This window comes from Homalodisca vitripennis, chromosome 3, assembly GCF_021130785.1.
Source record: "Homalodisca vitripennis isolate AUS2020 chromosome 3, UT_GWSS_2.1, whole genome shotgun sequence".
Taxonomy (NCBI): Eukaryota; Metazoa; Arthropoda; class Insecta; order Hemiptera; family Cicadellidae; genus Homalodisca; species Homalodisca vitripennis.
The window spans coordinates 123,739,465-123,857,159 of NC_060209.1; the positions used below are offsets into that span (position 1 = coordinate 123,739,465).

General features: G+C 31.3%; 3 protein-coding genes across 7 annotated transcripts; 1 reads left to right on the forward strand and 2 right to left on the reverse strand.

The window, feature by feature from the left end:
- Positions 1 to 1,990: 1,990 nt before the first annotated feature.
- On the reverse strand, positions 1,991 to 89,165 carry LOC124357483 (stromal interaction molecule homolog). Of its 5 annotated transcripts, none has more exons than XM_046809322.1 (14): positions 88,702 to 89,165; positions 75,686 to 75,831; positions 72,476 to 72,595; positions 63,114 to 63,226; positions 57,730 to 57,845; positions 56,376 to 56,545; positions 53,368 to 53,520; positions 52,986 to 53,254; positions 50,439 to 50,602; positions 38,287 to 38,349; positions 17,287 to 17,449; positions 12,856 to 12,973; positions 11,528 to 11,808; positions 1,991 to 6,739 (listed from the first exon to the last, which is right to left on the reverse strand). In XM_046809322.1, the coding sequence occupies exons 1-14, from the start codon at positions 88,871 to 88,873 to the stop codon at positions 6,694 to 6,696; spliced, it is 2,094 nt and encodes a 697-aa protein (XP_046665278.1). In that variant the 5' UTR covers positions 88,874 to 89,165; the 3' UTR covers positions 1,991 to 6,693. The 5 variants fall into 5 exon arrangements, with proteins under 5 accessions (XP_046665278.1, XP_046665279.1, XP_046665277.1 ...); XM_046809323.1 differs by having other exon boundaries at positions 17,287 to 17,410; positions 75,686 to 75,843; XM_046809321.1 differs by having other exon boundaries at positions 75,686 to 75,843.
- Positions 89,166 to 90,997: 1,832 nt separating this feature from the next.
- On the forward strand, positions 90,998 to 102,381 carry LOC124357485 (probable serine/threonine-protein kinase clkA). The gene is made up of 2 exons (XM_046809326.1): positions 90,998 to 92,637; positions 102,108 to 102,381. Exons 1-2 carry the CDS (start codon positions 91,315 to 91,317, stop codon positions 102,156 to 102,158), a joined length of 1,374 nt encoding a protein of 457 aa, XP_046665282.1. The 5' UTR covers positions 90,998 to 91,314; the 3' UTR covers positions 102,159 to 102,381.
- Positions 102,382 to 111,586: 9,205 nt separating this feature from the next.
- Positions 111,587 to 115,491, reverse strand: LOC124357486 (growth arrest and DNA damage-inducible proteins-interacting protein 1). The gene is made up of 2 exons (XM_046809327.1): positions 114,354 to 115,491; positions 111,587 to 111,678 (listed from the first exon to the last, which is right to left on the reverse strand). The coding sequence occupies exon 1, from the start codon at positions 115,255 to 115,257 to the stop codon at positions 114,466 to 114,468; it is 792 nt and encodes a 263-aa protein (XP_046665283.1). The 5' UTR covers positions 115,258 to 115,491; the 3' UTR covers positions 111,587 to 111,678; positions 114,354 to 114,465.
- Between the last annotated feature and the right edge of the window lie 2,204 nt (positions 115,492 to 117,695).

Here is a 117,695-nt window from a genome sequence, read left to right on the forward strand (position 1 = left end):
TCCAAGGAGTCAGGAAAGAAAATTCGGCAAAGTTGTGAGGCCCTATTAGTAGGGGAATTTTAAATAAGTAAGATATGAGATAAGGAATCAATTTAGTTTAAAGATTATCAAGTTTAGGATGGACTAATTCTGTCTCAAGAATTGTTTAAGTTAATAAAGTTTTGTTGGGCAAGTTACATATTGGTGTCATTGAACTACCCAGCTATAGTTCTGTAAGTATTGAGTTAAACAATCTATTCAAAATTCTAATGAATTCTCATATCCATCTCGTACAATTTAGTGATTATTTAATTGTATGTTACAGTAAAAGAAAATAAGTACCAGAACCAACATCAAGATGATGTGTTTATCAAAAGTAAGGGTCCATAAGGGTAAAACATGTAGTGCACATTTATTACTGAAAAGACCCATCCATATTCTACATCTTAAACAACTTCACTTGTTATTTAATCTAAACTAAGCAAATTTATGTTCCATGTCTTTCAAAACCACAATTCACCATTTTCATTTGTAACAAAGAAGTAATTCTCCATGTATTAGCTGATGATAAAAACACATATCCAGTTTATGCATACCATTCATTAAACTGACGTGATGACCCAAAGAGTTGAATCAGAAATATAAACAAGAACTATTGGTTCAAGGATCACAAGATTCAGGTAGTAACACCTACATCCTGAAAGCTCATACAACATAAATCATACGAATTATGAAAAGCTCCCACCCAGTGACAGATTCCAAATTCTGGTACCTCCATCTTTGGAAGCTCCCAGAACCTGAGAGCACTCAACTTCTGGACACTCTCAGCCTCTGGAATTTCCCACTGTTTAGCAAGTTCCGGCCTTTGGGATCATGGTTTATGGTATGTCTCAACTTCTGGAAGCTCCAGGCCAGTGGAATCTTCCCATGTTTAGCAAGTTCCGGCCTTTGGGATCATGGTTTATTGTATGTCTAGGTCTCTGGGAGCTCCATGCCACTGGAATCTCCCTGTGTTTAGTAAGTTTTGGCTTTTGGGATCATGGTTTATTGTATGTCTCAGTCTCTGGGACGTCCAGGCCACTGGAATCTCCCGGCATTTTGAAAGTCCCGGCCATTCATAAAAATGTTCATTAAAATCTAACCCCCAGGCCTATCGACTAAAAATAATTAATTAATTGTTCAAAAAATTGTTTTCATCCAAGAAATCTTCCTTTTTATCAAAGGACCCTGGAAAATATTCTTGTTTAATATTAATCACATAGAATGACCCTTCCAATTTTGGTTAAAATTCACGATATCTTAAGGTACGGTATCTATATTAGTTGTGTATAATGGCAGAATTTGCATAACTGAGTTTACATTTTAAAAGTTGTGTAGAAAAGGGTTTTGACCTGGGACTTCTTGGCTCCAAAGCCAGTTGAGCTATTCTTGGTTATTATTTGTTCTATAGAACTATTTCCTGTCAATTTTGGCTCAATTTCATCCAACTATAACGTTTCACGCGTATTTGTTCATAAAACCCTAGGACTCCACCCCTTCGTCTCAATAGTACTCTAAAAACCCATCCTGGGAAAACATTTCTTACATAGAACCTCCATTCCAATTTTGGCTAATATCCATCCAACTACAAGGTACCTATAGTAAAGCATCAATAATTCAGACCTTTTTGTTATTTTCTGGAATCACTGAAAATGTAGAAGGTGCCTATTTTGTGAATCCTCTGCTATAAAATGAGGATCCAAAATTATGGATACAGCTTAGAATTTATTTTTGTTCACAGCGTATATTTTCTCCAAGTCAGTGGGCAACTGGCTGACATGTAAGATAATCTCAGTAAGAAAAATAAACCCTCTTTCTAATGGTACTTGGTAATCTACTTTTAAAGTAGAAAATGTGTTTTCTCACTTATTACGGGAAGAATGAGACAATGACAATACAGATAATATAAACAGTTTCCATAACATTTTTGTTTGAGAATGAAATGGATCAGGTGAAAAAAATAAAAGATAAATCAAAGAAACAAGTTTATTATAACTCTGGAACCAGCTCATCAGCAAATAACCTTAAGGTAAATTTTTATAGGTAATAAGTAACAGGTAGTTATCATATTTTGGATAAATTAAGCCCTAATTAATAAATAATTAAGTAGCTATAATTACACTAATTTACTTATAATATAACACACTTTAATAAAATATACACAGTGAAAATAAACTAGCGTCATCACAGGAACCTAAGAACTAAAGTGTCTTAACACAATATTTTGCAAAAATGACAAGCTATTATGTACATGTTTTTGTATACAAAATATATATTTTTTGAAAAACAATAAAAACCCAGGAAAGCTAAAATATTGTAAATATGTAACATTTTTTTAAATTGATTATTAATTCAATTGTTTTTTGGTTGTCCTTAACTAAAAACAATTCATTATCCAAACATTAATATTGCTTGTAATGAAACACTCAAAACAAAATATTAAGGAATAGTTCATTCACATAAAAATTAGAACTTTATAAAAATATTTAAAATTAACAATAAATAAATAGATAAATGGGTTTGCAACTGGCTAAGTATGGCAATGATATAAATTGCATTTTGATAAATGGTACATTGCAAATACAAATGATCAAATTTAATCTGGAATTTAACAACAGGAAAGTATATAATATAATGCTAAGATTTTGAGTTACTATGGTGAAAAATAAATTTATTACAAACAAATCTTAATAATTTAACTAAGAACAAAGATTTGATAGATTCATTTTATTTCATAGCCATAAAAGTCCTCCTTTACTTTAATAAAGCTGGCAGTAATTGGGTAAATTTGAATTTTGTATCTTTATATTAGAATATTATTCACTAATTACGCTACATATATAAATTTATAAAGTATTGTAATTCATACAAAATTTCAGTCATACAAGTTTAAAACAATAATAAATCAATCACAGAAAACAAATAATAATTAATTAAACAAAGCAATACAATATGATTTATATTATTAAAGAATTTTCCTCTTCTCTTTCAAATGTCAATGGTTTTGAACTACTAACATCTGATCTAATGGATTGATCAAAACACTGAGTACTTACCGCATTGTTTTCAGACAGGTTATCAAAATATACAGGTAAGCATTTTGAAACATTTTGAACAATTATTAATATTCCAAATATTCTGTTATATGACCCATAACAGAGTGTTTATAAGGCATGCAGTTTACATTAAAATCTGAAAAATAAAAATTAAATATTGCATTCTTGGAAGAAAGAATACACAGTAACTTATGCTTACTACTTAAGTTTTGAGTTCAATTAGTTCAGAACAAGAAGAAAATTATTAAATACATACATACTTGTACTGTAAATTATTTAGCATAAAGCTTGAAGATATTATACCAGATAAAACAATGATGCTATGTTTTACACCACAAGGGTGTGTTGTTACTGCAAAGTAAAGTGAGTAATAATTAGCAAAGCCTTGCTGCTCTTATTTATAAAATGTCAAGATTTGCTATCATATAAGGGGTCTCATGGAACAGGAGTAAGTTAGTTTGCCCTTTACAAGATTAGCAATAAACGTTTTCTTTGTTGTAAAACACAATTATGGTCTACAAAGACTATTGAATTGAATTTACCTATTATTAATTTACATATTTATTTTTATTATATGTACGTTCATCGCATTTCATTTTGACTGAAGTCTTGAGCAAAGAGGTTGGAGAAACTTGGCCAATCTGCTTCAGAGATCATCTCTGTGATTTACAAATCTTGTGACGTCGAGTCTATGGGAGATACTTAGATAAAATAGTGTTTAGAGAAGATGGCCATATTTGAGTGGAGGATAACCCATGATGTGGCCAGCCTGCAAAACTGTCAAATATCCAGAAACAGTTCATTTTCAAATCTTCATGTTAAATTTCGCAAACTGCAGATTTTGAGATGCTACGATCTTTTTACAATTCCCCATAGTTAAATGACAATTTTCGTTGACTATGCAAGCAAAAATACATTCAAAGTTTGAAAGACTTCTGGCCTTTACAGGCTTGGCAGGTTACAGGTCACTCTCAACTCAAATGCAGCCATCTTCGAATCACCTACACCATTTTCTTATTTGAGTATCTACCCATAAATTGGCCTCACCCAAGGCTTCATCTATCATAGAGATTACAGCATCTCTAAAGCAGAATGTTCAAATTCTGGCAAAACTTCATGCTAACCTTTGTTTAAGAATTCAGTCATAGTGAAATGTAATGCAACCACTTCTGCTTGTGACGCACTTACTGAGCGGAGCACAGCAAATGCCAGGTGACGGTCTCAGAAGGATCCCTTCTCTATTCTCATAACCGGATTGGTCACACAATTATCAAGGCTTAAAGTGTCAAAGGTCTATGCAAAACACAAGAAAGGGAAGAAATCAGACCCTCAGAACTATAGACCCATCTCGCTAATATCTACATTTGCAAAAATCATAGAGAAACTTGTTCTGAAGCGATTGATGGCCTACCTTAAACAACATGACCTAATCACAGTCAACCAACATGGATTACAAAAAGGAAAATCAACCATATCAGCAATTATTAGCCTAGTAGAATCAATCATTGACAGCATAGATGACGAAAAGTACGTAACAGCCCAATTTCTTGACTACAGCAAGGTTTTTGACTGTCTGGGACATGACCTAATCTTAAAAAAGCTGGAAAATCTGGGAGTAAGAGGCATAGAGAACAAATGGTTCTCCAGCTACCTCCGAGGAAGGTCACAACTTGTGGAGGTACAGCATACTGAATCTTGCATCACCAGATCGTACACATCAACTCCAAAACCACTGGCACGAGGTGTGCCTCAAGGATCGGTACTTGGCCCAGTTCTTTTTATTCTTCTAACTAATGACTTCCCTACTTTCATCGCCAGCTCCAGTACTGACTGCATAATGTATGCAGCCGACACTACCCTTCTTATAAAAAATGACACAGCAGATGAATTATCCCTTAACTCCTTGACTTCTCTCCAACAAGCCATCAAATACAGTGCACTGAATGATCTGGCAATAAATCCTAATAAAACAACGCAAGTGCATTTCAGTAGGAAAAAGGAAATACCAACAAATATTCCAGACATATCAGTAGTTGATAAAACACAATTTCTGGGCCTGACTATCGATAGTACACTTTCATGGAGTCATCATGTGAGCACCATTTCCAATAAAATATGCGCAGGCATATACGTTATGAGGCGACTCAAATCAGTGGGTACTCAGGGATCCGTCAAAGCTGCTTATTACGCACTGGTAGAGTCCCACATTAGATATGGTCTTATCATCTGGGGCAGCTCTACTGAAAACCTGAAAAGGATACTCACCCTTCAAAAAAAGGCAATTAGATCCCTCGCCAATCTTGAATCTCGACAAAGCTGCAGGGAAGCATATCCAAATTTAGGCATTCTAACTGTACCAGCCTTGTATGTATACGAAACAATTCTACATGTCGACAGACTCAATTTTGACACTTACAACAATTTCCATGACTACAACACACGACATGCCTCCAGATATGTTCTACCCCGCCATCGAATAGCCCTCTTTGAAAGAAAACCGTCCTACATAGGACGAAAACTCAGAAATCAACTGCCAGAAGACTTCCAATTGCTAACTGGAAACGCACTGAAGAAAGCACTTCAAGAATTCCTTGTCAAGACTCCACTCTACACCCTGGAGGAGTTCCTGGATGCAACAAACACCTAAGTGACTTTTCCTATTACATTATACTATGTTTGACTATATTACTGTACTTAATGTTCATGTAATAAAGAAATATTGATATTGATTGATTGATCAGCCATCCACCCAGGAGGTCTGGTACTTTTGAATTAGTTAACATTTAACTGGAATCAATTCTTTGTTTGAAGGTTATTTTTGACGATGGCAAATGTCCGGAAAAATCCTGTTTCCTTCACATTTAACTGGAGTAGTTACCAGTTAACTTAGGGGCAACAAAATTTAACTTTTCTCATAACATCATTCTCTTCTCAATTCCAAAGATTATATGCAATGAGATTTTACCCTAATTTTAGATTATTACTGACTTATTCGATTTTTGATAGTTTATATTTTATTTGCCTTGTGATTAATAACAATCAAATTCTTGATAACTATTCTTAGTCTGAACGTGCATACAAATAGTTTTATCAATGGTTAATATGTAAATAAAACCATTTTAAAGCTAATTATTTTCCCAACTAACCTTTTAACAAATGTTTAAACAATTTCTTTTATTTTACATTACAGCAAACCAATGGCCACCGAGGTTTTCAATATCCTGCCTTAGGAACAAACACATCAACTGATGATCACACCATCAACTCAATAGAAGCACAAAATGCCCACATAGTCTAGATACTAAACAAAACATTATATAATGTGAAAGAATGAGATATAAACGGGCAATGATGAGCAACAAGATAACTTGTCGCCTGCTCTTTTCAAATCAAACAATTGAGCAAATTGACACAACATGATTAATAACTATTTCTTACTTCAATCCTGAATATAAAAAGGTATTTAGTATAAAATTATTATTTTCCTAAAATTAGATTCACGGACAGTTATGCATTTTTACATACAGTCATATATTTATTTTAATACAACACACAAACTTAAATAATAAATTTTACAATGTCTTAGCCAGAAGCAAGCATTAAGTATGTCTTGAAATAATCACATTTCCAATAGCTCCTGACATAGATAATTGCTGCAACCATAACTGCACAAAAACAAACCCAATAAACATATTTTGGAGTGCAAGCAGTTAAAAGCAATAAAAACAAAACCCCAAAAAATAATAAACCTCTATATGATAGGATATTAAAATATTATGTCTACTACATTGCTACTAAAGTAGATTCTTTGAAATATAGAGATTCCTTACTCTAACTTGACATATTTTAGATAAGTTATATTCAAATAGATTAATTTCAGGAGAGATGGTCCTGGAAGAGGCAGAAAATTGTCTATTTTGTAAACAACAAGTCAGAGACATAAAGGTTCTAAAATTGTCAGCTAACATACGTTTTATGGTTAAATGAAAAACACTACTGTTCTCAGTTGCTTTGGTAACTTGCAACACTTACAAGAAAATATTCCACAACACTAATAACAGATATTAATTTTGATAGTTACTAAGGGAGGCATGAACGAAACTAGCACAAAATATAGTTCAAAATGCAAGTAATGAATTCAAACAATGTAGAATTATTCCATTTGATAATCCCTAACTTCTGCCATCAGGCACCAAAAGGCCAAACCCCTAACAATGTTGAAGAGTTACCACTGGTCAGCTATCAACATCTTGAGAGTGTGACAGAGTTGCGCACAAATTTAAAAACAAATCAGCTTCTAAAAACAATTGCTAAGTTTCATTTATAAGATAATATCTTCGGCACCTGGAATGTTCCTAGCAGATACTTCAATAAAAGGTATGTACAAAATCTTATTAATTCCTACTCTGAAAAAGAAAATAATAGCATATAATCTAATTGCTAGTTATTGATCATTATTAAATTTGTGAAGAAATATTGGAATGCAATTTTAGCCAATGAAAAACAGTAGATTCAAAATTAATGATCAAAAGAAACATACTACAATAAATGGTCAAGATATTCAAAGATGGTCAACAATAGTGGAGATGGCATAATTTATAATATAGACTGAAATAAAGACTAATGTGTGTTGTGCCTAGGAAATTACAGTCGGGCTACAGAATTAGGTGAGAGGATATAATTGCCCTGTTACCATACATTTTAGAGCTTGAATTCATTTTACTTCCTCCTGAGATTCTGATGACACCTTTCAAGTTACAAATCTGAAATCTTATGATTCATTTCATAATTATTGTCTATACCGGCTGTTTAAGATAAAAAATAACCAGATCCTTTTATAAATCTCTCATGACGCACTAATAACCTACTACCTTTCCCTGTTGACACTTCCAAACCACCACTTTTGTCAGAATGCTGCCAGATAAAATGTGTTGCATGACTTTGGTTTACCCATGTTTCATCTAGATAAACATAATTACAGTTTTCATCCCTTACAGATTTTATTTTCGTTAAAGATTTTGCACGTGCAACTACAATGTTCTATCTTTCCATCAAAACTGTACGAACATTGTTTGCTTTTTTTAAAAACTTAAATCCAACAGTCTGAAACAATCCAACAGCGGGACAAGACAACAATGTGCACACAGCAATTTTTTGCACACAATGTGCACAATTTGTACCCTGAGAGTGAGCGATTTACGACCTTCCTCCACTCCACCGGTTCCATACGTAGTAGCAGTGCAAATCTACCCAGCCGCATAATTTGGTAGCCGCGATGTATAACAGTATCACAAGGAAAGACAATTGGATCAAAACGTATTCAAGATATCAACACGGACATTGCACCTAGTACAGGTTACCTGTGACTTCATTACGTTACGGTTTAAATATTTTTCAAATGTAGCACCTAAGAACTAATTAGAAAATTTAACACTTTATTATATTTGGATTTCATATTGATATAACAATAATAAGTAATGATAATTTTACCTTATAATTTAATACGTATTTTTACTTAATTCCGTCAAGTCTGGTTCATTTCTGTCATAGCCTATGGGGTCTATCTCTCCCTTATACATCAGGTGTGATAAACCAATAGAATACAATTTTTTTCTATAACACCCTGTCACTTTTTAAATATTTTAATCTATAAATATAGAAAACATTAACTCCTATGACTTATTTGTCTGTAATAAAAATGTAGGGAGTTACTTCTGTTAGAAAAAATAGTAGATATCTCTCCTGAAATTATCCTAAACTACAAATATTTTTATTTTACTAAGATAAATAAATGTTGATTTTATTTCAAAAAACACTGACTTACAAAAGAAGGTACATTATACACCATAATAACTTTACAACTAATTTTGTAATAAGCCAGTGATCCATTACATAGTACAATCAAGGGCACTGTAGCCAACAATAGCAACAGACTTTAATTAGAACAACTGACAACAAAGTAAAGAAAGATTGCACAAGTGACAACATTTTCATATGGAAAACACATAGTGGATTGTGATACATGCAGCTACAAGGTGGACCTGTAAAGTAATCAGAGTTATTGGTGCAGCAAGCCAACTAAAATAATAGAGCTGAGAATAAGATAGTCCAGTCCCATAATCCTCTCTCACCATCACTTGAGTTTACTCTTCTCAGCCCACTATTAGTGGTAGTTTAGAAGTGATATGGGTTCTTCACCATGACGATATTACATTTTACAATATTTTGTGTCTTTGGCTACATACAATGACCCTGTCTTGAACCATCCATCCAAGTAGTCTGATTTAATTCTTGTGACTTTTTTGTTCACTTAGGTTCAGCCAGCTCTGTTAAATAAACAAGATTTGAGTCTATTCAAACAGCATTAGAAGCAGCTATGGGAATTTGGATGAAGAAGTCTAAGAAACAAGAGTTTTTTGAAGGGACGGAATTATTTTAATCCACAGAGTTTTTAAGCCAAATCGATTTTTTATTCATTTTGTGAAATGTATTTTATCCAGTCTTTTGTTTTTGAAATCCAGTGGAATCACTTGAATTTGCCTCACTTTATATTACAAGAAATTACAAATATTATTTTTAGTTGATTTTAGACCAAACCATTCAAAATACATGCTCCTGTTTTTATCACTGACATTTAAGTAAGATTAAGGGACTCAATATTTGGAACGCCATCAACTAAACCATAGCTTAATAACTGATTGATTAAATTTAAAAATTAATCTTATTTCCAGTGAACCTATTGGTTTTTGTTGTAACTGAAGTTTTACTATTCATTTAATGCAGCATTTTTTTTATTTCCAACATTAGTCTGAAAAAACAAATTTCAAATTTCTGATAGTATTCCATAATATTCAAAGTTATTATTTACAGTACACCTGTTATTGCAGTCAAAAAGTTGAAAGAATGTAATGTTTCATAGAATGTGTGTATGTAATTTTTTTTTTTTTTACTCAGTATCCTTATCCCATAACAATTACAACAATAATAATAATAATACATGATGTTTCTTTGGTGAAAATAAATTTATAGTTTTTCTTTTTCAAGTTGGTATATACAGAATTTCGGACATTTGCCATCGTTATAGGTTGTAAAAGGTATAACACACAGTTTTGAGGTTATAACTTTTATAACTTATAAGAAAGGCAAAGGTCCGAAATCCTGTTATCCTTTCAAACCTTCCATTGTCAATAACAAAATTTAAACAAAAAAATTGTATATACTGATTGCTCTTTTACTTATCCAATGTTTATAAACCATTCATACAAATTAATAATGTGTTTAACTTCTTTCACCAATATACACTCAATAAATTATTCCCTACTACAGTGAATCGTTAATGTTAGTGATTTGTACAACCTTTACTTTACTGATTAATAATGATTGTTAATTCTCAGAATGTTCTTATATAATATATGTTTTCAGAAATACACCACAGTCAGTTCTGAATATTTTATGCTCATTATTTCTACCCACAGCTTGAATTGTACTTGTTTATTTACTATATTATGTTAAGAAAGAATTTTAAAAATTTACAGATGCTAAAAAATTAAACAATTTCCTACAAAATGAACAAAACCATTATTCTATTCTAAACAGTTTTATACTGTATGTGTTATTTATTTACCTACTGTTTGACGTGCAGAATTAACAGCACAGTTTCAATGTTTTATTATGATTAGTATGCATGGTAAAAAATAAGCTTGAGACTTATTAATCTGGCATTAAAATATTTAAAAATCCGTTATTTTTGGTTTTTAATAGCAATTAAAATTGGACAAATAGACATAATACGTCTGAACGAAAAGTATTAACTCATATCTATATAAAGTATTTTTGACTCTGATTATTAGTAATATCTAAATTACAATAGATAAATCATTTCAATTTTAATTAATTTTATACAAACTCTAATTTTCTAATGCAATATTTACTATATTTTAAAAATCAACATAAAACACATAAAAAGAAAAGTTTAAAAAATCAGACATCAAACTAAACCAATGGAATAAGGAATTAAATAAATAAAATCGAATTATTTTCTCAGTCTTGTGGGAAAAGGCGTCTTTTTCAACAAAACTAAGCTATGTGCTGTGTTGAGGTGAACTAAAATTTATATCAGTAAAAGATATTGTGATAACAGCTTAACTATTAGTACTGTATTAATATAAAAATACATGACTCTACAGCTAGAATAAACATGTACCCCAATGTGGGGAGGATAGCACACAGGACAACATTCCGGTTCTCTCAGATATTCCTGAGATAAGGGCTGTAAAGGCAACATTATTTGTGCTTAGTAAGTACGCTACAGTCAGGTCATCCTTTTCGACTGTCCTCAAATATATCACAACCTCACTTCATCCGATCTCCTCCGGATTAAAGCCAAAACATGAAATTCAAATTCTCTGTTTCAAGCAGACATTTGAAAATGCGAGTACATGATGAGCTCTCACGTGGTTTTTGGAAGAGGCTGCAGCGAAGGCGGGGGAGTCTGTCGGGACTTGCGGGAGAACTTTGGGAACGAAATCTTGTGTTTCTTGGACTTCAGTTTGTCCGAGTCTTCAGCAGCAGTAGAATTGGAGTCTGTAGAATAAGCAGGGTCATCATCGATCGATTGTGTTACAGAAGGATCTCGATCCATGCGTCGTGCGGTTCGCCTCATTCGGGGAGGTGCGATGGCTTGCGCTTCCAGGTTTGTTTCTGAGGCTGACATTTTCGGTCCAACTGTTGTTGCCTAAAATATAAATAATATTTCTTTAAAACAATACAAGAACAAATATCCTTTATAAGGCTAATATTTCATTTGTTGTTTACTTAAGTAGATTCAGCAAAAACGTAAAGTTTGTCCCAATAACAATTTAATAATATAATAATTCTATTAGTGAATTGATATTGAATTACTTCTTGTAGGCTTACACAAATTAACAACTGTCAAATGTATAAGACAACAAACCACTAGTATTTTGTGAAATATGTAATTTTGGAACTATAATAAATAAAATGAAATAAATATAAATTTTAAAATGATTATAAAGACAGTATGAATGAATGAGTGAGTGTATTATTAGATTTATTTAGAGAGATTTGTTTATTGAGCCGAAAGTTCATGCAGTTTTAAATTTTCAAGTTATCTTTTATGCTTTTATCAAATAACATTATGCACTACTTCATTTACTTTGTCTAAAGTGAAGTTTTTCACCTTCAACATCACTATTCTATTAATTTTATTACTTTAGTTTATTACCAATTAGCACATCCTTTTTATTTATAATTCATGAAATGTGAATAGCTGATTTCTAGATATTATTGTAAATTAAGCAAATAATGTAGTTTAAATTCAAATCATGCACAACAATAAGCATTATTGTTTAGCCAACAATAATAATTTTATTTTAAATGTTAGTTTAGTTATAACACTAAACAGAGTAATTATTGTGGATTCAAATTAAGTTTATACATTACTTTATTGATGTTTAACACTATGAAATGCATTTAGAACTTCTTGAGGAGTTACAAATATTCTAGATTACTGATTTTAGTGTGTATTCATTCAGATTTAAAATTGAGTAGTTTTTGTTGTATATGAAACTAACCTAACTTTTTTAGTGGATTTTGGTTTATGAGAAATAGAAATCATAGATTGTATCGATTTGTTAATTACGGAGATTCCATTAATTAAAAGGTAACATTTTCTGAAGGCACTTGACATCTGAATCAAATGAGTTTTTAGTATGGAAACTCCAATTATGTCTACTTATATTGTACTGAATGTTCAGGTCACCTCACGGTCTGCGCCTAGAGGTTCAATGTCTTGACTTTGCCACCGAGGTATTCGAGCACTGGACCTGCCCGAGTCAGAACGTGCATACTGAGGTAATTTTGGTGGCACAACCTCCTCCCTGCAAACATTGCCAAAATTCCATTCACCCAGTTGCTTCCAATCATGTTTAATTGAAATCAATCCAGTTTGTGGCACTGTACCATTTACAACACTTTTGGTGAGATTAAGAGGGAAGAAAAGTGAATTTTGAAGAAAGAACTAGGTAATATTACCACAAAAGTAATATATAAAATACAGTAATGATATATTAACTTTAACAAAGCTACATAAAAAAATGATAACTAATTAAATCAGTTGTATGAATTGTATATTTCTATTACCTATTACCTTGTTAAATTTCCTAAGATTTTCTTTCCCAAGTTGTTCGGACTAACTACAGCCCATCATCAGTCACTTGAACCCCATAATAAACATGTTTGTTTGTGTGTGTGTGCTTTATCAGCTTCAAGCAACGGATAATAAGCTGTAATTAGCATTAAACATATCTCAATGAAAAATCCTCAGGACATTTACAGTATAATATTGTAAGTATTGAGATAAAAATGTTTATGGAGTCTCGGATGGTTGAACAAAACATTAATTAGTACAAGGTACTTATTACAAACAAAAACATAAAAAAATGTTATCTTTTCATGACAGGCAATTAATAGTAATTTAAAAAGAATCATTAAGTAATTTTTCATCTTGACATGTTTTATAGTAAGCTAGCAATTATATTTATTTGTTTCAAAGATTGATAAACCACCTGGAAAGTGTCTAGAAAGTTGAAATGAAATGAAAATTACTTTTATATACTATTGTGAACTTACAACTAAAGAATCCTCTCAACCACCCAACCTTTGAAGAATAAAATTTCAATACAAAATTCTGAGAGAATAATAGGATTTTGGATATTTGCTAATATAATACGTTACAACTTACAAGAGTATTACACTAAGTTTCGAGGATAGATATCTACCCTCTTTACATAAGTTTACATAAGCATACAAACCCAATGTATTAAGTAAGGAATGTGTTCCAATATGTTTGTTTTTGTGCATATTTTACCTTGTGTATTTATAACATATTACCTTACGATTTGGGTATATTTAACACATTGATCTTTTGTTCTCTTATGATAAGAAGCTGAGAAATTGCACTTTGGATCTTTGCACTGCTTCCAGAGTGAAATGATATTCTAGATAAGTGGGGCTGGGAGTAGGATCATAGAGATCACTGAGGAAAGATTTTGGGCATTAATCTCAGTCATATCTCCTTGGAAAGGCAGAGACCAGTTCTGTACCAGCCTCTCGAATCAGTCGGCAGAGGTGACACACCCTTATGTCTAGGTTAGCAACTGCCTTTAACACTTGTGAGACATCAACTCCAACATTCATCTCCCACAGTAGAATAGATCTATCAATATACCTTTTCACCTCAATATCTTGACATTTGGGGTTACTGATGTGCTGCTCCTGGACATCCATAGGGTTGTCCAGAATTTTAGTGACACATCGGTTTTTGCTTCACCCAGTGTAGGTTCAACTGGAAAGTATAAGCCAGCCAGAAGTGAACCTCCTGGTAGAGGTGTATTATAGTTTACAACATTAACTACAGTGAACCTTGCTAATTTCCCAGCTGTCCTAAAGTAAATGATTCGAGATGCAGTGAAAGTGTTAACATATTCTGTAGCAAAATAAGTATCATAGTTTAGCACATTAACTGTGGTGGATGCACCATACTACTATCCCGGCTTTCCTAAAGTAAGTACCTGACTTGTCACAGTCAGGTACTTACCTGAATGTGTACCTGTGGTCTGGTGTTAACCTTATGTATTAGGGTTCTTTGATACCTGAGGCAAAGAGTAGATCTCAATCCTTGAAACATAGTGTTCTAATTTTGTAACATATAATAGCAAATGTCCCATTCATCATCAATAACAAATTGACTAAATTCTGGTTTACTCTGTCACTGTGTAAATGTACATTTGATATAAAAATAATATTTCAACCTTAGCATCATATTTTCAAGCCATATAATTTTAAAGTTGTTTTCATCTCATAACACTTCTATAGTGTCACTTCAATCCTATCTTAAACAGATTTAATAAAACAGGGGGTTTAGTTCAGTCACTGGTTCAGTCACCAAATACCATATAGATATACTATGTAATTTGGCAGTGGAATGGCAGTGACTTGCGACTAAATCTAACCTGTCTCATACGTCCTTTCTTTTGTGTTACTGTTGCGATATTTAAAAATATTGTTTTTGATATTTTTAAGATTTCAACATAAGATATATAGACAAATTATAAACTGTGTTCATAATTGGATGCAGTATCCGTTACATTTATCCTTTAACACAAAACAGCTAGTGGGTTAGTTCAGCAGCAGTTGGCGTGAAACAGGTCCAGAGCCATAAATTAACTATGGAGTAATGTGTTAATATATTTCCGGCACTGAGGTTTTTCATTTTGTTTTATGGTTATAAAAGAAAACTTACTCTTCAATTCAAAATAATTAAATCTCTCTTAAGTGTAAGCATATTTCAAATGCTCTTTGCTTCATTACTATGTTTTATTTCATTTAAATATTTGAAATAAATGTAGAAATGAACATTACCATGATAGCACTATTTTTAATGGTATTACTAAAATTATTATTACTAAAACAATTACAACAAAGAAGAGATTTTTACTTTACTTTACTTTTACTTTATTTCTTTAAAAGTTGGCATTTTTAGAAAACATTTGTTTCATTGCACTTTTCACAAACACCAGTTTTCCAGTTGAACACCTGCAAGCTTTTTTCCCAGCAAACTTTAATTGTGTCAGTGACCTGAAATTGGTTACATAACCATTATCCTGGTTTACAAAGCAAATAAATTAAGAAACGAAAACACAAATTAATATTGTTATTAACAAATACATGACCATTTCTTTTTTAACAAAATTAAATGTATTGTAATATTACACACACACATCACTCCAATTCACATCTAACTCATGATAAACATGTTGTAAAATATAAACTTGTAAATAAAAAATCAAACTGTCAAACATAGTCTTTCTATTCTAATGAAACAGTAATAATTAAGAAGAATACTTGTTCTCTTTGTTGGGTAAGGGTTTTACACCAAATAGCCATAATAAAAAAAAATTAATTTCCTTTTATTTAATAGACAAATAGCTCTGCTGTATTCAAGTTCTTCTATCATAACATACGAGATTACATATTTTGAATAATAATTAATCATAACATACAAGATTACATATTTTGAATAATAATTAATCTTGTTAATAACATTTTTTTACTTATGGCTTATGACTTATTATCTTAATGAAGACTGGAAAATATATTAAGAAACTAATATTCTTTGGAGCTTTGAAATTTCTCTTTACTCTCTACATTTATGTGTTAATCTATAAGAATTTACACAATTTTGGTCACAAAAGTTTTGTTTTCATTAATTTGTTTTAAACTAGTGTATTTTTTTATAAACTATGATTACTTTTTAATTAGATTATCTATTAATGGTTTTTGAAACATAAATGACAAAAACACGATTTAGTGATTAATAATTTAGGTGATGTTGATCAGACGATAGTCAAGAACGTGGTGGATTTAAGCTGATTCAATTAACAAATTTCATTGACTAATCTCGAATCCAAATCTTCACTGAATATTCGGTGGATCCCAGGACTCGACTTCGACACATAACTATACCTTTCAATGTCTTCCAGGCATAAGATATTCTTTGAAATGCCTGAGACAGTGATTTGAGGGACAAATAATAATGAAATACCTGAGTTTGTTTATAAAGTTTTTATAATGTTCGCGAGGGTGGTATCGGTGGGAAGACATTATAACGGATTTTATTGCATTTCGAATAACATGACCTATCATAAATATATAACAATTTTTAAAAATATTGTAAAACTGATCATTGAAACAATAAACAGGAGATAGTTAACATACAAAAAAAACTGTATTAATACTACTGCGTTTATTCACTGTGTTACATAAATTACTTAATAATTATTGTTTTTACTTATTTAATTAATGAAGAATAATAAAATATTTTTTTATTAGGCTTATAAGTAAAACAAACTATTCAATGCCAAAAATGGGCAGAGGTGTCATCTAGTTAATATTAATTATTAAATAATCATATGTAATACGAATTAGTAGTTGAATAGTTGATCACACACATTTTTTTAAATAAAGAACACTTTTCACTACCTATGATTGGAGATGTCAAAAGTTGAGATGTAAAAATGTTTCTAATGGAATACAATAAAAGAGCAGACATGTATTAAAAAAGGGTTAATTATACACATTTAAAAGCTTAAGTCCTCATTAAAATGTGGACAGGAATGGTCAACATACTTACAATTCACTTCCAATGGTGAATTGAACATTGGCGGCAGAGCGAGAGGTCAGTATTTCGTCGTCTTCTTGTTTCTCGCTCTCCGACTCGCTTTCCTTCCAACCTTGAGACTCAACTCCACCACGGTCTGCAACAGCCATGTCGCTCTTGACAAGCCAGTCCCTGACTACACACAACACGGACTACTTGTCACAAGTACATGGCAACTACTACAAGCCGCATGCACTATGTAACTAGGCAACTACAGGGCATCTACAATATTTATTGAGGTGTGGATGGTAAGTAACTAGGCTGTAATAAGTTACTGAGATAAACAATAAGTCTGAGATATGCGATCCTCCCTTTATCTACGAGGGTCGTCCACAAAGTAACCTCCGTTTTGAAATAAAAAATAAACTAGTTGAGATACAAAAATTTTATTATATAAATGTTAAAACTGCAGCTTTTCTCTACTTTTCTACATATTCACCATACAAATTCAAGCACTTATCATATCTTTTAACAGTTTTTTTAAATTCCGTCTTTAAAAAAATCTGCCGCCTGAGAACGTAGCCAACATGTTACAGCGTTTTGATGCTCTTCATCACTCGCAAACCTCTGAGATGCAAGCCACCGCTTCATGTACGGGAAAAGATGGAAATCACTGGGAGCCAAATCCGGGCTGTAGGGGGGGGTGGTCAAAAACGTCCCATTTGAACTTTTTCAAAAGTTCTGTCGTTCTTTGAGCTGTATGAGGGCAGGCGTTGTCATGGACAAACACAACACCAGATGTCAGAAGACCACAACGCTTGTTTTGAGCCGTTTTAAGGTTTCACAGTAAGCTGCAGCTGTAATGGTCAGACCACGCTCCATAAATTCAACGAGCAAGATGCCCTCAGCATCCCAAAAAACTGTAGCCATCAATTTTCTCGCTGAAAAAGATTGGCGAGCTTTCTTCGGCTTGCTTGGCGAAGCGGTATGACCCCATTGCATTGACGGACTACACTTTCGCTCATAATGTTTGGGCCATACACCGCACTCAATTCACGATGAGTATCAGCTGCTGTGTAACTTTTCGACCACAGAAATCTTATTACACCACGCACTTCACACGTGGCGGGATTTTCTATCACGGTGCTCATGTTTTTATGTTGTACCAAAAGAACGCGCGATCGCACAATGCTCTCCCTTGCACAGCTAGAAGCATACTGAACGGCTACGCACACCGATGTGAGAATGGCGGCGCTACCCCCACTACTTATCGCGCCACGCCCAAACGGCGGTTACTTTATGGACGACCCTCGTATTTTAAATTGTCATCGTGTTACTAGAGTGCACACAGTTTAATAATAAAAAATTGTTTTTGATTCACCATTGTGTTGAAAAATGCTGAGTGTTGAGGAATACCAGCTGATAGATTAGATAATAGTAGCTTAAATAACATTTGTATTCAAACTTGGACAATTCAGAAAAAGGAAGCCTCTTAATATAAGCAGCAAGTGTATAGTGATGGCTTTTATTTAGTACTTTTATTTTTTTGTCATTTACATATTTATGGCTGGCTCTAAAGAATAACAACATTGACCATAACACAAACTCTGGTAGACCAAATTCAGAGAAAATAAGACATAATGTAAAAATATTGAAAAAGTATTTAGTAAGATCATTATTTCACCTTCAAACATACTATATTAGTTTCCAAACTTCACAAAAGTTGGAATGTGAACATAGTGTGCTCAAAGATAGTTAAAAAATATAACATTCATAACCATGAGAATTTTTGAAAAGATACTTTTGGCCTAACACCTTTGAAAAATGTAATACTATCCAAGTGGAAAAAGAGACAATAAATTATGAAATATTGAATTTTATTTGACATTCCAGAACTAAAGCCCAATCAAAGTACCAGAAAAATCGTTTTACCACAATTTAAAACATTTACACAAATGTTTGATTAAAATTCAAAGCTATGATGATTTCCTGTGTATTTACATCAAACGGATGTACAATGTACATACTGATTAGCTATTTAAGACAAACTACAAAATGTCACATAATGATAAAAAATCTTACATGAGAGTACATTGAGAAATCATCATAAATTGTAAAAGTATTCATGAATTCCTCACTAAGACGATGTCCCAGTCCACAGTATTATGCTGGTAAAGGTATTCTGGGATTGTATGGTCTACTCTTAAGCTTTCTATGACTTACTTTGCTTCCTTTAGTCAGGACAACATCTAATGTTGACTAGAGAAAATATGTCTGCTCTAGTAAGGGAGATAAAACCGCTGGCTAATAAGAACATTCTTAAAAAAATAAACATTGGAAAATTGTTTCTAAAGCACCTCTGCAAAAAAACAGAATTAGCAAAAGTTGATGTCAGAATATCATAAAAAAATGTGTTGTTGAATGATGGTGAGATTTTAAGATACAATTAATAGAACTTTCTCCATTACAGGAATTTCCGATCCACACCTCATACCTTGATTGAAACCAGTAATAACTGGATCAAGTGGTACCAAAAACCAATTCTACAAAGAATATTAAATAGTAATATAAAAATAGCTTAAAAAATCATACTTACATAATGTATCAAATATTCAGTGCAACTATATCTACATAGATATTAAAAAACCAAAGTTACAATTAAATACATCACTTATATTATACTGATTTTGATACCAACTCATTTATTTATAAAATTAACCGTAATTTAGGCTATATTTATTTTTTTATGTCAACCATATTACCTCAGAAAGGATATTTGTTTTAAAAATGTTTCAAATGTTTAAAAACATCTCAAATGAGAAAATAGCAAATACCAAAATAGATATAATACAATATTACACTGCAACATCATCTGACAGCTTCAGTTGAACATTGCCTGTTTTAACATGTTCAATCCCGATGATGCTGGTGGCATCTAGTACTGGAGTAATTTAAGCCGCTGAATGTTTACTATTTAATAACAAATTGCAATTATTGCTATATTAAATGTTTATATTTATATTTATTAAAATACCAAATCAACTTTGGTTTTCGGAAATCAGTCTTCAAAGTGTTGATTATTTTTTAATGTTTACAACTTGAGTTTCAGTTTATTTATAATCAGCTGTTCTGATTAGTTAATTCCACTTCTACCATTAGCTGACTCACATTACTGCTAATTCTCACACCCTGTATCACAGTGTCGCAGTACTTTTTATACACAAAAATTATTTTTTCATAAAAGAGATTATATTCCTTAATTATAATGCTAATGAACACAATATGCTACAAAAATTTGGGATTTCAGGTATTATATCCTGAAATAGGGATGGGCTTGACATGTTATTAAGACACATTGGGCGTATAATTATTTTTCTAGCAACAAACTGGAGAGGCAACAAAAGCAAAGCAATAATTTTCTAATCCGGTAAATTAAATAAGGAAAAACCTATATAAAAACCTAAATATATGGGTGAGAAGTGACAAGTATCGATATCATCAAAGAAAATTTACAATTATCTTTAATTTTTAACTAAATCTAAATATTCTATATATAAAAATGCAGTTTTTGTATGTATCTGGCTGAAAAATTCAAAAAGTTGAATATGGATTCATTTGAAATACCTACATAACATTGCATGTATCAAAGTTTTTGTATGAAATACTTTTATGTATAAATTCCAGAGTTTTCACAGAAGTGAAACTTAAAACATTTCGTGAGAAAGTGGTGTACCGCAAATAGTATCATCTAAATTTTAAGTGACAAAATCAGACTATTTAGTGTATTTTGGATATTATTTAAACATTGCAATAAAATCCAATAACAGTATTATAAAAATTATGAATATGTGCACACAGGTTACTCGAAATTGGCTTCTTTAGAAATTGTGGTATGGAATTTGCCATAACAACTGAAGGAACAACTGAGAGAGACTCAATGAGCCATTGACTCACTGACACTCAATGGTACAATTTGAGAAAAGCAATGCACCAGACATAAAGATCAAATTTTTAGGATGGACAGATCTATCAAGGAGACAGCAATTTATTGTTTTTCCATTGATGAGAGATGCGATACTGATTAGGTACCTATATAAAAGTTTATATAATTCTTACACTGAACAAAGAAAATAGGATAATTGGGCCTTAGAGTATCACAAGAATTGATGTTTCACAAAAAAAATAGATTTTATACCTCTATATATATATATATATATATATATATATATATATATATATATATATATATATATATATATATAATTTCACATTATCTTACCAATGTTACTGAAGATATGGCTACAGCACCAATATTTAAACTAGATTAAGAATATCAATATGAAACCAGAACAATGTTGAGATTAACACAACTTTAAAAATAAATCATGTATATTTTTTATTCTTAAACCACAATTTGGAAACACATGTTTATTTAAGCATTGCACAATATAGAGTAAATAACAGTACAAACCTTTTAAAATGTAATAGAATTTTAAGAAAGAAAAGCAGCACTATACTTCTTTGTATTTAGGCAATTAAAGGTATATGAAGGACACAGGATTTTCCAGATATTTGTCATTTTTAATTGATACTAAAATCACTGAACAATAGCAATGTCCAAAAAAATCCTGTTTCCTTCACAATCCTTGCATCGACAAAAACAAACTTCAAAAAAAAGCTATATTTTGATTGGCTTTAATAAAACTTCCATCTGAAATCTATTTCCTGTCAAGCACGATTCCCAGAATTGAATGTAAATTAGGTGCTTCATGGTGACCAAATACCTATGTAACTTTTGGGGTTCATTAGTTTGAACAATTATCACAACCTGTTGCAAAGGATATTTAACAGGTCCTTTTTCTGAGATCAAGTGCCCTGTGAGGAGATTTTTGCCAATAAGAGTTCCATTTATTGCCTACACTTGGATTTGAAAGACAGTGGAATGAAGTTCAACCACCTGTTTGTTGTAGCACTTTTATTCACCTTGTTCTGGGTTCTTGTAGCATCCCTAATGATCTTCGTTATTAAGGTATTTTAATAGGAAAAAGTTTGTGTTTATCCAGTGAATTAAAACAATCAGCAACACATAAAACGTAGTAAGGCTTAAGGCCTGGGGCCAGCACCTCAAGGAAGCAAGCATAATTAATTTTTAAAATCTAACACTTTACATGATTTTTAATTTGATTGTTACATTTTGATTGCTGTTTTTTATTATTGTTATTGTTACTAATATTATTACCTAGTTTAAAATTTTTTTCAGAGATTTTAATTATTACTTGTTGCTATATTATATACAGTTACTTACTAGACAAAACAACAAGTTTAATCAAACTTTAGCAGCTACAATGTATTTGTTTTACGAGTTGACATTAATTTAATTATACAATTTTGGACAGTGATTGTGATAGTGAATGGTGACGATTTCAATTGCATATGTTGTATGTCTGACGACAAATAAATAATCTTGGATGTTGACTCTTGAATTTGTAGGCTAGGAATGTGGCAGTCCTATACGTCATCTTGGTAGAAGCATGATCAATTGTGTCCGTTTTATGGTGCATCACTGGATATCACAATGATGATTGTCAATGTCAGCCAACCAATTTTTGTGTTATTATTTATGCCAAATTTAATGTAGACTTAAATTTGCTTGAAGGTCCTGTAGGATTTATACTCACACACGGTGATACCCATTAGTATTATAATACTACTGTTAGGTATAACTTACACCCTTTTTGCTAAATTATCTCAAACTCCAGTCTGTACAACACATATAAAATACTACATCTGAACCGTGGTTAACTCCAGGCTCTATAAACTAAGATACTGACAACTCAGCTACAATGACAGCTATAACAGAATACCTTACTAATTTTTTTATACCTTTCCTATGAAATATAATCAAGACCATCTTTAACCCTTCACACACTGATGTATGGATATTGTGAAGATTTTTTTTTTTAAACAGCCGTTTCATAATAAAAGTACATCTGCTACACTGTATTTAATCCAGCAAAAAATATTCCTATTCATTGGAATTCAACTATTTGGTAATCAAACCGATATGTTACAAGCTATAACTTTTGATAACCTTTGGAATAGTTGTACTTACGTTGAATTATTGTATTTATTTCCTATTGGCATTACCAGGTGTTCCAACGATCAGTCTGAGTCATAGTAACAATCTCTGTGCTGCTCAGGTTCATAATTCCAGAAGAATACTTCATTTATATTAATATAGTTTAAATTTAAAAATGAGTAAAAAAGGACAATCAGTTAAGGAGAATACAAAATGGAACAGGATTGAATGTTGTGTTCAAGCTCAGTGATATATTTATTGAAAATATTTAATAAACACATGATCAAATATAGATAGTTTTGTGATGACAAACATGTTAGTAATCTAATTTTTAAGAGAGATAATTTAAATATTTTTCTTGAAAATACCCTGTACAGAAATACCTTTAAAATTATGCACAATTACCCATATTTACACTTAAAACTATTAAGAATTCAACCTATGACTCTTGGTTTTTGGAATACTATGTACTTTAAATTTGATGAAAATACTTATAAACGATTTTTTATAGCTGATTTGGTGGGTAAATATTTAAAAACAAAGAGTTCGATATGACTATCCCTTAAACATACCGCACGGATGGTCTGATACACCCTGTTTATAAGAATACCCAACTAATTGCACGAAATTGTTGTCAGAAAAGCCATTTATGGCATTAATTTTTCTATACCAGTATACACTATATTTGAAAACTCACTTACCTTTGTTAATATTAATGATAAAACTGCAAAGAATTTCAAACTAGTGTATGGTATACAGATCACAACATATATACAAAGTGCCCCAGCAGATCCAAGTTGAGCCAAACCATTAAATTAGTAAATTTAAAAAATAAAACTAAAAAATGTAATACCAATTTTTTATCACAAACTTTTAAGTGTTCCCTGTAGCACATACATGGTGCATATAGTACGCAAGGAATTGCTTTTATGACAAAATACAAGTTAATATTCCCAGTATTGTAGCATAGAACCATTTAATCTCAGGCAAACAGTTCCTAGCAACATTACTGGATGGCCCAGTAGGTCCCAAGCCTGAAGACCATAACCCCTTATTGAATATAAAACTTCACAGTAAAGTATTTTAAAAGAGGAAGAGTAGAGAACCACTTCCATTAATTCTTTTAATGCTGGTGGATTGTTAAGTGAAATCAGAAGCTCAAGGCCCACCATCGTGTATGTGTTGTTGCAGTAAGTGAAGAAACACACCACACTTAACATACTGTGTACAGGACATGCAGTGTTAAGGACAGTAAAAGAAAATCAACAAATATTTAAAGACTATATTTCTGGAAAATCTACACAAACAATAAAAACAACAATACAAGCAATCAATGTAAATACAGCCAAGCAAAATTGTGAACATTCCAACAGAAATTAAAATGTTAAAAAATCAGATTTATTAAAACTTATGCAAAACATAAACTACAATAAAAACAAAGCAAAAGAAAACCCTCATCAACAAAACTTTGTAATTAAACACTAGTTGATTAATCCACAGTTTTGAAATGTCTTAGTAATCTCTATAGAACAATCACAGCAACATAATAAATTTACCTGATTTAAAGAATACAACAATCAAGTCAAGAGATACAAGAGATATGAAGACAATTCTACTCTGATGGCTTCAGAAAATATTTACAACAATCATTTCATTGTCTGACATAGTCTTGATCAATAAAATTAATTCAAGACATAAAAAATCAGACATCTTATAAGTAGTAAAAATAAATCTAGTGTTATCAAGCTGATTCAATTTCTTCAGTTTCATTTTAATATAAAATATATTTTATCAAATTTTTTTTATGTATAAGAGCAGGAATTCATTAGAATATACACTAAACAATTTTAATATATACATTATTTACTACACAGAACGTTTCAAACAATGTGGAAAATTAATGTGTTTGGTAATTAAAGATTCCTGTGATTATTTAGTCTAGAAAAATTATAAAATTAATACCTACTTTATATACAAAAGACTTTGAAAATCTAATACAATGATACAAATGCTGTTTTTATTTCAGTTATTAGATTAGTGGTCTACCGAGAGAGAAGAGCTGGGGATCTACAATCCTAGATTCCTGGGCAGTATGATCCAATATCCAAAATGCACAGTGACAGTATTCTCAAAAATATGTAAAAGCTTCAAGAAATGGTCCTAGTTTCTCTTCTAATACAAATTTTAGACACATACAACAAAAAGAAAACGAAACTTCTAGAGAGGATGTTTTTACATTTCAACTAATGTGATCCCTCATTTTTCTTATTAACCCATTTTAAACGACACTGATACAAAATTATTTAAAATAATGAATGCATGGTGATAAGAATTACATTGGTCAAAACCAGTAACTATTTGTATTGAAGAGCACATTAAATATTTTTTTAAAACTGACCAAGAAATAAGTAAGAATGTAAACTTAAAACAAGATGATGACATACATTGAAACGCAGTTCTCTTCTAAATTAAGAGATTAAAGGCATAAAAGAAATATTGGAATCTAAACTTGTCAGTTTGACAACAATTTTAAAACCCTACATTAAAATGAGCTATATTTACATCAGCACTGACAAGCGAAACAGCAATACTGAATAATAATAAGATGGAAAATTGCTTTATCGAACAAAGTGAGACCACCGTCAGAAGCAAGTGAGCACAAAAGATGGTGAGCGTAGTAAAAGAGTTGTAAGACATTGCTATGCTAACTGGCAGTATTAGTCACTCTACATATACGGTTCTGAATAGTTCATTTTATCGTTTGTGTGTATTGTAGTTGTATCTGATAGTACAGTAGAGGCTTGTCTGTAACAAGCAGTACGTGAGGAACTCCTTCCACTCCAACTGCTGGGTTGGTACAGTATGAATGTGATTCATAGTCAGCTAGGTTTTAGTTTGGGACTTAGTCGGAGTTGAACCTTGAAAATGCAACTCTTTCGGTATTGCAAAATATTTGAGGTTGCATACTTAGTTCCACAAAATGTTTCACGATAAGTTTTCATCCTCACACTTGTACAATATTTATAAAAAAAGAAGTTTTCAATATAACATACATGCTATAGTAAAAATAGATCAATGTATTCAGGGATTTATGATAAATTATCCATATTTTATACAAATAGTACAAATTTTGAAAAAGTATTAAAACAATTTTTAATAAAAAAAGATTTAATACAACTTAAGAATTCTGTCTGATCAAACCAGTCTGGAATGAGATAAATGGGGAGAGTGTACTAAAAAGTGTTAAACAATTTTAGCTTTGTAGATTTAGAAAAGCAAAAAGACTGACCAGATTTGTTGAAAGTATACTCAATAACTATGTTCACAATATCATGTAAGATTCCACATTATTGCTTCCATGATAATATGGCCAAAAATTGAACAAATACGTTTCACTTATTTTTATAGTCTTTAATTTTGTCATTAAATATTAATAAGTTTCATTTTAACTTGTTATTTCTCATAGGTTGTGTTATATCTATTCTAAAATATGAAAGCTGATATAATCAATCAATCAAACTATTTCCTCTGTTGTGCAGAAACACTCAAGATGAAGGGTAAATCTTAGATTTAATATAACAAGAGACATTCAATATTGTCCAATAAAGCAATTGATTTGATACAAAGTTGCAAAAACAATAGCAGGAAAAGATTTAATGAAAACTATTTTAGCTCTCCAAACAAGTGAAAAATCAGATGTGGTCATCTGTATTGAGAACAACGAATAATTCATGCAAATTAGTTTTCATAACGACTTCCTAACCAATTAATTTTGTAACAAATTCTTTTATAAAAATTGTGCCTTGAAACAACAGTTGACTAAACATAAATCACAGTTGATCGTGGATATTCAGACATTCCAACACGTTCTATAATCCAACAATGCCTCGGCAATGTAATCTCTCGTGAGTACACACTATACACAATACCAAGAGTAGTGAGGATGAATCGTTTTCCCTGTCCAAACCTGAACTTAATCTGCTATTAGTTTACATTGTAAATGACAGCATTTCAAGTTACAGTGGTGGAGCCACCGCTGAACTAATCACAAAACTGTACTAACTAAAATTTATTACCCTATGATGGAGAATACAAGAATAAACAATATCCTTGTATTAAAAAATTCAACAGAAGGTAAATTTCTGAATGTGACTGTGAAATAACAAAGGAATTTTTATAAATGAAAAAAACTTTAATTACATCAAATTTTTGTTTGAAAATTAAGAACAGTAACTTTTTATTACAATATTGTATTTTCTGTTACAGAAGTGTACAATATTTGTATAGTTATGTTGTTTGCTGTTATTTTATAATACAAAAAAATAAAGTGTACCTATGTCTAGTTTTTAAAATATCTTATACAAAATTGTTCCAAAATCCAAATTTAAAGAATACATACAAATTCCAATCTAACAACTTTGCCCAAAACAAACCTTTATGTCTAAATTGTATTTAGAAATGGTCAACATTCTGTACTTTGTTTAGTTTTAGTATTTGTAAGGACAATTAATGTGTATGCCAAATTCTTATACTTTGATATAAGAATGTTTTAAAATAAAACAATTTTCTAAAAACAACATATTAGTCAATAAAAGGCATCCTAACAACATCTTTTTTCAAGAATATCTTACATGTATATAGATTGCAATTAAGTGGCCAACTAGTTTTAAGTGTGTTACAGGTGTTAAAAGGAATTTATTAATTTACATGCAGATCAATAGTTTTAAGCATTTTACAGGTTTTTGAAAGGAATGTATCAATACATGCAGATCAATAAACTAACTTTCATGCTATCATGCAGTTGACAACCAACCATGTATTTTCAATACCTAAACAACTTTGTTGGAAAAGAGCTACGCTCCTGACACCCCCTAGATGAAAAGCCCTAGAGATAATAAAATGTAAGAACTTAAAACTTGTTTAAATAAGTGGATCAGTACTGATAAACAAGTATGTTACATGACAAATTCTACAGAGTGATTCAAAAAAGCAATAAGTTATTTATGTGACAGTTAACCAAATTTTGTGTCCCTTATTCTTTTGTTTTACATAAACCTTTAAAATAAAATTTAGAACTTGACTTTCAGATAAGTTACAGATTTTTCATACCATGACCTCTCTTGCCACTCTGAGTAACAAAAGTAACAAACAGAATTAAAAAATAACTTTTTTAGGCTCTACACTCTGTCATAGCTGAGTATAATTTTATAATTTCAAATAACAAAGTTTACTAGTGTTCCCCTACTTAATATACACCCTAATGGCTTGATATCTAACTAAGCCCACCAAATTATCATACCAAATCATTAAATTTAATTACGGTAACTTTCAAAAATCACACTTGCATGGCTGGGTATCAATATTCATTATACAAAGACACACATTGACATTGATTCTATATACAACTTTAGTCAGTGGGACAGCCATTTCACACAATGCAACTGCATTTCATTTTGTTGTGTAATGAATTATTTTAAATATGTAGTTCCTACGCACACACCTAATGACATTAGAGGCATATTCTTAGTAAGCAGATCATTTAAATTTTGATTGAAAAACAAAACAATATCATAGAAAAGCATATGGATCATTGGGAATATTTTTATTTTTTTCGGTGCTGGCAATTAAAATATAATTCATTTAAACGTAAGGTATTTTCAATTAAATCAATTATTTGGCTGTCCCATTCAAGTATGTTTATATACGGTAGTTAAATTTTTGTAATAATTTATTGGGTATATTTACACATTTTTGATACTGGTAAACAAAATTTTTTACTTCTCCAGAACTAAACATATTTTCAGATTCAGAAAAATAACTTTCAGTTTGTTACTCAAATCAAGTATGTTTCAAAATTGTGACCTAACAAAAAGTAATGGATGTTGTTATTTTATATTTTTTTTAAATTAGAATCACTATTTTGACATCATCAAACACCTAAATATACTATCACATTCAGGATCAAACACTTAAATATACTATCACATTCAGGAATAAAGTATCTTCAATTAGATACCTATCATATTCCAAAAGTATTAGGCATGTTTTGGCTTTAGTGGCGATGAATTTTGACTTTGTTACAATTAAAGAGCATTTTTGCTTGATTCAGGAGGAAAATAACTTTACTTTGGCATTTATATCAAGGTAACTAAAACACATTTTTCTACCTGTTGTCTATCATAGAAGTTTCAAGTTAAGAATTCCAAAATTAAGTATTTTGTTTAAATTTATAAAATCTAATGGGTAAAAACTTTGGTAAGGTTATGTAAGTATAAAATTAGAGTTGAGTTTAAAAAAAACTACGTTTTCTATTACTTTGTCATAAAAAATACATTGGAATATTTTGCACCCCAGAAACAGCCTTAAAATAAAATGGGCTAAAATTAAAAAACTATTACAATTATCTGAGGTTAAGATCCACTTATTCTACATGTAATGTTTATCGTTTAATTGGGTATTTTTCACTCTGACAAAATATGATTAAATATTATTTAACTGATATGTTATTACTAAATATAGTAATAAACTAAAATGTACCATATAAAATGCTGGTGATAGACAAGCATTAAAAACACATGTGTTAAGAAGTGTTTTACTTTTGTTTGAAAAGCGATTACAAAATTAAATACTAAATCTTACCTGAACCTGAAGAGTGAATCTAAAAGCAGCATGACAAGCAAACCAAACACAAGCAATTATATTTCAGTTAATCCTTCATACAAGTATTAATCAAGCTTACGTCAGTAGGTTTGAAGAATCAATATTTCAACTTCATTATTGTGATACTGAATTATTATAAACAAATTCAATAACAAATTAAAATAAGTATTCTTTTTAATTGAAACTACTATCTCTTCTCTTTAAGATGTTATATAATATATTTTAATTCTTCATTACTAAATGTAAAACGTTTCAAAAATTGAAAGAACAATTTTTTTATCTCCAGATTTGCTATTTTACATCTCTAAAATGTTTGGTGTTCTAATTTGTAAACAAATAACTATAAAAACAGATGATAACAGACAACAAAAATAGCCTCGAACCATCTGGCGTTATAGCTTCCAGCAAAATTTGTTTAATTAACCAAAAGAGCTCTTCTGTTATGAACAAAGCACTTGAGTAACACTCAAATCAATAAGCAGGTGGCAAAAGTTGTGCTAATGCACCAGCAGCCCAACTGAAAATTGCACTTACTGAAGAATTAGTAGAATTGTACAAATGTACAAATTTTATAACTAAATACAACATAAAAATTTCATTTCCTACAAAAGAACCATCGATGTCTAATTTGTGTATAGTCCAAAATATATTAATTCAAAAATATATTATTTCCACTGATCTTTAATATATTATGAAATTTTAAGTTAGAGAAATATAGTCTTTGAAACAAACCTTATCATGCACAAACCATAACACTCGTCGAGCAGCAGATTTTACACTACCAGAACACCATTCAGCATTATTTGAAGAGAAGCCTTCATATATGGGTGCAAAGCTGTTCAACTCCCTACCTACCGACATTAAGACAGAACAAAACCCCAAGAAAATGCTGAAAAGATGGCTCCTCCAACATCCTTTCTACTCAATTGACGAGTTTTTAAACTGGAGAGCTTTGAACATCAACCAGTGACTGGACTATCATTTACAAAGCTTTGATTTGTAAATTGTTTTATAAAATTTTGATTTGTATAATTACCTTTTTTATGACTCTCTTACTGTTCTCAAAGAATATGTAAAATAAAAAAATAAAAAAAAAAATAAAAAAAAAAAATCATTACCAAATAATAAGCCATCCATGATGAGCAACGTCTGTGCAATCAGCAATGATATGGAGAGGGTATTATTTTCTAACCTATCCTTCATATAAGGTGTAGTACAGTTTTATTTGCTTGATAATGAGAACAACACTATATTTTTTTAATTTTGTGACCATTTCTTGCATGACAAAAAGTTTACATATAGTGCCACCCTAGCTACATTTTAACAATGTTGAATAAACAAAAAATTCAATAAATTGAAGCCAAAGAATCTAAACTAATTTAATTAGTTTGTAAGTAGTACATACAGATAGACTTCAAATTACGAAAGGATACGATATATAACAGTTTATTTGAAGGAAGTCTGTAACTTGTAGGGAAAGGAAGAGTTCATATCATATGATCAGATGTTTTATACTTAGACAAAGACTTAGGGAGTTTAAGAATTCTGCTTGAGTTATAATTGGAAGTACTGGGAACTAGCCAAACTCACAGAAGATGACAGCATTGGAGATTGGAAGGTGGTGATATAAGAACCAGGTTTTCGGAAATTTCGGGTGTTTGGGAATGTTTGGGTGCATAAAAATTGTTTCGTAATATTAAATTTCCTGAACCATTCTGTGTCTGAAAAATTGTAGAATTTTATGGAAGATTGAATAATAATAATTGAAGTTAAGGAAAAGTTGTAACTATATACAAAACATTAATTAAGTACTAAGGCTATAATGTTTTACAATTTGAAAATATTCTCGTTTACATTAAATAATATATAAATCTTTTTTTCAGGCTCTCGTAAACTTAAACAGGCATGTTACGAACACAACCTTTACAAAGAATTTATTCAGTTAATTTAACTGAATTATTGTGCTATATTAACCTTTTAATTATTATTAAACCATTGTTGTCCGTTTTTGTTTTATATTGGCATTTTGAGAATTGCATTTTTATTTTTGAGAAAGGGTTTATATTTTGTTTTTTTGAGATAAAATTATAAATTTTATTTTGTTATCAATAAAAAATACTTTGATTTATCCTTTTACATGAAAACGTTATGAATACAGTAATTGTCAAATTTATAGAAATATAATTATTAAGATTGTCACATTGTTTTTTTATATTAATCAACATTTTGAAAGGATAGCCTTATAATAAAATCTGTACAAAGTTATTATCTGTTCAACTGGATATGACATCATTAATTTGTGGGATACTGACAGCCTATATATATATATATATATATATATATATATATATATATATATATATATATATATATATATATATATATACATATATATATATATATATATATATATATATAATTTAATGTTTAAGTGTGAAACCCAAAATGTTTGTATCTACATGTTTGCCTGTGTATATGAGAGTCAAAAATGAAATCTATTTACATAAATGTATATCCCTTCCTATACCTTCCGCTTTCAATATTTCACTTGAATCAAACAGAACCTGGTGACAAATTAACAGTGGCATCAGAAAAACAGTAGTCGCCAAACTAACAAAAGAACCTGTTCCACCATGCACTACAACAATCACTTCCTTTTATTGAGCCTGAGCTCATGCTCAAGTGATGTTGGGACACTGGTAAACTCATGCACTACAACAATCACTTTCCCTTTATTGAGCTTGGGCTCATGCTCAAGTGATGTTGGGACCATTGTAAACCCATGTGCTACAATAATCACTTTCCTTCTATTGAGCTTGGGCTCATGCTCAAGTGATGTTGGGACCATTGTAAACTCATGCACTACAACAATCACTTTCTTTCTATTGAGCCTGAGCTCATGCTCAAGTGATGTTGGGTGGGACACTGGTAAACTCATGCACAACAACAATCACTTTCCCTTTATTGAGCTTGGGCTCATGCTCAAGTGATGTTGGGACACTGGTAAACTCATGCACTACAACAATCACTTTCCATCTACCGAGCCTGAGCTCACACTCAAGTGATATAGTAAAGTGGTGTTGGGACACTGGTCAACATATGCCATAATATGGCCATAATACCACCATAGGATGTTTGCATACCACATGCAATGGATCTGTGCACATATTAATAGACTGCAGCTCTTTTATTGTTATGCAATAAAATTACAAATTAAAGATACTATAATGCTGAAACAAATCAATAAGAATATATTCAACAATCTAATTAATTTAATCAAACTGTGGAGATATGAAACACTCAAGTCAAGTGGAAGTCAAGTACGTTACTTAGTCTGTTAAAATATTAACACTTCAAAACTGTACTGTTGATTGTAAAGGATCAATTGGACTGAGAGACAATGTTTCAAGAAGATGTGTGGTATGGCGTAGTACAAACAAATGATGCAATATTGAATTACACTTCCCTTGCAGTAACTTAACAAATAACAATTATAGCTATGTTTCAAATAAAGTAATAAATTTACCTATGATTGTCTACCCAGCTTGGTTATAACTATCACTGCTTCCCTTGCAGTAACTTAACAAATGACAATTATCGCTGTATTTCAAATCAATTAATAAATTTACTTATGATTGTCTACCCAGCTCGGTTATAACTGTCACTGCTTCCCTTGCAGTAACTTAACAAATGACAATTATAGCTATGTTTCAAATCAATTAATAAATTTAACTATGATTGTCTACCCAGCTCGGTTATAACTGTCACTGCTTCCCTTGCAGTAACTTAACAAATGACAATTATCGCTGTGTTTCAAATCAATTAATAAATTTATTTATGATTGTCTACCCAGCTTGTTTGTAACTGTCACTGCTTTCCATTTTGATACTATCAATATTAGAGCATACACAAGTGGACCAATAAAGATAGTCATAATATTATAATTATAACATGATTGTGTAAAGTGATTCTGGATACTTCAGGCCATAGAAAGATAAATCAATCATTGTAGCTATGTGGATATTATTTTTACAAATCATATTGATCACAAAATAACTTTTACTAAATATCCTAAATAAAATAAATATGTTGTTTTAAAAAACGAGAACATTTTTATTATATACTGTGTTAAAATTATACCTACACCTATTATCAATAAAACATCATGATAAATTTGAACGTCCAAGTTGGATTAGATAAAGCAGGAATTAAAACATATATCCAATTTAATAAAAGAACACGGTTTTTGTTTATTTTAGGAAAATTAAAAAAAGGATAAAACTGTAAAAACTGTTTTGTTTTTCATCTATCAAAGTTGTAGCTGCTACATTATAAATCAAAGATAATAGCAGGACATACATTAGAGTACATTTAGATAACGATGTCAAAAGTATAAATGTGTTGTAATAAAGATTTAAGATGGGGGATTTTTTATAACCCCATTTGATAATATGTACAAATTATTAGTATATACCTTATATTTATACTATGTAAATTTAATACAACATGTAGGTTTATTTAAATTATAATTAAATTTTTTCTTTAGTAGAATCCCATTAAGTTGGACCACAGGTTACTTAACAAAAATCTGAGTAGCAAAATACAAAAAAGAACATATACTTGTAATATGATTTTCTTTATTACAGCAATTGGACTTAAGGAATATTTAGAAATCATAATATAAAAAAACAAGTATATATATTTTGTAACCTAACATGTACTTTTTGTGTAAGGGACTTGTAAGGTTTTGTTGCGTTGAGTACCATTTACATACTTCGTACAAAAACACATCCTTTGAAACATGAAGAGCTTGGTTGTCAGTATCTTTCTGCCATCAAATCACCCAATAAATACGTTGCATCTTTCAAACTTTTTCAAACCCCTAACTTTTCAGGGTTTTTCTCATCCTTATTTTCTAGTTTCCACTGTTTTCAGCATTTTTATTTAAATAAGCCTTAACAATCTATTAATCAGTAGCTGCGCAGTAACATCCTTCATTGCCTGTCTTCAACCAATTTTTTATGTGACTGATATCAACAGACCAATGATTTTGTACAGAATGAAATAATGTGATTGTAAGCTGCCTGTGATAGTGGCATTGGGTCGAGAAGGAAAAGTGTGTATGCATCACAAGCTATTCATTACTGAAAATAATTAGGACGCTATGCAAAGTCAGGTTGTCCGGAGATCCAACTGATCAGGAGTTGAAGGAGTCCAACTTAATAGGATTCTATTGTAAGTGTAAAATAGCAATTTATTCAATTGAGAGTGTAATGAAAATGAATACAAAAATGTATGTGGTGACTAGTTTTTATACCTCATAAGAGTGATCAAGCAAGTAAAAAAATAGATTATGATAGACCACAAATTGAAATTCACATAACAGTGTTGACAATTTAAATTGAATTATTGCACAGCATTAACAGATCTAATTTTATTCATAGACTGTATAAATAATATTACTACACTGTAATAAAAACTTTATGTTTAGAAACATTAGATTTGTAATCTAAGTTTAATCTTCATATAATACCACCTACCACAAGTAATTATTTCTGAATAATCAAGGGTTTTTATAAATCAATTGCTAATGCTTCCAAACTATGTAGAAATTACTTATTTCAAACCGCATTAATATTTTCCACTATATTTAAAGGTAAGCAATTAATTCTTAGAAGTCCTCAACAATCACTTTTACATTGATATAGTACAACACAAACATACATAAATTACAAATATAACACTAATAAATTTGACTTGTTAATTAAATATTTATGTTTTATGAGTTTACAATCAACAAATATATAACCATAAGTAGTGCAGACTAAATTTAATACGATACAAACTCTTATCTCTAAATAAATATGGTAACAACAATATATTGTAGTTGGACTACAAAAAGTAAGTGGGTTAATTCTTTATATAAAAAAACCATAAAGAATCAGTAGAGGAATAGATAAATCCTATCAATAACTAAGTACACTTATTTAACTTAAAAAAATCTATAAACTCAAAATAGAAGTGTTCAGTTCAGATCAAACAAATCAGATCTTTGGATTACATAAGTCCATCGTATATAAAACAAATTGTACTTGTACATGAAAAACATGTATATAAATATGAAAATATTTCTTTAAAGGGGATGAATTTTGTGTGTTTACTTTTTATATGTAATAGTTTAGTAAAATGCAAAGATTTGATTAAAAGAAGAGGAAACTAGAAAGGTCTCAGAATTGGTTAATACTCAGATGCTAAATAAAGAGGGTACCAAAAATGAATAGTTTATTAATAGATTTTAAGGAGCTGACAGAATGGTCCTTTATCACTTTATGCCTTTTTAACATACAATGTAAGTCACCTATAGGTGTTTTCCACATACACAAGCAATATGACGATGTACTTATTAGCACTTTGTGTGTTGCATTACCATTTTGATTGTTTACCAGCAATTTAGGATTCAATAATTCCTTTTTATTTGAGAACACTGTTTGTTTTGTGGTCTCTGTGTGTGTGTTTGTCTTCTTTTTCTTTGTGCAGTTTTGAACATTATAAATTATTGAAATTAACAGTTTAGGAAAAGTTAATTTCTTTTAAACACCTTTACAAATTACATTTATGTGAGAAGGGCCTGTAATTGTCTAACTGTTTATTTCTATTGAGAGTTTGGATCAGTTTTGGGATTCTTTGTTTTCTGATAGATCTCTAACCAAATAAAAACTATAAATAATAAAACATGAATAGCACAGATTATGGGAGTTTTTGAAACTCATTTATGCTTATGGGCGTTCTATTGTACCCAAGGCACAGAATAAAACAGCCAGGTAAATAGCATCCACTTGTTCAAAACTACCAACATTATAAGAATTCAGTTGCAGTTAGTGACATGTAGCAACAAAGAATAACCTTTAAAAATTAAAAGTTTATAAAAATGTTATGAGGCACGTTCAATAAATACTGCTTTAAAATATAACACAGAGATTATTTTAAGTTAATTTTATTTTTATATTAAAGATCACACCTTAAGCTATTTTTCAACATGTTTTCCACCATTTTTTCAGACCATTTCATAGCTAATCCAGCTTATCTAAACCTTCTGCAAAGAAACATTCCACTGGTGAAAAGAGTTAAGAGTATCTTACTCTGTTTAGTATGTAGTAATCACATTAAAAGTGCTTACCGCCCAGCTCGAGATTCATGTGCAAGACAAAGTGATAATAAGATAGTATCAGGTCTGAACTTTAGGGCTTATGAATGAGATACTACAAGATCTGAACTTTACGGCCTGTGAAAGAGATAGTACCAGGTCTGAAATTTATGGCTTGTGAATGAGAGAGTATAGCTGGTAAATGGCCTACTCCCAATCAAACAGTCCAATTAGAATTTGAAAAATATATTGGAAAATTCATATTTAAAATACTATACCTAAAAGGTACTTATCTAAACTTATTTTATTGAAAAACATCCCTTGTTTCTAAATAGTAAAATTTCTATGCATATGTAGTCAAAATTATATCATTACAATTTTTTTTTCATTTATAAAACATTCTGTGCTCATATACTTAGCATCCAAGTGTTAACACATTATTTGTTTTGGAGATCTCTTGGAGTTTTCAATAATGAGTTAACAGATTGTTTAATTCAGTTTAGTTATTAAAACATGTATCACTTTAGAAGAATATACAATACAGAAGAATATGCTACAGTATAAAAATACATTATCCAATTTCAATATCAAAATTCATGAACACCTCCTCTTCTGAAAATACATGTAAACGAACTAGTTGTAAAACACAACAAACAGTCTTTCTACAATGGAAAAATATTTTAAGTACAACTACAAATTAATCAATATTAGTCTACAGAGCTCTGCATGCTGAAATATAAATATTAACAATTAAAAATTCAGAAACCCACAACTAAAGCAGGCTAACTAATTCAATCCTGGATTTAGGTTTTCAGACAATATTTTATTTTTTAATTTATGTATTATGAATGGCTATTTACAATTGAAAAATATTAATAGCTTTCACCTTTGTTTACTTATTAAATAAAAGGATATATAATAATAAAACAAATTAGTTCTTTTGGAACGATTAACAGTAGATATATTAATTGAATTTGAATATGTTTTACTATTGAAACATAATTCATTTTACATTTTAAAATCATGAAACAGATGCTTTATCAACTAAAGCAGTTAGACACCCAAGATTGAATAATCAACCTAAGAATGTAATAAAACTACATTCCGATGTCAGAAGCATACTCGTCATCAGTGAAGGAGTGCTGCTTACCTGCCGTTGGTGAATACGAGCTTGTATCATCATCTAAGTCATCTTGACTGCTGCTCATTCGACCTACACAACACATTTGGTACAATTTAACCAATATATTATACCCGTACATGATGTTTATGACAGTATTATAATGTTATTTAATTAACTTAGACCATATAATAATATATAACATATTATGTTATTTGACATCCATTTTTGGTGTTTAGTAAATTTGTGGAGAGTCAACACATAACGTAGCTATGGTTGGAAAGTTTGATTCAATGTGAATGTTGAGTTTAACTCCAGTTGATCTTCCGCTTAGTGCAACCTCTGAAATCAACGCTGTCACAGACTTGACTCCTAAAATCTGGAGTTATGTTTATCTGAAGAGATCCAAATAAAGTTGATAGTGAAGAAGCTGAAAACTAACTGTTCTGCATTGTTTCGACATCAGAGACACCTGGACTACACAATATAGAAGGGGTGTTTTCATTATCTCATCAAATGCACAATTGTACACTCACAAATCGCACAGAGTTCTGTCACAGGTTAAATATTCACATCTGACAATAAATTAACCGCACATCTAAGTTTATTTCACTAAGAATATTTCAAACTAACATAATTCTCTTGTAAATAAGGTTAATAGTTTTGTTGTGAAAAAACTTACACAAACAGGAATTTAAATTGAGTTACTTATCTGAAAATTTGCACACTCAACATTTTATACAAATCTAAAACCAAATTTTTTGTTATTTTTCACATTGGTGTTCAATATCAGGAGAGCAAAGTAAAGATTTTGAATTAAAAAAGTAAGGTCTATTAAGATGTCCTTAATGACAGTGATTTGTGCTATATTTTCTCCACAAATTAACTTGATCATCAGTCATCCATTGTTTTTGGGCTTTTTTTAACTTTTGAGCACTCTGTAAATATATATTGCTTGGTGATTATATTATGTGAAAAGCATCTAGATATTGTGCTTTTTGCCAATAAAGAAACACTGTGTGACAATATATTGTGGTTTTGTAACTTATTTGTGATATTTAGTTGATTTTATGATTTAGTTGTGATCTTTGTGTTTGTTTGTGTGTTGTCTTGTGTTTGGTCTTTGTTTGTATAAAAAAATTATACAAGTCTGCATTTATTTTTATAATTTATTATATTGAACTAGCTGTTTCCCGCAGCATTGCACGCTTTTCATAAACTTTGCCCGTGTATAATGAGCACTTTTGGAAGTGAATTATATCTCCAATGCCGATATAGAGTTTGCCTTGTTGCCACAATCAAGAAATTCTGTCAAAAGTATATGTTTATAGCCATTGTACATGTAAATGTACTTTATTATAAAGTGGTCTAACACTCAAACTTTAAGTTCAACAAGAAATTTATTTTAAAGACAAATTTACATCATAACTTAGTGCCCTCAAATACTGTTACTATATTTAATATACATAAGTGTCTCGTAATTGCAGTTTATAGTGTGCAGGCACTTTGAAAACTTTTATCTTTTGCAGTGCCGCCTGTTAGCAAGTTACATCAATAGGCATAGCATATAAAACTTCTCCAAGAAAAAATACATATAAATACAGATTTTCATAATGATTTATGTATATATTGATAGTAAATAGTCTGCAATATCTGATATTCAACCAATGAGATTAATGTATATTCAGACAAGTAACAATCTATAAAATATATTAAACAGATAATATTGATGTTAATATTAATGTTATTGGTGGAATGGTCATCAATGTTTATATTCTTAAATAAACTCAACAAAAATTAATATAATAAATTAAAAATGCATTTTTGCTCTGGCATTCTTTAGCTGGAGAGGTAAACTCCAGATGCAATAAAGAGAGATCCTTTCTGAACTTTCATTTTCGTATATAAAACATAACTAACCGTTCTTTATTTGGCTACGTAAAGTAAAATAATTTGTAGTAAAGATTTACAGCAGTTTACCACTTTAATTGACTAAACTCAGCAACCTTGAAATATCCCATAGGAGTTATTATTTGTTGCATTTTTTGTAATCATTATCGGTCATCAATCATGGTGACAGCTGTTTCAAAAGCAACCAATCTGTAGGTTGTTGCATCACCCAATGCAAAAACTCTGAGTCAATTCACATTGTTTATTGTTTGGTGACAGTAAAATAGCAATAAATCAATTTCTTTTATTATGATGTAATTATGTCATAATCTGAAGTGTGAAATATATATGAAATATATATGTATTGACCAACATGGTAGTTTGTTTTTTCAGTTGTCACATATATATTTACAGTTTTATTGAATTTTATGTAAACAATAATTTTTTGTAAACAATATAATTTGTATATATAATGGTTTTTCATACTTTATCAACTACTTTAGATCTAGAATGACTTGTAAAGTACAAATTTCCATGATTGCAGTAGATTTTAGAATAAAAAAATCAATTAAGACTTTCTAAATACTTGCAAAACAATTATAAAATATGTCAATTTTTATATTTGTAAGCACTTTTTTGGTTAAAAACATACAACATATATATATATATATATATATATATATATATATACGAGGTCTGTCCAAAAAGTATCCGGCAGCCGACCAGTAGGCGGCCGTGGCATAACCAACTGGCTTGAACCGGTTATTGGAGGGGAGGGGTGAGCCTACTCCTTCCCTTATTAGGCATTGAATACAATCCGGTCACTCAGTGAGTCACAGCGCTCTGTTCCGTACAGTACTGCCGTGTGTGTGCGTCGCATTTCAATATGACTGAGCTTGTTGAGCAGTGCATTTGCATTAAATTTTGCCAAAAACTTGGGCATTCAGCATCAGAGACGATTACTATGATACGGAAAGTTTATGGTGACGTGTCTATAGGCGATACACAAACAAAAGAGTGGTTTAGGCAGTTTAAAAATGGCCGCATATCAGTGGAGAGAGATGACCGATCTGGCAGGCCTTCAACGGCCAGAAACGCTGAAAATGTTGAACTTGTTCGTGCAGCAATTAATGAAAACCGTCGATTGACTGTCTGAGAGCTGGAAGATTTAGGAATACCAAAATCGTCAGTTTGTAACATTTTACATGAAGATTTAAAAATTAACCGTGTTTCAGCAAAATTTGTTCCTCGGCTGCTGACAGAAGACCAAAAGAACTGTCGACTAAATCGCACAGGACAACCTGGATTTGATAAAAAGTGACCCAGGGCTATTTAAAAAAGTTATTACTGGTGATGAGTCATGGGTTTATGGCTATGACCCTGAAACAAAGGCTCAACCTTCACAGTAGAAAACTTGCAAAGAGCTGAAACGGCTGAAAAAAGCAAGACAAAGTCGAAGCAATGTCAAGACAATGCTGACAGTTTTTTTTTTTTACCAGGACGGTGTTGTTCATCACGAATATGCTCCAAGAGGCCAGACAGTGAATAAGGAGTATTATCTTGAGATCCTAAGGCGGCTACGAGATGCAGTGCGAAGAAAACGACCTGAACTGTGGACAAGCCGTGGCGGGATCCTGCACCACGACAACGCACCAGCTCATTCCTCAAATCTTATTCAGCGTTTTTTGGTCAAACACGACATCAACCAACTACAACAGCCTCCCTACAGTCCTGACATAGCTCCTTGTGCCTTCTGGCTATTTTCTAAATTAAAAATTCCTTTGAAAGGAAAAAGATTTGCCGATGTTGAGCAAATAAAACAAAATGCGACGAAGGACCTGTTAGCCATTCCGCAAAATGAATTTAAGGAGTGTTTCCGGAAGTGGGAGGAGTGTTGGAATAAGGTAGTGGCTTGTGGAGGGGAGTACTTTGAAGGGGACCAGATTGCCGTTGCCGCCGAGTAACGTCAGTTCATGCCAACATCAAGGTCAGATACTTTTTGGACACACCTCGTATACAGAAAATTTACTACAAAATGTATATCTTGAAATTATAATAAGGTTGTTTTGAAAATTCTCATGATCTGTTGAATTTTCTACACATACGTAGCTATGGTGGGAAGGGTTAATTCAATGTAAATTTTGTGTATGAACTGAAGCTAAACTCAACCTTTATACCTATTGAAGTTTCTACTTTTCAGCATTTTTTTGAGCTAAAAACACAACTTATTTTTAGTTGCAGTTTATTTATGTTTTATTTTTTAATATAGTAACAATTCAAACATCATATTAACTCATGAACCTCTTTGTTTTATACTTAAAAAAGTTATATAATTTAAGGTTTTCTACAAAAATTTTAAATAAAAGTCAACATGTTCAGTAATTTTGAAGTTTTTCAGTTACAATCAACATGATAAATAACATGTGCATTAAAAAAACAAATCTTTCTTTGGAAGCATTTTAAACAAATAAACAAATAAATTTCAATACTTTTAAATATACTGAAATTGATTTGAAAAACAGTTTACTATTTTTTATTACTTATACTTATTATTACTTAAAAACAGGAATTTCCCCTCAATTTAAAACTGTTACTATTAATTATATTTTGTAAATTAAATAATTTGTTTAATTCCAGATTCATAATCTGTGGAATATACAGATTACAAAAATGTACAATATTTTAGAGTTGCAGCATATTATGTGTAATTTATAAATAATTCAGTGAACCTCTGTACAAAGGCAAAAATCAGCTTCCACTCAGGACAATTCTGACTGCCACTGCAAGGGTTAAAATCTTTGTTTATAAAGATGCCACACAAAGTACATGCAACTGTTACGATTACAAACATAAGTATTCCTTGAATTATTTTTAATAAAACTGATATATTAAAATATATAATAAAAATAGGTATGTAATATACTTTTTTAGATTATATATGTATAACCATATAAACAAAGTAAAATTAAATTAATGCTATAAATATCAAAATACTCTGCCAACGAGACAGCTTTAAGTTATACTTCAAGAGTTAAAAATAATAGTTTGACCAGATGGCCATGCCTCAACGATAAACTTGTGGTGACAATTATCACTACATAGTATAAAACAAAGTCCCTTTCTCTGTCCCTATGTCCCTTTGTATGCTTAAATCTTTAAAACTACGCACGGATTTTGATACGGTTTTTTTTTAATAGATAGAGTGATTCAAGAGGAAGGTTTATATGAAGTAAAGTATAAGTAAAGTTACCTGAAATATTTTGAAATTCAGAAAAAATGTACTTTTTACGTTTCATAATCCAAATTAAACTGGCACTAAACAGCTGTTCACACCTTCAGTTTTATGTCGACTGACTGAAACATCTGTTTACATTTAAGTTCAATCAAATATTAAGTAAACATTGCTTGATCAAATATGTAATGCAGATAGTAAATAGAAGGTTAGTATCAAAATTTTACTCCAGATTGCGCCAGTGATGAATTTAAATCATCTACTGCATTTTATATATTATTTAAACACTGTTATAAAACCAACCTTAATTAACAAAGTTATGAATGTTTTCACATATGCTGCTTTAAACTGGTGGGCTTCCTTGACATTGTGATATGGCATTTTAACAACGGCTTATGGGAAAACAGAAAAATGAATACTAACATGCCTCAACGTAACAAAAAACTTTTATTTTTGAATGTTGCGTAACCCTAATAAGGATTTAATGGGTAGGACTTCTCCCTAGACCGTAATAGGTCCTACGTAGTATGTGTATATTTTCTTCATCAGGACAACAACACAAAAAACCATGTCCCTGGAAATATTTTAAACTGAAAATAGATTACAGAAGCGATAGTAGACGATTTTGAAAAAAGTAGATTTCGGAGAACTGAATAATCGAACTATCTAGAATTTGATCGAGAAAATATTGCAAGCTGAAATGTGATATACGAGGGCCATCCGGAAAGTAGTACCCGTTTGTGAAATAAAGACACAGAAGTAAATATTAACAAATATAAACATTTTTATTGAAAAGAGCATACCTTAAACTACTTCTCCACATAATCTCCAAGCAAATTTAAGCATTTGTCATAACATGTGACGAATTTTTGTATTCCAGCGTCATATTCCTCCGCCGCCAGCCGATTGAAATACGTAGTCACGCCTTCTTTAAGTTCTTCATCGCTGTCAAATCTTTTTCCCGCCAAAAACTCTTTAAGTTTTGTAAAGAGATGAAAATCTGAAGGGGCCAAGTCCGGGCTATACGGTGGATGGTCGAAAATTTCCTAATTGAATTGCTGCAGTTGTGTTATCCCCACTGCATGAGGCCTGGCATTGTCATGGAGGAGAATGACGCCATCAGACAATAGACCTCTCTGTCGATTTTGTATTGCCCGCCGTAATTTCTTTAATGTTTCACAATACGCATTAGCGTTAATAGTGTCTCCACGGGCCATAAAATCAATAAGCAGTACACCACGTCGATCCCAGAAAATGGTTGCCATAAGTTTCCTGGTGGACAGAACAGTCTTGAATGTTTTTGGTTTCTTTGGTGAATGAGTATGATGCCACTCCATTGGCTGTCGTTTACTCTCAGGTGAAGCATAACAAACCCACGTTTTATCAGCAGTAACTATGCGATTCAAGAACGTGTCTGCTTCATCAGAATAACGTTCCAAAAATGTGAATGCAGCAGCCATACGCTTGGTTTTGTGCTCATCTGTAAGCATGCGAGGGACCCACCTTGCACAAATTTTTGAATAATGCAGATGGTCTTTGACAATTTCATGAACAATTGTTCGAGAAACATTAGGGAAATGTTCACAGATGTCATCAATTGTGACGCGCCGATCATTTCTCACGAATTCGTCTACTGACCTCAGCAGTTGATCTGTAATGACAGATGGTCTCCCTGAACGCTCATCGTCGTGTGTGTTCCCCCTCCCCAAGTTGAAATTACGACACCAGCGCCGAACAGATGACTCTTCCATCACATTGTCTCCATACACTTCCTTTAATTGGCGATGAATATCACAAGGTCGAACGTTTCTTGCGTTGAGAAATTTTATTACAGCCCTCACTTCACAACTGGAGGCATTTTCAATTTTTTTAAACATTAAGAACTGCCACAGAAACAACACAGGCAATGCTAGCGTCACAGAACTTGTAACAGAGAAGGCAGACAAGCCACTGAAGCAATCTGACCTTGACCGGCGGCTACTCGCATCGTCAGCGCCTCACACGGCGGAAACGGGTACTACTTTACGGATGGCCCTCGTAGTAAGTGAATTTAAACAATCTGAAGTAGGCACTTTTTAACCGAAGTAGGCTTCTCGGTCCTACGTAAGTATATTTTTTTTTCTTCGTCAGGACAAGGCAAACTCTACTATGGTACTGGAAATATATTAGACCTGAAATATGTGATAAAGGCTAGAAATTAGACGCTTTTGACCGAAGTAGGACAGGACGCTTTTTCCGCGACCTGTGTATTTGTATTTTATTGATCAAAATAATAATGCAGGCTCAGCTGTGACATTGCAAATATAATTAATTAATGTGAACCAGAAATGCTCTTCCATGTGCAAAACATGATACATTAATTAAACTAAACTCTGATAATATTCACCATGAACTTAAATAATATCTACTTGATGTATCCCTACTACCATCACTTTACATCATAAGTGCTTTTACTAAGTAATATAAGGACTTCGGTTCTAAAGATTGCGTGCGAATCCACGGGTAACAGCTAGTTTTGTTATAAAAGGTATAACGATGGCAAATGTCCGAAATCCTGTTATCCTTTCAAACCTTCCATCATCAATAACAAGCTTTAAACAAAGAATTATTTGCAACACCATTGGCATCTTTGCTTGTGGACTACTTTAATTCAGCAAACTTTAGATTGTATATTCTACACAATAAACTAGCTAGCTAACTGTTCAGTAGTTGTACAGCATTATCCCTAAAACTGAATGTTACATCTAAAGTTATTTGCAACATCATTGGCATCTTTGCTTGTGGACTACTTTAACCTTTTCGCCGCGTAAATCGACAATAGTCGACTCACCGTTTTTTCCGTTCGCCGCGTAAATCGACTTTAGTCCACGGCAGCAGAAAAACTTCTCCGTTGGCTGTGTAAGGTCGACTATAGTCCCAAGTGAGTAAAACGCCTATATTCACTGCCTTCTGTAAAAGTGCTACAGCCGCGCGGCAAATATTTGAACTAGACTAGTCACATGACGATGTTGGGCAGTTGTTCGGTGATCGCGTCTGCTGCTTTTTGGAGCGTGTTTACTAACATTAAACATTGGTTATGTTTGGTTATTTGTTTGATTTATTGTATTCATATTGTTTAGTTTTTTTATTGCTTAATATTTTAATGCAAGTAAGTGTTTCAACATTAAAACATTAAAAAGTGTTGTGTTACTGTAGTGAAATATCTTACAACAAAAAGGCTGATGATTGTTAGGTATGTTAGGCTAGTCAGGGACAATAGTTTTTACAAATTTCTAGCCTGTTGAGGTTATCCTGTTTAATAATGGAACAAAACAAATAACCGATGATGAGATTAATGAATATTTGAATCATGGTAATGAAGACTCAGATTTTGAAAAAGGTGATAACAATGTAGACTTTTCCTTCTGAAAGTGATATAGATGGTCCATTAGATGAAAATAGCCTAGAGCATCTAGGCCTAAATCTCAACAAAAAACAATGCTACCTTGTGGGATGAAATTCAAAATAGGTTCTAACATAGTATTAGACAAAATACCTAAAATTTTACACTTTGTGATACACCTAAGGTCAAATTTGAAAACCTAACACCAACTGAATCATTTCATAAATTTCTTTCCTGAAGCAATCTATAAATATGTAGCTGAACAGACAAAAATTTATTTTATTCTTTACAATGTGTTGTGATGTAACAACTGACATTCCCAAAACGTTCTAGACTACACCAAACTAAAAGAAAATCGATGAAAGGGACATGAAAGCTTTTGTAGCAACGCAAATTTCAATGGGACTCATTCATAAGCCAAACGAAGAAGATCATATTTTCAAGAAGACGGCTTTTGGCTGACAAAAACTCCGCATTTTCCAAAATATTTTCTAGAGACCATTATCAACTAATCAAGTCTTTTTTTGCATTTCAATGATAATAGTAATCAGGTGTCAAAGGGTAATCCTGGATATGATCCACTGTTCAAAATAAGGCCCTTGATAGATTTTGTTTCTAAAACATATCTAGACAACTATGAGCCTGGAGAGCACTTTACTTTCTATAGATGAAAGTATGGTTAAATTTAAAGGTAGGCTATCCTTCAAACAATATCTCCCAAGCAAGCCATCAACAAAATGGGGAATCAAGGTATATGGTCGCTCTGTGACTCTTCCAAATGGATTTCTGTTGAGATTCAAGGTGTATACTGGGAAAGAAAACCGACAGTAAAGATGAGGGCGCTGGGTAGTAGAGTTGTAAAAGATTTGTTACTAGGTTTTGAATCTACTAACAGAATCATATACATGGACAATTTCTACACTAGTGTTGATTTATTCAACGACCTGAGGTTGAGTGGGTTGGGAGCATGTGGTACGGTGAGAGCAAACCGAAAAAATTTGCCTGCACAAATGAAAAATTTTGAAGAAAAAGAAAGGTGACTTCCCAACAACATGGATTAGAGAATCTAAGGATATGATAGCATGTTCCTGGCAAGATACAGGGGAAAAGTAAACATGCTGTCTACTGTAGTGACACTGAGTAAAATTAATTGAAGTCAGATCAAAGACAGGCAGACGAGAAGTCACGAAACCCAATATTCAAGTACTGTACAACAAAAATATGGGTGGAGTAGACTTATTTGACAAGTTTTTGTTCTACGTATCCTTATGGCCATAAATCAATGAATATGGCCATAAATCAAAACCCCCTATGGCATTTTTTGTCATTGAAATTGCATTGATAAATGGCTGCATAGCTTATAATATGCAAAATGGTGTAAGAATCTCTAACCCACAAAAAGTTTCAAGAACAGGTTATTGACGGGTTACTAAGTGCCATGGCAACCTAAACTGCAATCCGACGTGGTCGAAAATTGAGCAATACCCTCTTGATGACAGACTATCAGGGAAAATCCATTTTATCAGCCAATATGGACAAGATAAAAACTACAAACCCAAACTGTGGCTGTTTGTAGTATCCTACCATCAAGCTGCACCAAAAAAGGAATAGGCACGTGTAAAAGAAAGCAAACATCGTATTTTTGTAAAACTTGCCAGGATGAGCCACCCCCCTGTGCCATAGTTCCTTGTTTTTGAAATTTATCACTCTATAAAGATTTATAAGAAAAACTTGCAATTGCTAAAAACCAAGACAATCTTGTAAGGCTATAAGAGAAATGTTTGCATATTGGACAACATTTTTGCATTTTTTATTTTTTTATGTTTAGGCCTACTAACTTGTATTTATTGTGACTTATTACTTGAAACTATTAAAAAAGTAAATTGAAGAATGAATAGTTTTTAACTTTGTGTAAATAATTCTAAATGTATAAAAGTGAGTGTTGTGAGACATGGACTCCCCTGCTACTTCTGCGCCTCGTGCGAATCACCACATTTTCAGCTTTACTGGTAAATTTATATTATTATGTACAAATTTACTTGTTTTACACAATATCATATATGGGTGTATGTACAATTTTAAATTATGATATAAAGTTCATTCAGACTGCACATCAACCAACGTATACAATTTAATATATTTTTTTACAATTTTTGATAAAATAAATAAAAAACATGTATTATTCACCATAAAAAATTTTAATGTTGCGTTTTTCTTACTAAAACATGTGTATAACATCTCAAGGAACCAAATAATAATGTTTAATAATTGTAGGAAAAAAAAAAATTTTTTGTCAAAAAATGTAAATCTTGGAACAGTGTTGGTTTATTAATTCGCGGCGAAAAGGTTAATTCAGCAAACTTTGATTGTATATTCTACACAATAAACTAGCTAGCTAAACTGTTCAGTAGTTGTACAGCATTATCCTAAAACTGAATGTTACATCTAAAGTTATTTGCAACATCATTGGCATCTTTGCTTGTGGACTACTTTAATTCAGCAAACTTTAAATTGTATATTCTACACAATAAACTAGCTAGCTAACTGTTCAGTAGTTGTACAGCATTATCCCTAAAACTGAATGTTACATCTAAAGTTATTTTGCAACATCATTGGCATCTTTGCTTGTGGACTACTTTAATTCAGCAAACTTTAGATTGTATATTCTACACAATAAACTAGCTAGCTAACTGTTTCAGTAGTTGTACAGGCATTATCCCTAAAACTGAATGTTACATCTAAAGTTATTTGCAACATCATTGGCATCTTTGCTTGTGGACTACTTTAATTCAGCAAACTTTAGATTGTATATTCTACACAATAAACTAGCTAGCTAACTGTTCAGTAGTTGTACAGCATTATCCCTAAAACTGAATGTTACATCTAAAGTTATTTGCAACATCATTGGCATCTTTGCTTGTGGACTACTTTAATTCAGCAAACTTTAGATTGTATATTCTACACAATAAACTAGCTAGCTAACTGTTCAGTAGTTGTACAGCATTATCCCTAAAACTGAATGTTACATCTAAAGTTATTTGCAACATCATTGGCATCTTTGCTTGTGGACTACTTTAATTCAGCAAACTTTAGATTGTATATTCTACACAATAAACTAGCTAGCTAACTGTTCAGTAGTTGTACAGCATTATCCCTAAAACTGAATGTTACATCTAAAGTTATTTGCAACATCATTGGCATCTTTGCTTGTGGACTACTTTAATTCAGCAAACTTTAGATTGTATATTCTATACAATAAACTAGCTAGCTAACTGTTCAGTAGTTGTACAGCATTATCCCTAAAACTGAATGTTACATCTAAAGTTATTTGCAACATCATTGGCATCTTTGCTTGTGGACTACTTTAATTCAGCAAACTTTAGATTGTATATTCTATACAATAAACTAGCTAGCTAACTGTTCAGTAGTTGTACAGCATTATCCCTAAAACTGAATGTTACATCTAAAGTTATTTGCAACATCATTGGCATCTTTGCTTGTGGACTACTTTAATTCAGCAAACTTTAGATTGTATATTCTATACAATAAACTAGCTAGCTAACTGTTCAGTAGTTGTACAGCATTATCCCTAAAACTGAATGTTACATCTAATGTTATTTGACTCTGGACTTTATCTCTAAAAACATTGCCTGTACTTGCATGTCCCAATGAACTTACTTCTGAGCCCTGCGCCACGCCCATTGGCCTGATTGCGATACAATAAGCTTTCCAGTACTGCCAGTCCACTGTTGTTGATGATGTTGAAGCCTAACAACAACTCAATCTGCTTCCACCTGTGACATCGTTCTGCCAGTTCCTGTGTCACCTCATTCAGTGAAGTCCTGTTGGTACAATAATTATATTAGCGTAGATAATTACAAACTTTGTTCCTTATTTCTACAAATAACCGAATCATACAGGATGTTTAACATCAGTTCAAAAGTATTATATCAGCTGGCAAAATACAAGTACAAAAAGATTTAAACATTAAATAAACAAAAATTTTGCTATTGCATTTAATCTGTTTTTGTTGTGTTTTAGAAAATATTATTAATCTAGCATTAAATTATAACTACTACATAAAACTTATGTTGGGTATGCGTATTGAGGATCAATTTCCAGATTATTTTTCAAAAATGTATGATCATTCATACATTACAGTAGAGTTCCGCTAATCCAAACACGGTTAATTGCATGTTACAGACATAAAACAACACAACAACAAAATTGCATATACACGTGTTCTGCTTAATCCGAACACGTCCAGGAAGAAATCCTTATATTTATTTATAATGATAATGCACAATTATAGCAAATATTTACCTAAAAAATTAAAATGGGTGCATCATACAATAAGAAAAGCTTTTATTAAATATTCGTACAGTTTTTATTAGGATGAATTGCGTACAATACAGTACATTAAATAAATAATGGAGTTTAAATAAAGTACCAAAATGAAACTTATACGTTAAGTATGTGTTAAATTAAAAGTGAAATCAAACAAAAACTGGGCATACAGTACTGGTATTATTTTTGAGTACAATACTAATTGTTAAAAGACATGAATTCAGGAATTGTCTTTAGTCGCACTGAAACTGGTCTATTGGATGATGCACAGTTTCACCATTGTGTCATCAACGTGGTATTAGCAGATGTAGCAGTAGCCTGTTCCTCTAGGTATCGCAGTGCAATGTCAAGCCCTGCTGTACCGTCTGCGTGTGGCTCCAACTCTCCTTTATCATACAGGTTCTCATTGTTACTTCCTTTCTCCTCACACTCCATTGATTCTTGAGTTACTGCGTGAAGAGAGTCTAGCTTGTCTTGTCTATCTGAGTAATGGTGGTATGCTTTCGCTCACTCACCATACCAATCAGCTCTCACACTTTTATTACACAAGTACTCACAACATTGGAATTAAGGTTCACACTGAGATGACACACTACCAACCACTACAGACTACAGTGCAATGTGTTCAGCTGTTCTATGAGTCATGAGTGTGTATTTTTGGCACACCGATCGGGATGGAGAGTACTGTCTGCTTCATACTGCATATACATGTCCAATGTGCGCTACAAAACTACCTACTACCTACATTTGTCACATGAAACACAGTACAACAATCAGAAAACGTGTTTTAATAAACAATATTGATAACTTTATAACATAGACCCATTCTCATGCTTAAAACCATGTTTTGCTGTCATTTCGGCTAATCCGAACGATCACGTAATCCGAACTGGGTTTGGTCCTAATTAGTTCAGATTAGCGGGACTCCACTGTACATTACATGAGTTTTTTATTTACCATTAAATAAAATAACATTGTTTCTATCTTAAACATTTTAACACAATAATGAATTTATTTTATTTTTAATGCTTTTATCGAATTAATTATTATATTTACTGATAGTAAATAAATGGATTTGAAATTTGATTGAAGGGAAAGAATCTGATTCCTCCTTTGATGGAAACTGAATTGTCTGGGAAAGCACATTCATGAAGAGTGAAATCTTAATTTAACCCTCTCCCGCTCGCAAGGCATGAATCGCCACGGCCACGACATAGCCACTGCAGCCTAAACGGCACAGATCGGCACGCACTGCTTTACTTACTAGAGCCGATAAGTGCTGCTCTCGAGTAGCAATAGTTTGTACTACTACGGATTTTTTGCTATCAGGAGACCATTTACTTTACTTTTAAAGTAGATTTATTTCATTATTTTGCTATTTATATTAGTTGGTCGGAAACAATAGCGGGTTGTAGTCGTACACTTCGTGACAGTGAAATCGATCTCGTTATTAGTAGTGATTGCGACGATTCAAGTGAGTGTAGTGATGTACCAGAGCTTTGTGAAGTGGTTGGTGGCATTGAGGATGTAGTTCGGAGTGATCACAGTGGCAGGAGCAGTGACGGCGAGCCAGACAATGACCTTCACCAAGTAACTGCGTAACAAACAACCCGGCGCCCAGCTGTCCGTGTGCCCCCTCCCTGGTCTCGTACAATCAACTTCATTGAACCAATATATAGTAAAATAATTAATATATATGATTATAGTTAATTACAATGACAGAACGTATGTAAATTGAGGTGGCGCGTATTCTGACAGAGCGCGACCGGCAGAGCGAATTAATTGAGGTTAGAAGCGCCTGGAAAGAATGCAAGCGGGAGAGGGTTAAACACGCTATGATGTAGTATCTAAATCGTATAACACCTAAATCTGACTCACCTGGCCTCAACGATACTGCGGTCAACATCATCGATAGACTTTCCGTGTGTGGAAGCGAAGGCTCCAATTAGACTTGAGCGCTTCTTCCGTAGCTTCTCACAGGCTTCCCGTGCCTGCTGCAATTGCTTCTCAGCATTTATTTTCTTCTTGATGTAAGCCTTGTTCTCTATCTCATGTGTGAGCTGCAGCCACTGTTGCAGGCCTGGGGGTGGTGCCCAGCAGCAATCTTTCAGTTCCCCTTCCGCCCTCTGAAGCTCATTGCGCAGCATCTACAACACAGGAACCTCTCATTCTAATGTTTAAAATTGTCCTACTGTTTCTCTAATTTGTAAATTATCCTTTCTTTTTAAATCAAATTTAACTTAAAAAGTAACAAACTCACCTCAATCTCGGCTTTAAGCTGTGACACTTCCAGATCTGAGTATGAGGTTCTTAATTCTCCTGCATCCTCTCTCTGTTCTTGTAGTCTCCTCTCCAAATCCTGCTTTTCTGTTGTTGCACATTCCTTCTCTTGTTTAGCACTCTCAAGCTCTTTCTGTCAAAGATAAATTTATGTATTATAGGAACTTGTAATGAAGAGTTTGCAATATTACACATTAATTTATATATTGTTAATAATTGAAAATGCTATACAATGTTTGGGCACAAATATGACCAAGTGGTTTCAGACCTGTAATTGGTTAATTCTGGTAACTTGCCCTATTTTATCATTCTCCTACAATAATTTTCTTCAAAAACAAATAAATTTTTTTATTATTAAACAAGTTATTCTTTGTTTATACAGGTTGACTTTTTTAAAAGGACCACCATTATGATCTTTGAAATTATGAAAGCAAACTTTGAATGGGGAAGACATAACAAGGAAAGGTGTATTAGAGAGACTTTTAAAAATATGTATTTCAAACTTTTAAAAACTTCTGCCATTTTCTAATATGGTGGCAACTAGTGGTAAAAAAAATTGTTTTATGGAACAATCTATTATTATTATTATTATCTTTCCAAAAAGTAATTTTAAGTCAAGAGCTTGTTCCATTCTCCGACAGATAGAAAGACGGACAATCATTAACAAATTTTTACATCCCCTCCAGCAGGCAAGCCTACTGAGTCATAGCTTCAATGGCACTCAGCCAAATTCCATAGTTGGGCATGCACCATCATAGAGCTCATTCTTGTCTAAGTAAATATTAGGTTTCACTCCAAATTTTGAAATCAATAGGTGAAATCTTTCTCATAATGTATCTTACCACATAATGCATTTCCATTTTTGTTCATTCAATTGGGTTTCATAGCAGTGTTAAAATAATAAAAAGTTCCAGTACAATGCAAGAGTGTGCTGAAAACAAATCTTGCCATGGTCTGATAACATTGACTTTCCATAATGTTTCTCTTTACTCTATGAATAAAGTCACATTTTGAACTCTGAAATAACCGGATTAAGTTTGTTTACAAATTTATTTATTTATTCTGCTACTTTCTCGTTGCCATCATGGTCTCTAACACAGCCAAATCCCATGAAGCGGCATGTACCATCATTGAACTCAGTATTGCTCATATATAAATGAAACTTCATACAAAATTTCAAGTCTATAGGTCAGTTTGTTTTCAAGATATCGTGTGGACAGACAGACAGACAGACAGACAGACCGATAGACAGACAGACCGATAGACAGACAGACAGAAATGAAATTTTTCCACCCAAAAATAATAATAAAATAAGGGCGTTCCATAACAAAAATCACTGTATCTGAAAATGGTGGCAGTTTTAAAAAGTTTGAAATACACATTTTAAATGTTTTTAAAAACAAAGAAAGATTCCCCATTTAAAGTTTGCCAGATGTATAATTTCCATAAGATCACAATGGTGACCCATTTAAAAAGCCACCCTGTATAGTTAAAAATGGGATTTGTTTATTCGCTGAGCTTTAGCAAAGCCTATCATTTCGTAGGGCTGGAAAAATTGTATTTGTCTGCTTGTCTGCCTGAACAAAATCTCGAAAATAAATTAACCTGTATACTTTAAATTTAGCATGAAACATCATTTATACAAGAATGATCTCTATGATATATGATTTTCATGTCAACTTCTTTTTTGTATGGTCCTTGTTATGACACATGGTGTGGGTATACTTCTACCTTGTAATAAAAGTAGGATTACAATCTTTTAGAGCTCGCGCACTATTTTTCTATAGTGTGAATTGGTCAATCCAACAGTAATCTCTGTGTAAAAAAAAAACCATGGAAGATAGTTTTGCACCTTGCTCATGTAGTTGTAGCCAGTCTTCTTTACATAAAGGGTAATTCTGCAATGAGGTAGCTAATGTATTTAGTTGCAGGTAAAGATTAGTGACTGCACATGCTCTCCTCTTCATCAAGAAAGTGGAAGATCACTCAAAACAAAAGTACTATTACAGCCAAGTTTGTAAAAAGTGTCTCTGCTGGAATCATGTGGAGTAGTATTTGCAAGTATTCTCTTCTAACAGTTATCTAGTTGTATTGTACTCAGGCCATATTTGTTATAGATCCCAAATGATGATTACATATCTCAAAAGTCACTGAGTTGTAACCTAACCTGACTGCTCCTACATTGGCTACTTTACTTTCTTAGTTACATAAATCGCTGTGTTGAATTTTTTTTAATCAATCTATCGGCATATGCTGCCCACAGAAAGCCTGAATCCATAGTTTGAATTACAAGTTTTAAGCTGAGCCAGCTCAGTAATTAGAGAGGCACAGTAGTTGGGAAAGTAAAATTCGGAGTCATTTGTTTGTGTTTCTGAAGTGCTAGTAGGTTTTAATGTCTGAGCTAGGTCCGTTTTGTCATCTTAGTTTAGTTTCAGCTTTAAGTTTAAACCAGGGTTTTTTTTAATCCTCAAAGAGGCACTGCCTCATATTCGGCTTGTATGTACATGCTTGCGTATGGGACTTTAGAAAGTATGAATATCCTCTGATCTTTTTAAAATAATATGGCTGGAAAGAAGAACTAATCTACATATTAATACCAGATTTGTTAAGTCCTATTTTAATTTGGTTCCTCTATGTTTGTTGTAGAGTACTCCCAGTCAAGGCTCTAGGCAGACAGATGACGGCTGTATTTAACATATTGTAAATACAGACTGGTTGTATATATGTAATAATAATACATTTTTTAATGTTTAGTTAACTTCTGAATGGAATTATATATAATTTGCTATATGGACTCGCTTAAAGTTGTGTTTTTTCCTATAGTCTCTTCATTAAAAGAAGTAAATATCTAATCCTAAAAATCTGATTTTATGTGTTCTCTTTGCAAAATGGATATGCACACAATTGGATATACATTCCACCAGTGTGAACCCTCAAGTTTCTTTTTTTAATATTATTTTACTAAAAAATGATGTTATCCTAGTTTACCTGTAGATTTTCAAGGGCTAGTTCAGCTTTATGTAAACTCTCCATGTCTTTCATCATCCTCCTGAGGTGACGTCTTGAATTCTTGTTCTGTCTGTAGGCGTACCAGCACCCAATCAGAGCTCCCAACAGCAGTGTTACTAGGATCAGGTCCTTCAGGTAGTTGGTATAATCTAAAGCATGACAAATACAATTATTTGTTGAACATTATTGTGCTAAAAACGTAAGTTTTTGTTTGAACTACTTCTCAGAAATTTTTAACAAGAATTTAATTAAACAAAAACTTCAAAATGTACTTAAATATTTTATACAACATATTAAAACTGTTCTGCATTGAAGGTTAACAGCACAATTAATATTTTACTCATTGATTTATTACAAGAAGATTAAAGATTATTTGGTTGAAAGACTTGTCAAATTTAGTTATAACTTTTAGGAGGCACAGTTTAAATCAGTCTTCTTTGGATTTAAAATAACTATAAATCTTTACAAGGGTCTACAAGATTCGAATGAATAAATTTTGAACTTAAACTTGACATAATTAAAATTATTAACAATATTTTTTCTTACTGTGTAATAAAAACTAAATGTTAAATTGCTAAATAATAAAATTTAAATGTAAGAAACCAACTTATAATGAGGTGAACATAAAAATTAAATTACTACGATAATGGTAAAGTGATTAAGTTTTTTATTAATACGTGTCAAGTCTTACCAAATATCACATTAATTTCAATTCGTAATATTATTACTTAATTTAATCACATCTGGTACACAGCTGCTCACTGCCTTACTCGCTGAAAAAAAATTGATAACTTCTAAATGAAATCTTTAAGATGCCAAAGTTTTTGCATTTTATTATATAATTTATTGACATAATGTGTTGAATTATTTTTAAATTCTGTACATAAAAATAGAAATGTTTGTACAGTCACAACTTTAATTTATATACATTTGTTATTATTTATATACCAGTATACAAGAGTCAAACAAAGTTTTTATAATAAGTTAATAATTTGGATTACAAATATTCAAAGAAATTAATACAATTTATTTTGATTCACTATTTTAATAAATTTATTTAAATACCTGCAAAGTCATACTGAACATTGTAATTAAACACATATTAGTATCTGATACATGAGACTTATGCTGTAGCATACAAATCTTGGATATATAGTTTCAACTAATTTCATCTAACTACTTTTAGAGATAAATTTCCGGTTAAACATATTTAAACTCAGCTTTTATTAGTTAATATAATAAACAATAAATGCGTTATATATAACAAAATATGATAAATTACGCATATGTGGTGATTGAATTCTACAAGATGATATTGAATGTTGATAATTACCCTTAGGTGGCCCAAAGAGGACAACATCCATAGCCTTGAGGGCAATCTTTTGTTTGTGTATCGGGTCCTTGATGCCCAGGACATTGCTGAGGTACTGCATGTTGCTTACAGCCAATCTACAAGACAAGGACAAACACTTCCTCATACACAATTCTGAGAAAAAAGATATTATCTAAGTAAACAGCTGCGGCTGCTCAAGCCTATAATACAAGTTAATGTCATGTGCAAGAGGTCTGCACTTTTACTAAATGCCAGGCTGCCAATCTGTAGGGAAATTCTAAAGAAGGAAACTTAAACAAATTCGTTCATTATAGTTTGTCCTCTACAGATTTCAGATACTGTAAAATAATCACAAGTTTGTATATAATATATGTGAACTCTTAATTTCACTTTAGCTCAAACAATTTTGTCTAAGTACAGATTAATGGATACACTTCAACCACTAAGATTCTTCTATAGTAATTTGTACTCTACTGAATATTAACTGTACATGATAAGAATGTTTTATGTTTTTATTTGTAAAAGTCACATCTACGTTGGATTAGTTGAGGATAATATCTATATATTGAATATATTTGTACAAATTGCAATATTCTAGTTCAACTTCGATGAAGATTGATTTATAAAAAGTATCTGCTTTGCTGGGTCTTGGACTCGGTCTCTCATTTCCGGACTGAGTATGAGGACTGTACCACTGCACCACAACCCTTACATTTTATGATTTAATTATTTGCATTTACCTGTTTTTGTCTAACATTTTTAAAAACCAAATAACCATCAAACGAATTTTAATATTGTTAAATTTGTATGAACTGTGATAGCCTAATTCAATTGAAATAATATTGAATATATCAATTTTCATAACTTTTTTACCACTACCACTGATGGTAGCAAGTTTATGTTTTATCAAGGCACACAGCTAATTTACAACAACCACCTAACATTGATTTAAAAAATATCAAAAGTTTATTTCCTCTTAAGACTAAGAATATAATAAGAAATATTTTTATTGGTTTTCTTTTATTGTTATACTGTTTACAAACAATTCACATTTTCATCATTACCATAATTTAATTTTTTATTTAAGCTAACTAGAAAGTTTTAGAAATTTTTTTAAAGATTTTCCTTGTAATACAATTAAAATACCTGAATTAAATTTCTGAAAATGAATAACTTATTGTGTATCACCTGTTCTAAATGTTGGAAAAATAACAAACTGATGAAAATATTATGCTATTGCTATAACTACTCAGAAAACCAAAACATATTTCAATTATTCTTAATTTTACAATCAAAACATCTATTGGTTTCTTTTAAAACCATTTTAAAATTTAGGTAATTATTGCATTATTGAAGAGGATATTAATTGGGTACCTCAATTAAACTACAAACTACTGCCAATAGACACTCACAATGAAAAGTTGAAAATCTCTTTTATTCATTGTTTGATCTTCATAAGGAGGATATAATGAAATTTGTTATATAAACTAGTAAATATGGTTATTAATACAAAATGTTGAAGCAATTTGCCATTTTAAAGTTATTTCTAGTATAAATGGCTGTCTGCCATTGTGGCTTTAGCTTTTATAAAATATTTATTATTTCATTTTCAATTTTGTTTAATGTATTGGTTTTAAATTATAGTAATTGTAACAGTTTTGCAAGCTAGTAACAAAATTTCAAAATTTGGAACTAATGATTTTCAAAAAAAATTATATGTGAAAAAACAAAATGGTGCGTGTATGAGAAACTGAAGACTGACATATTGGTAAGCATATGAGTCAGATATTTTACACTTTATCTCTTAGAGAGTTAACCCTAGGATTGTCCATTAACCTATTTTAGGTGCTTCTAAGTTCATTCTGTAGTGCCCAGTGACTCATATCTAGTCTTTGTGTCATCTTCATTCTTATGACGAATTTAACCATCAAACAAGGTTTTAAACCTGACAAATACATCTTCCTGATGAACTAAACTATCCCAAACAGGTACCAGTATTGAAATTTCCAATAATCTCCTTTGACTATAGCTACTTGTAAAGTAGTTACATTGTTGAGGCTAGTTTTGACAAGAGTAAATAAACTAACAATACTTCCAAGAATCATACCAAAGGGAATTTTTGGTTTGTGAGAATGAAACTTACATCACTGAAAAGGGCAGTTTTTTTTAACGGACAGTTTTATTGTTACAAACCTAGAGGTTTTCTTTACACATATAAAGAATTAGGTGCCTAGCGACTACATATGCATTTCTCTATAATCCCCAGTGACTATATGCAGTAGTTTTTACAAAAAACTGAATATTTTTGTGACGAAACTACCATATTTTGATAGCAAAAGTTATATACATAATAATGTATATAATGTGTTAGTAGTTTGTATGATTTTTTTGTAATTACAATATATTTGCATTTTTATACTGTGGTGTTTTACTTCAATGTTTTAACCTTCATTAGGTAATCATTAACATTTGCAACATGTATTAGCCTATATAATAAATGCAAATCATAGATTCTGCACTATGTGATAAAATGATTAATTTTGAATAAATCTTTTTTAAATACCAACATGAAAATAAGAAAATGTTTAATATTTTTTCAAATCAACAGGTTTTATATTTGTCTTTTTTGTACCATGACTTATAAATTTAGCTAATAATATTTAGCTAATATTTAGCTAATAAAACACAATTATGGGATTGCTATGATGTAACACACACTGTGTTTGTATGTAAGGTAAAACATTATTTATTAACAAATTCTATCAAGAGATAATTATTGTGATTTCAGTCAACTTGTTACTTTGTTATACAAATAATATGCACATCTCACATATTTTTGCAAATTGTTTCATATTTTCTAATTGGGTGTTAAATTAAACATCTTCTTGTCTTTTCTAACAACATTTGCTACACAACCAGGGAACTTAATATTTGTACTTTAGCACTATAACTGCTCAGCTACCACTAATTTTCGCAAGGTTTTTTTGGGTATTAATATTAATATTTTTCCAGTTGAATATTCAACTACTTGTTCCACTTGATTGCAGTCGATTTCCCTTATTTTGATTGGCAGAACAAATGTCTGAAATTTTGGTCATCCGTATTGCTCACACAAATGCATTAATCCAATCCTAAAGGGACTAAAATCTTCCTATACACAGTAAATTATTACAATGGTTGAAGAACAATATATTCTATAACAATCATTGTACCAATATTTATAAATAAATTTCTTTATAACTTTAAAACCATCAAAGACTTTATATATCAGCTATTTTTACTAATAGTTCAGATTAGACTTTTTATAACATTGTTTGTTAAACTGCTCCATTCGTTTTTCAGAGAGTTATGAAAGTGGCAGTCTGCAAGAAGTGACTCTGGCATGACCTTGATCCGGATCAGCTGTGATGACTCACAGTGAAAGCTGTTCCTGTCACAGTCAGCTGTTGGCCCACACTTCTCCTTTGCTTACTCTTCCTCATAACCTCTGCACCTGATTCATAAGAGAATCACGGCCAGTCTCTGTGGCCCATTGCCAAGTCATATTGGGAGTTAACGACCTTTTATTCCGGACACGTCACTCTGAAAGTACTCTGCCAATTAAATATAGATAGCTTATTATCTTTCAAATTTCTACTTCAAATTACTTCAGAAATGATATGTTATTGTTTTGCTCCAACCGTTATTTGACTCTTAGAATGATGATGAATAGTTGAGAAACATTAAACTAATATTTATCTTAAAATATGCTTAATACTTGCACACACTTTTTGTCCACACCTATAAAATGTTTATGAAACTGCTATGTAGGCCTATCAATAAAACATTAAACCATTCTATACCATATTTTATACCATTATTAAAACTTATAATAACACTGTACTAACTTCATTGGTTTTATACTTTTGTATAGTTATGATTAAAAATACTTCATAACCTGTTTTATCCTTATGTATCATGTGTAAAAGTTGGTATAGAAATCATAAGATACATAAGCAAAATTGTATAGTTTACTGATAAAAAGTATAATTTTACTGTAGCAAGAATATTTTTTTGTTTTTATTTATATTACACAAATAAATTATGATAAGTGACAGGTCAGTCACCATTAGCAAGACTCTCCAAAGAGAAATAATTGAAACATTCTACTTAAAACTGACTTTATTCCACAAAACCAATTTTTATTCCTTAATTTTAAAATAAGCCTTTGCTTGATATTGCTTTAGAATAAAGTGCATCTTTTATAGTTATTATATTTATATATTATTGAAATATTTATTTAAATTAAATTTGTTTTCATTAACTGTCTAAAATAAAGTAGTTACAAGAATCACGTAGAAATCAAATTTATACATTTATAAAATGACTTGTCTAAAGAATATAAATAATTTAATGAGGTAAAAAAAAAATAATTTAATTTAGATGACTTGTTGACATACAGTGTTGTAATAAAGAAATGGTCCTTGATATGGTATATCCACCATTTACTATCAGAATGGAAATATTTAAAGTTTTAAATGTTATTTAATTTGAAACCCCTTGGTACTGCTTATGGATGTTTTGTCTTATCACATACAGTGACCACCATGCATCATCCTTATTACAACCTCTGATTCAACTTTTTGATGCAATAGTTTCAACATTTTGTGTTGCCACATTATAACAAAATAATTATTTCTAGAGTTAAAAATAGTGCAGTTTCATTTGCTTTTTAAAAGACCTTTGAAAAATTTACTTCATGCAGTACATGCACAGATTTGTTTGTTTTACACACTAACTACTCAACTGAGAAGTCTATTTTTATTATGTGACATAATGTGACAACTTTTACAAGATAAACAACACTAATCATATCCTCAGGAATAAAGTAATGGAGATTGTCACAAACAATAACATATTTATTACAACTAAAGACAAAATAAACTCACGTTTTCAAGATAGAATGATAATGAGAAATCAAACTAAGCTAAGAAGAATAACACCAAAGGTTGATCACACTGAATGTTAGTTTCCAACACCATACAAAACAGAATCTTATCCTGAGTAGATTTAAAGGTGAAATTTCTTTCATTGTGTTTTATTCTTTACTGACACATCATAACAGCAGCAGTTTTTAGTGATCATTGATTTGACAGTAGATAACTTAAGATTCATTTTCCATGATCTTCTGATATCTTACTTGCGATATCATTTTATTTAAAGATATGTTTAGATTAAAATAAATCATGAATTAACTAACAATTGTACTACAAAATCATTCGAAGCATAAGCCCTAAAATTAAAAAAAATCTTGCAACTTTCACTCATGTTTCAGAGTAGCTATCACTCGTTTACACAATAGCTAAGTACTACTGAGAGAGAGAGAGAGTGAGTGAGAGATTTACCTGGGCAGCGTAGCACCTGTGACTCTATGCATAATGAAGATAGGCACATACTGTGGTAGTTCTACAGAAGAGGCAAGCCATTCCGTTGTCTGTTCCACTGTCCAGTTGTGTACCTACCAAATATACTTTTATCATAACAGATAAACATTGGAGAACAGTTACGTTACATAGATGGACAAGACTGAACAGTATATTTTTTTCAAAAGTAGGAAACTTATTCTCACAAATGAAGGTAATTTGGGAAATAAAACCTATATATTTATTTAACCTCACCCACAGTATAATTCAGAAATTTGTTATATCACTTTAACATTAAATAATTTTACTGTAATGTAATGCTATGATTTAATACTAATAGTATAGTTTATATATAATTAAAATTCAATTAAATATAATTGTACCAACAAATAAAGAACTAGGAAAGTGTGTATTCATTAACTACACTATGATCAAGCGGACACATTACATGAAAATAAATCATTATCAAGTTGGATGGCCTTGGAACTGTCTGATAACAAATCTTCAAACCTCAAATGGAAATTTGAAATAGGGAAAAACAATATTGCCATATAATTTTAATTGTAGGCCTAACTTTCTTTTTCTCATTTTTAATATGTTCTGCATCTAAACCTTATTGTTTCAAGCTGCTCACTAACACATGAATTATTCCTGAACAGTTTTGTTAAATTGTAAGGTCTTTTATAGTTTAACAATCATGAGGTTGGAAATATCTCGACACTACTAAGAGGAATTGGTACAGTTATTCACAAAACTGTTTCAGAGTAGCAATAAGCAGATAATTGTAGATTCATCACACTCTCCTTATTTTTTATAGAAAAAATCAATGTGTTTGTGATTTAATCACCACTTGGAAACGTCTATTTTTGTGCTGTTGGTAATGCCCTAAGAATAAGTGGAGTCACTGACTGCAACAACTAAGTTTCAGATACCATATTTTATAACAAATGTTACTTCTTAGTTAAACCATATAAAAATAAATAGTGCCTATAAGTGGCTAAAACACTTTCCATTACACTATATACATTTCACAAAAAATTTCACAAATTTTTTACAAAATGTGTTTAACAACTTGAACACAACATTTAGTGTTTTCAATTATATTTCTATTTTGGATAAAAAATATCATATTATATTTCATGAACAACACCAAAATATTTACCAAATTTGATTGATGTTAGTCAATTTACTGGTCATGATCGATTGTATATGAATGTGGTACATACCGTACAGACATTTTTCAAAACCTGTTTCTAACTGCGAGATCAAAGACAGGTACAACCACTGAAAGCCACTATTTTATTTCTGGACCATCATAAAATGTTAAACTATGTATGAAGACTAAAGTAAACATTAAAACCATTTCCATATGTTTCATACTGAATAGGCTTACATAGTTCTAAACTGAATTAGTGGCAAAAAACCATATTTAAATAAGTTACTAACTGTAACATAAACTGCCAGTTGTAAGATTTAAAAGAAACATTTTAATACTCCACAAAACCTGGTGAAAATTAATCAATTTTATTATGTAATTACATAAACATTATGTCCCATATTACTGGGCAAGGTTACAGTGAAGTAAAGTAAGGAAACTGGTATCTAATATTAGCTTATTAAATAATTCAATAAACATTATGTCCCAGATTACTATGTAAGATGACAGTGACATGAAGTAAGAAAACTGGCATCTATTATTATTTTTCTAAATGATTACTATTATTTTTATTCCTTCAAACACACATTACACCTTAGAGTTTATATACATGTACTGACTGTGCTAATAGGTGTATACTATATGATATGGTTACTCATTCTTAATAAAAAGTACTTATTTCTAGTTTTTAAGTATCGTATATAACAAATATTAGTATCATTAGCTAATACTGCTCTCATTTTTTTAATTATGTTACAGCATTCACAAACAGTTAAATGAGTCTAATAAATAAAAACAAAATTTGATACTAAGTAGAGATTACTTCAAAGTTAATTGAATTAAAACTTTTGGAACGATTCCAAGGTTACAAGGATGCTCCACTTTCCTTTATGTCTTTCACAATAGATTTTACAGCTTGCTGCTTGATTACTTCAGCTGATTCACCACTATTTTCACCTAAATAACATTATCATACATGCACAAAATTACACATTTTATATACATTTCAAACCTCTAATACTTTTAGATATTGTAAAATGGAAATAAAATAGAAATATCTAAATAAGCAGAAATAGTATTACTACAAACTCTCTTTCTTCCTATATCTATATGTCCATTACGCTTTAAGTATAATGATATATTATTACCATGAATGTCTGTTATTATTCATATAATTGTAACCCTTTGAAAATGCTTCTTAAACATAATATAAACTATAAGTAAATCTAGCAAATTGAAACAACAAAACTCAGGTTGACCAGCCTATAAAGGTTGTTGATAGAAAAACATAAATCATAACCTTAGAAGAAAAAAAGATGAATGATGATTGAATGAAAACAGACTTCAATTGATGGGCTTTATGTTTTTTCGGTCAAATCTGAATTACAAATTATATGGTTGAAGCCTATTTTTGTAATAAACATAATTTATAATATATAATTATATTATATATTCATCAATAATTTAGTGTCAATAGCATTTTAATTCTTCATTTCTCATTATTAATTCCTTACTTTTTGAGAAATTTTCTGGTTTCTACCAAGGGTCAATGTCAAAGGAGTGGAAACACTGTTTTTTAATTCAAAGATACTAAGAACCAGTCCAAGATATTGCCAGGAAACCTGCTAAATCAAAATGGATTCCTCAATCATATCAGTATAACTTCACCAAGGCGAGAATGGTCCTGAACTAGCAAGATGTCCTACAAGAAAGATCTAACCTTATCCACTGACACAAACCTCTTCAGTTCAAGTTAGTCTGTAAAGGAATAAGTTGCATTGTCCTCCAATGTTATTTGTAATCTCGTTCATTACCAAAAACCAAAATCATTATTTTGTTCTCTATCGTCACAATTTCCTCCTCCTATCATTCCATCACAATAATTATATCATCAAAGTTTCCTCCTCCTGATATCTTATCACAGCTCCTATCAACATATCACAGTACTAAATCATCACTAAATTGCTGTTAAATCAATAGTTATAAAAATAAAATTAGATTGTTTCACCAGACTAGAACAAAAATCTCTAAAAAGATTTGGATATCAGACCAGTTAGAAAATTAGAAGTGTGAGTTAGTTACACATACAAACAGATATAGGACATTAATCTAAACATGTAATGTTTTTAGTTAAACAATTCTGCAATTATAAATTATTGAAGATTAGCTGTTTTCATCAAACAATTGTTAGGTTCTAAAGTATTATGGTTTATTTCCCACAGCGATCATTTAGATATGAATTCACACTAGTGCAAGAGATGAAATAGAAATTATAGTCTGCAAGTTAGTCCACAGAATTTGTAGTAGGAAAGTCCATCCAGTATCAGCCAATCTTCATGCATGTTTACTGCTTCATAAAACACTTGTTAACTGCTGTTCAATTAGAAATGGTGACATGTCTTTCGTTCATCCATCCATTCATTTCAAATTTTGTATCAGATAGTGTATAAGCTAATGTAGAATAGCTAATATTTATAGTTCATAAATTTGCAATACTATTTTAATATTTATTTTTTTCTGTTTTAATTATCCAACAGAGGCTATAATAACTGGAAATATGTGATAACAAAATCCCAAAAAATCCTTAACATAAACAATATTAACTTTTTATACCAAATTACCAATATGTACTGTTTACTTTCTTTGATAAAAATAAAATTTTTATTTTTAATGAAAATAATCTGTTATTTTGAACCACACAAGAATAGGTGTATTTTTAAAATGTCAATCTGTGTTTAAGAATATTAAGCATGAAAGAACATGTAAATCACTATTAATCTGAAATAAATATTTTAGTTGCTTTAGAATCAAACAAACATCAATTGTGACACAAATTGTCATGTTTGTGTAGATAATGACCACTAGAGTAACGTTTTAATTTTGTTTTGTATAATTTCTTTTGGATATGTCACAAAAAAATGTATTTGATAAAAAATCCAAAATTAAAAAACAAGTTGAAAATTTTGATTACATTTTTATCAAATACAGACCAATAATTATCAAACAAAATTTGAATACAAACTGTACAACAAATTTTCGTTCAAAAGATGCAAAAGATTGCCTTTAACTTTTAAGTAAGAACACAATACAATTCCTGATAAAAATTATAAATTAATGACATAATGGCATTAAGGACATAAATGATTTTGAAAGAATTTTTTAAATCTAAATCTAACTTCTAATTCCATGTCATTTTTAGTGATTTATGATTATATTTTGAATTTATAATTTTTCTAAAAAGAACTAATTTTATTGAAGGAGTAACAACATTATGGAAATTCGCAATCATTAAATTTACCACAAAAAAAACAATCATATGAAGTGTTAAAAACATTTATATGTTTTTGTAGTTGTAACACTTATCAATGACCATAATTCTGTTATCTCTTCAAATCACCTATCATTGATAATGAACTTTAAACTTTTTAACTCTTTTGATCCAAACGTCTGTATACATGGACGTAAAAAAAATATCGTCATAAAGTCAGAGCGTCCGATTATACGGACGCCCGCTGTGTGTACAGAAAATCCCAGCGTCCACTTATAAGGACATTTATAAAATTAAAAAGTAATTGAACTTTCACTTGCAAGCTGTATACCAAAATGATCACAAAAATCAATCTTTCCAATAAAGGTGCAAACTGAACTTTACACTATACATTACTAGCGCACTGTACAACTTAAACGTTGCAACTCATTTTGTTTCGCTGTGCTGGTCCCCTGTGAGTGGCTATACAGTTGATTGTAGAGTGAGTTTTGCGTTTTTGTTTGACTTTATTATTGCTTGTAATAGTTGGTTATTTTTGCATTATAAGTTACAATAATATGAAATTAAACGTGCAAGGTCGCCTCTTAGTGGTAGATATTTCAATAAAAATGGCTTGTATCGAAAAGGTTAATAACAAGAACAATTTTGATTACATGCTTGTAATTTTCAACTCATTAAATAAATAATACAATAGACAAACAGTATTTACCGAGAGAAATTGTTGTTTAAAATATATAAAAGAATAAATCATAACAATCTAGTAAATAAAGGCCCCAATGTTAAGACTATTTCAAATGCCACCATTTAATCCAAATATGAACATTGGGAAAACTATAGTATCACCCCCAAATGGCAATACAAAATTAGCAGTATAGGGTTGTTGACCATGCTATGTAGAGGCTGGTGAGAACATCAAAGACAAGAGATTGTCAATGACACTTCAAAGCTGGTGAGATAGGTTGAAAATGATATTTCTGATTATTCTATATGCCACGTTGAGGCTAGTGAGATAAGTATGCCATCAGAGTCAGTATATTGTCAATGACACTACAAAGCTGGTGAGATAGGTTGCCAATGATATTTCTGATTATTCTATATGCCACGTTGAGGCTAGTGAGATAAGTATGCCATCAGAGTCAGTATATTGTCAATGACACTACAAAGCTGGTGAGATAGGTTGCCAATGATATTTCTGATTATTCTATATGCCACGTTGAGGCTAGTGAGATAAGTATGCCATCAGAGTCAGTATATTGTCAATGACACTACAAAGCTGGTGAGATAGGTTGCCAATGATATTGCTGATTATTCTATATGCCACGTTGAGGCTAGTGAGATAAGTATGCCATCAGAGTCAGTATATTGTCAATGACACTACAAAGCTGGTGAGATAGGTTGTCGATGATGCTGCTGATTATTCTCAATGCCATGTTGTGGCTAGTGAGATAAGTACGCCATCAAAGTCAGAGTACTCCCAATGCTGTCACGAGGTTGGCAAGACAAAGAGTTGTTGGCAAAGCTGAACAATAATGCTTTGAGACCGACAAAAGAGAGAGAGTAAAAGGCAGAACTACTAGCAAAAAACTGATTTAGTGGATTGTACAAGAAATGGATAAACACTTCCTATAAATAGTTTGTATTTTGTAAGATAAGAGAAAAATACATGTAATAATGAACCACTTATTTAATTTAATCACGTAATTTCTATATTGGTTATTTTTTATACTGATAGTATACTTCACTATGTAACACTGAAAGAACTAGTATTAATAAATAATTATCATGAAAACATTGAAATGGATTGTACAATTGATACGCATTAAGTTTAGGACTCTTTCAATAGCAACAATATGTATGTAATTTCAGCTTAGTATTGCAGAGATAAAAAGGAAAGAGAATTGTGAGATGTTTCTCAATAGAAATAGGAGTGGGTGTCTGTGTGCTGATAGTTTGTTATGTCACTCTCATTGGAACTGATCCAAAATATTCAGACCTTTTATCACTTCCTTTATAGATTTATGAGTTTATATTTACTGGCATTCAGTCTGGCCAATATCCAACCATCTACATCATAATTTTCTATATTTTGAAAACCATAACTATGATAAATTTATCAAGATAGTTTTAGATTATTTAAAGTTGAAATTTACTATACGATTAAATGAGTTTAAACATTGCAACAAAATAAATCCTAAATTCTGCAATTAATACTCTCAATAACACGTGAAGACTTTCAGCTAACTCCAATACATCTACACAAAGTAAATCCTCAAAAATTCCTAGATTGATAATTACCTGATGTAAAAAATAATCCTTTTTTATGCCCAGGCTTTGCTTTTTTAGCCTAGGCTCGACTAAACTGCAAAAGACAATAACAATTCTTTTCAGTAAAGTTTGCAATGTATATATAGACTGTTGGTGAATTCTCTACTCTAACACAACTTCCAAAAGCATACTATTATTCATCTAACATTAGCAGTCTAATTTTTTATAATTTTATATTGTTATAACAATTATGTTTAATTGTTTAATGAATAAATATTTTATATTGATAAAAACAATGGGTCTCAAGCAAAACATTATTTCACAAACTGAGATCAACTTGAAAGACCCAATATTTAATTCAATCAAATACTACATTGGAGCTTATAAATTGAGTGGCCACAACAGTTAAGAGGGCTTATCAACAAAATTCTAAGAATTATTTACGAAGAATAAACTCTGTAATACAAGCAGTTAATGTACCCTGAAGTGCTGCACAATCTGGCAGTGATAAGGTAAGCCATGACAAATGGCTGAACACTTGAGTGATAATGTCATCCATCACTTACATTAAACAGATTGATAGCCAGTTGGTTTTGAAATTCCTTGTTCTTTCCACTATTCCACTACTACCTGTAAATCTTTGATCGTTCCTTTATAGAAAAATACAACAGACCCTATAACTCCAATAGAACAAATTTTGTAACTCACCATGTTAACTGGGCAAGTTTACATTATAAAATAATTAATTATATCATACACTAGCAATATTAGTATCAATACTCTTAAAACATTAATTACAACTTTAGTCACTTTATTATAGGAGGACCAACAAAAACACGAATCTCTTTGTCAATCTGCTCTACAATGATAGCTATTAAATTCCATATGAAAATAGTTTCATTTAATCTATATCTAATCAGAAAAGTTTTTCCTAGTTCACATAATTCCTCTCACATTTTTAAACAATTTTGCCTACAATTTTTAAACTATTTTAATAACTAAACATTGCTACCTTCTAACCATCTAATCATTTTTTGTTTTCTTTCTCATTTGAAACAAGGAAAGTGTGAAGTTAAAACATTTAATATAATTTTTAATTAGACTTTCCTTTAGATAAACGTGTCACTAACTGAGTATCTCCAAGTGCTATTTTAAGAGAAATTTCTCCATGAATGCCTATAATGTATTTAACCCTCCAACTGATGACCGAAAGCACAGACGTTCATCAATACCGCTTGTGAACTAATAAAGACGGTACAGCCATCAGTCAACTTTCAATTATTATTACGTGAAACCGTGAAAACTGTTTAAGTTATAAAGAAATAACTTGCTCCAGTCGAATCCTCTAATCATAAATACTAATTCATTTTATATAGTTTATATTGGTAATATTACTCGTTGGTAACTGATATCGATCCAAATGTCGGACAGCATTCAGCCGACGGACTATGCAGCTGGCGAGACGCTTCACGGCCTTGACGATCTTTGTTGCTACTGTTTCTAGGATATTATGTAGGCTAGTTGTTTATGATTAATTATTATGTTGTGAAATGGGCGATCCTTGATGTTCAAATTATATACATGAACTATTGGATGATGAAAATATTAGTTCTGATGATGAAAGTGACATATTGGCAAATGAAGTGCATGATGATATTTTTTTGTCAGATTTGTTGTCAGGTAGTCTGGATGATTAAAAAACTGTGGAATAAGAGTTGGGTTGTGAAAATTGATAGTGACAGTAAAAACAATTCATCATTATCTGATACTCCTCTTGCCCAAAGAATTCATCAAACTTCAATATGAATACGCGTTCTGCCAAAAAAAGTACATATTTTACATTTTTATAACAAAACTTTTATGCCTTGTAAATAAGTGTATATATGTTATAATCTTTTTGTTCACTACAAAAATTTGTATATTTTGTACATTTACAGTATCTTACTATTTCATGTCATGTGAAAGTTACATGGAGTGAAACTTAGAAAACGCAATATTTACAATACACATTGTTCAATTTATGTACAAATAAAAAACCATACTATAGTTAATGCATATCTGTATTATTTAATTTTTTTCTGGCTTCTAATAAAAAAAATTTATATATAACACTTATAATTAGCATTTAGCACATTTTTTTTAATATTCGAAAAATATACTGCGCAGATATAAAAACCAGTGTATCATTCTGGGAGTTTCTTAATATCAGTCGGAAGGTTAAAATTATTGCTGGATATATCTGGAGAGGTTGAATATTAAGTAAAGTAAGCTAACACTTTTATAACATAAATATGTTGATGCTATCATGTCTTGAATCTGGAGAGAAGTTTTTTACATTTTCATTTATCACAACGTCAATATTATAAGACCTACTTGTAGATGTTTGGATCAATCTAAACACAGAATCGTATTATTTGTGAAGGAATCTCTAAGTATAGACTTATAATAATTTCACACTTAGAATACGCTATATATAAGAGCAAAACTACATATAAAAGTTAATTTAATTAATATTTTGTACCATTGAATTGTAACACATAAATTTTAGTTTCTTTCTCCCTTTTTTTATTTGCTTCTTTTATCCATATGTATTCTTAATATTAACAATTTACAATTATTACTGGTGGTAAATTAATAAAATAAATTGTAACTTACTTCAGATCGGACCCAAGCCTCCCATAGTTCCTTGACAGATATGTGCATATCATCATTTCTATGAAAAGCTCGCTGTCTCTTTTCTGCTCCATTTTCATATTGAAGTTCTTCTCGGAGGAACTGAAAATTAATAAAATTTTCATATTAACAAATGTATTTAGATATGTAGTTATATTATTATTACAACTGCAGATTATGCCTTATTACTGGTAATAGTGGAAGTAGTTTTATTCTGTGATAAAACAGAGTTAATTAGGTACCATGAAACTGTGCAGCTTTTTAGCAATTATCATCCTGAACAGCCATAAAAGGTTAATTTTTGAACAAAATGTATGATCACCTTTGCCATCAAATAAATAGCTTAGCGGATACTGTAAGCATGTTGTTAATTTATTTATAAGTTAGTGTTTTAAATTACATACAGGCACTTTTCTTCAATTAAAAACTTAGCAAAGCATTTAATGCTAATTAAAATTAGCATGAACTCAGTAAAGATAACACTAACCACTCCTTGCAGTTTTGTTAACAATTATTACGGACGAGCTTTAAGAGAATCCTGATTATGTCACTTATATCTTTTAATAATGACAGAGCACTTTTTCTTGTATATGCAGTACACATTAACAGTTTAAGGTTTGTCAATTCCCAAAGTGAGATCACATAATTTGACTGTTAACAAATATTTAAATAAGCAGCTTTATTGAAAAACATTACATTCTAGTAGAATTGTGGGCCAAACACATTTTTAATGAGAAGCTTTTATAACATTTGAATTTTTTGAAAGAAATATTGAACCATGTTTTATTATACCGGCCTATACTATTACCAAAAAGTGTTCCATATGAATTTTTTCTGTGTGTCTAGTGAACATGGTGTTTGTAACTCAACCTCTGAATCTGGAAGATCTGTTATGGCTTTATCACTAAATAATGTAAGTCATGCAAAAAAAATATGAAAACTGTTCCAAGAAAATATGCGCAAAGTTACTCTTCTACTTCTAGATGAAAAATTAAACTTGTTTCAAGCAGAAGATGAAAGCCTGTTTTTATTTTGGTAGTTTTTTATCAATATTGTCAGTCCATAATTAGAGTGGCTCATGAATTCAGGAGGTTAAACTTTGATTCAATACTCTTTCATACATACTTCATGTTTCATTATATTATATTCAATAAGAAAATTCGTGTTTTAATTCGAGAAAGATTGACTATCATCCTACAGCTATATGAATTACATTTATAACAGAAAGTATGGGATAAAAGCTTATTGATTTTGTAACATAAACATCTACATTAAAGAGTAAAATCAGTTTTCAAGATCACATTGTTAATTTTACAAGACAACCAAGTGCATCTGATGTGCACAGTCCACACACATCAGATGATATATAAGATGATGTTCAACTTGAACATCATCTGGAAAAAGATTACTAGTTACTACAAGGTTTATTTTACAGACAATTTATTTTGTTATTAATTTCAAGGTTGTTTCTCTATATTATACAATCATGATGTACCCAGCAATATTGTATTCCACTGATTACAACAAAATTGCCTTACTTTCATTTTTTTTGTATTGCAAGCAGAATAAGTAGCCTATATCAGTAGTTGCAATAAAAATGCAGTAGTTAGCAATGTGTGTTCTTCTGTTATTTATACTACTATACGGTAAACAAGCTTGAATAAATAACGATAACCTTGACAATTTTATTAGTTTCTTCTCAACCATATAACACAATAATGGGTTTACAACTTTAAAGTGTTAATAGACATCAAATTTCTGTAATGTTCAGCAACACACATCCTTTTTAGTTATTTCATTCATGAATATATTTTTCATTCCACTATTGCATGTTGCATTTAAATACATTTGAAATTATCTATATAAATCCAAAACATTAAAACATTACTGCTAAAGTAAAACATATTTTTAATTAAAATTGAAATTGGTCAGACAACAGTTTGACAACAGAAGGTACGTACCTTCATGTTACATTTAAAAAGTAAGTCTAAAGGTTTATTACAAGTGATAAAAATGCTAAGGATGAAAATTTTTACACAGTATAGTTAAATTTTTTAATCTAATTCAACATTATCCTGAAATCATATCACCAAGTGTGCTTGACTAGCACGGAGTACTGAACTAAAATTCTTGCTAAGTGGCAATTTTATAAAACACTACACATTATTGTACAAATTAGTTATTGTATGAATCAAAATGTAAAAGACTGTAAAGAAACTCGTTTATTGTAATGAGCCTATAAATTATAAAATATTATAATACTACAAGATAGAACGCCAAACCAAGTCTCACGAACAAGCTTCATTGAGATTACATGCAAAATCTTGTGCCTATAGGTCATTTAGTTCTTGAGATGTCCTGCCGACAGATAGATAGACGATCCTAAAAAAAAGACATTTTTCACATTCCCTCAGCACACAAAAGAGAAATTGTGTCTGCCTACTAATTAATAGGCTTCATTGACGCTTAGCCAGATTCCACAATTGAACTTGCACTATCAAGTTTTTTTAAATATAAGTTAATGTTAATGAAAACAATACTTTTTCCAAACTGTTTTTTTTTTTTTTGACGAAGCCTTTTGAAACCGAAGGTTTTACCATCAAGGCAACTCCACAAAAAATTTTTTGGAAAAATTATTGTTTTCATTAACATTTAGTAATATTTAAAGAATTTACCAATTGCTCCAAGAGTCTTCAATTAAAGTTTTTGTTCATTAAGATAGGTTTCATAACAATATTTACATAATAGAAGTTTCAGTGAGCTAGAGGGGTACTACAACGCAAAAGTGCACTGATAACAAATCTATATGAATAAAAATGTCCTATGTTAAATCACATATGAATGACTGTACATTTGTTTACAAATTTATTTATTCTGCCATTTTCTCATTGCCATCATGGTTACCTGTAACACCAATGTAAAAATACTAACTAACACTAGCCAAATCTCATGGAGTGATATGTACCATCATCAAACTTTGTATTGCTCATATGGAAATGAAGCTTCTTGCAAATTTCAAGTCTGCAGGTTATTTCGTTTTTAAGATATCATGCAGTCAGAGAAACAGACAGACATAAAATTTCTCCAGCCTCGTGAGTGATAGGCTTTGCTAAACCTCAGCTAATCATTTAAATAAAATTCAAATAATTAAGAACACATATTAAATCTTGATATAAATGCACTTAATCTTACTTCATCGGATTCTGACAAGTCGACAGCTCCATTGGCATCATCATCCAGCTGCCGATGCAGGGAGCGGATAGCCTCCAGACCATGACGATCCATTGATGCCATTGTCAAACAGGCCAGATCATCATTGCACTGTGACTCTCCGCTACCTAGAACATAGGCTATCCTTCTCAGTGGTCTACTAGTTTAAACTTCTTATTCAATTAGACAAACATTTTTAAAGGCCTACAATAAAACATTGAGATTATAATATAAAATAAAAGGTACATTTCCGATTACATTATAAGTTTAAAACAATCTGGATAATTTAACTAAGGAACACAGCAATAGTATAAAATATATTGTATTACATATTGTACTTGAGTGTGTAATATAAATATTGTATTGGACAACTCAATAGAACACAACATATTTAGATAGTGATAAATTTTGTTTAGTAACCCGTTACAGATCCAATATGACAAAATGGTATCTCTCATTCACCTATTTATTTTACAGGTAAACAAACAAAACACATCATTCTAATTGAATACATCAACACATTAGCAGAATAATAATGTTCAACATTGTTACAAACTGTTGAACAAAAACTCTAGTTTTATAAAAACTATCAAAATTATGAACTGAATATCCAAATGCAAAAAATAAAAAGCATGCTGAGAATATACAAACATATAAATAAAGCAACTCATTAACTGGAGGAAAAAACATATCTAAAGCAAGCGTGTACACAACAAAATCTAGTTTGACAGTTTGTGGGTCTAACAAAAACTTGTGTTAAGAAATCTTTAAACACAGGCACAAAAGCTATATTGTATATTTTAAGAATTTATTTCTGTGTATATATAGTTAATTAATTTGTTTTATAATCGAGATCTGCTATAGTATAATAGCAGAGAATACCACCAATCAGGCCCTGCTAATTGTAGAGTACCATCCTCCCTACTGAGTATCTCCTTTGAATTGGGACAATCAAACAAATCCTAAAGGTTGGCCCAACCATCCAAAAACAATTGGAAAGAAACCAAGTATGAGGATGGCTGTTTTGAGTGGAAGTGAGAGGCAAACGGTTTTCTAAATATTTATAAAATCTGAAGATAACCATCATTGGCAGCCTGACCATAAGTGCTCTGAGGCTGAACTACTCCCAGTAAAAACAAGAAAAACACAAACTGAAAGTAACATGTATTTAATGAACTAATAATATAAAAATGAAAAGAATTTTAAACCAAGAAATTATCAATAGCAAAACATTTGAAGTAAGTGCTTCCATCACAGACTTCACAGATACTCGGAAACCACTTCAAGGTTTAAATGTAAATCAAGTGGCAAAATTTCAACCAATGAGAGTGTACAGAACAATGTGAGATATTGCAGGACGCACAGTTGACTAGCAGTGCGACAACAAATATCTTTGGCACCATTTCTATATGGAAGTACTATTATTTCATAGTAATTAAAGAGTATTTAAATATATTCATGATATAGAATTTCTGTGTTTGCTACAAACAGTACCATCAATTAAAGCTACAGCCAATTACGCTCATTTAGTTATGCCAGTTTTAGAATAAATATAACAATGTATCTGAAAACCCCTCATATGGTCAAATGTAGGCTAATTTAATAGAAAAAATGTCTAGACACTTTGGCAAAATAATTTAAATTGGTTACTACTTATTTACCATGCAAACATTTGTTTAAAATAAAGAAACCTTACTTGAATTAAAGTGTAAATAATATTTTGGTACTAGAATAGCGATACTTAGCAAATGCATTTATACTTAAAAGTGATAAGCTTAAATAGGGAGTGCTGATGGCTGAGCATTCAGGTTAGACTTTGGATCCAAATTAGAGATAAAGCAGGTTCAGATCCTGTCTATGACAATAACACTTATGATCATCTGCTCTCCCCCATTCTGTCTGATAAAATCCTCTCACTGGCCAGTGGCCCATGTGGATAGATAGAATAAGGCTTAAAGGAGGATTGGCCTCTGCTCTCTTAACATAAAAAATCTAGCTTTTTCGTTAAAAAATAATATCTGAAAATAACGTCATGTGTAGTTTAACATTTTTTTCAATGCTGTATATACCTCCAATAGTTTTTGGCGATTGTGTTCATCATATTTCACTTTGGCCAACCACAGTATAAAGGGGGCACATCATTCCCAGTAATTACGTCAATGCATTAATACACTGTTCGTGACAGATTCCTTGCACATAAACCGTGTGAGTGGTTAGTTAATTCAATAAAAATGCTTTAGACTTAATCCCTGTCCCTGTTAGATCACAGTAATCTATTTCTCTACAGTTGCATAGGTGGACAGCTGACGTTATGTCATACACGTCTGACTCAGGAATACTTGAGAGATGTAAAAGTTCCTTTAGTATGATACACCACAAAGCTTTTTTAGAATATCAAGTATTTCTCATAACAGATCAATTACTATACTTGTTACTACACTCGGTACTACGTATAGAACTGTTTAAATTGAATATTCTTAGAACAACAAACAGGAAAACAAACGTGTAGTGACAATAAAATAACAATTATATTTTAAAACATTCAATATTTACACAGTTAATTATAAAGGCATAGAAGACAACATTACAGTGAATATTAAAAAGTTGTAAGTAAAAAAGTTAAATATATTAAAACAATATTCACACTGACCTATATACTCATGGACAAATGGATAGGAAGATAAGTTATAATTAAAACTAATAAAGTTTTAAAATGTTAATAATGTAGTCTACACAATTTTATTTAAATAAATTTCACAATAACTTTTGTTTACAAGTTAGGCTAACACAACTAACCTAAGTTCACCAAAAACGGTAGTTTGTCTGGTCCTAGGTCAGTCCAGGAGGTTAAGACAAATGTTTCGATTGTTGTGCCACTCACTGACAGCACAGTTGGCACTGGACAGCTCAGACTCAACCCTGCTATTTATAAATAACAATCTCCCCATTGATTTACTTTATTTTCACTTAACTTCACTGTATACACTTTTCTGTCCAAATAAATCATTTGATTACAGTTTAACTCATCCTATGTTTTATATACATTACAAATAAATAACAAAGTAGTTTTTTTTCTAATAATTATTGTATAAAAACAAAGTTTTTGAATAAATAATGGTTTATTTATTATTTGGTTTTACTCACTTACTAAATATAAATAACAGTTTCTTAGATAAATCTACTAGGTTTATAATATCTGAACAATCACAACACTAGCAAATATTTTTTCCATACAATTTAATTAACTGTCATTTAAAATTAAGGATACCAGCAATTAAGGACACCTTATTTTAGTGTGAACAAGAGAGGCATCATGATTGCTGTATTGTAATGTTTATTATAAGAAATAAATACATGCAATAACATGAAATAAAAACATTTGAAGAAACAAGATTACAAGTAATATATCTTAAAAACGTACTTATATTGTGTGGCAGGAAATTCAACTATCAAAGTCAACTCTTCATCATTTAACCTTGATTTTTCAAAATGCTTGTTAACAGTATATTCCACTCTCATCAGAAAACATTCATAATTTTTCATACTTTTGAAAACCAATCATACTTGCATCATCACTTTTATCAATACTATTCACATGAAATTCAATCTCAGAAGGGCCCTACCTGGTCTAGAACAACAGTAGGTCACGACATCTATTCTCATCCTTAGTTCCTCCCCTGATTCATTTGGATGATTTGGACTAATTTGTATGGTTGGTTTACTATCTTGGTTGAGCGAAAATGCTCAGAGGACTGGAGACTTTAATATAACGAGATTCTGGGGTGCAAGTGTAATTCAATAGGTCTAGTATACTGCAGGAGACGATTGTTGGAGTAGTTGGTGGGGTTTGTTCCTTTAAGGTCACAGGTTCTTGCCAGCCTAGACATAAGGGTGTTCCACCCCCTGCCTGCTTTGACTGGAGAGGTTGGTTCAGATCTGGCTTCTCCTTCTTCCTAGGGGGGGATATGACTTGAAATTAGTGCCCTAAACTTTTCCTCATGAATCTCGACAGGAGGCGGCCCCTACTCCCAACCTTACCATCCAAAATATCCTGTCACTCCATAATTAGCGCAAAGATCCTTATAGGACTAGTTGCAATTTTCTAAGCTACTTGTCCTAAGAGAACAAAAAAAGGACCAAGGAAGTGCTGACATCTAGTATAAGACATTAGATCTACATGCACAATGAGCAGTTGTCATTGAAATACTTCTTTTGCAATATTACGGCAAACAATAGAATAAAACAGGAAAAGTATAGCAACAGCATCAGTAGCACACTTTTACAAAATTGTTATAAACGTAATATTACGTCAAAAACCATGATGGGTTAATAATGTATCTATCTAGTAAGTTATATAGTAGATTATTTTTTTAGTTAAAATACATTAAATTGGTACTGGGCCACTTTTGATGGACTCATTTCAGAGATATGATGATTCTGATATAACTTATCTTTTTATTTAAAATTGAAGCTATCAAGAGTTAACAGTATTAAAATCTAACACAAGTTATTACTTGATTTACTTACTCATTTAACAAATTAATCAAAATTTCAGTTTTCAGATTTTCCATCTTACCTAAATACAAACAAACAAAAATCCCTGGGGTCCGAATTCCAAATAAGGATATGAAATTTGGCATTGGAAACTTAATTTCAGCAAACTACCTACCTACTGAAACCAGAATCTTGATTTAATTATCCTACCTAAACTGTCAAGGCCAGAATCCTTGTGGTCCATGAACAAAATTGTGAAGAATTAAATTTGGTATTGATTTTAATAATACTATCTATACAAACAAATTTAAATCTCTGTAGTCCTGACTATACTAAAATTATACATTATACTGCCTTTGTCATTGTGCTATTACTTATATAAGTAACACTTCTTAAGCAACATTAACCATTAACTCAACACACTCTCCTTTATAGATGCTATATTCTCTATAAAATACACATTTTGTATGTCACCATCTTAATGTTGATGACTGGAGATTCTTATTATATTCCCAAGAGATTCTATTTTGCAAATATGAACTTAATAAAGCACAATATTACTAACTTTACATTTATTTTCCAATTATCTCATGCTTTAATTTAGCTGCGGAATTACTCTGCCTATTTCTAGCTTTAACGTCCAATAAAACTTTGGATCTCACTAGTTTTCATTCAATGGGCTGGGCTGTTCAGATTTTTGAATAAATCTAATAATGTTCAGTTTACTCTTTGGTAGCCTCAAATCTCACTTTAAACCAATATAAAATATTAATAGTTACTGATAATAATCTAATTGAGGATAAATTAATTAACAACAAATATGCAAAACTAAACTAACATATGGTTGTCACTAGAGTCTGTGTGCACGTAAGCCATATTGTGTTATGTAGGTATAGATGTTTAACACCTCCTGTTACATATTTTCACCTTGAGGGCTTCACATTGGTTTAACCAGGTCATTGCCACAGCTATGAGTGAGTGAGACTGACCCAGTCCTCTCCATCCAGCCATTCCCTCATCCTGCCTGTTAATACACTATCTAGAGTAACTTGGTGTTACACACATACAATACCTCAGTTACAATATTTGCATCACATTATTAACTTTCTTAATTCTTCAATTACAATACCTTACTATCATTTTTATAAATACCATAATAATTAGGTTTTATGGCTAAAATGAATTTGTTTAGATTGTGGAACAATATGATCTTTTTAAATTAATAAGCATTGAAAGTATAAATTTAAAAACAAAATTTCAATAAAACAATGATAGATTTATCGTAGATGTCTTTTATACTAAACACTAAGAGTAATAAACTTTGGAAGATTTATGTCTAATAGCATGCTTTGTAACCTAAACACGAAGAGTAATAACTTAAAAGATTTATGTCTAATACCATATTTATAACATATTAATACTCAGAAACAATAATAACAGGTAACACACAAAAACAAAGTGATATAATGCTTTTTTAAATTCTAGAACTGATGTACCCTACATATATTTGGTATCATTTTGTTCACAATGAACAACAAAATACTCCTTTATTCTATGATTAATATAAATTGTTAATGTAAATATTTAAAATTTTCCTTGGAAGTCAAAGTAATAAAAACTGGTAGTAAAAATAAAAAGGTTGTAGGGTATACTTAGGAAAGATACTTCTACTGTGAATACAAGAAATATTCCAAGATAAATAACTAAACATTCCAATTTATTCTAGTTTTATAAAATGTGTAGTTTTAATTTTTTTTATATATATATACAACATAGTAGACCTACATACACTGGAAATAATACTTGAAAATTATAATTTGTTAATATAGGACATAAATTTATTCAAACATACCAATTATATATATATATATATATATATATATATATATATATATAAATATATATATATACATTATAATTATACTATGAAACACATCACTTGATATCACAACAAACTCTTGACCCCCAAATAGAACTATATTTAATATAGATCAATAGACACGATTTACCTCAAAACAATTAGGAAAACAACACCAAGCACAGCCAATAAATATAGCATTAGTTACACTACATCACAATTTACATAAAGAAAGGGCCTAAAGAAATTGCTTTATTTAGCTGTTCATTATGTTCCCAATGGTATATAAATCAAATGATTTTTTCAAATATATGGCTTATTGCAATAAAATTATGAGTATGAACTACGCTAATCAATGGAATACTCATTGGTGCCAGTGAGATGAGACACTGTAAACAACGGTAGATCCGCTAATTGCCAGTTTGAGGCTTAAACTTGGATATACTTACGACAAATTTCATGATAGTGATTAAAAATGTGTATAAACATGTAACACTTCAAACTTATATACTTAGAGTAGCATTTACTGTACGCTAATAAACAATTTTTAACATATATATTTAGTGTTAAAAAAGAAATATACAATCATTATTATAATTAATTGTTACATTACAAATTATTTATCATACTGAGTGTGTTTAACAATTTTTCAAGAATGGAAGACAGAAATATGATTATTCTATAATTTTTCATGTTTTTTCAATGCTAATCTGAAGAAGCTTAATATAATATATAGCTTATCGGCTATATTTGCATTAGCAAATTAACATTTCAGAATTAGCTTTCTAAATTTAGTCTAGATTAACATTTAATTTAAATAACATTTCTATACCTTATTAGTTTTTATTTTACATTTTATATGGTATTTTAAATTGCGTTCAATAGGCCTGTATACTGTGTTACCATGATAAAAGCCGTATATGTGACATACATTTAATGATAAAAGCCTGTTTCAACAATCCAATATTAGGATACAAAAGAAACATAATTTATTTTCCAACCAACTAAATGTTTCTAAATTGCAATAGAGCCTGTTATTAATACACATTGACACAAGTAAATTGGAACGCGACTCCGCATCAATTGGATGATTGGTTTGAATTGGTCTGCTTTATTCAAGCTGAGACTGTTGTAGGCTCTAACAGATCTATTCAACCAATCACAAATAGCGTTACCCTTATCTAAGATTCTGGTGATCTTTCAAGGATTTTATGTTTGTTTGATGTTAGTTATTGTTGATTTTTTTGCTTAGCTGAAAGCAAATTAAAGCCAAAAGTCTAATAATTATTGGTCAGAAATTATGTTTACTGTAGCTGTCACTATTACTTAAAATTCATAAGTTAATGTGTTGTAATTTTGCAACATTTTTTCCCTTGTAAGAACTAATTTTGGACATTGAACAAAAATATTTTCCACTTAAAAGTTAAAAAATTTAATGTCCAAATGTTAAAAAATGCTAATACTATTAGCAAACAATAGATTTAATAATAATTTTGGTTTTGTTCTACTATTTAATAGAATCATTTGTTTTTTAACAATAAACAACTGGACTTATCCATTTCAGATATTATACTAAATCTTCCCATGTCGTAGATAATAAATCATTAACATAATTTATTTGTTTCTATAATGTATATAAAAATTTACATTTTGGTTAATTTTAATTGCCTATTCTCAGAAATATTAGGTAGCTTAAGTGTGCTATATTTTATGTAATATTCATTTGGTTTTAATAATATTTACATTAACAAGTCTAGTCACAAGTATTAGTTTTAAATTATTTTTTATAATTTACAAGATCTAACTATTTAAATTAAATATTTAATTCTTTATTAAAATGATTAGCTTGAATAAAAAAGCATTTTGTTACAATTTTATATACATTTTTTATATAGTAAAATTATTTACTGAACTTGTCAATGACAACAATACTCAGTACAAGGACCTTTCTTCCTCCAAGTTATAGATCATACATGTAGGGTATAGTAATTAATCCTGTTTAATAAATGTTACATTGTTATTTATCTAGTAGGCCTACAGAAAACACAAAAGATTATAATTAAATTAAAGTATAAAATAGATTCATTTTACAAGCTTCATGTCAGGTTCATAACAAGTTCAAAATTTCATATAATCTAAACTGTTATTGAGATTGTTATTAAACTAGAATGCATATACCCTAGTCACAATTAGTGTGTTTTATATAGCAAAAAGTAAAAATATAATTACTATTGAAACAATTCATAAAAGATATTTTAAATTATGAATATTTTATACTCAGGCCCTGACAATTTGAATTTTACAAACATTACAATGAGACCTATGGTGAAAACTCATAGTTTCCCATCTATCTGTCTATGATTTTTGTAGAAAGAACCAGTTATTTAACAATGGCTTGATTCAGACATCTGAAATGTGCCTACAAGTATTGGGTACTTTGGGATTATACCGACCACACCAGTATGAAGAACACAAAAATAGAAATTTATAGAAACAAACATGATAGAACGAAAAAACAACTCTTCAATTACAAAATTACAAACTTACAAGCATTTCCAGGTATTGTGATCGGTATTGTTGTCGCTGTTATCTTATCTTTCTCGAGAATCCTGATTACGGCAGGCCGCGCGGCATCACGTGATTTGCACGGTACATCATTGCCTTTCCATTACAATTCAATTTATATTTCTGATTAGCCCCTCTAGAATTTGATATTTTACTGATAGGTACTATCTCGAGGGATGTTTTTCTTTCGTCGACATAAGCGCGGCTTCGGCAGCACCGAAGGTGCTGCCGAAGCCCGCGCTGATGGCCGGAGGCACTCGCATTTTGGGTGGCGGAATGTGATCAAGAATAAAAACAAGTTTTGAGTGTTTTTTTAATAAAAAGTTTAGTTTGGTAAATGTTTGTTTTTGTTGAATTTTTGTGTTTGGAGAAAATATGTAGAGGTAAAACACGGAAGTACAACAAAGCGATGCACCAGCTGAACGGGCGGCGAGACTCTGCAATCACGTTATCTACTAGACGCTCGACTTTGACCTCTGTCTGAGGATGGGGAGGTGTTTGCGATAAGACAATTCCTGTTTTATATTGACGAAATATTGTTCTACGCTAATCTAGTAATCAGTAGAAACGAAATGTGAAATAACGATTCATGTCTGGGTGTGGTCGGTATAATCCCAAAGTACCAAGTATTGATATAACAATTAGAAAAAGGCTGTATGACTAGTCCTCAGATGAAAGTGACACTATCTCTTATGGTGGAAGTTTTTTTTTATAACAAAGAAATGAGACATAAAGAAACAACAAATAATAAAGTTTATAAGGAATTAAAAGAACAGTTTGAAAGTATAAACAGTGTCTTGAAAACAATAATGAAGAACAAACTCTTGCAAATCAAGATATTAAAAATCCTGGGAGCCAGAAAACGAGGTGGATAGTGAACTGCACCGTCATTCAAATTTAAAGTCATATTTTGAAGTGATTCGAAAGCTCATCTTTCTGATCATGGTAATGTAATTACTACATTTAATAAAATCTTGTTTAATAGAGAAAAAGAACGATAATAGAGGAAGCTTTTGTTATTTTACCAAAACAGTATCAGCTATGTGTACAATTTATTGATGTGGTGTAAAACTAACTAATTAACAAGAAAACAAAAAGTCATGTGGTTTATTCCAAAACTTAGCAAATTAAGCTTAGAGATGTTAAGTTTTATATCATAGGTTACAAAGTTGTAATAATCAGTTGGAGAAAAGTATGTATATTTAAGAATAACTATATCAATTGGCTAAAAAAGCTTATAGATTTGAAATAACGCAACCAAAATGGCAAATAATAGCTACATTACTAATTATAATACTAAGTGTAAAGCAAAATGTAATATTCATTAAAAGTTAAACATGTCAAAATAGTAAAAAGTTTGAAAAATCTATAGTGTAATAAAAAACATCTTTTAAATATATCTTTTGCCAATTCTGTCTATGTAAGCTTATTGAATAATAATAAATAATGATGAGACCAGTGCTTTACAGTTTTTAAATCAGTACCTCCTGTCTAGACCTAATAACTTAACGCATGTAAATTTAGATGGTGTAGCATTACAGATTATAATTGATTAAAATGTGTAAAGGAATTGAGTTCATCGCAATTTAAAGATTTCTATGGGTTATCTAACAATAATATTGTTAAAGATGTTATATAATTAATATTTAGAACCCTTATTATACTTATACAACAAGATGCTTCTGACAGTTACTTTTCCTACTGATCTGAAAGTTGTTAAAATCATTCTTATTTATAAGAAGGAAGTTAAATTGAGTCTTACTAGTTATGGTGCGATGTCAGTGGTGCAGTTTTTAGCAAAATATTTGTACATTACATTAAAAAATAGCTATATATTGACATAGTCGTAGCGATCTGTGCCCTTGGTTGATAGTCTTTATATTAGATCATCATTCTTGATGTACAAAAGGAGCCACATGTTAAGTTTGTGGGCCTGATTATTATAGATAATAATATTATGTGGACACCATATATTGATAGTCTATCCTTAACAAAAAACAGAAGTGGAAAATCTATCCAACGCAGAAATTGGTTTATTGATTATAAACTCCTTCAGTGTTTTTATTTGGAAACCTATCAATATTATTTTCAGATTTCTTTCCAATGTTGGTTGTTTCATCAAATTTCAATGTGTAATGATTTGAATTAATTTCACCTTTATATCCTGTGCGTAAGTATAAGATAAGATTGAGAGATTTATATAATTCACTGCCACGTGTTTAGAAATTAATATATGCAATCACAGATTTACTGCACATAAACAGTGGATATTTTAAGGTTTATGAAGTGTGCTTTGGCTGATGCATCACATTGTAGGTGGAGTATTATTCTTATGGCCATTTTTTATGGTTTTAAGATGCTGTCAAAATTTATTTTCTTTATAGCTCCAAAAGACTTAATCTAAAAACTGAAATGATAGTTAATGTAGGCCAAGTAAAATATGCGTTAATGTTTCTAATCCACAGTAAAAGTACATTTTTTACCACATGAATTCCAAAGTTGTTTTTTGTCAAAACTTTATCTACATGCCTTTTCCAGCTTAAATTTTGTTCGACTGTGAGACCAAAAAAGCACATGCTTTTCTACTCCTTGATCACCTGTGATCCGAACATAATGGTTGGTTTTTAAATTGTTTTGTTTTTAAATTCTAAATTTGATAATAAAATGTGTTTAATAAAAATTTGTGATTTTTTAAAAGTAATTATTAATATTTTTCAGTTCCACAAAAGGGTGAATTTTGATTTGTTCTTGTGTTTGATTTTATTTTATGACTTGAATCATCAGGATAAACATAAAGTTGATTGTTGCTCTTATTTAAGTTAAAATGTTATTTTATATCCTGCAGATAGATTAAAAGAGTAAAGGTCCTATCGAATATTGACCTCTGTGGGACACCATCTTTTACTAGGTGTAAAATGCTTTATTTACACGTATTTCTCTTACTGGTAGCAGATATATTAACTAGTTTGTTCCAAGTTGTAAAATGCTTTATTTACTAGTATTGGTAGAAATGTTTTAAACCAATTTTAAAATGTTTTCAATACATGAAGGTTTTTCAATTTTCCTATTAAAATTAAATCACTGACACTATCAAAAGCTTGAGAGATCCATAAATATACCTGTTGTATGTTTGCCCTTGTCAACTGAATCAATGAATGACTATGAAGGATAATTACTGCAACGCTTATGACTGATCTTACAGACCTCAAACCGTATTATATGTCATCTCACAAATTGTGTTGCATGATGTGATGTTAATTGCAAACACGCAATTTTTCAAATATTTTTAAAATTAAAGGAAACAGAATCATTTAGCCGAATGAATAAAAGAGTCCTGAACATCAAGAAAAAATCTATCAGAGCCCTAGCAGGTCTACATCACCCGGAAAGTTGTAGAGATGCTGAATCAAATCCTTGAAAATTATGACAATAGTTGCTCTATACAAATCCGTTTATTGTATCAATGGGTAGATCATTACTTTAATCATCTGTAATTAGTAATGAGTTAATACAATATCACTAGGAGGAAAGTTGCAGCTCCCTAACCAATGTGCCACGTGTACGGTACAATATAAAAATAAAACTTACTAAGGTTTTTATGGCTATGGGCAGAGGTCATAAAAATTTGAAATGGGTTTTTGAATAATAAAAAATGCCACTGGTGTTTTCTTCTGAAATTCTGAGAATTCTTTTGAAATTTGAAAGAGGATTTAAAGACTCTGAGTGAACTACCAACACCATATTATTTGATTTAGTATTGTAATAGAAGATAATTAATTTGGAATACTAATAAACATATTTTTACTGCTCGTAAAGATTGTGAGAGATACTACTAATGAAAGACTTCATGCAATTTTTACGTTTAAAATGTAGCAAAAAAATCAATCGCAACTCGATCAAAATACAAACCAAACACCAATTCATCAACAAATCATACCTGCATACATTTCTGCTCGAGAAGCAGCAGAATGAAGCTGAGCTTCACGTAAAACAGAGGAACTCCGTAATGCCTGTCCACCAAAACTACCTACATTTACACTAGATATATATGTTCTGTAAGATTTATCTAACGGTATGTTACCTTTGAATTCACTAAATCCAGAACTACCAATTTTAACACTTGATTTATCCAAGTTAGGCTGCTCCTTCTTCACTGAAGAATCACCAGACTGAGGTTCTTTCACATCACTTTGTTGTCCACAGGCATTTATTACGATAAAAACTAAAAACACTGCAGTCCGTGAAATTAACATTTTAATAACCACAGTGCCCACAAACAATTAAATCAGATTAAATTTGTTACACTGTAATAAAGGCACAACCGACTACCTACTTGGGACTACCACAACTACAAATGGTCGCTCCTAGATCATGATAATTAAGCATTATCTCTAAAGAATTTTACAAAAATTTAAAGTCCATCCAATTCTAAACTATTATTTTTTTGATGAATACGTGTTATTTAAGTAAATTAACACAAGGTTTTCTAAATTCCAAAATTCAAGGTTGCAATTGCATTGGATAACAGCCCATTACTTTACAATTCAACATGCACTAGCGCCTATGAATAAAATCAGTATACGGTAAAACGGAGAACTAATAGTTCAAAGCCTTTTGAATTGTACTACATAAAGTTGTTAAGAGTAGATGGTAACTATATATAATAAACATTATACGATACAAACTTAAATAGTACAGACTAAATACTCTAAATTTTTGTTTTCTTCCAAAAAAGGAAAGGTATAAACATATATACATAGCACCTTTGCTAGATGGTAATATACTTTATAATGGTAAGCTGGTCCAGTAAACAGCCAAGAACCTCTTAATACAACAGTTTTCACCAAAATCAAACCGCTATCAAGCATTTTCTCTGGTGGTTGGTCGTTTTTTTTTTATTTTGGTTCCCTCAGCTCCGGTTTCTTCCATATTCAATCTATGATTATCAAAAGAATTATAGTTTTCACCCCGGATCATTCGAGTTTAAGTTTCTTCCAATGGTACAATATCAGGGGTTTTTTGTTGTACATTAATCGCAATAAAACATATTTTCTTATTTATTTTTAAGTTCAAACCCTAGTGTATGTTGGTTTTGAAGTGCATGGCATGCACTGATTTAGAAATTAGAGAGCCGTGACCTCATCAATCAATTTATTCATGGAGGAGGACTAAACAACATACATAGGCATATACAATAGTAGGTTGTAACTCCCGCATTGAAGAAATTACACACACACACACACACACACACACACACACACACACACACACACACACACACACACACACACACACACACACACACACACACACACACACACACACACACACACACACATACACACATTTTAATATGCGTTAAACTGAATATATGCCTGTATCCTTATAATAGCTCACTGTTCAGATTACGTTTGTATTCGTTTTAATGTTGTAACAAATATAACAGTATACAGTTAGTACATTACAAAATCATATAGGACAGAAAAATCCTTCTGCAACCCATAGTTAACTTAAATATTATATAGTCAATGCTAATGCCATAACCCCGCGCTTCGGGCGACAAAAAAAACAGCAGCAATAACTCTCTTCAGGTCATCTGATTGAATGTGTAATCTTTTGCTTGGCCTTAATGCTTAAAATCAACTTGGACATTGAAATAAGTCCTTTATTAGAGACTTTAATTGATCATGAGCGCTAAGAGTGGTAGCGTCAAGTTATAGCCGTCTTCATAGAACACCAAAAGGATTAAATACTCTCAGAAAGCCTTAAAACTTTGATAAGAGATGCTATAATTTTCCGGATAGGACTCCTGGAAACGCCGTTAGACTGTGGTTCATATTAAACGGCGGTTTAAGCGGATGTAATATAAACAATTTATGTGCTTAGTTAGTTTGTATACCTAAAGTTATGTAATCAGATTTTAAATTTATGGCTTCACCTATTTCATATTTTAAGCATTTCCTTAAACAATAATACAAGTGAAAAAAATAATTAAAAAATAAAATAATAAATTCTAATTCTGTGTTGCTCTTGATAATTATGTCCAATTTCAAACAAACACGTTTCAAATTGTATTACAGTTAATACAGCTATTGTGTTTATTAAAATGTAATATTGTCACAATTATCAACATCATGTTTATTTTATAGTATAAAATTATGTGTGTTTTATGTATATAATTACACACACACACCATAGTGTTTTTGGAGTTTATATACATTAAAGGTATGAAACACTTTATCAATATACAAATTTAAAATTATTCAAATTATTATTGCAATAGTATACGCCACGACAGCACTCATCTGTACTAAATTCAAGTATTGGCTGCCCTGGACAAACAACAATTGATTATCTCTTCGCTCTGTTCTTTGTTTATACAGCTGAATCGTTTTATAGTGCCGGTAATTAAACACTATAATAGTTTTACAAAATGAAATCATTCACTTTTGAATTTATTGTTAACGTTAAACATTTTGGAGCAAACTCCTACCGGTATCTAATATAGGTAAATATACTTTTATTAATTCTTTTTTGTATTTTAAATTAACCAGTTCTTTGTTACTCAATTTGTTATCATATGACAAACTGTAATTAATCTGTAATTTTGTGTATTCAAAGAAAATATTTTCCAATCATTTCTAAATTGAACAGCATTTCTAATTCATAGCATATCGGGGTTATATTTGTTACCATGTTCAATTCAAATGCAAATAATGACAGTGAGAGTATTGATTATGAGTTTTTCGAAAGCGAAGGAAGTCACGTAAAAATGTATGGGGAGTTGAAGCAGAATGATTGTTCTAAAATAGTAACAAAGGCAATCATAGAGACAAATCCTTCAAAGTTAGATGAATTTGGAGGTAGCCTTCAGAACTCAAAACGTTATTTTAAGAGAAAATCAATTTATAATGAAGAAGGTGATCAGTGCAAGATTTATAATAATCAATTTTCATACAGTCCTTCATCTTCAGTGGAGAAAACCTTCATAGATGGATGTTTAGATGAATCATTATTGAACTGTTTAGCCTATAATGAAGACAATTATGAAAATCAAGATTCATTTTCTTGCTTATCAGATGACAAAGAATGCTCAAACAATTCATTAAGTGATAGTACAATTACCTCAGTAACTTCAGATTTTACTAGTGTCTCCCTGTTTTCATGTTTATCAGACTCAAGTTGTATAACTGATGGGTCGTTGGATTCCTCTACACCACAAAATGATACTGAAAATTATTGCACTGAAAATGTTAGTACAAGTAATTATCATGAACATCAAGATAATGGTATAAAGAATGTTAGCAATGAAAGTTTAAAGGAAAACGATCAGTTACATTTTGAAAAATGCATTGAGGTTAAAGAAAATCATAGTCTGAAAGATGAATATGTAAATGAGGAAAAATTTGAAGATGGATTAGAAAATCATTATAATGAGAATTGTGAACAGATTAGAGATGATGATAATTTTGAGTCCGAGCAAGTCCAAAGGAGTCCAATAAGTGACAGTGATGAAGAAAGTGATGAAAACGATAACGATAACTGTGTTGAAGAAAATAATGAAAGCGATAATGAAAACTGGGTTGAGAAACCAATTTCTGTTGATAATGACAGTTGTGAAAATTCAAATAACTCAATTTGTTATGAATCTGATTATGAAACTGAAAGCATAAAAGAAAATGAAAATACATCGGAAAAAAATTCTAACATTTCTGTATTGGAGGAAGAATTGGAGGATATTTCACTGACAACTCAGCTTAGTTCAAAGTCTCTTTCATTAAGATCTCCACTGTGTCGAAGTTTAAACAAAATTCGAGCTAGGAGGAAAGAATGCAACCTGTCATTTAGTCGAGAGGAATTAATTAAAATTGAAAGAGACAATTTAACTTTACTAAAAAAAATTATGGCTCATGCAAAACCGAGAACTGTTAGTCTCAACCAGCCATTTAGTCATAAGAAGACAAGTGCTGCTATAAATAGAGCAAAACAACAAAAGAAAATTGATCAAGATAATTATGTAAGTACCTCCATAAATACAATATTGTACTGTAACACTTTGGCTTATAAATAGATGTACAAATATTTATTTTATAAGGTTTTGATTTAACTCTATCTGCTCAAATTATTTTAAGTGACTTATTCAGCTAGAATCACAATATATATTTGTTTAGAGATATATATTTTTACAATGCTTAATACTGTTAGCTAACAATTTTTGTTCGTTTTAAAAATAACTAAAAACTATTGTTTTATATAGCCCACAGCCATTCTAAAAAGTATACCGTATAGAAAGTATAAAAAAAGATGGAATTGTACACATTAAGCAAATTGAAACAAATTTCATTAACAACATTTGAAAACTTTTACTGTTTATACTTCACTGTTTTACACTCCTTATTAATTTAATTAATTATTTTTAAGCCATATTACGGTATATTTTCCTTGTGTAGTTTTACTACAATAAAAGATTTAATTAGCCTTAGAATGGGTCACTAGGGAACAGCCAACAGGTCAGGAAAACTTAAAAATTACAGTTTCACATTGGCTATTTCACAGTTTTGTCCTTGGAAAAATTAACAAAATTTGAGATTTAATTAATAACTGCAACTGACTATGCTCACATGTTTTTCTTATATTATTATATACTACAGTGGCCTTGTCATCTCTTCTCTGTTTTTCACTATCCAACCATCCATGGTTTAATGCTTGTTAGGTTGCTGAACTGGTTGTTATTGTAGTGATGTCCCATTCTGAGTGAGCTTTAATTTGTGAATGAGTGTGGCTACCTATGCTCCCAAGTTTTTCTGATGTTACCAATACCACAGTGGCCTTGTCATCTCTTCTCTGGCTTTTCCTATCCAACCATCCTTGGTGTAATGCTTGGTAGGCTGATGAACTGGTTGTTTTTATAGTGGTGTCCTGTACTGAGTGAGTCACAAAGCGAATGTTTTGGTCTCAGAATGCACTTACTCTTAACAAACAGTTATTGTATTTATGCTCACGTTATATGCTCTGTTAATTTATGTTAAATGTTATTTGTATTACTTATGTTGTGTTGTATTTATGTTTAATGATTTGGATCTGTAACCCAGAATCATCACATATATCACATTACTAGGTTTATCGCACCATTCAGCTGAACAGATTATTGATTCTTTGAGTTCTACCTGCAAAACAGCCTTTGTTGAACTTGTATTCAGGCAGTGGTACAATTTATATTCAAGAGGTAATTATTCTCCACATAGTCCTCACCATCTTTATATTAGCAACAAACCAACATATATGCTAGAGCCAAACTGGTTTAACGTTTCCAAAACTCAAAAATTTTCCAGCACAAAAGTAGACTCTCTTAGTGGTTTCTCGAAGGATCTGTATATTTCCTAGAAGAACACTTAAGATTCACTTTGCATGGTTCTACTCAGATTCACACACAAAACTCTTCAGATTCATCCATATTCTTAGGGTGACAAGCTGACATGATAACTCTAGTGTCAAGATCCACAATGCCTTGATGCCATCTCTAAATCAAAGCGTAACATGGCTAAATTTAGAGGTCATTGAAATCCCTACTGAGTAGTAATAGTAGTAATAGTAGAGAATACTATTGCATTCTGAACTTTTTAAATAATTTCAGAAATTAATAATAATGAAATGTTGTTAGTTAAGTTTATTTTAACATTATTAATGCATGCCATATGACTTTACTTTCACTATTGCCTATAAAAAACTGTTATTTTTTCCAAATAAAAAACCTGAATCTAACTACTCATCTACCAAGCCTGGCTGACTCAGCTTTTTGAAAGCATTCCCCCATTTCCTAAACACTCAAAGTGAGTCTTTTGAACAATTTGTTATTCCAGACAAATTTTTATTATAGCTATTCACATTGTAATACACTTTTCTATTACCTTTTAAGTTTGTTTTTAAGTAAACCACTTTAATAATTATTCGCTACAATCTAGTATGCATTAATAATAATAATAAACTTCTGGAAAAAATATAGTTGCTCACAGCAATGATATTACTGACAAAACATTGATTTTAAATATTACAAATAAATTTTGAAATTACATATATTTTATACGATTTAGTAACCTCCTATAGTGGCAGATTTTTAAATATAAAAATGCTAAATAATAATATTAATAATAACAACAAACATGTTTGATGCAATAATTTCAAAATTACAGCATACCAATCGATTATTGCAGTAAACTGTAATTGTTCTTAGACAAACTATTTCTTGCAATAATACAACAGGCTAGAATATGTCTAAAATAACTGCAATTAAACTTATTAGTATCTATACAAATAACCAAGTGTGATTTCAGTATTCTATAGTTTGTTCATTGCTTTTTTAAAATTATTTTAGTATTTTTTTTAAAGTACTATTTTGGATTCTTTTAGATACATAACTTGCCTAATCATATTTTTACTTGGAAACAATTTATATATTTTTACAAAGGGTTGAATTTTGAAATTTTAGTTCAGTGATTGATTTATTTTTGTTTATGTCCATGGTAAGCCTATGTAAAACTTAAGAAAAAGATGTTGAATGCAAGGATTATTAAAAATTATGATTTACCTTACTAACTTAACTTATTATTAAGATTAACTTATTATTAAATTAACAATTTGCAGCTTGATGTTTTAGCTTATTATGAAAATTTTACTTTTTGTTAATTTTGATATGTTTTTAAAGCAGTGAAATTGGCCCTGCCCATTTAAAATTTGTAATATCTAGTTCTTATATTAATTCCAATGTAGCCTATTGTAGATGTAATTCTATAATCATTTTCCAAAGAAATTCTGTTAAGGAATTTTGTTTAGTTTGGTCTAATCAACTCAACACAACACATACAATAAGGAAAATTGCATTTAAGTGTCTTCTACAGGACCAGTTTCCATGTAGAATCAGAGGAAGCAATTAATTAGAGGGTGTCCTACATGTAATGTAAAGTTTGACCAAATTCGCTTGGTTGCAATGACTAACGTAATCCTGTATACAACACATTAGTTGGGGTTTTATCAGGTGCTTGCGAAAACAGAGGAAATAATTAGACACATGTGCTAATGTGTGTATGTACTGTAATAGTAATAAGTTATTGATACTGAAATAATAGGTATAGTATCTGTGAAAATGCCCTTCATGCTAGAAATAATATTGCTTGTACAAGAATGTACAAACTGCAAATCATAAAACATTGTTATAGATAATCAGAAGGTTAACACATTCGTGATTTTATTACTTTTTTAATATATGTCAAAAACTATATTTTTATGTGTAAAAATTATTAAAAGCTATTCAAAAATGCCATATGATACATTTGATAAGACTATTGGAAATACGGCTGCCCGTTTAACTCACCATACAAATGAAACAACGCCGGGCTAAGGTAATGGTTAGGCATGGGTCTCTAGAGCCCCACACTGGGTTTTAAGAAGAGTGAGTAAAGCTCTAGAGCCCCATGTTGGTATAAGACATAACACTTTTATTGCCATTGATCATATATACAATTAAATGGGCATTTTCAATACTTTTTTTTGCATAAATGTACTACTATAGGTCATATCGTTGGAAAACTACAAAACAGATTCAAAACATTTTCCTTACAATAGTTGTAAAACAAACATATACTTTAAAATTCAAACCTAATAATTTAAAACTGAATATTGACATTTATAGTTTAAAACTCATCAATTGAACAAAATGGATTCATCAAAAGCCACAAATACAATTTCGCATAAACGTGTTAAATGGTTTGTATGCCATGAAAGAGGCTAACAGCACAGTAAAAGTGGCTTGTGTGAGGTCATTGATGAGGCTTGTTATATCAAGTGCAGTAATTTATAAAGTTGTCTTTTTGTCATTCATAATTACTACTTGATACATGATTTGGTCATCGCCGAGCATGAAATTTCCAGTATCTAATAATAAAGTTAAACACTTTCTAGAATATCCAATTTCGAATTACATAAGTTTTGACATCCAAAGTCATTAACATTGTCATTGTTAACACTACATTTACAGGGTGTACACCACGTCCTGATATGCCTGGATATATTCCAAATGGATTTAGATATCAATGTACAATCTTCATCATACTTATTAAAATACTTTTTTGGATTTTGTGGAGGATAAAAAAGGGTAACTTTAAATTTTCAAATTGCAACCCCTATCTTGTGACATGCTATTTTAAAGGTATATTCAATAGAAACACAATAACATGAATAAAACATGTCTATGACCTTCCTAGCAAAAGTTATGGCTAAATAACCCGTTACATTTTAGGGTGTAAATTAAGTCCTGATACGCTTAGATATATTCCAAAAGGATTGAGATATCGATGTACAACCTTCACCATACTTATTAAAATACGTTTTTAAATTTTTTGGATGCACAAATTTTCTCCCTCCTTTTCAAAGGGGGGGAGGGTAGAAGGTGGTGAATTTAAATTTTTAAATTGCAACCCTTATCTTGTGACATGTCATTTTAAAGGTATATTCAATAGAAACACAGTGAAATGAAGACAACTTCTCTACAATGTTCCTAGCAAAAGTTATGGGCAAATAACCCCTTGCATTGTAATGCAACCTGGAAAAAGAAACCTCTTAGCAAAACTATGCAAACCACAAAAATAGGATACTACGTAAAGGGATAAGCTGGGCACCTTAAAGTCTTACTGAAAGATATCATGCATGTATTGTGTTGATATGCGGAAGGCATTGGCATTGTCCCTACAGATTATTATTTTGTGTTATTTGCCCCTAACGTTTGCTAGAAACTTTGTAGAGATTCGTAAACATTGTCATGTTTTCTTAATGTCATTCTTGTGTTTCTTTTTTAATTGACCTTTAAAAGAACATGCCACAAGATAGGGGCTGCAATTTGAAAATTTAAAATTATCCTCTTCTACCCCCCTTTAAAAAGGGGGGAAATTTTGTTATCTTCTAAAAATCCAAAAAAAGTATTGTAATAAGTATGGTGAAGGTTGTACATCGATATCTTAATCCATATGGAATATATCCAGGTGTATCAGGATTTAATTTACACCTTATATATATACATGCATTGTGAAAAAGAAACATATAAAGATAAAGATCTTAGCAAAAAAGTTAAACAAGCGGACATGTCATAATGGTATGTAATTGTCATGAGCATATATGAATAGTTTTATTTTCAAGAAATTTGGCATGTGTGTAGGCCTAATTTAGTACGTCTCCAGAAATTTCTACTACTTTATATGGTTTTAATATTTTTTAAACCTGGTGAATCATTATTTGATATAAAAAGTTTTGGAGCTCAAAAGAAGCAATTTTCTCCAAAAGAGAATTCATAATTGAAGACACGTGCAAGAACCAGTTAGCTCCAGTCTTAAAATTTTTTGAGTAAAGTTACTTGTTTATATTAAAACAATTTTCCATTTTTTTTAATTTTTCACAGTTCAGTTTTACACTTATATATAAAGTAAAAAAATTTTCTTAATTTGAACTACCCAACAGAATTGGTTTCAACTAATAATAATGAAGTTGTCTAGCTTTTACACAGAACATATTTAATTATAAAGAATAGCCAAAAATATGTTTGTACAGTATTCTAATATGTTATAGCTTCATAAATAATACAGTATGAATATAATCATGAACCAAACTGTCATGAACAATTGTTTCATTAGAGTTGCTGTTGTGCTGGTTTTCAGTGTGCAGTCAAACCTGTAACAATTTGGGTGAGATATCTTGCAGCAAGTTGAAGGAGATCCTTGAATTTTCTGTTTAATCATATGTCTTGATAAGATTATTCACAGGATGAGGCCATGAAACATGTGCACTTCTCTTCTCTACCACTAGACAATAATGAATTAAAGATGACTGTGCAGTCAGTAATGCATATAAGTACATCTTTGGTGAATTCAGGACTTATGATCAGAGGTGTCAAGGTGCTATAGGAACTATAACACCATTCCGCAGTAGTTTTTAGAGAACAATCAAAATCAAATTAAAGTAAAACATTCTATTCAAAACTAAAACATTCCATTCAAAGTTTTCCATAAGTGTTATGGATGTATAACTGTTATTTTATAAATTTTTAGCCACTTGTAGAATTAAAAGTAAAATGCCCTAACTTATTTATTTTTTAAATATTCATCTTTAAAATTCTTCACAAAAACCGCAATGTTTGTTTTCAGCAATGTGTTCATTGTTTAATCTTTTTCATGATAATGAAACCCATAATCAATCATTTACACCAAAAGAAATTACCACTTTCTAAAATAAAAATTGGTCACAGTTCTGTGACCAATCTTTACGAACTTATTATTGTATTGTTCCCAAGCTGCACTACCATTTTGTTTAGTTGACAAACATTGTGCTGCTCTCAATTGTGTAAAGATGAACTAGGACATAAACCACTTGGTAAATGAATAGAAGACCCCTTGAAGAACAATATAGCTCTAATTCAATTTTGTATATTTTGGACTTCCACTACATGGAAATAGTTATAGAAACATCCTAACACATGTATTTTAAAATGAAAAATAAACAATTTAATCATGAAGATTTATGAAAAACTAAATATGTAACAAAAAAGTGTTAAAAATTGAAAACGTTAATTATAATTTATATGTATAATTTATAATCCACAGCAATCTTGAGCTTATGAAAGAAGATCAAGAATCTAGTAACACAAACAGTGTTTTGTATTTTTGTTCCATTAACGCGATCTTAACAGTGTGTGAGACTTGGGCTCATTTTCACCTATCTGGATTAAAAGCAGTTTTGGATATGTAATTTCTTTTCTTTTTTTAGTAGCAGTCCATTGAAATCTAATATATATACAACCGCATGTGTAACTGACTGACTGACTGACTGACTCACTCACTCACGTATACTAATTCTAACCTACTTCCAGATGAGTTAGAGACTTGAAATTTGGTACACAGATAGCTTTCCACGTGTAACCACCAGGAAAATCCCGAAAAGTGAGAATTTTTCATTTTCAACCCCTCAAAAAAATTCCCAAAAAATCGCGCATTCTTCACCCCTGCAGGCATTTTTTGTAAGCCCGATAGCGGGCGAACCGTTGGAGCTAGCTCGGATCTGACGGAAAATTCATGGTCAGGAATGAAGTGAACTACAAAAAAGGTCTAATGACTTTTTGCTCTATCTTCCATGGTTAAGCGACAAAACGCTCGAACATTTGAAATTCCAGAGATTTTTTCGATAAAAATAATGTTTCAAGCCCGATAGCGGCCGAACCGTTGGTCGTAGCTCAAATCTGATTGACCCATCAAATTAGCGAATTGCGCGATCTACAGAAAAGGTCCAGTAATCTTTTGCCCTATCTCGATTGGTTTGGCCGAAAAACGTGATTATGTACAATTTTGTTGTAACTTTTACGCGAAACTTTTGTTTTTGGGGTCGATAGCGGCGAAACCATTGGTCGGAGGTCAAAATAAGACTAACGTTTTATTTAGGAAATAAGATGACCTACAAAAAAGGTCCAGTGACTTTTTACTATATTTCCCTTAGTTTGACCGCAAAACGCGATTAAGTGAAAATATTGGACATTTTCGCCTAAAAATTTACATTCCGGGCTTGATAGCGGCTAAACGGTTGGTCGTAACTCAAAACAAATTTTAAACGGGATTTAGGAAATCACGTGATCTACAGAAAAGGTTCAGTGACTTCGGGAGTTGGCTGAGCGTTAGCTAAGCGTCAATAGTAGATAGGGACAGAGGAATATTTATTATGTTCACAGACACAATACCCTCTAAAAAAAGGCCCAAGTGTGTCATTAACCCCCGGTAATATTAACCCCCCCCCCGGGGATTTCCTGGTATGACCTGATAACCTCCTGTACATTCAACCCCCTGATGTGTTAACCCCCCTGGTAACATTAAACCCCCCCAGGGAATTTCCTGCCATGACCTCATGTCCGAATTTTACCAGTCACCAAATCTCTTAACCCCCCCCCCCTGGGAAGATCCTGGTATGACCAGATAACCCCCTGGAGACTTATCCCCCGGTAACGTTAACCCCCCCTGGGAATTTGTTCATATGACCAGACAATATCCTGACGAAATTAAACCCCCTCTTGTCTTAACCTCCTTAACATTAATCACCCACCCAGGGAATTTCTCGCCTTGACTAGATAGTCTCCTGGTGATATTAAACCCCCTGTTCGACTTAAAATACTGCCTTGAGGTCGGTTTTTTATTATGTTTATACTAAACAATTCAAGATAGCTGACCCGTGCAGACTTTTCTCCCGAGCTAATTTCTGGCTAAACCATAGGTCGTAGATCAGATCTGAGGGCACAATCGAAAGACAAAATTAAATTTCCAACAAGAAAGGTCCAGTCACTTTTTGTCGTATCTCTAACGGTTTAACCGCAAAATGCCCTCAAAGTCAAAAGTTTTTACGAATCCGGAAAAAAATCTATGAAAAAGGTCAATTTTTAAATCCCTTGTCATTTACTTAATGTCCGGACTTAACCAGTCACCGAATTCCGCTTATCCCCGAATTTGCAAGCGTTTACTTTGGGGGCCTGGGGGCGTAGCCCCCAGCGAGCCGAAGGCGAGTTCTAAGTATATGTAACTAATTGTCTCCTCCTCACCTGATGAAGAGGATAGATTTCAATCCTCAAAAGGTTGTTACAAGCTTTGTAACATATAACGATGGCTAATGTCCGAAATCCTATTATCCTTTCAAACTTTCTATCGTCAATGACAAACTTTAAACAAAGAACTATAGAAATTACATTTACTTTTATTAGCTGATATATAGTATTGTTTCTTTTTCCGTTGAATGAGTAATTTTAATTCAGGAGTTCTTATAGTTCAGTATGTTTTTGTTAAATCAGGAATTTCATCTTCAGTTTTTAGCAAATAAGATAATATCTTAGTAGTTTTATTCAACTACCTACATTTTATGTTCGGAAAACAGATATATTAATAAAAGAAAGTATTTTAAAACAATCATACTTGTCTTGGACATTTCAACTATAAACATAATTCAAACTTTCTTTTGATATAATTTTATATAAAACTAGGCAATGAACCAGTCCTGGAGGAGTCTGATTATTGGCCAGCTTATAACAGCAGAAATTTTTATGAGTTAGTAATTATGGAAATCCAAAAAATGGCAAATAAATGGGTAATTCTTGTACATCCTCCGATTGTATTACATTTTCAGAATTTATATCCTTTTAGATGATGTAAGACGTAAACCATATGTTTGGAGGTTTCAGTTGTCACTAAAAATGTAATTTTTCCCATCAAACTATAAAAAAAACCACAGAAGCCTGAACTTCTCCAACCAATCTTCTCCAACCAATGCAAAACACAAGCATATATTTTTGTCCACACTACTCCACATGGTAGTGTGGACAAAAATATATGCTTGTGTTTTGCTTAGTGAGAATATATGACTTAATACCATCAGTAGTTAATAACAATTGACTGAACGCATTATGCTCTGTGATTTCAGATTCTCTACAGCAAAATCAGTGCAATGGGAAGAATGAAAAAGGTGTTCTGAGGTACCATACTGAAATAACCTATCCCTGTTATTTCTGGAGTGATATAATTGTGTGGTTTACAACTGAAGATTATAAAATTTTCTTCTCTGGATAATTTTTGACGGCTTGATTACAAATTTATGACCAATTGACGTGTTCACTGTTGTGTTTTGTTGTAGAAAGCAGTTAATTTTATTAAAATTTATAGTGTTTGTTGATAAAATACATATATTTTAATTATAACTTGTATTTTTTAAATCCATGTTGTATTTTTAAACAAGTTGTAGGTGTTTGTCTCTAAATAATTTGTAAAACCAAATATTATTACTTATGACCTCGTAATACAATAAATTGTTTAGCTAAAATTATTCTTATATATCAACACTATAATTTTTCATTTGGGCACACATTCATACAAGTAAAAGAATGTTTCACCTAATTTAAGTGAAATTTTATGCAGATTATTAGTAAAAATATGGAACATATAAAACTAAAAAGCACAATCCAAATTCAGAAGTTTTCAAAAAATATTACAATTTATTTTTTTATTTATATTTATCACAGTAACGCTAATGATCTTATTAATTAAATTTATGTTTTATAAAGAGAAATCCTTTTAGGAATATGTGAACAATTAAATTTAATAAATAGCAGGTTTGTGAGCCTTAAATTTTGAACGTGCCAGCTTGTGCTGTGGGTCTGTGCAGTACCAACACTGTACGAACGATGATTACTGTCCCTTGAGAGCCTCTGTTGTTAGTAAAATAATTAGAATGGACAATCTGCAAGTAAATGACAAGCTCAAGTGTTCTGTTGAAGGCAACAAACAAGGTGAATCTCTGGTGTAAAATCTAGTTTCTACACAATCACTCTAGATGTCTTCAAGTAAACTTCCAAAGACAGATCCCTGAGGAATTTCATTTAGTACTATTTTATAATGGGTAAATTTTGCCTGAGGCAAAATATTTTGTTGTGTTTAAATTTTGTACATGAAATTTTAATGAATTAAACGTCTTACCACTCACACTATCTCAATTTTTATAACAACATGTGTAAGTTAACGTAGACAAATTCTTTTGACATATAATAGCATTTGTTATTCTGATTAGTAGTTCAATCTTCTTTATTAATGTTCTTGTTTTGATCAAATTCAAATTAATTTTGATAGATTAAACTATTTTTTGTTCTAAATGTAATACCATGTAATTTTTTTTAATTAATGTGTCATACACTTGCTTGTTCTGAGTGGGCTGTAATAGCACCATTTTGATTTTACACATGTAAGAACACCTGGACATCCAGGCTTCATGGAAAGTGGATCAAAAGTTACAGCTAACATGTACTGCAAAAACGCCATACAGAATGTGTGATCAAAAATTGGCAATACAGGAAATCTTTGGCCACCGTAATCTTCCTTCATGATAACGTATGTTTTGAAATCAGTCTCAATATGTTGACTATGGCAGATGCCCTAGTGCGCGTGCAATCTTATTGGAACACTCAGGATCAGTGGGAATAGAACCATAGGAAATGTGTTAACTACATGTACACAGTCTCTGAAAAAGAATGGCCGGATTTTGTATGCCCATTACTTAAAAACTATTCAAGATAACTAAACGATTTAAATGACAAATTGAAGTTGAAAAAACAATTTTGTAAAGCACGGGAGAAAAATGTTGACCTTGGCCTGCGCAGAACAACAGAAGGCGCAGTGTGTTCTGTGATACACAACAATTCTTAGTGTACAGTGTCAGTATTGACTTACCTATCAAGTTCAAAATTAACGAGATGATAAAGTAAGTTTCATTTGTTTGTATTGGAAGGATGTTCAACTGGCCGGTTAAAATTAAGTGACGACAAAATCTTTCATCAGAAGCCTAATTTAATTGTCCGACAAAGTCTTCAGTCAAACATACCAAATCGACAGTCCACAATTTTATTCATAAAACATTGAGATTCGTGCCTACAAAATTCAGTTATGGCAACAGATTAAACCCGCCGATTGTCCTAAGAGTACAGACTTTACCAGTTTTAAGTTCCATCAGATTGATGACAATGCCAATTTTATTAACCCGCCGTAACTCCTGTGGTGAGAAAAAACTTCACCAAAGTAGATTTTTGTAGTTTATTCGGCTAATAATAAGTTTTTGAGAACTTGGCACCATGTATTCCTTGCCAGTCATGTATGGAGGTATATCCAAGTGTCCCAACACCAATCGGGTGGTAGGGAGAGGTGTGGTCAGGAGGAGAGTCTACCCCTCTCGCACCGTCAGTGCTCGACCACCACACCACATGAGTGACCGCGTCACTGCTCTAGCTAAGTTTTTCTCACCACGTGAGTGACCCTGTAAGTGGTCCTTTTGTAATTTTTTTTAGAAGATTGTTTTTTATAGTCGTATTTTGTGTCTTATATGGTAGTTAAAAACAATTATAGTTTTTACTTTGCTGGATACTTTTTTGGTTGAATGTGGTTGCTATTTTTTACGTGCAGTATTTGACAGTGAATGACAACAGAGAGTCAATAATTACTAGCTGGTTGCCCGAGGAAGAAGAAATTGAGGGCGTTGTTGGTACAGAAAATGTTTCGGATTCTGATACAGGGATGCTACAGGTCAGGGAAGTCAGGGAAAAAAAACAGGACTGGAAATCAGGGAAAAGTCAGGGAATCCAGTCTCAAGTCAGGGAATTTCGACGTTGGTCAGGGAAAAATATAAAATCCCTTTACACAAATAAACTTACTGCTGCCGCGCCGAGTCCAAGCCTGCAGACGACGCGGCGCATGAAGCAGGCTTTTTTGCTTTTTTATATTTGCCACCCAGTTAGCCTCAACACCGCTTTTTTCCACCCATTAATTGCCAAAAACCCTGGGGATTGCGTCGAAAAAAGTCAGGGAAAAATGAAAAATTTGGTCTGGAAATCAGGGAAAAGTCAGGGAATTTCATTATTGGACTCCTGTAGCAACCCTGTGATACTGAAAGCGACCATTGTGAAATTGACACAAACTCTGAACAATTTGACACGGGACCTGATTAATGTGCAAATATTTCTACTGCTCCAGTCCTACAGGTGAATCATGGACATCCAAGCACTTCACAGGATAATGTGGTAAGTAACAATATGCAATCTAATACTGTTTATTAAGTTAGTACTGATGGGACAGCTTGGCAAGCTTATAAGCCAAGAGTGACAAAAACAGCTCTTCAAAATATTGTCCAAAAGTTGCCGTCAATCAAAAGAGCTTACAGAAATAAATCAGAAATAACTGACTGTTGGAAAGCTTTCATATCCGATGATATGATGAAGAAAATTGTAAACTTCACAAACCATCAGTTACAATTAATGCAACATAAATATTACTCAAGGTTACCCTCTTACTAACAATGAGGAAGTTATGGTGTTTTTGGGTTATTGTAAATAATAATTGGTGTTAAAAAAGAAAACCATATAAATACAGACGAACTGTGGCCTTTAGACGGTCCTGAGAACGGTCACAGAAAAGTATCGTGCCACGATGTCAAAGCGAAGATTCCATACTCTTGTTGAAGGAATCCCCATTTTGATAGACAAACATGAGCTCAGAGAAAAAAAAGACTTGGCACCGATAAGGGACATTTTAAAAAACTTTGTAAGTCACTGCAAAGCCACTTACAATGTCGGTGCATATGCTACCATAGACGAAATGCTGAACCCTTTACAGGCTGATGTAAATTTTTCCAATATATAGCAAACAAACTGGCAAAGTATGAGATTAAAATTTATGTAGTTTCTGATTCTAAAAAGTTTTTCACAGCGAGTATGGAGATAATATATGCAGAGAAACGGCATAAAGGGCCTATCAGGTTGACAATGACGTTACTAGCGTAGTCAAATGAGTGGCAGAACCAGTACTGAATTGTGGTAGGAATTTAACAATGGACAACTTCTATACATCTGTACCATTGGCAAATGATTTATATATTAATCATAGAACAGCTGTAGTTGGAACTCTGAGAAAAAACAAACCCCAGATACAACCAGAAATCAAAAACATCCAAGGCCATCCTAGGTGTAGCAGTATCTTCCCATACAGTAAAGATCCAAACATGCATTTTAGTTTTGTACATTCATAATAAGAAAAAGCAAAGAAAAATGTTATTATGATATCTGCTATGAACAAAGATGACACGATTGACGAATCAACTGAAAATTCTTATAAGCCCGAGGTTATACTTTTTATAATCAAACCAAAAGTGGAATTGATCTTTTAGACAGGCTGAAGAGTGAATATTCAGTTTCAAGAGTGAGTAATAGGTGGTCATTCACTGTTTTATGTGGGCTTTTGAACTTAAGCCACAGTTAATGGGTTATTAATGTTCAACTTCAATTTTCTAAGAAACTACTGAGAAAAATATTTATCAAAAACTTATCAAGCGCTCAACTTATTAAACTCTCTTATCAAGCCATTCATTGAGAAAATAGCCACTATCCCAACACTATCTGTTGCATTGCGAGAATCAATTCAGAAAACAACTAGAGTAGCAACAGTAACCAACAATCACAAAGTAGGAGTAAAAGCAAAGTGCGACTTTTGCCCTGTCAAAAAGAACCATTACACGTAAAATCACTGCTGTTTCTGCAAAAAATTTCGATGTAAACAACACACCAAGAAACAAGATCTTACATGTTACGAATGCTACATGAGTGAAGATGAAGGCAGTTTTTCTATTTTTCCTATGTTGTAACAGTTAAATTTTATATGTATGTATTGATAAATTAATTAAAATCAAATAATTAATCAAATAAAAAATGTGCAGAACTCAACTACTTGATATATTTTAAGAAAACTAATAAATAATTATTTAAAAGTATGTTATAAAATTATTTTAACCAAATATTTAAGGTGAGAAAAAATCTCACAACGGGAGCTATTAAGTAACTTTCATAAGGAGAGTTATCGCAGGTCAAAAGCATGCTGTTCTCAGACGGGGCTACATTTCAACACCAGCGGTGTTGTAAATCTGTGACACCAGATATGCTACATAACACTTATGAATGATAATTCTTTTTAGGTTGAAGCAATTTTCAAAATGAATTGGGTTGTGTTGAATTGCATGTTCAGATAACATTTTCTTAGAGTTTTGGCGAAAATATCAAACTAATGATTAAGATTCAAGGTTCAAAAAGTCTTTATTCGTGAAATGCACATCATGTAAAAGAATAGTAAGATAACAACAAAGTACACGCACGCACGCGCACACACACACACACACACAAAATAGTTACCTCCTAAATTCACCTTCTTTCCAAACATTCCTCAAATGAATAAAGTGCTAGTTCAGCAGGTAAGATTTTCATTTCATTTTTTTTAAGTTTAGTTCTTTACTTGTCACTCTTTGTAAGTTCCTAAAGAACTTATGTCCCAAAAAATCAGTTTTCTTTTTGAAAAATTCAAGATTATGTTGTGAGACATTTCTGTTATGCCTTGTGTTGTATCGATGACTATTAACTAGAATTGGAGTGTTGTTTTCTTTTTGTTTCACATAAAGAACTGTTTCATAAATATATAAACTTTATTCCGTTAAAATTCCATTTTCAGTAAAAATTTCTTAACAGAGTCAGTCTTTTTAAGTCTAAGGATAACCCGTAGAGCTCTCTCTTGTTAGACTAGTAACCTATCCAGATTCTTTTCTGTTGTTGCGCCATATATGCTTATTCCATATGGTAAGTGTGAATGCACTAGAGAAAAATATATGGATCGTAAAGTTTGTAAACTACAAACCCTTGGCAGTTGTCTCAGTGCATAAATACTGGAAGGCATTCCATTCATGTAACACAGAAACAGTGAAGGACCCAAAATTGACCCTTGTGATACTCCATACTTTATGGTTTGTATTGCAGATTTGAATTTCCTAATGTATGGTATTTAATTTATTCTAATAAATGTGACGTGTGCTCTACTTCAACATATTGCTTTCGCTCTGTTACATATGATCTGAACCATGACAGTTCTTTATTTGGGATTCCTACATTATTAAGAGACAATATTAATTCTAGATGATACACGCTATCAAAACCTCGAGAGAGATCTAAGAAAATTCCAACTACCTTTTCACCTTTATCAATAGTATCAATTATTGATCAAATAAATTCAATGCCTGCAGTAATCGTTGATTTCCCCTTCCTAAAACCATGTTATTGATTATCCAATAAGTTATTGATTTCTAAGTAGTTCATAAGTTGAATGTACACAACCTTTCCATAAACTTTAGAAAAAACTGGCAGAAGGGACACGGGTCTATAACATGATGAAGCTATCGGATTTCCTTTTTTTTAAATAGGAATTGCCCTAGCAAACTTAAGTTCATTTGGAAACTGGCCAGAAATAAGAGAAGAATTTATTAGATGAGTTAGCGGTTTTAGAATTGATGGAAGAGATTGCTTCACCAGTTTAATTGGTCAATCATGTCCTGTAGACACATTATCCTTAAATTCTATTATAATCTTCTAAAGATATCTCTTGCTTAATACCATTACTTAGGAGAAAATTATAATTAAAAACACAATACTTCATATTCACTGGTGTTAGATATACATCTAACCATGATGTCTTTGAGAAACTGTTCGAAAATGATTTGGTATTCCATGGAGTATATCTTCTTATGAATTTGTTTAGCATGTACTCTTGTTTGGTACCATGATGCAAAACTTCCAGTATTTGTGCCTCATGGTCAGAGATATGTGTAACAATGCCAATAACATTAGTTTGTCTAGGAGGTAAATTTGTTATTATATTATCAACTAGCTGTTACACGCGGCTTTGCGCGCAATCTTTATAACCGAAGTCCTTATATTACTTAGTAAAAGCAATTATGATGTAATATGATGGGAGTTCTATACAAGTTTTAAAACGTAAGTAGGCATACAACAGGTAAATATTATTTAAGTTCATGGTAAATAGTATTAGATTTTAACTTAATTATTATATCATGTTTGGCACGTGTAGGAGCACTTCTGGTTCTAATTAATTATATACATAACGTCACAGCTGAATCTGTCTTGTCATCCCGATGAAAAAAACACAAATCTCGGATCACGCAGGTCTCGGAAACTTACTTCGGTCAAAAAGCGTATATATTTCCAGTCCTTGTCATATATTTCAAGTCTAAGATATTTCCAGTACCACAGTAGAGTTTGTCTTGTTGTTCTGACGAAGAAAAAATATATATACTTGCATAGGACCGAGATGCCTACTTCGGTTAAAAAGTGCCTACTTAAGACCGTTTAAATTCACTTACCTACGATGTCACAGTTTAGCTTGCCATATTGCCTCGATCAAAATACTAAATACGTTTGATTATCTAGTTCTCGGAAATCTATTTTGGTCAAAATCGTGTTGACATAGTTGAGTTTGCCTTGTCCTGATGAAGAAAATATACACACATATAATATTCTGTTGCACGCTCTTTTAAACACAAATTGTCCCAGTTATCTTTCAAACAACTTTCGATTTATGTCTGAAATAAGTGAACGAAGTACAAGGAGGGGTACATCCTTATTTTCTATCCCAATTAATCGAACAACTACCTTTAGTAAATCGTTTACAGTTTCTGCCTGTCGATTGTGGAATGCTTTACCTGTGAACATCAGAGCCATCGATAAACGCGCTCGCTTTGGGGCGGAGGTCAGGGCCTTGATGCTAGGGGCTCAGGGGGTATAGCGGTTGGCGGCTTTGGAGTGCGGTACTTAGGGCAATTGCATGCAAGTTGAATGAATGCGTGTGTGTCTTGCGATATTATTGTAAATTTTATACAAATTACATTAATTATTGATGATTGTTTTTATTTTAAGATTCATTTAATATGTAAATTTTAGTTATAAATGTATACATATGTATGTTAGTTTAATTTTTTATTTTTATGAGGTTAAGTGGTAGAGAGGACTTTATAGTCCTAACTTCGCCTCTAATAAAGTCATTTTTCATTTCACATAAGTAGGACCAAGAAGCCTATTACGGCATAGGGGAAGTACTACCTACTTCCTATGTACTTTCGTTATAAGGGGGAAATCCTTATTAAGGTTATGCAACATTCCAAAATAATCATTATTAAAGTTTTGTGTCATATAAGTCTTGTTTTTTTGGACTGTAGTCAGGAAAGAATGAATCGTTGAGGCATGTTAGTATTCATTTCTCTATTTTTCCATAAGCCACTTTTAAAATGCAATATCACAATGTCAAGGAAGCCCACCAGTTTAAAGTAACTAATGAGAAAACATTCATGACTTTGATCATTAAAGTTGGTTACATAAAAGTGTTTAAATAATATTTAAAATGCATTAGATGATTTAAATTCGTCACTGAAGAATGTGTAGTATAATTTATATTTTAATTTTTTATATACTATCTGCATTACACTACTGATCAAGCACTGTTTACTTAACATTGATCAAATTTATATGTAAACAGATGTTTCAGACAATTTGTTGAACTATAGCTGAATATGTCAACAGCTGTTTAATGCCAGTTTTTTTTTATTATGAAACATATAAACTACATTTTTTCTGAATTTCAAAATATTCCAGGTAATTTTTCTTATATTTTGCTTCATAAAAAACCTTCCATGGATTTCAATGAGCATTTTACAAAAGGAATTAACCAAAGTGGTTCAGGCGTTGTTGAGTTATGCGCTTACCAACACATTTTGCGATTCATTTTTATATTATAGATAACTGTTTGTGATTCAGAATTGACTCTGGTTGGAAAATATATTTTATACTGTAAACTATATGACTTTAAAATACTGTTAAATTTATTATGAACATTATCTTTGTTTAATACATTTATATTAAAATCACCTATCAGTACAATATTTCTAAATTTATTACACAGAATGTCACATAGTGCATCTAACTTAGTCAAAAAAAGGCTTCATGTAACAATGATTAGGACTTCTATACAAACAGGCTAATACAAAAGAAAATTATTTCAAATATGCCTCAGAGAGACAGCACTCAAACTCCTTATCAGTTTTCAGAGACTTTACTCAAGAGATTGAAATGTTATTGCATTTTAAGTTATTTCGTACTAAGATTAAAACAACTCCTCCGCTGAAAGTTGTTCTGGCATAAAAACAATTTTTTTAACATTTTTAATATTTAAAATTTCAAATTCAGTCTGTGTGGTTTTGTGTTCAGATAAGGCAATGACAACGGGCTGAACTTCGTCAAGTAAAATTTGTAACTAGTTTATTCGAGGCGGCAAAAGCTGTACATTTTTGTGAAGTATGCACACATCTCTTATAGTACTAGTTATTCTCACTCTAAAGAGTGATTGTTTTGACAATATAATCTTGGGACAAAATTTACAGGTATATATTCAAACATTCATTTTACAAGAAGCATACTATAATCTACTTCCAGTGCTTGTATTCCACTTTGGTTATAAAGGGTGGAGTGAAAAATCCCAACTTCCGACTGTGCCTTACTCTTTAATAGACTTACTACATTGATGCTGAATCTCTTCATTGTATGTCAAACGGTTTTTGAGATGATGTGAGGACAAACCTACGCAACAAAGAAATTAACTTTTCAAACTTTCCTGAGTTACTAATAACATTTATGATTAGTTTAATTCCTTAAAAGGAAATGTATGCTTGTTTTAGGGGCCACCAGGATTGGTCCCTTGGTATATATTAATCGGTTTTTAAAAGTATGAATGTCTGTAAACCTGATACAGTACAATATATGCTCTTGCTTCCCAATCCCTGTTTCCTATATTATCCCATTTCCTTGTTCAGTTAAGGAATTATATACATTTTATAAACCTAGGCAGTATCATATCACTCATCAGTGAAAAATGGACACAATGTCTTCTCAAAGATTTTCTGTCATAAAAACCTGCTTTTATTATATGGTATACGGCTTTCCATATAAAACTATCAATTACATATATACCTAAACTATTGAAGATAAAAACATTTAATTTTAGTTATTCACAATTAATTATTGCCATCTCTTTTTAATGTACTGAATAACAATATTGTCCCAATTTAATTCAAACAAAGAGATATCATTTGTATGGTATCTGAGTAATGTACGATAAGCGGACCCGGTGTTTTATATCAATATTGACAAACAATATTACTTAATTATAGCTATCGATATAATGAACCAATCTGATTTGCAAACAATAACTAACTTGTATCAACTTTAAACAATTTTTCATGTTATGTGTAAACGTATAGTCCTTTATATACAAAACATAGTCGAAAGCTGGTGGAGGACTGTGAAACGAAGTTTAAAAACTGGTATATCAGCTGATTTGCTGGCAGATCATCTATATAGGTATTTGTACAGAATAAAGTACTGTTTTCTAGAAAGGACGCTTTCAACCACTTTTTGAAAGTGGTTAATCATTGCTACCGAGAAGAAAACACAAATTGGTAGCTTATGCATATTATTATAATTTTCAAGTTTTTCCTATTTCCAGTTCTAATTGTTTGTTTGATCGTTACAGCCTCTTTATTATTTTGTGAGATAATCACTGTGTATTATATTAATTTCAAAAATGATATGTTATTATGACTATATAAGTTGATAGACTAGTATTCGATATATGAATATTAAGTATCGATGATTATATACTAATCAATATGAAAACCGGGTCTGCTTATCTTATTCTACCCTTCTTTTTTTCTAGTGGGGTGGCCTATTGCCATGCACTTAAGCCTCAAGGGACTTTTGCACACCCCAAAAGCACACCATGAGGCCGATCAGTCTACGGTTTCAGCAGTTGTCTACCCTAGTGGCCATATGTGTTATTTGTGTCACAAAATGTCAGTCACATTTATCCTTCAAAGCTATAAAACTAACTAATAAATGTTCCTCTGTTTTGTTTGTTACATTTTAGAGGACACATGCCTAGATAATTTGTTATTCATCATTAAATAATTACTTTTTTAAGATATAAAAACAGCTGACTGTAATTTGAAATACCTACAACGTAATTCATTCGACATTTTGATTTCAGTAGTTTTGATCATTATGAAAATCGATTTGATTGCGTTGGTGGCTGCTTAATAAACTGCGGCCGCATTCATAATCAGACCTTTTGGAATATTCATTTCACATAATGGAAAAATATCCCAAAAGACAAGATCACAAATGACTCCAACAGTATTGTAGGATGAGACATCACAATAAATAACCTCTGACTGACAACTTAAACAGACTGGGTCACTAGATTAGGTGTAAAACCCTAACAGTTTTTTAAATTGGACAACAGTATAATAAGCGGCCACCAACACAATCGAATAATAATTACTGATTTTAACTGTCAAATATGTGACCTATAGATATTGATAATTAATCATTGCCAGCTTTCTTGATTTAGGCTACTGACGTCATTACCAGCTGTTTCTAGTGACAACAACAAGAACAATGGCGATGAATATGTAGATATTGGCTCAATATGTTTTTATAAACACTGAGCAATATTTTCAATGGTTAACTTACAAGATAATGACCTTGCTCCTTTAAATCGGAATTGTCCAGTTTGTATTGACGAGATGAAAGTAAAATTAAAGGCGGAAATCAGTGTTTCAGATTGGCTATAAAGTAATCATAAGTACTAAGATGCTCTAATGTAGTTTAAATAAAGTTTAGTTATTTTGTGTAATCTGAAACATATACATTTATTTTTACATATAAAATTATAGCTTCACTATAATACGATTTAAAAAAAATAAAACTTAATTCAGTTTTACATTATCGCTCAAAATTCATTCAAAGTTAAATCGTGTTGGGAAATAAATTCAAAATTGAAGTAATGTGTTTTGTTATTGACTAATGGCAGCATGAAAAGTGATGTACGAGTATGTGTCTTCTTTGTTTCACAGTCACGTTAATCCTTTGTTGTAACTATATTAACTATAAGTTACACTATATTTTAATTTGTTAATAATATTAATATTTATACATTAATTTCTAAAATTTAAAACTAGTAATACCTCATTGTTTTATAAAATAGATATTACGTTATTTGGTCTGACATTTTGCTTTCAGTCCTTTAGATAGTTATGAATATTGATTATTCGAATCATTCAATAATTATCTTCCGATTGTGTTGGTGGCTGCTTATTATACTGCAGCCTTTAATTTTAAAAACCCAATTTATTTTAAGTATATGTTATAATAACATTTTTTTAAGGCACAAAATAAAACAATATTACATCACCAACCTTTTCTAATTTGAGACTGTAGCAAAATTATTTTGACATCATGAACAAAAGTAGGCTAAATGAAAACAATATTAGGCCTATAAACAATGATCAGTGTATTATGCACACACACTTAAGAGTTTCTATCAGCACTATTTGAAGATGATAGAAGGGCTTCATTTTTAGCCATTAGTTTTGCTATTGCTTTTCTTTCACGTTCATCAAGCCTGGCTTGTTTATCTTTCTTCTTTTGTTCTTTTTCTTTCGCTGCTAGCATTTCTTTAAATTTTTCATCTCGTGGATCAACTGTAAAACCAAAATGTCGCCGAACTTCTTCGATTAATTTATCTTTTTTCTCCTTTGCTGCCAATGCTACTGCTTCCTGTTTTGCTATTTTTTCTTTTAAATCCTTTTTCCATGATTCTAATTTAGACAAATTTGCAATGACACGTTCATGAATTTTTTGATTGTCTAACTCCTTTTGCTCGATTTCAGTTTTGGCTTGTATTACTAACTCTTGAATTGTAAATGGGTATGCAACTTTTTCATATTCTTTTCTTAACACTACATCAGTTTTTGTGGGCCACATAATACCTGGATTTACACCACTTTCACTCCCATATCTTCCATACATTTTACGGTTATATTTGATAGTCAAATGACTTTCAGTCATTGGTTGCGAATATGGTAGTTTATTGAACAGCATATTGCGATGTTGAGGTTTCAGTCTTGATTTATCTCTAATCCTTTCAATTTCTAGTTCCCTTTCTTGAATTGATTCATCCTCTTGTACTTCTGGTAACTTCTCTTCTCTGGTTGAAATCTCAAAGTTTCTTTTAGGAATACAAACATTTAAAAGCAATGCTAATCGAGATTTTTCATGATGATTTAGTGCATTTAAAGAAACTTTGGCCAACGTGTTCATTTTAATAAAATAAACACTGTGAGATTTGTTACTAACTACACACAACACAAACCTTACCTAACCTCAATTATATACAACTATATTTTACTGTGTGTAGTGTAGATGGTGTCTGCTAAGGTTTTTTTTGTTATTCGATTTGCTAAAAGCAGGCTTTGAGTAAACTCATACATAAGGTTGCAATTATTAATGTCTACTGCCACTGCCAAAAATATCCATTTTTAAACTTGAAATCGCCTGCAAGACACCAACTTCATAACACTGTGGCGTACAAATATATACATATATATATATATATATATATTGAAATTAAATAAGACTATCGCCATTTATGACTACGTTCTGGTTCAGCGATTGATTCCGTTGTCAAGAAAAATAATGTTTATACCCATCGAATATAAACTATTAGTTGTAAACTGCAGAAACAAATGTTGTTCATTGCGAGAAACAAATAGCCTATCCTAAATATAGACAAATAAACATTTAAAAATCTATCATTTTCTAGAAAAAGAAACGGTACTTTGGGATTATACCGACCACACCCAGACATGAATCGTTATTTCACATTTCGTTTCTACTGATTACTAGATTAGCGTAGAACAATATTTCGTCAATATAAAACAGGAATTGTCTTATCGCAAACACCTCCCCATCCTCAGACAGAGGTCAAAGTCGAGCGTCTAGTAGATAACGTGATTGCAGAGTCTCGCCGCCCGTTCAGCTGGTGCATCGCTTTGTTGTACTTCCGTGTTTTACCTCTACATTTCTCCAAACACAAAAATTCAACAAAAACAAACATTTACCAAACTAAACTTTTTATTAAAAAAACACTCAAAACTTGTTTTTTATTCTTGATCACATTCCGCCACCCAAAATGCGAGTGCCTCCGGCCATCAGCGCGGGCTTCGACAGCACCTTCGGTGCTGCCCCGCGCTGATGTCGACGAAAGAAAAACATCCCTCGAGATAGTACCTATCAGTAAAATATCAAATTCTAGAGGGGCTAATCAGAAATATAAATTGAATTGTAATGGAAAGGCAATGATGTACCGTGCAAATCACGTGATGCCGCGCGGCCTGCCGTAATCAGGATTCTCGAGAAAGATAAGATAACAGCGACAACAATACCGATCACAATACCTGGAAATGCTTGTAAGTTTGTAATTTTGTAATTGGAAGAGTTGTTTTTTCGTTCTATCATGTTTGTTTCTATAAATTTCTATTTTTGTGTTCTTCATACTGGTGTGGTCGGTATAATCCCAAAGTACCAAAGAAACTATTAATTTATAAGTAAATTTCTGAAAAAATTTCATTTTGTACATAGTAATATTACATTTGACAAGAAAATGTAAAATAATTAAATTTTTCAGAAATATTTTGACACACTGATAACCTTAAAATATCAAACAGCTGTTGCAAGGATGTTTAGAGATTATTCTGAGGCAGTTTTTAGGTAAACATTAGTAAATAATTTTTCTATTTTCAAACATTTGGAGTGGTGTATTTATTTTATCTAATATTTCATTGTGAGGAAGTTTGTAGGTAACCATTAGTAAATAATTGTGCTATTTTCCAAAATTTGGAGTGGTGTATTTATTTGATCTAATATTTCTCCTTCATAAATTTTAAAAATGTGTATAGTAGGTCTACTTATTTACTAAATTTTCCGTTTTAGTCCAAAGGCCGAGAGCCAATTTCCATTATATAAGCACCAGCATTGTTTTTCTTTAAATCGATAGAGCAATTTTCCATAAGAAAGAAATCGGTCGTCAGCTGACCTAGTTTTGGAGGAGTTTGTAAAGGAAAAGTATCAAAAGGAATAAAAATATGAAAAGGATAATTTTTCCCAGATCATAGTTTTCTTAATTTAAAAGAACGCAAGACTAGAAAATAAATGTTAATTCAGTGTCAGATAACTATCATACAGATCCTGAAAGTTACGCTTTTTAGTCTCTTTATCTAGTTGTGTGATGACGATATGACTATGATTTGTTTGACTGACATTCGGTTATAAATGTGTAAAGCTGTACAAATATAATTATTTTAAAAAAATAGGGTTTAAAATTTTCAGTGCACTTCCGTTTCGACCAACAAATCTAGCTCAGTTAACGATTAATTTCTTCATTAGGAAAAAAATCATCACTCAATTTTCTAAATGTTATGGGTAATTCTCTCATACACTCCACCTCTAATAAACGTAATATATATGAGGAAAACAAGCAGTTTTCATTCCATTGTGGTTAGCTATCCAGTTCCAGTAGTTATCACATCAGAATTTTCACTTTCGCAAAGATATAATCTGTGAAGTACCTTCTTAAAATAACATAGCTTTAAATCTGCTTTAGTCTCAGAGAAAGGTGTGTTGTCTATTTGAAATTGTGGCCAAAGATTGAAACCATAAACAAAACATCCCGTTTACGATTAATTAGACATGATACTACA

What these genes read in the sequence shown, in the direction of transcription:
- LOC124357483 (XM_046809321.1), bottom strand. Translation starts at nt 88,873, where the DNA reads ATGTTAATTTCACGGACTGCAGTGTTTTTAGTTTTTATCGTAATAAAT. An exon ending in CTCGTATTCACCAACGGCAG is followed by an intron (nt 17,450 to 38,286) that starts GTAAGCAGCACT and finishes TGTTGTGTGTAG; the next exon opens with TCAGGGACTGGCTTGTCAAG. An exon ending in TTCACCATTGGAAGTGAATT is followed by an intron (nt 12,974 to 17,286) that starts GTAAGTATGTTG and finishes CAATGTTTGCAG; the next exon opens with GGAGGAGGTTGTGCCACCAA.
- LOC124357485 (XM_046809326.1), top strand. Translation starts at nt 91,315, where the DNA reads ATGTTCAATTCAAATGCAAATAATGACAGTGAGAGTATTGATTATGAG. An exon ending in AAATTGATCAAGATAATTAT is followed by an intron (nt 92,638 to 102,107) that starts GTAAGTACCTCC and finishes CTGTGATTTCAG; the next exon opens with ATTCTCTACAGCAAAATCAG.
- LOC124357486 (XM_046809327.1), bottom strand. Translation starts at nt 115,257, where the DNA reads ATGAACACGTTGGCCAAAGTTTCTTTAAATGCACTAAATCATCATGAA.